Source organism: Scyliorhinus torazame, chromosome 5 (genome assembly GCF_047496885.1).
Source record: "Scyliorhinus torazame isolate Kashiwa2021f chromosome 5, sScyTor2.1, whole genome shotgun sequence".
In the NCBI taxonomy this organism is placed as follows: Eukaryota; Metazoa; Chordata; class Chondrichthyes; order Carcharhiniformes; family Scyliorhinidae; genus Scyliorhinus; species Scyliorhinus torazame.
In genome coordinates this window covers 123552374-123685050 of record NC_092711.1, presented here as the reverse complement: position 1 = coordinate 123685050, position 132677 = coordinate 123552374, and the positions used below count along the sequence as shown (strand labels likewise).

Sequence of the window (132677 nt, the reverse complement as noted above, 5' to 3'; positions counted from 1 at the left end):
TTGCTGCAGCTTCTCATGGTTCGTCTGAGAGGCCATGTCACTTATGACAAGAAGACAGCCGTTTCTTTAAAACCGATGTCTCAACTTAGAAAACAATCAGGAATCGAAATTTACAGACCTGAAGATAAGTTATGTTTTGCTTGAAGTGGAAGTTAAATTGAGAAGGCAGGGCTTTCGAAAATAACCACAACCATACGGGTGCATGCATTTTGCTATTTCTCGGTGATGAAGACCAGTTATGAGATTGCGGCTGTAGTCAGCAACAGACTAACCTGGTAGTACGAGATGTTTCTGTCCGGTTTCGAACCGGGGACTTTTCGCGTGTGAGGCGAATGTGATAACCACTACACTACAGAAACAGCTGGCAATCCACGAACCTGTACAATGTGCAACCTCACTGTGCTGCTGCAGATTCGCATGGTGAGGCTGAGAGGCTAGGCCACTTATTACAAGACGACTGCCTTTTCTCATTTAATCTCTCCTGACTTGCACCCTGTCAGAGCGCTTTCCTGTTGTTCTGTTTGCTCCCACCGGGATTTGACTTGGTTAAAACGTCCGACATTTCTAACCCGTCCCGGTTTTAATGAAAGGTGATGGTGAAAGACGAGCTTTGTTGTCCTGTCGACAAATCCCGCCTGACTCGCTGAGTTGTTCCAGTATCTTCCGCAGATGTTGGATCAACTTTCGATGGCTATAACAGCGTGCTTCTGTGCCAGTTCCGCGGCTCGTTGGTCTAGGAGTATGATTCTCGCTTTGGGTGTCTCGATTGCGAAACTTGCGGGAGGTCCCGGGTTCAAATCCCGGACGAGCCCTTTGATAACGTTTTCTGTTGGTCAGGCGATATGTTTTCTTCATTTCTATGCGGCTCATTCGGCGGGATTCATTCACATTGGGTTTGCTTTGAGAAGCTGAGCTCACACAGCAGGGAACCAATAGGTTCGCGAGACAATCGCGACATTGTCTAAAAGCTTGTCTATGTGTGGACATTCACTTACCTCTATTGACTTATTCCAGTAGATTCAGGCAGCTCTCTGTATGTTTCATTTTATTCAGTTCAACAACATCAGACTGTGTAATCTCTCTTCTCCCTCCACCATCTGTTTATTTCCATCAAGTTATTTTCATTCCTTTCATTGGTACGTTTTACCCTCAGCATTGCCCCCCTCCCCCCAGCCCATACCATCCTACTTGAGCAATCTGATCCCTGTGGCCAATTGTTCGCTGACACACTGCTTACTTTGTTCTGCTATTAACACATTCTGATCTCTTGAGGCGCCACTATCAGCACCTTTGTTAGCCTTGATTAGCCTCATTTACATTCCCTTTTTCTTTCTGTCCGAGACATTTTCGTCATTTTCCACCTATTGCTGACCACTCTATCGAGGCCCAATCGGGCACGCCAACCCCGCCCCATCCACATTAGTCTGAATCTGACCCCATTTCCAGTTCTCCAGCTTTGACAAAGAGTCACCCAGGCCCGGAACGACCGCTGCCATCTCGCTCCACAGAGGCTGTCAGTCCTGCTGAGATTGTCCAGTATGTTCTGTTTTTGTTTCAGAATGAAGCATCTGCAGTAAGTTGCATTTGTCGTTCATTTAGACATGTTTGAGATGGTGAATAAGTATGTTTATCTGCATTTGTAAATGCATGAAATTCTGTTGTGGATGAACTAGCTCCGAATATCCAAAATAAGAAGGTCCTTTTCTTCTCATTGCCTGTCGAAAATTCAGTGCTTGTGACTTAATGTGGAATTTATTTTAGTGGCTCATGAGAGACTAAACCTCATAATCCTCGAACATACGAGATGGGGGAACAAAAGTACTTTGTGCAAACATTCCTCACACAACATGAGAAGCACTTGATGTTTCTACCCGGTATGGCCTCAGGGACCTTTCGCATGTTAGGGGAATGTGCTAACCACTACACTACAGAAACCGCTGGCGGTGCAGTAATCAATGAACTTGTGCAATGTTCAACCACACTGTGTTGCTGCAGATTCTCATGGTTCGTCTGAGAGGCCATGTCACTTATTACAAGAAGACAGCCGTTTCTTTAAAACCGATGTCTCAACTTATAAAACAATCAGGAATCGAACTTTACAGACCTGAAGATAAGTTATGCTTGAAGTGGAAGTTAAATTGAGAAGGCAGGGCTTTCGAAAATAACCACAACCATATGGGTGCATGCATTTTGCTATTCCTCGTTGATGAAGACCAGTTACGAGATTGCGGCAATAGTCAGCAACAGACTAAACTGGAAGTACGAGAAGTTTCTGCTCGGTTTCGAACTTTTCGCGTGTTAGCCGAATGTGATAACCACTACACTACAGAAACAGCTGGCAATCAACGGACGTGTACAATGTGCAACCTCTCTGTGTTGCTGCAGATTCGCATGGTGAGGCTGAGAGGCCAGGCCACTTATTACAAGACGACTGCTCTTTCTTTCAAAAACAGATGTTTCAACATATAAAACCACAAGATATAGAAATTAGATCGAACTTAACATGATCTGCGTTAACTTCACAGGGACGTGACCCATCTAATCCACAGAGCCAAAGTGGAGAATTGAACTGACTGGAGAGCTGCATCTTAACGCTGACCTCCCGGACCTCGGCCTCCTGAAATGTTCCAAAGAAGCTCAACAAACACTCGAGGAACAGCAGCGCATCTTTCCACTGGGCTCAATACAGCTTGCACTCTCATAGTGTGTGCAACAGTCTCACACTATAAATGCTGCCCCCATTCTGTGTGTACTTCCATCGCAGATTTGGGTTTGAATCTTGTTTCCACTTCTTCTTTGTATCCGGGCGGTAGTTGTTGAGAGCTGGCACAGACACAGCGGCTAGAATGGCCTCATACTGTGGTGTAATTATCCTCTCATTCGATGCTCACCTCACTCTGTGGCCAGGGAACCCTAGGCCTTTTCTCATTTAATCTCTCCTGACTTGCACCCTGTCAGAGCGCTTTCCTGTTGTTCTGTTTGCTCCCACCAGGATTTGACTTGGTTAAAACGTCCGACATTTCTAACCCGCCCCGGTTTAAATGAAAGGTGATGGTGAAAGACGAGCTTTGTTGTCCTGTCGACAAATCCCGCCTGACTCGCTGAGTTGTTCCAGTATTTTCCGCAGATGTTAGATCGACTTTCGATGGCAATAACAGCGTGCTTCTGTTACGTTCCCGGGGCTCGTTGGTCTAGGGGTATGACATTCACTTACCTCTATTGACTAATTCCAGTTGATTCAGGCAGCTCTCTGTATGTTTCATTTTATTCAGTTCAACAACATCAGACTGTGTAATCTCTCTTCTACCTCCACCATCTGTTTATTTCCATCAAGTTATTTTCATTCCTTTCATTGGTATGTTTTACCCTCAGCATTGCCCCCCTCCCCCCAGCCCATACCATCCTACTTGAGCAACCCTGTCGCCAATTGTTCGCTGACACACTGCTTACTTTGTTCTGCTATTAACACATTCTGATCTCTTGAGGCGCCACTATCAGCACCTTTGTTAGCCTTGATTAGCCTCATTTACATTCCCTTTTTCTTTCTGTCCGAGACATTTTCGTCATTTTCCACCTATTGCTGACCACTCTATCAAGGCCCAATAGGGCACGCCAACCCCGCCCCATCCACATTAGTCTGAATCTGACCCCATTTCCAGTTCTCCAGCTTTGACAAAGAGTCACCCAGGCCCGGAACGACCGCTGCCATCTCGCTCCACAGAGGCCGTCAGTCCTGCTGAGATTGTCCAGTATGTTCTGTTTTTGTTTCAGAATGAAGCATCCGCAGTAAGTTACATATGTCGTTTATTTAGACATGTTTGAGATGGTGAATAAGTATGTTTATCTGCATTTGTAAATGCATGAAATTCTGTTGTGGATGAACTAGCTCCGAATATCCAAAATAGGAAGGTCCTTTCCTTCTCTTTGCCTGTCGATAATTCAGTGCTTGTGACTTAATGTGGAATTTATTTTAGTGGCTCATGAGAGACTAAACCTCATAATCCTCGAACATACGAGATGGGGGAACAAAAGTACTTTGTGCAAACATTCCTCACACAACATGAGAAGCACTTGATGTTTCTACCCGGTATGGCCCCGGGGACCTTTCGCATGTTAGGGGAATGTGCTAACCACTACACTACAGAAACCGCTGGCGGTGCAGTAATCAATGGACTTATGCAATGTTCAACCTCACTGTGTTGCTGCAGCTTCTCATGGTTCGTCTGAGAGGCCATGTCACTTATGACAAGAAGACAGCCGTTTCTTTAAAACCGATGTCTCAACTTAGAAAACAATCAGGAATCGAAATTTACAGACCTGAAGATAAGTTATGTTTTGCTTGAAGTGGAAGTTAAATTGAGAAGGCAGGGCTTTCGAAAATAACCACAACCATACGGGTGCATGCATTTTGCTATTTTTCGGTGGTGAAGACCAGTTATGAGATTGCGGCAAAAGTCAGCAACAGAACAACCTGGTAGCCCGAGATGTTTCTGCCCGGTTTCGAACCGGGGACCTTTCGCGTGTGAGGCGAATGCGATAACCACTACACTACAGAAACAGCTGGCAATCCACGGACGTGTACAATGTGCAACCTCACTGTGCTGCTGCAGATTCGCATGGTGAGGCTGAGAGGCTAGGCCACTTATTACAAGACGACTGCCTTTTCTCATTTAATCACTCCTGACTTGCACCCTGTCAGAGCGCTTTCCTGTTGTTCTGTTTGCTCCCACCGGGATTTGACTTGGTTAAAACGTCCGACATTTCTAACCCGTCCCGGTTTTAATGAAAGGTGATGGTGAAAGACGAGCTTTGTTGTCCTGTCGACAAATCCCGCCTGACTCGCTGAGTTGTTCCAGTATCTTCCGCAGATGTTGGATCAACTTTCGATGGCTATAACAGCGTGCTTCTGTGCCAGTTCCGCGGCTCGTTGGTCTAGGAGTATGATTCTCGCTTTGGGTGTCTCGATTGCGAAACTTGCGGGAGGTCCCGGGTTCAAATCCCGGACGAGCCCTTTGATAACGTTTTCTGTTGGTCAGGCGATATGTTTTCTTCATTTCTATGCGGCTCATTCGGCGGGATTCATTCACATTGGGTTTGCTTTGAGAAGCTGAGCTCACACAGCAGGGAACCAATAGGTTCGCGAGACAATCGCGACATTGTCTAAAAGCTTGTCTATGTGTGGACATTCACTTACCTCTATTGACTTATTCCAGTAGATTCAGGCAGCTCTCTGTATGTTTCATTTTATTCAGTTCAACAACATCAGACTGTGTAATCTCTCTTCTCCCTCCACCATCTGTTTATTTCCATCAAGTTATTTTCATTCCTTCCATTGGTATGTTTTACCCTCAGCATTGCCCCCCTCCCCCCAGCCCATACCATCCTACTTGAGCAATCTGATCCCTGTGGCCAATTGTTCGCTGACACACTGCTTACTTTGTTCTGCTATTAACACATTCTGATCTCTTGAGGCGCCACTATCAGCACCTTTGTTAGCCTTGATTAGCCTCATTTACATTCCCTTTTTCTTTCTGTCCGAGACATTTTCGTCATTTTCCACCTATTGCTGACCACTCTATCGAGGCCCAATCGGGCACGCCAACCCCGCCCCATCCACATTAGACTGAATCTGACCCCATTTCCAGTTCTCCAGCTTTGACAAAGAGTCACCCAGGCCCGGAACGACCGCTGCCATCTCGCTCCACAGAGGCTGTCAGTCCTGCTGAGATTGTCCAGTATGTTCTGTTTTTGTTTCAGAATGAAGCATCCGCATAAGTTGCATTTGTCGTTCATTTAGACATGTTTGAGATGGTGAATAAGTATGTTTATCTGCATTTGTAAATGCATGAAATTCTGTTGTGGATGAACTAGCTCCGAATGTCCAAAATAAGAAGGTCCTTTTCTTCTCATTGCCTGTCGAAAATTCAGTGCTTGTGACTTAATGTGGAATTTATTTTAGTGGCTCATGAGAGACTAAACCTCATAATCCTCGAACATACGAGATGGGGGAACAAAAGTACTTTGTGCAAACATTCCTCACACAACATGAGAAGCACTTGATGTTTCTACCCGGTATGGCCTCGGGGACCTTTCCCATGTTAGGGGAATGTGCTAACCACTACACTACAGAAACCGCTGGCGGTGCAGTAATCAATGGACTTGTGCAATGTTCAACCTCACTGTGTTGCTGCAGATTCTCATGGTTCGTCTGAGAGGCCATGTCACTTATTACAAGAAGACAGCCGTTTCTTTAAAACCGATGTCTCAACTTATAAAACAATCAGGAATCGAACTTTACAGACCTGAAGATAAGTTATGCTTGAAGTGGAAGTTAAATTGAGAAGGCAGGGCTTTCGAAAATAACCACAACCATACGGGTGCATGCATTTTGCTATTCCTCGTTGATGAAGACCAGTTACGAGATTGCGGCAATAGTCAGCAACAGACTAAACTGGAAGTACGAGAAGTTTCTGCTCGGTTTCGAACTTTTCGCGTGTTAGGCGAATGTGATAACCACTACACTACAGAAACAGCTGGCAATCAACGGACGTGTACAATGTGCAACCTCTCTGTGTTGCTGCAGATTCGCATGGTGAGGCTGAGAGGCCAGGCCACTTATTACAAGACGACTGCTGTTTCTTTCAAAAACAGATGTTTCAACATATAAAACCACAAGATGTAGACATTAGATCGAACTTAACATGATCTGCGTTAACTTCACAGGGACGTGACCCATCTAATCCACAGAGCCAAAGTGGAGAATTGAACTGACTGGAGAGCTGCATCTTAACGCTGACCTCCCGGACCTCGGCCTCCTGAAATGTTCCAAAGAAGCTCAACAAACACTCGAGGACCAGCAGCGCATCTTTCCACTGGGCTCAATACAGCTTGCACACTCATAGTGTGTGCAACAGTCTCACACTGCAAATGCTGCCCCCATTCTGTGTGTACTTCCATCGCAGATTTGGGTTTGAATCTTGTTTCCACTTCTTCTTTGTATCCGGGCGGTAGTTGTTGAGAGCTGGCACAGACACAGCGGCTAGAATGGCCTCATACTGTGGTGTAATTATCCTCTCATTCGATGCTCACCTCACTCTGTGGCCAGGGAACCCTAGGCCTTTTCTCATTTAATCTCTCCTGACTTGCACCCTGTCAGAGCGCTTTCCTGTTGTTCTGTTTGCTCCCACCAGGATTTCACTTGGTTAAAACGTCCGACATTTCTAACCCGCCCCGGTTTAAATGAAAGGTGATGGTGAAAGACGAGCTTTGTTGTCCTGTCGACAAATCCCGCCTGACTCGCTGAGTTGTTCCAGTATTTTCCGCAGATGTTAGATCGACTTTCGATGGCAATAACAGCGTGCTTCTGTTACGTTCCCGGGGCTCGTTGGTCTAGGGTATGACATTCACTTACCTCTATTGACTAATTCCAGTTGATTCAGGCAGCCCTCTGTATATTTCATTTTATTCAGTTCAACAACATCAGACTGTGGAATCTCTCTTCTCCCTCCACCATCTGTTTATTTCCATCAAGTTATTTTCATTCCTTTCATTGGTATGTTTTACCCTCAGCATTGCCCCCCTCCCCCCAGCCCATACCATCCTACTTGAGCAACCCTGTCGCCAATTGTTCGCTGACACACTGCTTACTTTGTTCTGCTATTAACACATTCTGATGTCTTGAGGCGCCACTATCAGCACCTTTGTTAGCCTTGATTAGCCTCATTTACATTCCCTTTTTCTTTCTGTCCGAGACATTTTCGTCATTTTCCACCTATTGCTGACCACTCTATCGAGGTCCAATAGGGCACGCCAACCCCGCCCCATCCACATTAGTCTGAATCTGACCCCATTTCCAGTTCTCCAGCTTTGACAAAGAGTCACCCAGGCCCGGAACGACCGCTGCCATCTCGCTCCACAGAGGCTGTCAGTCCTGCTGAGATTGTCCAGTATGTTCTGTTTTTGTTTCAGAATGAAGCATCCGCAGTAAGTTGCATTTGTCGTTTATTTAGACATGTTTGAGATGGTGAATAAGTATGTTTATCTGCATTTGTAAATGCATGAAATTCTGTTGTGGATGAACTAGCTCCGAATATCCAAAATAGGAAGGTCCTTTTCTTCTCATTGCCTGTCGAAAATTCAGTGCTTGTGACTTAATGTGGAATTTATTTTAGTGGCTCATGAGAGGCTAAACCTCATAATCCTCGAACATACGAGATGGGGGAACAAAAGTACTTTGTGCAAACATTCCTCACACAACATGAGAAGCACTTGATGTTTCTACCCGGTATGGCCCCGGGGACCTTTCGCATGTTAGGGGAATGTGCTAACCACTACACTACAGAAACCGCTGGCGGTGCAGTAATCAATGGACTTATGCAATGTTCAACCTCACTGTGTTGCTGCAGCTTCTCATGGTTCGTCTGAGAGGCCATGTCACTTATGACAAGAAGACAGCCGTTTCTTTAAAACCGATGTCTCAACTTAGAAAACAATCAGGAATCGAAATTTACAGACCTGAAGATAAGTTATGTTTTGCTTGAAGTGGAAGTTAAATTGAGAAGGCAGGGCTTTCGAAAATAACCACAACCATACGGGTGCATGCATTTTGCTATTCCTCGGTGATGAAGACCAGTTATGAGATTGCGGCTGTAGTCAGCAACAGACTAACCTGGTAGTACGAGATGTTTCTGCCCGGTTTCGAACCGGGGACCTTTCGCGTGTGAGGCGAATGTGATAACCACTACACTACAGAAACAGCTGGCAATCCACGGACGTGTACAATGTGCAACCTCACTGTGCTGCTGCAGATTCGCATGGTGAGGCTGAGAGGCTAGGCCACTTATTACAAGACGACTGCCTTTTCTCATTTAATCTCTCCTGACTTGCACCCTGTCAGAGCGCTTTCCTGTTGTTCTGTTTGCTCCCACCGGGATTTGACTTGGTTAAAACGTCCGACATTTCTAACCCGTCCCGGTTTTAATGAAAGGTGATGGTGAAAGACGAGCTTTGTTGTCCTGTCGACAAATCCCGCCTGACTCGCTGAGTTGTTCCAGTATCTTCCGCAGATGTTGGATCAACTTTCGATGGCTATAACAGCGTGCTTCTGTGCCAGTTCCGCGGCTTGTTGGTCTAGGAGTATGATTCTCGCTTTGGGTGTCTCGATTGCGAAACTTGCGGGAGGTCCCGGGTTCAAATCCCGGGCGAGCCCTTTGCTAACGTTTTCTGTTGGTCAGGCGATATGTTTTCTTCATTTCTATGCGGCTCATTCGGCGGGATTCATTCACATTGGGTTTGCTTTGAGAAGCTGAGCTCACACAGCAGGGAACCAATAGGTTCGCGAGACAATCGCGACATTGTCTAAAAGCTTGTCTATGTGTGGACATTCACTTACCTCTATTGACTTATTCCAGTAGATTCAGGCAGCTCTCTGTATGTTTCATTTTATTCAGTTCAACAACATCAGACTGTGTAATCTCTCTTCTCCCTCCACCATCTGTTTATTTCCATCAAGTTATTTTCATTCCTTCCATTGGTATGTTTTACCCTCAGCATTGCCCCCCTCCCCCCAGCCCATACCATCCTACTTGAGCAATCTGATCCCTGTGGCCAATTGTTCGCTGACACACTGCTTACTTTGTTCTGCTATTAACACATTCTGATCTCTTGAGGCGCCACTATCAGCACCTTTGTTAGCCTTGATTAGCCTCATTTACATTCCCTTTTTCTTTCTGTCCGAGACATTTTCGTCATTTTCCACCTATTGCTGACCACTCTATCGAGGCCCAATCGGGCACGCCAACCCCGCCCCATCCACATTAGTCTGAATCTGACCCCATTTCCAGTTCTCCAGCTTTGACAAAGAGTCACCCAGGCCCGGAACGACCGCTGCCATCTCGCTCCACAGAGGCTGTCAGTCCTGCTGAGATTGTCCAGTATGTTCTGTTTTTGTTTCAGAATGAAGCATCCGCAGTAAGTTGCATTTGTCGTTCATTTAGACATGTTTGAGATGGTGAATAAGTATGTTTATCTGCATTTGTAAATGCATGAAATTCTGTTGTGGATGAACTAGCTCCGAATATCCAAAATAAGAAGGTCCTTTTCTTCTCATTGCCTGTCGAAAATTCAGTGCTTGTGACTTAATGTGGAATTTATTTTAGTGGCTCATGAGAGACTAAACCTCATAATCCTCGAACATACGAGATGGGGGAACAAAAGTACTTTGTGCAAACATTCCTCACACAACATGAGAAGCACTTGATGTTTCTACCCGGTATGGCCTCGGGGACCTTTCGCATGTTAGGGGAATGTGCTAACCACTACACTACAGAAACCGCTGGCGGTGCAGTAATCAATGGACTTGTGCAATGTTCAACCTCACTGTGTTGCTGCAGATTCTCATGGTTCGTCTGAGAGGCCATGTCACTTAATACAAGAAGACAGCCGTTTCTTTAAAACCGATGTCTCAACTTATAAAACAATCAGGAATCGAACTTTACAGACCTGAAGATAAGTTATGCTTGAAGTGGAAGTTAAATTGAGAAGGCAGGGCTTTCGAAAATAACCACAACCATATGGGTGCATGCATTTTTCTATTCCTCGTTGATGAAGACCAGTTACGAGATTGCGGCAATAGTCAGCAACAGACTAAACTGGAAGTACGAGAAGTTTCTGCTCGGTTTCGAACTTTTCGCGTGTTAGGCGAATGTGATAACCACTACACTACAGAAACAGCTGGCAATCAACGGACGTGTACAATGTGCAACCTCTCTGTGTTGCTGCAGATTCGCATGGTGAGGCTGAGAGGCCAGGCCACTTATTACAAGACGACTGCTGTTTCTTTCAAAAACAGATGTTTCAACATATAAAACCACAAGATATAGAAATTAGATCGAACTTAACATGATCTGCGTTAACTTCACAGGGACGTGACCCATCTAATCCACAGAGCCAAAGTGGAGAATTGAACTGACTGGAGAGCTGCATCTTAACGCTGACCTCACGGACCTCGGCCTCCTGAAATGTTCCAAAGAAGCTCAACAAACACTCGAGGAACAGCAGCGCATCTTTCCACTGGGCTCAATACAGCTTTCACACTCATAGTGTGTGCAACAGTCTCACACTGTAAATGCTGCCCCCATTCTGTGTGTACTTCCATCGCAGATTTGGGTTTGAATCTTGTTTCCACTTCTTCTTTGTATCCGGGCGGTAGTTGTTGAGAGCTGGCACAGACACAGCGGCTAGAATGGCCTCATACTGTGGTGTAATTATTCTCTCATTCGATGCTCACCTCACTCTGTGGCCAGGGAACCCTAGGCCTTTTCTCATTTAATCTCTCCTGACTTGCACCCTGTCAGAGCGCTTTCCTGTTGTTCTGTTTGCTCCCACCAGGATTTGGCTTGGTTAAAACGTCCGACATTTCTAACCTTCCCCGGTTTTAATGAAAGGTGATGGTGAAAGACGAGCTTTGTTGTCCTGTCGACAAATCCCGCCTGACTCGCTGAGTTGTTCCAGTATTTTCCGCAGATGTTAGATCGACTTTCGATGGCAATAACAGCGTGCTTCTGTTACGTTCCCGGGGCTCGTTGGTCTAGGGGTATGACATTCACTTACCTCTATTGACTAATTCCAGTTGATTCAGGCAGCTCTCTGTATGTTTCATTTTATTCAGTTCAACAACATCAGACTGTGTAATCTCTCTTCTACCTCCACCATCTGTTTATTTCCATCAAGTTATTTTCATTCCTTCCATTGGTATGTTTTACCCTCAGCATTGCCCCCCTCCCCCCAGCCCATACCATCCTACTTGAGCAACCCTGTCGCCAATTGTTCGCTGACACACTGCTTACTTTGTTCTGCTATTAACACATTCTGATCTCTTGACGCGCCACTATCAGCACCTTTGTTAGCCTTGATTAGCCTCATTTACATTCCCTTTTTCTTTCTGTCCGAGACATTTTCGTCATTTTCCACCTATTGCTGACCACTCTATCGAGGCCCAATAGGGCACGCCAACCCCGCCCCACCCACATTAGTCTGAATCTGACCCCATTTCCAGTTCTCCAGCTTTGACAAAGAGTCACCCAGGCCCGGAACGACCGCTGCCATCTCGCTCCACAGAGGCTGTCAGTCCTGCTGAGATTGTCCAGTATGTTCTGTTTTTGTTTCAGAATGAAGCATCCGCAGTAAGTTGCATTTGTCGTTTATTTAGACATGTTTGAGATGGTGAATAAGTATGTTTATCTGCATTTGTAAATGCATGAAATTCTGTTGTGGATGAACTAGCTCCGAATATCCAAAATAGGAAGGTCCTTTTCTTCTCATTGCCTGTCGAAAATTCAGTGCTTGTGACTTAATGTGGAATTTATTTTAGTGGCTCATGAGAGACTAAACCTCATAATCCTCGAACATACGAGATGGGGGAACAAAAGTACTTTGTGCAAACATTCCTCACACAACATGAGAAGCACTTGATGTTTCTACCCGGTATGGCCCCGGGGACCTTTCGCATGTTAGGGGAATGTGCTAACCACTACACTACAGAAACCGCAGGCGGTGCAGTAATCAATGGACTTATGCAATGTTCAACCTCACTGTGTTGCTGCAGCTTCTCATGGTTCGTCTGAGAGGCCATGTCACTTATGACAAGAAGACAGCCGTTTCTTTAAAACCGATGTCTCAACTTAGAAAACAATCAGGAATCGAAATTTACAGACCTGAAGATAAGTTATGTTTTGCTTGAAGTGGAAGTTAAATTGAGAAGGCAGGGCTTTCGAAAATAACCACAACCATACGGGTGCATGCATTTTGCTATTCCTCGGTGATGAAGACCAGTTACGAGATTGCGGCTGTAGTCAGCAACAGACTAACCTGGTAGTACGAGATGTTTCTGCCCGGTTTCGAACCGGGGACCTTTCGCGTGTGAGGCGAATGTGATAACCACTACACTACAGAGACAGCAGGCAATCCACGGACGTGTACAATGTGCAACCTCACTGTGCTGCTGCAGATTCGCATGGTGAGGCTGAGAGGCTACGCCACTTATTACAAGACGACTGCCTTTTCTCATTTAATCTCTCCTGACTTGCACCCTGTCAGAGCGCTTTCCTGTTGTTCTGTTTGCTCCCACCGGGATTTGACTTGGTTAAAACGTCCGACATTTCTAACCCGTCCCGGTTTTAATGAAAGGTGATGGTGAAAGACGAGCTTTGTTGTCCTGTCGACAAATCCCGCCTGACTCGCTGAGTTGTTCCAGTATCTTCCGCAGATGTTGGATCAACTTTCGATGGCTATAACAGCGTGCTTCTGTGCCAGTTCCGCGGCTCGTTGGTCTAGGAGTATGATTCTCGCTTTGGGTGTCTCGATTGCGAAACTTGCGGGAGGTCCCGGGTTCAAATCCCGGACGAGCCCTTTGCTAACGTTTTCTGTTGGTCAGGCGATATGTTTTCTTCATTTCTTTGCGGCTCATTCGGCGGGATTCATTCACATTGGGTTTGCTTTGAGAAGCTGAGCTCACACAGCAGGGAACCAATAGGTTCGCGAGACAATCGCGGCATTGTCTAAAAGCTTGTCTATGTGTGGACATTCACTTACCTCTATTGACTTATTCCAGTAGATTCAGGCAGCTCTCTGTATGTTTCATTTTATTCAGTTCAACAACATCAGACTGTGTAATCTCTCTTCTCCCTCCACCATCTGTTTATTTCCATCAAGTTATTTTCATTCCTTCCATTGGTATGTTTTACCCTCAGCATTGCCCCCCTCCCCCCAGCCCATACCATCCTACTTGAGCAATCTGATCCCTGTGGCCAATTGTTCGCTGACACACTGCTTACTTTGTTCTGCTATTAACACATTCTGATCTCTTGAGGCGCCACTATCAGCACCTTTGTTAGCCTTGATTAGCCTAATTTACATTCCCTTTTTCTTTCTGTCCGAGACATTTTCGTCATTTTCCACCTATTGCTGACCACTCTATCGAGGCCCAATCGGGCACGCCAACCCCGCCCCATCCACATTAGTCTGAATCTGACCCCATTTCCAGTTCTCCAGCTTTGACAAAGAGTCACCCAGGCCCGGAACGACCGCTGCCATCTCGCTCCACAGAGGCTGTCAGTCCTGCTGAGATTGTCCAGTATGTTCTGTTTTTGTTTCAGAATGAAGCATCCGCAGTAAGTTGCATTTGTCGTTCATTTAGACATGTTTGAGATGGTGAATAAGTATGTTTATCTGCATTTGTAAATGCATGAAATTCTGTTGTGGATGAACTAGCTCCGAATATCCAAAATAAGAAGGTCCTTTTCTTCTCATTGCCTGTCGAAAATTCAGTGCTTGTGACTTAATGTGGAATTTATTTTAGTGGCTCATGAGAGACTAAACCTCATAATCCTCGAACATACGAGATGGGGGAACAAAAGTACTTTGTGCAAACATTCCTCACACAACATGAGAAGCACTTGATGTTTCTACCCGGTATGGCCTCGGGGACCTTTCGCATGTTAGGGTAATGTGCTAACCACTACACTACAGAAACCGCTGGCGGTGCAGTAATCAATGGACTTGTGCAGTGTTCAACCTCACTGTGTTGCTGCAGATTCTCATGGTTCGTCTGAGAGGCCATGTCACTTATTACAAGAAGACAGCCGTTTCTTTAAAACCGATGTCTCAACTTATAAAACAATCAGGAATCGAACTTTACAGACCTGAAGATAGGTTATGCTTGAAGTGGAAGTTAAATTGAGAAGGCAGGGCTTTCGAAAATAACCACAACCATACGGGTGCATGCATTTTTCTATTCCTCGTTGATGAAGACCAGTTACGAGATTGCGGCAATAGTCAGCAACAGACTAAACTGGAAGTACGAGAAGTTTCTGCTCGGTTTCGAACTTTTCGCGTGTTAGGCGAATGTGATAACCACTACACTACAGAAACAGCTGGCAATCAACGGACGTGTACAATGTGCAACCTCTCTGTGTTGCTGCAGATTCGCATGGTGAGGCTGAGAGGCCAGGCCACTTATTACAAGACGACTGCTGTTTCTTTCAAAAACAGATGTTTCAACATATAAAACCACAAGATGTAGAAATTAGATCGAACTTAACATGATCTGCGTTAACTTCACAGGGACGTGACCCATCTAATCCACAGAGCCAAAGTGGAGAATTGAACTGACTGGAGAGCTGCATCTTAACGCTGACCTCCCGGACCTCGGCCTCCTGAAATGTTCCAAAGAAGCTCAACAAACACTCGAGGACCAGCAGCGCATCTTTCCACTGGGCTCAATACAGCTTGCACACTCATAGTGTGTGCAACAGTCTGACACTGTAAATGCTGCCCCACTCTGTGTGTACTTCCATCGCAGATTTGGGTTTGAATCTTGTTTCCACTTCTTCTTTGTATCCGGGCGGTAGTTGTTGAGAGCTGGCACAGACACAGCGGCTGGAATGGCCTCATACTGTGGTGTAATTATTCTCTCATTCGATGCTCACCTCACTCTGTGGCCAGGGAACCCTAGGCCTTTTCTCATTTAATCTCTCCTGACTTGCACCCTGTCAGAGCGCTTTCCTGTTGTTCTGTTTGCTCCCACCAGGATTTGACTTGGTTAAAACGTCCGACATTTCTAACCCGCCCCGGTTTAAATGAAAGGTGATGGTGAAAGACGAGCTTTGTTGTCCTGTCGACAAATCCCGCCTGACTCGCTGAGTTGTTCCAGTATTTTCCGCAGATGTTAGATCGACTTTCGATGGCAATAACAGCGTGCTTCTGTTACGTTCCCGGGGCTCGTTGGTCTAGGGGTATGACATTCACTTACCTCTATTGACTAATTCCAGTTGATTCAGGCAGCTCTCTGTATGTTTCATTTTATTCAGTTCAACAACATCAGACTGTGTAATCTCTCTTCTACCTCCACCATCTGTTTATTTCCATCAAGTTATTTTCATTCCTTTCATTGGTATGTTTTACCCTCAGCATTGCCCCCCAGCCCATACCATCCTACTTGAGCAACCCTGTCGCCAATTGTTCGCTGACACACTGCTTACTTTGTTCTGCTATTAACACATTCTGATCTCTTGAGGCGCCACTATCAGCACCTTTGTTAGCCTTGATTAGCCTCATTTACATTCCCTTTTTCTTTCTGTCCGAGACATTTTCGTCATTTTCCACCTATTGCTGACCACTCTATCGAGGCCCAATAGGGCACGCCAACCCCGCCCCATCCACATTAGTCTGAATCTGACCCCATTTCCAGTTCTCCAGCTTTGACAAAGAGTCACCCAGGCCCGGAACGACCGCTGCCATCTCGCTCCACAGAGGCTGTCAGTCCTGCTGAGATTGTCCAGTATGTTCTGTTTTTGTTTCAGAATGAAGCATCCGCAGTAAGTTGCATTTGTCGTTTATTTAGACATGTTTGAGATGGTGAATAAGTATGTTAATCTGCATTTGTAAATGCATGAAATTCTGTTGTGGATGAACTAGCTCCGAATGTCCAAAATAAGAAGGTCCTTTTCTTCTCATTGCCTGTCGATAATTCAGTGCTTGTGACTTAATGTGGAATTTATTTTAGTGGCTCATGAGAGACTAAACCTCATAATCCTCGAACATACGAGATGGGGGAACAAAAGTACTTTGTGCAAACATTCCTCACACAACATGAGAAGCACTGGATGTTTCTACCCGGTATGGCCTCGGGGACCTGTCCCATGTTAGGGGAATGTGCTAACCACTACACTACAGAAACCGCTGGCGGTGCAGTAATCAATGGACTTGTGCAATGTTCAACCTCACTGTGTTGCTGCAGATTCTCATGGTTCGTCTGAGAGGCCATGTCACTTATTACAAGAAGACAGCCGTTTCTTTAAAACCGATGTCTCAACTTATAAAACAATCAGGAATCGAACTTTACAGACCTGAAGATAAGTTATGCTTGAAGTGGAAATTAAATTGAGAAGGCAGGGCTTTCGAAAATAACCACAACCATACGGGTGCATGCATTTTGCTATTCCTCGTTGATGAAGACCAGTTACGAGATTGCGGCAATAGTCAGCAACAGACTAAACTGGAAGTACGAGAAGTTTCTGCTCGGTTTCGAACTTTTCGCGTGTTAGGCGAATGTGATAACCACTACACTATAGAAACAGCTGGAAATCAACGGACGTGTACAATGTGCAACCTCACTGTGTTGCTGCAGATTCGCATGGTGAGGCTGAGAGGCCAGGCCACTTATTACAAGACGACTGCTGTTTCTTTCAAAGCAGATGTTTCAACATATAAAACCACAAGATGTAGAAATTAGATCGAACTTAACATGATCTGCGTTAACTTCACAGGGACGTGACCCATCTAATCCACAGAGCCAAAGTGGAGAATTGAACTGACTGGAGAGCTGCATCTTAACGCTGACCTCCCGGACCTCGGCCTCCTGAAATGTTCCAAAGAAGCTCAACAAACACTCGAGGAACAGCAGCGCATCTTTCCACTGGGCTCAATACAGCTTTCACACTCATAGTGTGTGCAACAGTCTCACACTGTAAATGCTGCCCCCATTCTGTGTGTACTTCCATCGCAGATTTGGGTTTGAATCTTGTTTCCACTTCTTCTTTGTATCCGGGCGGTAGTTGTTGAGAGCTGGCACAGACACAGCGGCTAGAATGGCCTCATACTGTGGTGTAATTATTCTCTCATTCGATGCTCACCTCACTCTGTGGCCAGGGAACCCTAGGCCTTTTCTCATTTAATCTCTCCTGACTTGCACCCTGTCAGAGCGCTTTCCTGATGTTCTGTTTGCTCCCACCAGGATTTGGCTTGGTTAAAACGTCCGACATTTCTAACCTTCCCCGGTTTTAATGAAAGGTGATGGTGAAAGACGAGCTTTGTTGTCCTGTCGACAAATCCCGCCTGACTCGCTGAGTTGTTCCAGTATTTTCCGCAGATGTTAGATCGACTTTCGATGGCAATAACAGCGTGCTTCTGTTACGTTCCCGGGGCTCGTTGGTCTAGGGATATGACATTCACTTACCTCTATTGACTAATTCCAGTTGATTCAGGCAGCTCTCTGTATGTTTCATTTTATTCAGTTCAACAACATCAGACTGTGTAATCTCTCTTCTACCTCCACCATCTGTTTATTTCCATCAAGTTATTTTCATTCCTTCCATTGGTATGTTTTACCCTCAGCATTGCCCCCCTCCCCCCAGCCCATACCATCCTACTTGAGCAACCCTGTCGCCAATTGTTCGCTGACACACTGCTTACTTTGTTCTGCTATTAACACATTCTGATCTCTTGAGGCGCCACTATCAGCACCTTTGTTAGCCTTGATTAGCCTCATTTACATTCCCTTTTTCTTTCTGTCCGAGACATTTTCGTCATTTTCCACCTATTGCTGACCACTCTATCGAGGCCCAATATGGCACGCCAACCCCGCCCCATCCACATTAGTCTGAATCTGACCCCATTTCCAGTTCTCCAGCTTTGACAAAGAGTCACCCAGGCCCGGAACGACCGCTGCCATCTCGCTCCACAGAGGCTGTCAGTCCTGCTGAGATTGTCCAGTATGTTCTGTTTTTGTTTCAGAATGAAGCATCCGCAGTAAGTTGCATTTGTCGTTTATTTAGACATGTTTGAGATGGTGAATAAGTATGTTTACCTGCATTTGTAAATGCATGAAATTCTGTTGTGGATGAACTAGCTCCGAATATCCAAAATAGGAAGGTCCTTTTCTTCTCATTGCCTGCCGAAAATTCAGTGCTTGTGACTTAATGTGGAATTTATTTTAGTGGCTCATGAGAGACTAAACCTCATAATCCTCGAACATACGAGATGGGGGAACAAAAGTACTTTGTGCAAACATTCCTCACACAACATGAGAAGCACTTGATGTTTCTACCCGGTATGGCCCCGGGGACCTTTCGCATGTTAGGGGAATGTGCTAACCACTACACTACAGAAACCGCTGGCGGTGCAGTAATCAATGGACTTTTGCAATGTTCAACCTCACTGTGTTGCTGCAGCGTCTCATGGTTCGTCTGAGAGGCCATGTCACTTATGACAAGAAGACAGCCGTTTCTTTAAAACCGATGTCTCAACTTAGAAAACAATCAGGAATCGAAATTTACAGACCTGAAGATAAGTTATGTTTTGCTTGAAGTGGAAGTTAAATTGAGAAGGCAGGGCTTTCGAAAATAACCACAACCATACGGGTGCATGCAGTTTGCTATTTTTCGGTGATGAAGACCAGTTATGAGATTGCGGCAAAAGTCAGCAACCGAACAACCTGGTAGCCCGAGGTGTTTCTGCCCGGTTTCGAACCGGAGACCTTTCGCGTGTGAGGCGAACGTGATAACCACTACACTACAGAAACAGCTGGCAATCCACGGACGTGTACAATGTGCAACCTCACTGTGCTGCTGCAGATTCGCATGGTGAGGCTGAGATGCTAGGCCACTTATTACAAGACGACTGCCTTTTCTCATTTAATCTCTCCTGACTTGCACCCTGTCAGAGCGCTTTCCTGTTGTTCTGTTTGCTCCCACCGGGATTTGACTTGGTTAAAACGTCCGACATTTCTAACCCGTCCCGGTTTTAATGAAAGGTGATGGTGAAAGACGAGCTTTGTTGTCCTGTCGACAAATCCCGCCTGACTCGCTGAGTTGTTCCAGTATCTTCCGCAGATGTTGGATCAACTTTCGATGGCTATAACAGCGTGCTTCTGTGCCAGTTCCGCGGCTCGTTGGTCTAGGAGTATGATTCGCGCTTTGGGTGTCTCGATTGCGAAACTTGCGGGAGGTCCCGGGTTCAAATCCCGGACGAGCCCTTTGATAACGTTTTCTGTTGGTCAGGCGATATGTTTTCTTCATTTCTATGCGGCTCATTCGGCGGGATTCATTCACATTGGGTTTGCTTTGAGAAGCTGAGCTCACACAGCAGGGAACCAATAGGTTCGCGAGACAATCGCGACATTGTCTAAAAGCTTGTCTATGTGTGGACATTCACTTACCTCTATTGACTTATTCCAGTAGATTCAGGCAGCTCTCTGTATGTTTCATTTTATTCAGTTCAACAACATCAGACTGTGTAATCTCTCTTCTCCCTCCACCATCTGTTTATTTCCATCAAGTTATTTTCATTCCTTCCATTGGTATGTTTTACCCTCAGCATTGCCCCCCTCCCCCCAGCCCATACCATCCTACTTGAGCAATCTGATCCCTGTGGCCAATTGTTCGCTGACACACTGCTTACTTTGTTCTGCTATTAACACATTCTGATCTCTTGAGGCGCCACTATCAGCACCTTTGTTAGCCTTGATTAGCTCATTTACATTCCCTTTTTCTTTCTGTCCGAGACATTTTCGTCATTTTCCACCTATTGCTGACCACTCTATCGAGGCCCAATCGGGCACGCCAACCCCGCCCCATCCACATTAGTCTGAATCTGACCCCATTTCCAGTTCTCCAGCTTTGACAAAGAGTCACCCAGGCCCGGAACGACCGCTGCCATCTCGCTCCACAGAGGCTGTCAGTCCTGCTGAGATTGTCCAGTATGTTCTGTTTTTGTTTCAGAATGAAGCATCCGCAGTAAGTTGCATTTGTCGTTTATTTAGACATGTTTGAGATGGTGAATAAGTATGTTAATCTGCATTTGTAAATGCATGAAATTCTGTTGTGGATGAACTAGCTCCGAATGTCCAAAATAAGAAGGTCCTTTTCTTCTCATTGCCTGTCGATAATTCAGTGCTTGTGACTTAATGTGGAATTTATTTTAGTGGCTCATGAGAGACTAAACCTCATAATCCTCGAACATACGAGATGGGGGAACAAAAGTACTTTGTGCAAACATTCCTCACACAACATGAGAAGCACTTGATGTTTCTACCCGGTATGGCCTCGGGGACCTTTCCCATGTTAGGGGAATGTGCTAACCACTACACTACAGAAACCGCTGGCGGTGCAGTAATCAATGGACTTGTGCAATGTTCAACCTCACTGTGTTGCTGCAGATTCTCATGGTTCGTCTGAGAGGCCATGTCACTTATGACAAGAAGACAGCCGTTTCTTTAAAACCGATGTCTCAACTTATAAAACAATCAGGAATCGAACTTTACAGACCTGAAGATAAGTTATGCTTGAAGTGGAAGTTAAATTGAGAAGGCAGGGCTTTCGAAAATAACCACAACCATACGGGTGCATGCATTTTGCTATTCCTCGTTGATGAAGACCAGTTACGAGATTGCGGCAATAGTCAGCAACAGACTAAACTGGAAGTACGAGAACTTTCTGCTCGGTTTCGAACTTTTCGCGTGTTAGGCGAATGTGATAACCACTACACTATAGAAACAGATGGAAATCAACGGACGTGTACAATGTGCAACCTCACTGTGTTGCTGCAGATTCGCATGGTGAGGCTGAGAGGCCAGGCCACTTATTACAAGACGACTGCTGTTTCTTTCAAAGCAGATGTTTCAACATATAAAACCACAAGATGTAGAAATTAGATCGAACTTAACATGATCTGCGTTAACTTCACAGGGACGTGACCCATCTAATCCACAGAGCCAAAGTGGAGAATTGAACTGACTGGAGAGCTGCATCTTAACGCTGACCTCCCGGACCTCGGCCTCCTGAAATGTTCCAAAGAAGCTCAACAAACACTCGAGGAACAGCAGCGCATCTTTCCACTGGGCTCAATACAGCTTGCACACTCATAGTGTGTGCAACAGTCTCACACTGTAAATGCTGCCCCCATTCTGTGTGTACTTCCATCGCAGATTTGGGTTTGAATCTTGTTTCCACTTCTTCTTTGTATCCGGGCGGTAGTTGTTGAGAGCTGGCACAGACACAGCGGCTAGAATGGCCTCATACTGTGGTGTAATTATTCTCTCATTCGATGCTCACCTCACTCTGTGGCCAGGGAACCCTCGGCCTTTTCTCATTTATTCTCTCCTGACTTGCACCCTGTCAGACCGCTTTCCTGTTGTTCTGTTTGCTCCCACCAGGATTTGGCTTGGTTAAAACGTCCGACATTTCTAACCTTCCCCGGTTTTAATGAAAGGTGATGGTGAAAGACGAGCTTTGTTGTCCTGTCGACAAATCCCGCCTGACTCGCTGAGTTGTTCCAGTATTTTCCGCAGATGTTAGATCGACTTTCGATGGCAATAACAGCGTGCTTCTGTTACGTTCCCGGGGCTCGTTGGTCTAGGGGTATGACATTCACTTACCTCTATTGACTAATTCCAGTTGATTCAGGCAGCTCTCTGTATGTTTCATTTTATTCAGTTCAACAACATCAGACTGTGTAATCTCTCTTCTACCTCCACCATCTCTTTATTTCCATCAAGTTATTTTCATTCCTTCCATTGGTATGTTTTACCCTCAGCATTGCCCCCCTCCCCCCAGCCCATACCATCCTACTTGAGCAACCCTGTCGCCAATTGTTCGCTGACACACTGCTTACTTTGTTCTGCTATTAACACATTCTGATCTCTTGAGGCGCCACTATCAGCACCTTTGTTAGCCTTGATTAGCCTCATTTACATTCCCTTTTTCTTTCTGTCCGAGACATTTTCGTCATTTTCCACCTATTGCTGACCACTCTATCGAGGCCCAATAGGGCACGCCAACCCCGCCCCATCCACATTAGTCTGAATCTGACCCCATTTCCAGTTCTCCAGCTTTGACAAAGAGTCACCCAGGCCCGGAACGACCGCTGCCATCTCGCTCCACAGAGGCTGTCAGTCCTGCTGAGATTGTCCAGTATGTTCTGTTTTTGTTTCAGAATGAAGCATCCGCAGTAAGTTGCATTTGTCGTTTATTTAGACATGTTTGAGATGGTGAATAAGTATGTTTATCTGCATTTGTAAATGCATGAAATTCTGTTGTGGATGAACTAGCTCCGAATATCCAAAATAGGAAGGTCCTTTTCTTCTCATTGCCTGTCGAAAATTCAGTGCTTGTGACTTAATGTGGAATTTATTTTAGTGGCTCATGAGAGACTAAACCTCATAATCCTCGAACATACGAGATGGGGGAACAAAAGTACTTTGTGCAAACATTCCTCACACAACATGAGAAGCACTTGATGTTTCTACCCGGTATGGCCTCGGGGACCTTTCCCATGTTAGGGGAATGTGCTAACCACTACACTACAGAAACCGCTGGCGGTGCAGTAATCAATGGACTTGTGCAATGTTCAACCTCACTGTGTTGCTGCAGATTCTCATGGTTCGTCTGAGAGGCCATGTCACTTATTACAAGAAGACAGCCGTTTCTTTAAAACAGATGTCTCAACTTAGAAAACAATCAGGAATCGAAATTTACAGACCTGAAGATAAGTTATGTTTTGCTTGAAGTGGAAGTTAAATTGAGAAGGCAGGGCTTTCGAAAATAACCACAACCATACGGGTGCATGCATTTTGCTATTCCTCGTTGATGAAGACCAGTTACGAGATTGCGGCAATAGTCAGCAACAGACTAAACTGGAAGTACGAGAACTTTCTGCTCGGTTTCGAACTTTTCGCGTGTTAGGCGAATGTGATAACCACTACACTATAGAAACAGATGGAAATCAACGGACGTGTACAATGTGCAACCTCACTGTGTTGCTGCAGATTCGCATGGTGAGGCTGAGAGGCCAGGCCACTTATTACAAGACGACTGCTGTTTCTTTCAAAGCAGATGTTTCAACATATAAAACCACAAGATGTAGAAATTAGATCGAACTTAACATGATCTGCGTTAACTTCACAGGGACGTGACCCATCTAATCCACAGAGCCAAAGTGGAGAATTGAACTGACTGGAGAGCTGCATCTTAACGCTGACCTCCCGGACCTCGGCCTCCTGAAATGTTCCAAAGAAGCTCAACAAACACTCGAGGAACAGCAGCGCATCTTTCCACTGGGCTCAATACAGCTTGCACACTCATAGTGTGTGCAACAGTCTCACACTGTAAATGCTGCCCCCATTCTGTGTGTACTTCCATCGCAGATTTGGGTTTGAATCTTGTTTCCACTTCTTCTTTGTATCCGGGCGGTAGTTGTTGAGAGCTGGCACAGACACAGCGGCTAGAATGGCCTCATACTGTGGTGTAATTATTCTCTCATTCGATGCTCACCTCACTCTGTGGCCAGGGAACCCTCGGCCTTTTCTCATTTAATCTCTCCTGACTTGCACCCTGTCAGACCGCTTTCCTGTTGTTCTGTTTGCTCCCACCAGGATTTGGCTTGGTTAAAACGTCCGACATTTCTAACCTTCCCCGGTTTTAATGAAAGGTGATGGTGAAAGACGAGCTTTGTTGTCCTGTCGACAAATCCCGCCTGACTCGCTGAGTTGTTCCAGTATTTTCCGCAGATGTTAGATCGACTTTCGATGGCAATAACAGCGTGCTTCTGTTACGTTCCCGGGGCTCGTTGGTCTAGGGGTATGACATTCACTTACCTCTATTGACTAATTCCAGTTGATTCAGGCAGCTCTCTGTATGTTTCATTTTATTCAGTTCAACAACATCAGACTGTGTAATCTCTCTTCTACCTCCACCATCTCTTTATTTCCATCAAGTTATTTTCATTCCTTCCATTGGTATGTTTTACCCTCAGCATTGCCCCCCTCCCCCCAGCCCATACCATCCTACTTGAGCAACCCTGTCGCCAATTGTTCGCTGACACACTGCTTACTTTGTTCTGCTATTAACACATTCTGATCTCTTGAGGCGCCACTATCAGCACCTTTGTTAGCCTTGATTAGCCTCATTTACATTCCCTTTTTCTTTCTGTCCGAGACATTTTCGTCATTTTCCACCTATTGCTGACCACTCTATCGAGGCACAATAGGGCACGCCAACCCCGCCCCATCCACATTAGTCTGAATCTGACCCCATTTCCAGTTCTCCAGCTTTGACAAAGAGTCACCCAGGCCCGGAACGACCGCTGCCATCTCGCTCCACAGAGGCTGTCAGTCCTGCTGAGATTGTCCAGTATGTTCTGTTTTTGTTTCAGAATGAAGCATCCGCAGTAAGTTGCATTTGTCGTTTATTTAGACATGTTTGAGATGGTGAATAAGTATGTTTATCTGCATTTGTAAATGCATGAAATTCTGTTGTGGATGAACTAGCTCCGAATATCCAAAATAGGAAGGTCCTTTTCTTCTCATTGCCTGTCGAAAATTCAGTGCTTGTGACTTAATGTGGAATTTATTTTAGTGGCTCATGAGAGACTAAACCTCATAATCCTCGAACATACGAGATGGGGGAACAAAAGTACTTTGTGCAAACATTCCTCACACAACATGAGAAGCACTTGATGTTTCTACCCGGTATGGCCTCGGGGACCTTTCCCATGTTAGGGGAATGTGCTAACCACTACACTACAGAAACCGCTGGCGGTGCAGTAATCAATGGACTTGTGCAATGTTCAACCTCACTGTGTTGCTGCAGATTCTCATGGTTCGTCTGAGAGGCCATGTCACTTATTACAAGAAGACAGCCGTTTCTTTAAAACAGATGTCTCAACTTAGAAAACAATCAGGAATCGAAATTTACAGACCTGAAGATAAGTTATGTTTTGCTTGAAGTGGAAGTTAAATTGAGAAGGCAGGGCTTTCGAAAATAACCACAACCATACGGGTGCATGCATTTTGCTATTCCTCGTTGATGAAGACCAGTTACGAGATTGCGGCAATAGTCAGCAACAGACTAAACTGGAAGTACGAGAACTTTCTGCTCGGTTTCGAACTTTTCGCGTGTTAGGCGAATGTGATAACCACTACACTATAGAAACAGATGGAAATCAACGGACGTGTACAATGTGCAACCTCACTGTGTTGCTGCAGATTCGCATGGTGAGGCTGAGAGGCCAGGCCACTTATTACAAGACGACTGCTGTTTCTTTCAAAGCAGATGTTTCAACATATAAAACCACAAGATGTAGAAATTAGATCGAACTTAACATGATCTGCGTTAACTTCACAGGGACGTGACCCATCTAATCCACAGAGCCAAAGTGGAGAATTGAACTGACTGGAGAGCTGCATCTTAACGCTGACCTCCCGGACCTCGGCCTCCTGAAATGTTCCAAAGAAGCTCAACAAACACTCGAGGAACAGCAGCGCATCTTTCCACTGGGCTCAATACAGCTTGCACACTCATAGTGTGTGCAACAGTCTCACACTGTAAATGCTGCCCCCATTCTGTGTGTACTTCCATCGCAGATTTGGGTTTGAATCTTGTTTCCACTTCTTCTTTGTATCCGGGCGGTAGTTGTTGAGAGCTGGCACAGACACAGCGGCTAGAATGGCCTCATACTGTGGTGTAATTATTCTCTCATTCGATGCTCACCTCACTCTGTGGCCAGGGAACCCTAGGCCTTTTCTCATTTAATCTCTCCTGACTTGCACCCTGTCAGACCGCTTTCCTGTTGTTCTGTTTGCTCCCACCAGGATTTGGCTTGGTTAAAACGTCCGACATTTCTAACCTTCCCCGGTTTTAATGAAAGGTGATGGTGAAAGACGAGCTTTGTTGTCCTGTCGACAAATCCCGCCTGACTCGCTGAGTTGTTCCAGTATTTTCCGCAGATGTTAGATCGACTTTCGATGGCAATAACAGCGTGCTTCTGTTACGTTCCCGGGGCTCGTTGGTCTAGGGGTATGACATTCACTTACCTCTATTGACTAATTCCAGTTGATTCAGGCAGCTCTCTGTATGTTTCATTTTATTCAGTTCAACAACATCAGACTGTGTAATCTCTCTTCTACCTCCACCATCTGTTTATTTCCATCAAGTTATTTTCATTCCTTTCATTGGTATGTTTTACCCTCAGCATTGCCCCCCTCCCCCCAGCCCATACCATCCTACTTGAGCAACCCTGTCGCCAATTGTTCGCTGACACACTGCTTACTTTGTTCTGCTATTAACACATTCTGATCTCTTGAGGCGCCACTATCAGCACCTTTGTTAGCCTTGATTAGCCTCATTTACATTCCCTTTTTCTTTCTGTCCGAGACATTTTCGTCATTTTCCACCTATTGCTGACCACTCTATCGAGGCCCAATAGGGCACGCCAACCCCGCCCCATCCACATTAGTCTGAATCTGACCCCATTTCCAGTTCTCCAGCTTTGACAAAGAGTCACCCAGGCCCGGAACGACCGCTGCCATCTCGCTCCACAGAGGCTGTCAGTCCTGCTGAGATTGTCCAGTATGTTCTGTTTTTGTTTCAGAATGAAGCATCCGCACTAAGTTACATTTGTCGTTTATTTAGACATGTTTGAGATGGTGAATAAGTATGTTTATCTGCATTTGTAAATGCATGAAATTCTGTTGTGGATGAACTAGCTCCGAATATCCAAAATAGGAAGGTCCTTTCCTTCTCTTTGCCTGTCGATAATTCAGTGCTTGTGACTTAATGTGGAATTTATTTTAGTGGCTCATGAGAGACTAAACCTCATAATCCTCGAACATACGAGATGGGGGAACAAAAGTACTTTGTGCAAACATTCCTCACACAACATGAGAAGCACTTGATGTTTCTACCCGGTATGGCCCCGGGGACCTTTCGCATGTTAGGGGAATGTGCTAACCACTACACTACAGAAACCGCTGGCGGTGCAGTAATCAATGGACTTATGCAATGTTCAACCTCACTGTGTTGCTGCAGCTTCTCATGGTTCGTCTGAGAGGCCATGTCACTTATGACAAGAAGACAGCCGTTTCTTTAAAACCGATGTCTCAACTTAGAAAACAATCAGGAATCGAAATTTACAGACCTGAAGATAAGTTATGTTTTGCTTGAAGTGGAAGTTAAATTGAGAAGGCAGGGCTTTCGAAAATAACCACAACCATACGGGTGCATGCATTTTGCTATTTCTCGGTGATGAAGACCAGTTATGAGATTGCGGCTGTAGTCAGCAACAGACTAACCTGGTAGTACGAGATGTTTCTGTCCGGTTTCGAACCGGGGACTTTTCGCGTGTGAGGCGAATGTGATAACCACTACACTACAGAAACAGCTGGCAATCCACGGACCTGTACAATGTGCAACCTCACTGTGCTGCTGCAGATTCGCATGGTGAGGCTGAGAGGCTAGGCCACTTATTACAAGACGACTGCCTTTTCTCATTTAATCTCTCCTGACTTGCACCCTGTCAGAGCGCTTTCCTGTTGTTCTGTTTGCTCCCACCGGGATTTGACTTGGTTAAAACGTCCGACATTTCTAACCCGTCCCGGTTTTAATGAAAGGTGATGGTGAAAGACGAGCTTTGTTGTCCTGTCGACAAATCCCGCCTGACTCGCTGAGTTGTTCCAGTATCTTCCGCAGATGTTGGATCAACTTTCGATGGCTATAACAGCGTGCTTCTGTGCCAGTTCCGCGGCTCGTTGGTCTAGGAGTATGATTCTCGCTTTGGGTGTCTCGATTGCGAAACTTGCGGGAGGTCCCGGGTTCAAATCCCGGACGAGCCCTTTGATAACGTTTTCTGTTGGTCAGGCGATATGTTTTCTTCATTTCTATGCGGCTCATTCGGCGGGATTCATTCACATTGGGTTTGCTTTGAGAAGCTGAGCTCACACAGCAGGGAACCAATAGGTTCGCGAGACAATCGCGACATTGTCTAAAAGCTTGTCTATGTGTGGACATTCACTTACCTCTATTGACTTATTCCAGTAGATTCAGGCAGCTCTCTGTATGTTTCATTTTATTCAGTTCAACAACATCAGACTGTGTAATCTCTCTTCTCCATCCACCATCTGTTTATTTCCATCAAGTTATTTTCATTCCTTCCATTGGTATGTTTTACCCTCAGCATTGCCCCCCTCCCCCCAGCCCATACCATCCGACTTGAGCAATCTGATCCCTGTGGCCAATTGTTCGCTGACACACTGCTTACTTTGTTCTGCTATTAACACATTCTGATCTCTTGAGGCGCCACTATCAGCACCTTTGTTAGCCTTGATTAGCCTCATTTACATTCCCTTTTTCTTTCTGTCCGAGACATTTTCGTCATTTTCCACCTATTGCTGACCACTCTATCGAGGCCCAATCGGGCACGCCAACCCCGCCCCATCCACATTAGTCTGAATCTGACCCCATTTCCAGTTCTCCAGCTTTGACAAAGAGTCACCCAGGCCCGGAACGACCGCTGCCATCTCGCTCCACAGAGGCTGTCAGTCCTGCTGAGATTGTCCAGTATGTTCTGTTTTTGTTTCAGAATGAAGCATCCGCAGTAAGTTGCATTTGTCGTTCATTTAGACATGTTTGAGATGGTGAATAAGTATGTTTATCTGCATTTGTAAATGCATGAAATTCTGTTGTGGATGAACTAGCTCCGAATATCCAAAATAAGAAGGTCCTTTTCTTCTCATTGCCTGTCGAAAATTCAGTGCTTGTGACTTAATGTGGAATTTATTTTAGTGGCTCATGAGAGACTAAACCTCATAATCCTCGAACATACGAGATGGGGGAACAAAAGTACTTTGTGCAAACATTCCTCACACAACATGAGAAGCACTTGATGTTTCTACCCGGTATGGCCTCGGGGACCTTTCGCATGTTAGGGGAATGTGCTAAGCACTACACTACAGAAACCGCTGGCGGTGCAGTAATCAATGGACTTGTGCAGTGTTCAACCTCACTGTGTTGCTGCAGATTCTCATGGTTCGTCTGAGAGGCCATGTCACTTATTACAAGAAGACAGCCGTTTCTTTAAAACCGATGTCTCAACTTATAAAACAATCAGGAATCGAACTTTACAGACCTGAAGATAAGTTATGTTTTGCTTGAAGTGGAAGTTAAATTGAGAAGGCAGGGCTTTCGAAAATAACCACAACCATACGGGTGCATGCATTTTGCTATTCCTCGTTGATGAAGACCAGTTACGAGATTGCGGCAATAGTCAGCAACAGACTAAACTGGAAGTACGAGAAGTTTCTGCTCGGTTTCGAACTTTTCGCGTGTTAGGCGAATGTGATAACCACTACACTATAGAAACAGATGGAAATCAACGGACGTGTACAATGTGCAACCTCACTGTGTTGCTGCAGATTCGCATGGTGAGGCTGAGAGGCCAGGCCACTTATTACAAGACGACTGCTGTTTCTTTCAAAGCAGATGTTTCAACATATAAAACCACAAGATGTAGAAATTAGATCGAACTTAACATGATCTGCGTTAACTTCACAGGGACGTGACCCATCTAATCCACAGAGCCAAAGTGGAGAATTGAACTGACTGGAGAGCTGCATCTTAACGCTGACCTCCCGGACCTCGGCCTCCTGAAATGTTCCAAATAAGCTCAACAAACACTCGAGGAACAGCAGCGCATCTTTCCACTGGGCTCAATACAGCTTGCACACTCATAGTGTGTGCAACAGTCTCACACTGTAAATGCTGCCCCCATTCTGTGTGTACTTCCATCGCAGATTTGGGTTTGAATCTTGTTTCCACTTCTTCTTTGTATCCGGGCGGTAGTTGTTGAGAGCTGGCACAGACACAGCGGCTAGAATGGCCTCATACTGTGGTGTAATTATTCTCTCATTCGATGCTCACCTCACTCTGTGGCCAGGGAACCCTAGGCCTTTTCTCATTTAATCTCTCCTGACTTGCACCCTGTCAGACCGCTTTCCTGTTGTTCTGTTTGCTCCCACCAGGATTTGGCTTGGTTAAAACGTCCGACATTTCTAACCTTCCCCGGTTTTAATGAAAGGTGATGGTGAAAGACGAGCTTTGTTGTCCTGTCGACAAATCCCGCCTGACTCGCTGAGTTGTTCCAGTATTTTCCGCAGATGTTAGATCGACTTTCGATGGCAATAACAGCGTGCTTCTGTTACGTTCCCGGGGCTCGTTGGTCTAGGGGTATGACATTCACTTACCTCTATTGACTAATTCCAGTTGATTCAGGCAGCTCTCTGTATGTTTCATTTTATTCAGTTCAACAACATCAGACTGTGTAATCTCTCTTCTACCTCCACCATCTCTTTATTTCCATCAAGTTATTTTCATTCCTTCCATTGGTATGTTTTACCCTCAGCATTGCCCCCCTCCACCCAGCCCATACCATCCTACTTGAGCAACCCTGTCGCCAATTGTTCGCTGACACACTGCTTACTTTGTTCTGCTATTAACACATTCTGATCTCTTGAGGCGCCACTATCAGCACCTTTGTTAGCCTTGATTAGCCTCATTTACATTCCCTTTTTCTTTCTGTCCGAGACATTTTCGTCATTTTCCACCTATTGCTGACCACTCTATCGAGGCCCAATAGGGCACGCCAACCCCGCCCCATCCACATTAGTCTGAATCTGACCCCATTTCCAGTTCTCCAGCTTTGACAAAGAGTCACCCAGGCCCGGAACGACCGCTGCCATCTCGCTCCACAGAGGCTGTCAGTCCTGCTGAGATTGTCCAGTATGTTCTGTTTTTGTTTCCGAATGAAGCATCCGCAGTAAGTTGCATTTGTCGTTTATTTAGACATGTTTGAGATGGTGAATAAGTATGTTTATCTGCATTTGTAAATGCATGAAATTCTGTTGTGGATGAACTAGCTCCGAATATCCAAAATAGGAAGGTCCTTTTCTTCTCAATGCCTGTCGAAAATTCAGTGCTTGTGACTTAATGTGGAATTTATTTTAGTGGCTCATGAGAGACTAAACCTCATAATCCTCGAACATACGAGATGGGGGAACAAAAGTACTTTGTGCAAACATTCCTCACACAACATGAGAAGCACTTGATGTTTCTACCCGGTATGGCCCCGGGGACCTTTCGCATGTTAGGGGAATGTGCTAACCACTACACTACAGAAACCGCTGGCGGTGCAGTAATCAATGGACTTATGCAATGTTCAACCTCACTGTGTTGCTGCAGCTTCTCATGGTTCGTCTGAGAGGCCATGTCACTTATGACAAGAAGACAGCCGTTTCTTTAAAACCGATGTCTCAACTTAGAAAACAATCAGGAATCGAAATTTACAGACCTGAAGATAAGTTATGTTTTGCTTGAAGTGGAAGTTAAATTGAGAAGGCAGGGCTTTCGAAAATAACCACAACCATACGGGTGCATGCATTTTGCTATTTCTCGGTGATGAAGACCAGTTATGAGATTGCGGCTGTAGTCAGCAACAGACTAACCTGGTAGTACGAGATGTTTCTGTCCGGTTTCGAACCGGGGACTTTTCGCGTGTGAGGCGAATGTGATAACCACTACACTACAGAAACAGCTGGCAATCCACGGACCTGTACAATGTGCAACCTCACTGTGCTGCTGCAGATTCGCATGGTGAGGCTGAGAGGCTAGGCCACTTATTACAAGACGACTGCCTTTTCTCATTTAATCTCTCCTGACTTGCACCCTGTCAGAGCGCTTTCCTGTTGTTCTGTTTGCTCCCACCGGGATTTGACTTGGTTAAAACGTCCGACATTTCTAACCCGTCCCGGTTTTAATGAAAGGTGATGGTGAAAGACGAGCTTTGTTGTCCTGTCGACAAATCCCGCCTGACTCGCTGAGTTGTTCCAGTATCTTCCGCAGATGTTGGATCAACTTTCGATGGCTATAACAGCGTGCTTCTGTGCCAGTTCCGCGGCTCGTTGGTCTAGGAGTATGATTCTCGCTTTGGGTGTCTCGATTGCGAAACTTGCGGGAGGTCCCGGGTTCAAATCCCGGACGAGCCCTTTGATAACGTTTTCTGTTGGTCAGGCGATATGTTTTCTTCATTTCTATGCGGCTCATTCGGCGGGATTCATTCACATTGGGTTTGCTTTGAGAAGCTGAGCTCACACAGCAGGGAACCAATAGGTTCGCGAGACAATCGCGACATTGTCTAAAAGCTTGTCTATGTGTGGACATTCACTTACCTCTATTGACTTATTCCAGTAGATTCAGGCAGCTCTCTGTATGTTTCATTTTATTCAGTTCAACAACATCAGACTGTGTAATCTCTCTTCTCCATCCACCATCTGTTTATTTCCATCAAGTTATTTTCATTCCTTCCATTGGTATGTTTTACCCTCAGCATTGCCCCCCTCCCCCCAGCCCATACCATCCGACTTGAGCAATCTGATCCCTGTGGCCAATTGTTCGCTGACACACTGCTTACTTTGTTCTGCTATTAACACATTCTGATCTCTTGAGGCGCCACTATCAGCACCTTTGTTAGCCTTGATTAGCCTCATTTACATTCCCTTTTTCTTTCTGTCCGAGACATTTTCGTCATTTTCCACCTATTGCTGACCACTCTATCGAGGCCCAATCGGGCACGCCAACCCCGCCCCATCCACATTAGTCTGAATCTGACCCCATTTCCAGTTCTCCAGCTTTGACAAAGAGTCACCCAGGCCCGGAACGACCGCTGCCATCTCGCTCCACAGAGGCTGTCAGTCCTGCTGAGATTGTCCAGTATGTTCTGTTTTTGTTTCAGAATGAAGCATCCGCAGTAAGTTGCATTTGTCGTTCATTTAGACATGTTTGAGATGGTGAATAAGTATGTTTATCTGCATTTGTAAATGCATGAAATTCTGTTGTGGATGAACTAGCTCCGAATATCCAAAATAAGAAGGTCCTTTTCTTCTCATTGCCTGTCGAAAATTCAGTGCTTGTGACTTAATGTGGAATTTATTTTAGTGGCTCATGAGAGACTAAACCTCATAATCCTCGAACATACGAGATGGGGGAACAAAAGTACTTTGTGCAAACATTCCTCACACAACATGAGAAGCACTTGATGTTTCTACCCGGTATGGCCTCGGGGACCTTTCGCATGTTAGGGGAATGTGCTAAGCACTACACTACAGAAACCGCTGGCGGTGCAGTAATCAATGGACTTGTGCAGTGTTCAACCTCACTGTGTTGCTGCAGATTCTCATGGTTCGTCTGAGAGGCCATGTCACTTATTACAAGAAGACAGCCGTTTCTTTAAAACCGATGTCTCAACTTATAAAACAATCAGGAATCGAACTTTACAGACCTGAAGATAAGTTATGTTTTGCTTGAAGTGGAAGTTAAATTGAGAAGGCAGGGCTTTCGAAAATAACCACAACCATACGGGTGCATGCATTTTGCTATTCCTCGTTGATGAAGACCAGTTACGAGATTGCGGCAATAGTCAGCAACAGACTAAACTGGAAGTACGAGAACTTTCTGCTCGGTTTCGAACTTTTCGCGTGTTAGGCGAATGTGATAACCACTACACTATAGAAACAGATGGAAATCAACGGACGTGTACAATGTGCAACCTCACTGTGTTGCTGCAGATTCGCATGGTGAGGCTGAGAGGCCAGGCCACTTATTACAAGACGACTGCTGTTTCTTTCAAAGCAGATGTTTCAACATATAAAACCACAAGATGTAGAAATTAGATCGAACTTAACATGATCTGCGTTAACTTCACAGGGACGTGACCCATCTAATCCACAGAGCCAAAGTGGAGAATTGAACTGACTGGAGAGCTGCATCTTAACGCTGACCTCCCGGACCTCGGCCTCCTGAAATGTTCCAAATAAGCTCAACAAACACTCGAGGAACAGCAGCGCATCTTTCCACTGGGCTCAATACAGCTTGCACACTCATAGTGTGTGCAACAGTCTCACACTGTAAATGCTGCCCCCATTCTGTGTGTACTTCCATCGCAGATTTGGGTTTGAATCTTGTTTCCACTTCTTCTTTGTATCCGGGCGGTAGTTGTTGAGAGCTGGCACAGACACAGCGGCTAGAATGGCCTCATACTGTGGTGTAATTATTCTCTCATTCGATGCTCACCTCACTCTGTGGCCAGGGAACCCTAGGCCTTTTCTCATTTAATCTCTCCTGACTTGCACCCTGTCAGACCGCTTTCCTGTTGTTCTGTTTGCTCCCACCAGGATTTGGCTTGGTTAAAACGTCCGACATTTCTAACCTTCCCCGGTTTTAATGAAAGGTGATGGTGAAAGACGAGCTTTGTTGTCCTGTCGACAAATCCCGCCTGACTCGCTGAGTTGTTCCAGTATTTTCCGCAGATGTTAGATCGACTTTCGATGGCAATAACAGCGTGCTTCTGTTACGTTCCCGGGGCTCGTTGGTCTAGGGGTATGACATTCACTTACCTCTATTGACTAATTCCAGTTGATTCAGGCAGCTCTCTGTATGTTTCATTTTATTCAGTTCAACAACATCAGACTGTGTAATCTCTCTTCTACCTCCACCATCTCTTTATTTCCATCAAGTTATTTTCATTCCTTCCATTGGTATGTTTTACCCTCAGCATTGCCCCCCTCCACCCAGCCCATACCATCCTACTTGAGCAACCCTGTCGCCAATTGTTCGCTGACACACTGCTTACTTTGTTCTGCTATTAACACATTCTGATCTCTTGAGGCGCCACTATCAGCACCTTTGTTAGCCTTGATTAGCCTCATTTACATTCCCTTTTTCTTTCTGTCCGAGACATTTTCGTCATTTTCCACCTATTGCTGACCACTCTATCGAGGCCCAATAGGGCACGCCAACCCCGCCCCATCCACATTAGTCTGAATCTGACCCCATTTCCAGTTCTCCAGCTTTGACAAAGAGTCACCCAGGCCCGGAACGACCGCTGCCATCTCGCTCCACAGAGGCTGTCAGTCCTGCTGAGATTGTCCAGTATGTTCTGTTTTTGTTTCCGAATGAAGCATCCGCAGTAAGTTGCATTTGTCGTTTATTTAGACATGTTTGAGATGGTGAATAAGTATGTTTATCTGCATTTGTAAATGCATGAAATTCTGTTGTGGATGAACTAGCTCCGAATATCCAAAATAGGAAGGTCCTTTTCTTCTCAATGCCTGTCGAAAATTCAGTGCTTGTGACTTAATGTGGAATTTATTTTAGTGGCTCATGAGAGACTAAACCTCATAATCCTCGAACATACGAGATGGGGGAACAAAAGTACTTTGTGCAAACATTCCTCACACAACATGAGAAGCACTTGATGTTTCTACCCGGTATGGCCTCGGGGACCTTTCCCATGTTAGGGGAATGTGCTAACCACTACACTACAGAAACCGCTGGCGTTGCAGTAATCAATGGACTTGTGCAATGTTCAACCTCACTGTGTTGCTGCAGATTCTCATGGTTCGTCTGAGAGGCCATGTCACTTATTACAAGAAGACAGCCGTTTCTTTAAAACAGATGTCTCAACTTAGAAAACAATCAGGAATCGAAATTTACAGACCTGAAGATAAGTTATGTTTTGCTTGAAGTGGAAGTTAAACTGAGAAGGCAGGGCTTTCGAAAATAACCACAACCATACGGGTGCATGCATTTTGCTATTCCTCGTTGATGAAGACCAGTTACGAGATTGCGGCAATAGTCAGCAACAGACTAAACTGGAAGTACGAGAACTTTCTGCTCGGTTTCGAACTTTTCGCGTGTTAGGCGAATGTGATAACCACTACACTATAGAAACAGATGGAAATCAACGGACGTGTACAATGTGCAACCTCACTGTGTTGCTGCAGATTCGCATGGTGAGGCTGAGAGGCCAGGCCACTTATTACAAGACGACTGCTGTTTCTTTCAAAGCAGATGTTTCAACATATAAAACCACAAGATGTAGAAATTAGATCGAACTTAACATGATCTGCGTTAACTTCACAGGGACGTGACCCATCTAATCCACAGAGCCAAAGTGGAGAATTGAACTGACTGGAGAGCTGCATCTTAACGCTGACCTCCCGGACCTCGGCCTCCTGAAATGTTCCAAAGAAGCTCAACAAACACTCGAGGAACAGCAGCGCATCTTTCCACTGGGCTCAATACAGCTTGCACACTCATAGTGTGTGCAACAGTCTCACACTGTAAATGCTGCCCCCATTCTGTGTGTACTTCCATCGCAGATTTGGGTTTGAATCTTGTTTCCACTTCTTCTTTGTATCCGGGCGGTAGTTGTTGAGAGCTGGCACAGACACAGCGGCTAGAATGGCCTCATACTGTGGTGTAATTATTCTCTCATTCGATGCTCACCTCACTCTGTGGCCAGGGAACCCTAGGCCTTTTCTCATTTAATCTCTCCTGACTTGCACCCTGTCAGACCGCTTTCCTGTTGTTCTGTTTGCTCCCACCAGGATTTGGCTTGGTTAAAACGTCCGACATTTCTAACCTTCCCCGGTTTTAATGAAAGGTGATGGTGAAAGACGAGCTTTGTTGTCCTGTCGACAAATCCCGCCTGACTCGCTGAGTTGTTCCAGTATTTTCCGCAGATGTTAGATCGACTTTCGATGGCAATAACAGCGTGCTTCTGTTACGTTCCCGGGGCTCGTTGGTCTAGGGGTATGACATTCACTTACCTCTATTGACTAATTCCAGTTGATTCAGGCAGCTCTCTGTATGTTTCATTTTATTCAGTTCAACAACATCAGACTGTGTAATCTCTCTTCTACCTCCACCATCTGTTTATTTCCATCAAGTTATTTTCATTCCTTCCATTGGTATGTTTTACCCTCAGCATTGCCCCCCTCCCCCCAGCCCATACCATCCTACTTGAGCAACCCTGTCGCCAATTGTTCGCTGACACACTGCTTACTTTGTTCTGCTATTAACACATTCTGATCTCTTGAGGCGCCACTATCAGCACCTTTGTTAGCCTTGATTAGCCTCATTTACATTCCCTTTTTCTTTCTGTCCGAGACATTTTCGTCATTTTCCACCTATTGCTGACCACTCTATCGAGGCCCAATAGGGCACGCCAACCCCGCCCCATCCACATTAGTCTGAATCTGACCCCATTTCCAGTTCTCCAGCTTTGACAAAGAGTCACCCAGGCCCGGAACGACCGCTGCCATCTCGCTCCACAGAGGCTGTCAGTCCTGCTGAGATTGTCCAGTATGTTCTGTTTTTGTTTCAGAATGAAGCATCCGCAGTAAGTTGCATTTGTCGTTTATTTAGACATGTTTGAGATGGTGAATAAGTATGTTTATCTGCATTTGTAAATGCATGAAATTCTGTTGTGGATGAACTAGCTCCGAATATCCAAAATAGGAAGGTCCTTTTCTTCTCATTGCCTGTCGAAAATTCAGTGCTTGTGACTTAATGTGGAATTTATTTTAGTGGCTCATGAGAGACTAAACCTCATAATCCTCGAACATACGAGATGGGGGAACAAAAGTACTTTGTGCAAACATTCCTCACACAACATGAGAAGCACTTGATGTTTCTACCCGGTATGGCCCCGGGGACCTTTCGCATGTTAGGGGAATGTGCTAACCACTACACTACAGAAACCGCTGGCGGTGCAGTAATCAATGGACTTATGCAATGTTCAACCTCACTGTGTTGCTGCAGCTTCTCAAGGTTCGTCTGAGAGGCCATGTCACTTATGACAAGAAGACAGCCGTTTCTTTAAAACCGATGTCTCAACTTAGAAAACAATCAGGAATCGAAATTTACAGACCTGAAGATAAGTTATGTTTTGCTTGAAGTGGAAGTTAAATTGAGAAGGCAGGGCTTTCGAAAATAACCACAACCATACGGGTGCATGCATTTTGCTATTCCTCGGTGATGAAGACCAGTTATGAGATTGCGGCTGTAGTCAGCAACAGACTAACCTGGTAGTACGAGATGTTTCTGCCCGGTTTCGAACCGGGGACCTTTCGCGTGTGAGGCGAATGTGATAACCACTACACTACAGAAACAGCTGGCAATCCACGGACGTGTACAATGTGCAACCTCACTGTGCTGCTGCAGATTCGCATGGTGAGGCTGAGAGGCTAGGCCACTTATTACAAGACGACTGCCTTTTCTCATTTAATCTCTCCTGACTTGCACCCTGTCAGAGCGCTTTCCTGTTGTTCTGTTTGCTCCCACCGGGATTTGACTTGGTTAAAACGTCCGACATTTCTAACCCGTCCCGGTTTTAATGAAAGGTGATGGTGAAAGACGAGCTTTGTTGTCCTGTCGACAAATCCCGCCTGACTCGCTGAGTTGTTCCAGTATCTTCCGCAGATGTTGGATCAACTTTCGATGGCTATAACAGCGTGCTTCTGTGCCAGTTCCGCGGCTCGTTGGTCTATGAGTATGATTCTCGCTTTGGGTGTCTCGATTGCGAAACTTGCGGGAGGTCCCGGGTTCAAATCCCGGACGAGCCCTTTGATAACGTTTTCTGTTGGTCAGGCGATATGTTTTCTTCATTTCTATGCGGCTCATTCGGCGGGATTCATTCACATTGGGTTTGCTTTGAGAAGCTGAGCTCACACAGCAGGGAACCAATAGGTTCGCGAGACAATCGCGACATTGTCTAAAAGCTTGTCTATGTGTGGACATTCACTTACCTCTATTGACTTATTCCAGTAGATTCAGGCAGCTCTCTGTATGTTTCATTTTATTCAGTTCAACAACATCAGACTGTGTAATCTCTCTTCTCCCTCCACCATCTGTTTATTTCCATCAAGTTATTTGCATTCCTTCCATTGGTATGTTTTACCCTCAGCATTGCCCCCCTCCCCCCAGCCCATACCATCCTACTTGAGCAATCTGATCCCTGTGGCCAATTGTTCGCTGACACACTGCTTACTTTGTTCTGCTATTAACACATTCTGATCTCTTGAGGCGCCACTATCAGCACCTTTGTTAGCCTTGATTAGCCTCATTTACATTCCCTTTTTCTTTCTGTCCGAGACATTTTCGTCATTTTCCACCTATTGCTGACCACTCTATCGAGGCCCAATCGGGCACGCCAACCCCGCCCCATCCACATTAGTCTGAATCTGACCCCATTTCCAGTTCTCCAGCTTTGACAAAGAGTCACCCAGGCCCGGAACGACCGCTGCCATCTCGCTCCACAGAGGCTGTCAGTCCTGCTGAGATTGTCCAGTATGTTCTGTTTTTGTTTCAGAATGAAGCATCCGCAGTAAGTTGCATTTGTCGTTCATTTAGACATGTTTGAGATGGTGAATAAGTATGTTTATCTGCATTTGTAAATGCATGAAATTCTGTTGTGGATGAACTAGCTCCGAATATCCAAAATAAGAAGGTCCTTTTCTTCTCATTGCCTGTCGAAAATTCAGTGCTTGTGACTTAATGTGGAATTTATTTTAGTGGCTCATGAGAGACTAAACCTCATAATCCTCGAACATACGAGATGGGGGAACAAAAGTACTTTGTGCAAACATTCCTCACACAACATGAGAAGCACTTGATGTTTCTACCCGGTATGGCCTCGGGGACCTTTCGCATGTTAGGGGAATGTGCTAACCACTACACTACAGAAACCGCTGGCGGTGCAGTAATCAATGGACTTGTGCAGTGTTCAACCTCACTGTGTTGCTGCAGATTCTCATGGTTCGTCTGAGAGGCCATGTCACTTATTACAAGAAGACAGCCGTTTCTTTAAAACCGATGTCTCAACTTATAAAACAATCAGGAATCGAACTTTACAGACCTGAAGATAGGTTATGCTTGAAGTGGAAGTTAAATTGAGAAGGCAGGGCTTTCGAAAATAACCACAACCATACGGGTGCATGCATTTTGCTATTCCTCGTTGATGAAGACCAGTTACGAGATTGCGGCAATAGTCAGCAACAGACTAAACTGGAAGTACGAGAAGTTTCTGCTCGGTTTCGAACTTTTCGCGTGTTAGGCGAATGTGATAACCACTACACTACAGAAACAGCTGGCAATCAACGGACGTGTACAATGTGCAACCTCTCTGTGTTGCTGCAGATTCGCATGGTGAGGCTGAGAGGCCAGGCCACTTATTACAAGACGACTGCTGTTTCTTTCAAAAACAGATGTTTCAACATATAAAACCACAAGATGTAGAAATTAGATCGAACTTAACATGATCTGCGTTAACTTCACAGGGACGTGACCCATCTAATCCACAGAGCCAAAGTGGAGAATTGAACTGACTGGAGAGCTGCATCTTAACGCTGACCTCCCGGACCTCGGCCTCCTGAAATGTTCCAAAGAAGCTCAACAAACACTCGAGGAACAGCAGCGCATCTTTCCACTGGGCTCAATACAGCTTGCACACTCATAGTGTGTGCAACAGTCTGACACTGTAAATGCTGCCCCACTCTGTGTGTACTTCCATCGCAGATTTGGGTTTGAATCTTGTTTCCACTTCTTCTTTGTATCCGGGCGGTAGTTGTTGAGAGCTGGCACAGACACAGCGGCTGGAATGGCCTCATACTGTGGTGTAATTATTCTCTCATTCGATGCTCACCTCACTCTGTGGCCAGGGAACCCTAGGCCTTTTCTCATTTAATCTCTCCTGACTTGCACCCTGTCAGAGCGCTTTCCTGTTGTTCTGTTTGCTCCCACCAGGATTTGACTTGGTTAAAACGTCCGACATTTCTAACCCGCCCCGGTTTAAATGAAAGGTGATGGTGAAAGACGAGCTTTGTTGTCCTGTCGACAAATCCCGCCTGACTCGCTGAGTTGTTCCAGTATTTTCCGCAGATGTTAGATCGACTTTCGATGGCAATAACAGCGTGCTTCTGTTACGTTCCCGGGGCTCGTTGGTCTAGGGGTATGACATTCACTTACCTCTATTGACTAATTCCAGTTGATTCAGGCAGCTCTCTGTATGTTTCATTTTATTCAGTTCAACAACATCAGACTGTGTAATCTCTCTTCTACCTCCACCATCTGTTTATTTCCATCAAGTTATTTTCATTCCTTTCATTGGTATGTTTTACCCTCAGCATTGCCCCCCAGCCCATACCATCCTACTTGAGCAACCCTGTCGCCAATTGTTCGCTGACACACTGCTTACTTTGTTCTGCTATTAACACATTCTGATCTCTTGAGGCGCCACTATCAGCACCTTTGTTAGCCTTGATTAGCCTCATTTACATTCCCTTTTTCTTTCTGTCCGAGACATTTTCGTCATTTTCTACCTATTGCTGACCACTCTATCGAGGCCCAATAGGGCACGCCAACCCCGCCCCATCCACATTAGTCTGAATCTGACCCCATTTCCAGTTCTCCAGCTTTGTCAAAGAGTCACCCAGGCCCGGAACGACCGCTGCCATCTCGCTCCACAGAGGCTGTCAGTCCTGCTGAGATTGTCCAGTATGTTCTGTTTTTGTTTCAGAATGAAGCATCCGCAGTAAGTTGCATTTGTCGTTTATTTAGACATGTTTGAGATGGTGAATAAGTATGTTTATCTGCATTTGTAAATGCATGAAATTCTGTTGTGGATGAACTAGCTCCGAATATCCAAAATAGGAAGGTCCTTTTCTTCTCATTGCCTGTCGAAAATTCAGTGCTTGTGACTTAATGTGGAATTTATTTTAGTGGCTCATGAGAGACTAAACCTCATAATCCTCGAACATACGAGATGGGGGAACAAAAGTACTTTGTGCAAACATTCCTCACACAACATGAGAAGCACTTGATGTTTCTACCCGGTATGGCCCCGGGGACCTTTCGCATGTTAGGGGAATGTGCTAACCACTACACTACAGAAACCGCTGGCGGTGCAGTAATCAATGGACTTATGCAATGTTCAACCTCACTGTGTTGCTGCAGCTTCTCATGGTTCGTCTGAGAGGCCATGTCACTTATGACAAGAAGACAGCCGTTTCTTTAAAACCGATGTCTCAACTTAGAAAACAATCAGGAATCGAAATTTACAGACCTGAAGATAAGTTATGTTTTGCTTGAAGTGGAAGTTAAATTGAGAAGGCAGGGCTTTCGAAAATAACCACAACCATACGGGTGCATGCATTTTGCTATTTCTCGGTGATGAAGACCAGTTATGAGATTGCGGCTGTAGTCAGCAACAGACTAACCTGGTAGTACGAGATGTTTCTGCCCGGTTTCGAACCGGGGACCTTTCGCGTGTGAGGCGAATGTGATAACCACTACACTACAGAAACAGCTGGCAATCCACGGACGTGTACAATGTGCAACCTCACTGTGCTGCTGCAGATTCGCATGGTGAGGCTGAGAGGCTAGGCCACTTATTACAAGACGACTGCCTTTTCTCATTTAATCTCTCCTGACTTGCACCCTGTCAGAGCGCTTTCCTGTTGTTCTGTTTGCTCCCACCGGGATTTGACTTTGTTAAAACGTCCGACATTTCTAACCCGTCCCGGTTTTAATGAAAGGTGATGGTGAAAGACGAGCTTTGTTGTCCTGTCGACAAATCCCGCCTGACTCGCTGAGTTGTTCCAGTATCTTCCGCAGATGTTGGATCAACTTTCGATGGCTATAACAGCGTGCTTCTGTGCCAATTCCGCGGCTCGTTGGTCTAGGAGTATGATTCTCGCTTTGGGTGTCTCGAATGCGAAACTTGCGGGAGGTCCCGGGTTCAAATCCCGGGCGAGCCCTTTGATAACGTTTTCTGTTGGTCAGGCGATATGTTTACTTCATTTCTATGCGGCTCATTCGGCGGGATTCATTCACATTGGGTTTGCTTTGAGAAGCTGAGCTCATACAGCAGGGAACCAATAGGTTCGCGAGACAATCGCGACATTGTCTAAAAGCTTGTCTATGTGTGGACATTCACTTACCTCTATTGACTTATTCCAGTAGATTCAGGCAGCTCTCTGTATGTTTCATTTTATTCAGTTCAACAACATCAGACTGTGTAATCTCTCTTCTCCCTCCACCATCTGTTTATTGCCATCAAGTTATTTTCATTCCTTCCATTGGTATGTTTTACCCTCAGCATTGCCCCCCTCCCCCCAGCCCATACCATCCTACTTGAGCAATCTGATCCCTGTGGCCAATTGTTCGCTGACACACTGCTTACTTTGTTCTGCTATTAACACATTTTGATCTCTTGAGGCGCCACTATCAGCACCTTTGTTAGCCTTGATTAGCCTCATTTACATTCCCTTTTTCTTTCTGTCCGAGACATTTTCGTCATTTTCCACCTATTGCTGACCACTCTATCGAGGCCCAATCGGGCACGCCAACCCCGCCCCATCCACATTAGTCTGAATCTGACCCCATTTCCAGTTCTCCAGCTTTGACAAAGAGTCACCCAGGCCCGGAACGACCGCTGCCATCTCGCTCCACAGAGGCTGTCAGTCCTGCTGAGATTGTCCAGTATGTTCTGTTTTTGTTTCAGAATGAAGCATCCGCAGTAAGTTGCATTTGTCGTTCATTTAGACATGTTTGAGATGGTGAATAAGTATGTTTATCTGCATTTGTAAATGCATGAAATTCTGTTGTGGATGAACTAGCTCCGAATATCCAAAATAAGAAGGTCCTTTTCTTCTCATTGCCTGTCGAAAATTCAGTGCTTGTGACTTAATGTGGAATTTATTTTAGTGGCTCATGAGAGACTAAACCTCATAATCCTCGAACATACGAGATGGGGGAACAAAAGTACTTTGTGCAAACATTCCTCACACAACATGAGAAGCACTTGATGTTTCTACCCGGTATGGCCTCGGGGACCTTTCGCATGTTAGGGGAATGTGCTAACCACTACACTACAGAAACCGCTGGCGGTGCAGTAATCAATGGACTTGTGCAGTGTTCAACCTCACTGTGTTGCTGCAGATTCTCATGGTTCGTCTGAGAGGCCATGTCACTTATTACAAGAAGACAGCCGTTTCTTTAAAACCGATGTCTCAACTTATAAAACAATCAGGAATCGAACTTTACAGACCTGAAGATAAGTTATGCTTGAAGTGGAAGTTAAATTGAGAAGGCAGGGCTTTCGAAAATAACCACAACCATACGGGTGCATGCATTTTGCTATTCCTCGTTGATGAAGACCAGTTACGAGATTGCGGCAATAGTCAGCAACAGACTAAACTGGAAGTACGAGAAGTTTCTGCTCGGTTTCGAACTTTTCGCGTATTAGGCGAAAAGTTCACTACACTACACTACAGAAACAGCTGGCAATCAACGGACGTGTACAATGTGCAACCTCTCTGTGTTGCTGCAGATTCGCATGGTGAGGCTGAGAGGCCAGGCCACTTATTACAAGACGACTGCTGTTTCTTTCAAAAACAGATGTTTCAACATATAAAACCACAAGATATAGAAATTAGATCGAACTTAACATGATCTGCGTTAACTTCACAGGGACGTGACCCATCTAATCCACAGAGCCAAAGTGGAGAATTGAACTGACTGGAGAGCTGCATCTTAACGCTGACCTCCCGGACATCGGCCTCCTGAAATGTTCCAAAGAAGCTCAACAAACACTCGAGGAACAGCAGCGCATCTTTCCACTGGGCTCAATACAGCTTGCACACTCATAGTGTGTGCAACAGTCTCACACTGCAAATGCTGCTCCCATTCTGTGTGTACTTCCATCGCAGATTTGGGTTTGAATCTTGTTTCCACTTCTTCTTTGTATCCGGGCGGTAGTTGTTGAGAGCTGGCACAGACACAGCGGCTAGAATGGCCTCATACTGTGGTGTAATTATCCTCTCATTCGATGCTCACCTCACTCTGTGGCCAGGGAACCCTAGGCCTTTTCTCATTTAATCTCTCCTGACTTGCACCCTGTCAGAGCGCTTTCCTGTTGTTCTGTTTGCTCCCACCAGGATTTGACTTGGTTAAAACGTCCGACATTTCTAACCCGCCCCGGTTTAAATGAAAGGTGATGGTGAAAGACGAGCTTTGTTGTCCTGTCGACAAATTCCGCCTGACTCGCTGAGTTGTTCCAGTATTTTCCGCAGATGTTAGATCGACTTTCGATGGCAATAACAGCGTGCTTCTGTTACGTTCCCGGGGCTCGTTAGTCTAGGGGTATGACATTCACTTACCTCTATTGACTAATTCCAGTTGATTCAGGCAGCTCTCTGTATGTTTCATTTTATTCAGTTCAACAACATCAGACTGTGTAATCTCTCTTCTACCTCCACCATCTGCTTATTTCCATCAAGTTATTTTCATTCCTTTCATTGGTATGTTTTACCCTCAGCATTGCCCCCCTCCCCCCAGCCCATACCATCCTACTTGAGCAACCCTGTCGCCAATTGTTCGCTGACACACTGCCTACTTTGTTCTGCTATTAACACATTCTGATCTCTTGAGGCGCCACTATCAGCACCTTTGTTAGCCTTGATTAGCCTCATTTACATTCCCTTTTTCTTTCTGTCCGAGACATTTTCGTCATTTTCCACCTATTGCTGACCACTCTATCGAGGCCCAATAGGGCACGCCAACCCCGCCCCATCCACATTAGTCTGAATCTGACCCCATTTCCAGTTCTCCAGCTTTGACAAAGAGTCACCCAGGCCCGGAACGACCGCTGCCATCTCGCTCCACAGAGGCTGTCAGTCCTGCTGAGATTGTCCAGTATGTTCTGTTTTTGTTTCAGAATGAAGCATCCGCAGTAAGTTACTTTTGTCGTTTATTTAGACATGTTTGAGATGGTGAATAAGTATGTTTATCTGCATTTGTAAATGCATGAAATTCTGTTGTGGATGAACTAGCTCCGAATATCCAAAATAGGAAGGTCCTTTCCTTCTCTTTGCCTGTCGATAATTCAGTGCTTGTGACTTAATGTGGAATTTATTTTAGTGGCTCATGAGAGACTAAACCTCATAATCCTCGAACATACGAGATGGGGGAACAAAAGTACTTTGTGCAAACATTCCTCACACAACATGAGAAGCACTTGATGTTTCTACCCGGTATGGCCCCGGGGACCTTTCGCATGTTAGGGGAATGTGCTAACCACTACACTACAGAAACCGCTGGCGGTGCAGTAATCAATGGACTTATGCAATGTTCAACCTCACTGTGTTGCTGCAGCGTCTCATGGTTCGTCTGAGAGGCCATGTCACTTATGACAAGAAGACAGCCGTTTCTTTAAAACCGATGTCTCAACTTAGAAAACAATCAGGAATCGAAATTTACAGACCTGAAGATAAGTTATGTTTTGCTTGAAGTGGAAGTTAAATTGAGAAGGCAGGGCTTTCGAAAATAACCACAACCATACGGGTGCATGCAGTTTGCTATTTTTCGGTGATGAAGACCAGTTATGAGATTGCGGCAAAAGTCAGCAACCGAACAACCTGGTAGCCCGAGATGTTTCTGCCCGGTTTCGAACCGGGGACTTTTCGCGTGTGAGGCGAATGTGATAACCACTACACTACAGAAACAGCTGGCAATCCACGGACGTGTACAATGTGCAACCTCACTGTGCTGCTGCAGATTCGCATGGTGAGGCTGAGAGGCTAGGCCACTTATTACAAGACGACTGCCTTTTCTCATTTAATCTCTCCTGACTTGCACCCTGTCAGAGCGCTTTCCTGTTGTTCTGTTTGCTCCCACCGGGATTTGACTTGGTTAAAACGTCCGACATTTCTAACCCGTCCCGGTTTTAATGAAAGGTGATGGTGAAAGACGAGCTTTGTTGTCCTGTCGACAAATCCCGCCTGACTCGCTGAGTTGTTCCAGTATCTTCCGCAGATGTTGGATCAACTTTCGATGGCTATAACAGCGTGCTTCTGTGCCAGTTCCGCGGCTCGTTGGTCTAGGAGTATGATTCGCGCTTTGGGTGTCTCGATTGCGAAACTTGCGGGAGGTCCCGGGTTCAAATCCCGGACGAGCCCTTTGATAACGTTTTCTGTTGGTCAGGCGATGTGTTTTCTTCATTTCTATGCGGCTCATTCGGCGGGATTCATTCACATTGGGTTTGCTTTGAGAAGCTGAGCTCACACAGCAGGGAACCAATAGGTTCGCGAGACAATCGCGACATTGTCTAAAAGCTTGTCTATGTGTGGACATTCACTTACCTCTATTGACTTATTCCAGTAGATTCAGGCAGCTCTCTGTATGTTTCATTTTATTCAGTTCAACAACAGCAGACTGTGTAATCTCTCTTCTCCCTCCACCATCTGTTTATTTCCATCAAGTTATTTTCATTCCTTCCATTGGTATGTTTTACCCTCAGCATTGCCCCCCTCCCCCCAGCCCATACCATCCTACTTGAGCAATCTGATCCCTGTGGCCAATTGTTCGCTGACACACTGCTTACTTTGTTCTGCTATTAACACATTCTGATCTCTTGAGGCGCCACTATCAGCACCTTTGTTAGCCTTGACTAGCCTCATTTACATTCCCTTTTTCTTTCTGTCCGAGACATTTTCGTCATTTTCCACCTATTGCTGTCCACTCTATCGAGGCCCAATCGGGCACGCCAACCCCGCCCCATCCACATTAGTCTGAATCTGACCCCATTTCCAGTTCTCCAGCTTTGACAAAGAGTCACCCAGGCCCGGAACGACCGCTGCCATCTCGCTCCACAGAGGCTGTCAGTCCTGCTGAGATTGTCCAGTATGTTCTGTTTTTGTTTCAGAATGAAGCATCCGCATAAGTTGCATTTGTCGTTCATTTAGACATGTTTGAGATGGTGAATAAGTATGTTTATCTGCATTTGTAAATGCATGAAATTCTGTTGTGGATGAACTAGCTCCGAATGTCCAAAATAAGAAGGTCCTTTTCTTCTCATTGCCTGTCGAAAATTCAGTGCTTGTGACTTAATGTGGAATTTATTTTAGTGGCTCATGAGAGACTAAACCTCATAATCCTCGAACATACGAGATGGGGGAACAAAAGTACTTTGTGCAAACATTCCTCACACAACATGAGAAGCACTTGATGTTTCTACCCGGTATGGCCTCGGGGACCTTTCCCATGTTAGGGGAATGTGCTAACCACTACACTACAGAAACCGCTGGCGGTGCAGTAATCAATGGACTTGTGCAATGTTCAACCTCACTGTGTTGCTGCAGATTCTCATGGTTCGTCTGAGAGGCCATGTCACTTATTACAAGAAGACAGCCGTTTCTTTAAAACCGATGTCTCAACTTATAAAACAATCAGGAATCGAACTTTACAGACCTGAAGATAAGTTATGCTTGAAGTGGAAGTTAAATTGAGAAGGCAGGGCTTTCGAAAATAACCACAACCATACGGGTGCATGCATTTTGCTATTCCTCGTTGATGAAGACCAGTTACGAGATTGCGGCAATAGTCAGCAACAGACTAAACTGGAAGTACGAGAAGTTTCTGCTCGGTTTCGAACTTTTCGCGTGTTAGGCGAATGTGATAACCATTACACTATAGAAACAGCTGGAAATCAACGGACGTGTACAATGTGCAACCTCACTGTGTTGCTGCAGATTCGCATGGTGAGGCTGAGAGGCCAGGCCACTTATTACAAGACGACTGCTGTTTCTTTCAAAAGCAGATGTTTCAACATATAAAACCACAAGATGTAGAAATTAGATCGAACTTAACATGATCTGCGTTAACTTCACAGGGACGTGACCCATCTAATCCACAGAGCCAAAGTGGAGAATTGAACTGACTGGAGAGCTGCATCTTAACGCTGACCTCCCGGACCTCGGCCTCCTGAAATGTTCCAAAGAAGCTCAACAAACACTCGAGGAACAGCAGCGCATCTTTCCACTGGGCTCAATACAGCTTGCACACACATAGTGTGTGCAACAGTCTCACACTGTAAATGCTGCCCCCATTCTGTGTGTACTTCCATCGCAGATTTGGGTTTGAATCTTGTTTCCACTTCTTCTTTGTATCCGGGCGGTAGTTGTTGAGAGCTGGCACAGACACAGCGGCTAGAATGGCCTCATACTGTGGTGTAATTATTCTCTCATTCGATGCTCACCTCACTCTGTGGCCAGGGAACCCTAGGCCTTTTCTCATTTAATCTCTCCTGACTTGCACCCTGTCAGACCGCTTTCCTGTTGTTCTGTTTGCTCCCACCAGGATTTGGCTTGGTTAAAACGTCCGACATTTCTAACCTTCCACGGTTTTAATGAAAGGTGATGGTGAAAGACGAGCTTTATTGTCCTGTCGACAAATCCCGCCTGACTCGCTGAGTTGTTCCAGTATCTTCCGCAGATGTTGGATCAACTTTCGATGGCTATAACAGCGTGCTTCTGTGCCAATTCCGCGGCTCGTTGGTCTAGGAGTATGATTCTCGCTTTGGGTGTCTCGATTGCGAAACTTGCGGGAGGTCCCCGGTTCAAATCCCGGGCGAGCCCTTTGATAACGTTTTCTGTTGGTCAGGCGATATGTTTACTTCATTTCTATGCGGCTCATTCGGCGGGATTCATTCACATTGGGTTTGCTTTGAGAAGCTGAGCTCATACAGCAGGGAACCAATAGGTTCGCGAGACAATCGCGACATTGTCTAAAAGCTTGTCTATGTGTGGACATTCACTTACCTCTATTGACTTATTCCAGTAGATTCAGGCAGCTCTCTGTATGTTTCATTTTATTCAGTTCAACAACATCAGACTGTGTAATCTCTCTTCTCCCTCCACCATCTGTTTATTTCCATCAAGTTATTTTCATTCCTTCCATTGGTATGTTTTACCCTCAGCATTGCCCCCCTCCCCCCAGCCCATACCATCCTACTTGAGCAATCTGATCCCTGTGGCCAATTGTTCGCTGACACACTGCTTACTTTGTTCTGCTATTAACACATTTTGATCTCTTGAGGCGCCACTATCAGCACCTTTGTTAGCCTTGATTAGCCTCATTTACATTCCCTTTTTCTTTCTGTCCGAGACATTTTCGTCATTTTCCACCTATTGCTGACCACTCTATCGAGGCCCAATCGGGCACGCCAACCCCGCCCCATCCACATTAGTCTGAATCTGACCCCATTTCCAGTTCTCCAGCTTTGACAAAGAGTCACCCAGGCCCGGAACGACCGCTGCCATCTCGCTCCACAGAGGCTGTCAGTCCTGCTGAGATTGTCCAGTATGTTCTGTTTTTGTTTCAGAATGAAGCATCCGCAGTAAGTTGCATTTGTCGTTCATTTAGACATGTTTGAGATGGTGAATAAGTATGTTTATCTGCATTTGTAAATGCATGAAATTCTGTTGTGGATGAACTAGCTCCGAATATCCAAAATAAGAAGGTCTTTTTCTTCTCATTGCCTGTCGAAAATTCAGTGCTTGTGACTTAATGTGGAATTTATTTTAGTGGCTCATGAGAGACTAAACCTCATAATCCTCGAACATACGAGATGGGGGAACAAAAGTACTTTGTGCAAACATTCCTCACACAACATGAGAAGCACTTGATGTTTCTACCCGGTATGGCCTCGGGGACCTTTCGCATGTTAGGGGAATGTGCTAACCACTACACTACAGAAACCGCTGGCGGTGCAGTAATCAATGGACTTGTGCAGTGTTCAACCTCACTGTGTTGCTGCAGATTCTCATGGTTCGTCTGAGAGGCCATGTCACTTATTACAAGAAGACAGCCGTTTCTTTAAAACCGATGTCTCAACTTATAAAACAATCAGGAATCGAACTTTACAGACCTGAAGATAAGTTATGCTTGAAGTGGAAGTTAAATTGAGAAGGCAGGGCTTTCGAAAATAACCACAACCATACGGGTGCATGCATTTTGCTATTCCTCGTTGATGAAGACCAGTTACGAGATTGCGGCAATAGTCAGCAACAGACTAAACTGGAAGTACGAGAAGTTTCTGCTCGGTTTCGAACTTTTCGCGTATTAGGCGAAAAGTTCACTACACTACACTACAGAAACAGCTGGCAATCAACGGACGTGTACAATGTGCAACCTCTCTGTGTTGCTGCAGATTCGCATGGTGAGGCTGAGAGGCCAGGCCACTTATTACAAGACGACTGCTGTTTCTTTCAAAAACAGATGTTTCAACATATAAAACCACAAGATATAGAAATTAGATCGAACTTAACATGATCTGCGTTAACTTCACAGGGACGTGACCCATCTAATCCACAGAGCCAAAGTGGAGAATTGAACTGACTGGAGAGCTGCATCTTAACGCTGACCTCCCGGACATCGGCCTCCTGAAATGTTCCAAAGAAGCTCAACAAACACTCGAGGAACAGCAGCGCATCTTTCCACTGGGCTCAATACAGCTTGCACACTCATAGTGTGTGCAACAGTCTCACACTGCAAATGCTGCTCCCATTCTGTGTGTACTTCCATCGCAGATTTGGGTTTGAATCTTGTTTCCACTTCTTCTTTGTATCCGGGCGGTAGTTGTTGAGAGCTGGCACAGACACAGCGGCTAGAATGGCCTCATACTGTGGTGTAATTATCCTCTCATTCGATGCTCACCTCACTCTGTGGCCAGGGAACCCTAGGCCTTTTCTCATTTAATCTCTCCTGACTTGCACCCTGTCAGACCGCTTTCCTGTTGTTCTGTTTGCTCCCACCAGGATTTGACTTGGTTAAAACGTCCGACATTTCTAACCCGCCCCGGTTTAAATGAAAGGTGATGGTGAAAGACGAGCTTTGTTGTCCTGTCGACAAATTCCGCCTGACTCGCTGAGTTGTTCCAGTATTTTCCGCAGATGTTAGATCGACTTTCGATGGCAATAACAGCGTGCTTCTGTTACGTTCCCGGGGCTCGTTAGTCTAGGGGTATGACATTCACTTACCTCTATTGACTAATTCCAGTTGATTCAGGCAGCTCTCTGTATGTTTCATTTTATTCAGTTCAACAACATCAGACTGTGTAATCTCTCTTCTACCTCCACCATCTGTTTATTTCCATCAAGTTATTTTCATTCCTTTCATTGGTATGTTTTACCCTCAGCATTGCCCCCCTCCCCCCAGCCCATACCATCCTACTTGAGCAACCCTGTCGCCAATTGTTCGCTGACACACTGCTTACTTTGTTCTGCTATTAACACATTCTGATCTCTTGAGGCGCCACTATCAGCACCTTTGTTAGCCTTGATTAGCCTCATTTACATTCCCTTTTTCTTTCTGTCCGAGACATTTTCGTCATTTTCCACCTATTGCTGACCACTCTATCGAGGCCCAATCGGGCACGCCAACCCCGCCCCATCCACATTAGTCTGAATCTGACCCCATTTCCAGTTCTCCAGCTTTGACAAAGAGTCACCCAGGCCCGGAACGACCGCTGCCATCTCGCTCCACAGAGGCTGTCAGTCCTGCTGAGATTGTCCAGTATGTTCTGTTTTTGTTTCAGAATGAAGCATCCGCATAAGTTGCATTTGTCGTTCATTTAGACATGTTTGAGATGGTGAATAAGTATGTTTATCTGCATTTGTAAATGCATGAAATTCTGTTGTGGATGAACTAGCTCCGAATGTCCAAAATAAGAAGGTCCTTTTCTTCTCATTGCCTGTCGAAAATTCAGTGCTTGTGACTTAATGTGGAATTTATTTTAGTGGCTCATGAGAGACTAAAGCTCATAATCCTCGAACATACGAGATGGGGGAACAAAAGTACTTTGTGCAAACATTCCTCACACAACATGAGAAGCACTTGATGTTTCTACCCGGTATGGCCTCGGGGACCTTTCCCATGTTAGGGGAATGTGCTAACCACTACACTACAGAAACCGCTGGCGGTGCAGTAATCAATGGACTTGTGCAATGTTCAACCTCACTGTGTTGCTGCAGATTCTCATGGTTCGTCTGAGAGGCCATGTCACTTATTACAAGAAGACAGCCGTTTCTTTAAAACCGATGTCTCAACTTATAAAACAATCAGGAATCGAACTTTACAGACCTGAAGATAAGTTATGCTTGAAGTGGAAGTTAAATTGAGAAGGCAGGGCTTTCGAAAATAACCACAACCATACGGGTGCATGCATTTTGCTATTCCTCGTTGATGAAGACCAGTTACGAGATTGCGGCAATAGTCAGCAACAGACTAAACTGGAAGTACGAGAAGTTTCTGCTCGGTTTCGAACTTTTCGCGTGTTAGGCGAATGTGATAACCATTACACTATAGACACAGCTGGAAATCAACGGACGTGTACAATGTGCAACCTCACTGTGTTGCTGCAGATTCGCATGGTGAGGCTGAGAGGCCAGGCCACTTATTACAAGACGACTGCTGTTTCTTTCAAAAGCAGATGTTTCAACATATAAAACCACAAGATGTAGAAATTAGATCGAATTTAACATGATCTGCGTTAACTTCACAGAGACGTGACCCATCTAATCCACAGAGCCAAAGTGGAGAATTGAACTGACTGGAGAGCTGCATCTTAACGCTGACCTCCCGGACCTCGGTCTCCTGAAATGTTCCAAAGAAGCTCAACAAACACTCGAGGAACAGCAGCGCATCTTTCCACTGGGCTCAATACAGCTTGCACACACATAGTGTGTGCAACAGTCTCACACTGTAAATGCTGCCCCCATTCTGTGTGTACTTCCATCGCAGATTTGGGTTTGAATCTTGTTTCCACTTCTTCTTTGTATCCGGGCGGTAGTTGTTGAGAGCTGGCACAGACACAGCGGCTGGAATGGCCTCATACTGTGGTGTAATTATTCTCTCATTCGATGCTCACCTCACTCTGTGGCCAGGGAACCCTAGGCCTTTTCTCATTTAATCTCTCCTGACTTGCACCCTGTCAGACCGCTTTCCTGTTGTTCTGTTTGCTCCCACCAGGATTTGGCTTGGTTAAAACGTCCGACATTTCTAACCTTCCCCGGTTTTAATGAAAGGTGATGGTGAAAGACGAGCTTTGTTGTCCTGTCGACAAATCCCGCCTGACTCGCTGAGTTGTTCCAGTATTTTCCGCAGATGTTAGATCGACTTTCGATGGCAATAACAGCGTGCTTCTGTTACGTTCCCGGGGCTCGTTGGTCTAGGGGTATGACATTCACTTACCTCTATTGACTAATTCCAGTTGATTCAGGCAGCTCTCTGTATGTTTCATTTTATTCAGTTCAACAACATCAGACTGTGTAATCTCTCTTCTACCTCCACCATCTGTTTATTTCCATCAAGTTATTTTCATTCCTTCCATTGGTATGTTTTACCCTCAGCATTGCCCCCCTCCCCCCAGCCCATACCATCCTACTTGAGCAACCCTGTCGCCAATTGTTCGCTGACACACTGCTTACTTTGTTCTGCTATTAACACATTCTGATCTCTTGAGGCGCCACTATCAGCACCTTTGTTAGCCTTGATTAGCCTCATTTACATTCCCTTTTTCTTTCTGTCCGAGACATTTTCGTCATTTTCCACCTATTGCTGACCACTCTATCGAGGTCCAATAGGGCACGCCAACCCCGCCCCATCCACATTAGTCTGAATCTGACCCCATTTCCAGTTCTCCAGCTTTGACAAAGAGTCACCCAGGCCCGGAACGACCGCTGCCATCTCGCTCCACAGAGGCTGTCAGTCCTGCTGAGATTGTCCAGTATGTTCTGTTTTTGTTTCAGAATGAAGCATCCGCAGTAAGTTGCATTTGTCGTTTATTTAGACATGTTTGAGATGGTGAATAAGTATGTTGATCTGCATTTGTAAATGCATGAAATTCTGTTGTGGATGAACTAGCTCCGTGATGTTTCTACCCGGTATGGCCCCGGGGACCTTTCGCATGTTAGGGGAATGTGCTAACCACTACACTACAGAAACCGCTGGCGGTGCAGTAATCAATGGACTTATGCAATGTTCAACCTCACTGTGTTGCTGCAGCGTCTCATGGTTCGTCTGAGAGGCCATGTCACTTATGACAAGAAGACAGCCGTTTCTTTAAAACCGATGTCTCAACTTAGAAAACAATCAGGAATCGAAATTTACAGACCTGAAGATAAGTTATGTTTTGCTTGAAGTGGAAGTTAAATTGAGAAGGCAGGGCTTTCGAAAATAACCACAACCATACGGGTGCATGCAGTTTGCTATTTTTCGGTGATGAAGACCAGTTATGAGATTGCGGCAAAAGTCAGCAACCGAACAACCTGGTAGCCCGAGATGTTTCTGCCCGGTTTCGAACCGGGGACTTTTCGCGTGTGAGGCGAATGTGATAACCACTACACTACAGAAACAGCTGGCAACCACAGACGTGTACAATGTGCAACATAACTGTGCTGCTGCAGATTCGCATGGTGAGGCTGAGAGGCTAGGCCACTTATTACAAGACGACTGCCTTTTCTCATTTAATCTCTCCTGACTTGCACCCTGTCAGAGCGCTTTCCTGTTGTTCTGTTTGCTCCCACCGGGATTTGACTTGGTTAAAACGTCCGACATTTCTAACCCGTCCCGGTTTTAATGAAAGGTGATGGTGAAAGACGAGCTTTGTTGTCCTGTCGACAAATCCCGCCTGACTCGCTGAGTTGTTCCAGTATCTTCCGCAGATGTTGGATCAACTTTCGATGGCTATAACAGCGTGCTTCTGTGCCAGTTCCGCGGCTCGTTGGTCTAGGAGTATGATTCTCGCTTTGGGTGTCTCGATTGCGAAACTCGGAGGTCCCGGGTTCAAATCCCGGACGAGCCCTTTGATAACGTTTTCTGTTGGTCAGGCGATATGTTTTCTTCATTTCTCTGCGGCTCATTCGGCGGGATTTATTCACATTGGGTTTGCTTTGAGAAGCTGAGCTCACACAGCAGGGAACCAATAGGTTCGCGAGACAATCGCGACATTGTCTAAAAGCTTGTCTATGTGTGGACATTCACTTACCTCTATTGACTAATTCCAGTAGATTCAGGCAGCTCTCTGTATGTTTCATTTTATTCAGTTCAACAACATCAGACTATGTAATCTCTCTTCTCCCTCCACCATCTGTTTATTTCCATCAAGTTATTTTCATTCCTTGCATTGGTATGTTTTACCCTCAGCATTGCCCCCCTCCCCCCAGCCCATACCATCCTACTTGAGCAATCTGATCCCTGTGGCCAATTGTTCGCTGACACACTGCTTACTTTGTTCTGCTATTAACACATTCTGATCTCTTGAGGCGCCACTATCAGCACCTTTGTTAGCCTTGATTAGCCTCATTTACATTCCCTTTTTCTTTCTGTCCGAGACATTTTCGTCATTTTCCACCTATTGCTGACCACTCTATCGAGGCCCAATAGGGCACGCCAACCCCGCCCCATCCACATTAGTCTGAATCTGACCCCATTTCCAGTTCTCCAGCTTTGACAAAGAGTCACCCAGGCCCGGAACGACCGCTGCCATCTCGCTCCACAGAGGCTGTCAGTCCTGCTGAGATTGTCCAGTATGTTCTGTTTTTGTTTCAGAATGAAGCATCCGCAGTAAGTTGCATTTGTCGTTTATTTAGACATGTTTGAGATGTTGAATAAGTATGTTAATCTGCATTTGTAAATGCATGAAATTCTGTTGTGGATGAACTAGCTCCGAATGTCCAAAATAAGAAGGTCCTTTTCTTCTCATTGCCTGTCGATAATTCAGTGCTTGTGACTTAATGTGGAATTTATTTTAGTGGCTCATGAGAGACTAAACCTCATAATCCTCGAACATACGAGATGGGGGAACAAAAGTACTTTGTGCAAACATTCCTCACACAACATGAGAAGCACTTGATGTTTCTACCCGGTATGGCCTCGGGGACCTTTCCCATGTTAGGGGAATGTGCTAACCACTACACTACAGAAACCGCTGGCGGTGCAGTAATCAATGGACTTGTGCAATGTTCAACCTCACTGTGTTGCTGCAGATTCTCATGGTTCGTCTGAGAGGCCATGTCACTTATGACAAGAAGACAGCCGTTTCTTTAAAACCGATGTCTCAACTTATAAAACAATCAGGAATCGAACTTTACAGACCTGAAGATAAGTTATGCTTGAAGTGGAAGTTAAATTGAGAAGGCAGGGCTTTCGAAAATAACCACAACCATACGGGTGCATGCATTTTCCTATTCCTCGTTGATGAAGACCAGTTACGAGATTGCGGCAATAGTCAGCAACAGACTAAACTGGAAGTACGAGAAGTTTCTGCTCGGTTTCGAACTTTTCGCGTGTTAGGCGAATGTGATAACCACTACACTATAGAAACAGCTGGAAATCAACGGACGTGTACAATGTGCAACCTCACTGTGTTGCTGCAGATTCGCATGGTGAGGCTGAGAGGCCAGGCCACTTATTACAAGACGACTGCTGTTTCTTTCAAAGCAGATGTTTCAACATATAAAACCACAAGATGTAGAAATTAGATCGAACTTAACATGATCTGCGTTAACTTCACAGGGACGTGACCCATCTAATCCACAGAGCCAAAGTGGAGAATTGAACTGACTGGAGAGCTGCATCTTAACGCTGACCTCCCGGACCTCGGCCTCCTGAAATGTTCCAAAGAAGCTCAACAAACACTCGAGGAACAGCAGCGCATCTTTCCACTGGGCTCAATACAGCTTTCACACTCATAGTGTGTGCAACAGTCTCACACTGTAAATGCTGCCCCCATTCTGTGTGTACTTCCATCGCAGATTTGGGTTTGAATCTTGTTTCCACTTCTTCTTTGTATCCGGGCGGTAGTTGTTGAGAGCTGGCACAGACACAGCGGCTAGAATGGCCTCATACTGTGGTGTAATTATTCTCTCATTCGATGCTCACCTCACTCTGTGGCCAGGGAACCCTAGGCCTTTTCTCATTTAATCTCTCCTGACTTGCACCCTGTCAGAGCGCTTTCCTGTTGTTCTGTTTGCTCCCACCAGGATTTGGCTTGGTTAAAACGTCCGACATTTCTAACCTTCCCCGGTTTTAATGAAAGGTGATGGTGAAAGACGAGCTTTGTTGTCCTGTCGACAAATCCCGCCTGACTCGCTGAGTTGTTCCAGTATTTTCCGCAGATGTTAGATCGACTTTCGATGGCAATAACAGCGTGCTTCTGTTACGTTCCCGGGGCTCGTTGGTCTAGGGGTATGACATTCACTTACCTCTATTGACTAATTCCAGTTGATTCAGGCAGCTCTCTGTATGTTTCATTTTATTCAGTTCAACAACATCAGACTGTGTAATCTCTCTTCTACCTCCACCATCTGTTTATTTCCATCAAGTTATTTTCATTCCTTCCATTGGTATGTTTTACCCTCAGCTTTGCCCCCCTCCCCCCAGCCCATACCATCCTACTTGAGCAACCCTGTCGCCAATTGTTCGCTGACACACTGCTTACTTTGTTCTGCTATTAACACATTCTGATCTCTTGAGGCGCCACTATCAGCACCTTTGTTAGCCTTGATTAGCCTCATTTACATTCCCTTTTTCTTTCTGTCCGAGACATTTTCGTCATTTTCCACCTATTGCTGACCACTCTATCGAGGCCCAATCGGGCACGCCAACCCCGCCCCATCCACATTAGTCTGAATCTGACCCCATTTCCAGTTCTCCAGCTTTGACAAAGAGTCACCCAGGCCCGGAACGACCGCTGCCATCTCGCTCCACAGAGGCTGTCAGTCCTGCTGAGATTGTCCAGTATGTTCTGTTTTTGTTTCAGAATGAAGCATCCGCAGTAAGTTGCATTTGTCGTTTATTTAGACATGTTTGAGATGGTGAATAAGTATGTTTATCTGCATTTGTAAATGCATGAAATTCTGTTGTGGATGAACTAGCTCCGAATATCCAAAATAGGAAGGTCCTTTTCTTCTCATTGCCTGTCGAAAATTCAGTGCTTGTGACTTAATGTGGAATTTATTTTAGTGGCTCATGAGAGACTAAACCTCATAATCCTCGAACATACGAGATGGGGGAACAAAAGTACTTCGCGCAAACATTCCTCACACAACATGAGAAGCACTTGATGTTTCTGCCCGGTATGGCCCCGGGGACCTTTCGCATAAAGACCAGTTATGAGATTGCGGCAATAGTCAGCAACAGACTAACCTGGTAGTACGAGATGTTTCTGCCCGGTTTCGAACCGGGGACCTTTCGCGTGTGAGGCGAATGTGATAACCACTACACTACAGAAACAGCTGACAATCCACAGACGTGTACAATGTGCAACCTCACTGTGCTGCTGCAGATTCGCATGGTGAGGCTGAGAGGCTAGGCCACTTATTACAAGACGACTGCCTTTTCTCATTTAATCTCTCCTGACTTGCACCCTGTCAGAGCGCTTTCCTGTTGTTCTGTTTGCTCCCACCGGGATTTGACTTGGTTAAAACGTCCGACATTTCTAACCCGTCCCGGTTTTAATGAAAGGTGATGGTGAAAGACGAGCTTTGTTGTCCTGTCGACAAATCCCGCCTGACTCGCTGAGTTGTTCCAGTATCTTCCGCAGATGTTGGATCAACTTTCGATGGCTATAACAGCGTGCTTCTGTGCCAGTTCCGCGGCTCGTTGGTCTAGGAGTATGATTCTCGCTTTGGGTGTCTCGATTGCGAAACTTGCGGGAGGTCCCGGGTTCAAATCCCGGACGAGCCCTTTGATAACGTTTTCTGTTGGTCAGGCGATATGTTTTCTTCATTTCTATGCGGCTCATTCGGCGGGATTCATTCACATTGAGTTTGCTTTGAGAAGCTGAGCTCACACAGCAGGGAACCAATAGGTTCGCGAGACAATCGCGACATTGTCTAAAAGCTTGTCTATGTGTGGACATTCACTTACCTCTATTGACTTATTCCAGTAGATTCAGGCAGCTCTCTGTATGTTTCATTTTATTCAGTTCAACAACATCAGACTGTGTAATCTCTCTTCTCCATCCACCATCTGTTTATTTCCATCAAGTTATTTTCATTCCTTCCATTGGTATGTTTTACCCTCAGCATTGCCCCCCTCCCCCCAGCCCATACCATCCTACTTGAGCAATCTGATCCCTGTGGCCAATTGTTCGCTGACACACTGCTTACTTTGTTCTGCTATTAACACATTCTGATCTCTTGAGGCGCCACTATCAGCACCTTTGTTAGCCTTGATTAGCCTCATTTACATTCCCTTTTTCTTTCTGTCCGAGACATTTTCGTCATTTTCCACCTATTGCTGACCACTCTATCGAGGCCCAATCGGGCACGCCAACCCCGCCCCATCCACATTAGTCTGAATCTGACCCCATTTCCAGTTCTCCAGCTTTGACAAAGAGTCACCCAGGCCCGGAACAACCGCTGCCATCTCGCTCCACAGAGGCTGTCAGTCCTGCTGAGATTGTCCAGTATGTTCTGTTTTTGTTTCAGAATGAAGCATCCGCAGTAAGTTGCATTTGTCGTTCATTTAGACATGTTTGAGATGGTGAATAAGTATGTTTATCTGCATTTGTAAATGCATGAAATTCTGTTGTGGATGAACTAGCTCCGAATATCCAAAATAAGAAGGTCCTTTTCTTCTCATTGCCTGTCGAAAATTCAGTGCTTGTGACTTAATGTGGAATTTATTTTAGTGGCTCATGAGAGACTAAACCTCATAATCCTCGAACATACGAGATGGGGGAACAAAAGTACTTTGTGCAAACATTCCTCACACAACATGAGAAGCACTTGATGTTTCTACCCGGTATGGCCTCGGGGACCTTTCCCATGTTAGGGGAATGTGCTAACCACTACACTACAGAAACCGCTGGCGTTGCAGTAATCAATGGACTTGTGCAATGTTCAACCTCACTGTGTTGCTGCAGATTCTCATGGTTCGTCTGAGAGGCCATGTCACTTATTACAAGAAGACAGCCGTTTCTTTAAAACAGATGTCTCAACTTAGAAAACAATCAGGAATCGAAATTTACAGACCTGAAGATAAGTTATGTTTTGCTTGAAGTGGAAGTTAAACTGAGAAGGCAGGGCTTTCGAAAATAACCACAACCATACGGGTGCATGCATTTTGCTATTCCTCGTTGATGAAGACCAGTTACGAGATTGCGGCAATAGTCAGCAACAGACTAAACTGGAAGTACGAGAACTTTCTGCTCGGTTTCGAACTTTTCGCGTGTTAGGCGAATGTGATAACCACTACACTATAGAAACAGATGGAAATCAACGGACGTGTACAATGTGCAACCTCACTGTGTTGCTGCAGATTCGCATGGTGAGGCTGAGAGGCCAGGCCACTTATTACAAGACGACTGCTGTTTCTTTCAAAGCAGATGTTTCAACATATAAAACCACAAGATGTAGAAATTAGATCGAACTTAACATGATCTGCGTTAACTTCACAGGGACGTGACCCATCTAATCCACAGAGCCAAAGTGGAGAATTGAACTGACTGGAGAGCTGCATCTTAACGCTGACCTCCCGGACCTCGGCCTCCTGAAATGTTCCAAAGAAGCTCAACAAACACTCGAGGAACAGCAGCGCATCTTTCCACTGGGCTCAATACAGCTTGCACACTCATAGTGTGTGCAACAGTCTCACACTGTAAATGCTGCCCCCATTCTGTGTGTACTTCCATCGCAGATTTGGGTTTGAATCTTGTTTCCACTTCTTCTTTGTATCCGGGCGGTAGTTGTTGAGAGCTGGCACAGACACAGCGGCTAGAATGGCCTCATACTGTGGTGTAATTATTCTCTCATTCGATGCTCACCTCACTCTGTGGCCAGGGAACCCTAGGCCTTTTCTCATTTAATCTCTCCTGACTTGCACCCTGTCAGACCGCTTTCCTGTTGTTCTGTTTGCTCCCACCAGGATTTGGCTTGGTTAAAACGTCCGACATTTCTAACCTTCCCCGGTTTTAATGAAAGGTGATGGTGAAAGACGAGCTTTGTTGTCCTGTCGACAAATCCCGCCTGACTCGCTGAGTTGTTCCAGTATTTTCCGCAGATGTTAGATCGACTTTCGATGGCAATAACAGCGTGCTTCTGTTACGTTCCCGGGGCTCGTTGGTCTAGGGGTATGACATTCACTTACCTCTATTGACTAATTCCAGTTGATTCAGGCAGCTCTCTGTATGTTTCATTTTATTCAGTTCAACAACATCAGACTGTGTAATCTCTCTTCTACCTCCACCATCTGTTTATTTCCATCAAGTTATTTTAATTCCTTCCATTGGTATGTTTTACCCTCAGCATTGCCCCCCTCCCCCCAGCCCATACCATCCTACTTGAGCAACCCTGTCGCCAATTGTTCGCTGACACACTGCTTACTTTGTTCTGCTATTAACACATTCTGATCTCTTGAGGCGCCACTATCAGCACCTTTGTTAGCCTTGATTAGCCTCATTTACATTCCCTTTTTCTTTCTGTCCGAGACATTTTCGTCATTTTCCACCTATTGCTGACCACTCTATCGAGGCCCAATAGGGCACGCCAACCCCGCCCCATCCACATTAGTCTGAATCTGACCCCATTTCCAGTTCTCCAGCTTTGACAAAGAGTCACCCAGGCCCGGAACGACCGCTGCCATCTCGCTCCACAGAGGCTGTCAGTCCTGCTGAGATTGTCCTGTATGTTCTGTTTTTGTTTCAGAATGAAGCATCCGCAGTAAGTTGCATTTGTCGTTTATTTAGACATGTTTGAGATGGTGAATAAGTATGTTTATCTGCATTTGTAAATGCATGAAATTCTGTTGTGGATGAACTAGCTCCGAATATCCAAAATAGGAAGGTCCTTTTCTTCTCATTGCCTGTCGAAAATTCAGTGCTTGTGACTTAATGTGGAATTTATTTTAGTGGCTCATGAGAGACTAAACCTCATAATCCTCGAACATACGAGATGGGGGAACAAAAGTACTTTGTGCAAACATTCCTCACACAACATGAGAAGCACTTGATGTTTCTACCCGGTATGGCCCCGGGGACCTTTCGCATGTTAGGGGAATGTGCTAACCACTACACTACAGAAACCGCTGGCGGTGCAGTAATCAATGGACTTATGCAATGTTCAACCTCACTGTGTTGCTGCAGCTTCTCAAGGTTCGTCTGAGAGGCCATGTCACTTATGACAAGAAGACAGCCGTTTCTTTAAAACCGATGTCTCAACTTAGAAAACAATCAGGAATCGAAATTTACAGACCTGAAGATAAGTTATGTTTTGCTTGAAGTGGAAGTTAAATTGAGAAGGCAGGGCTTTCGAAAATAACCACAACCATACGGGTGCATGCATTTTGCTATTCCTCGGTGATGAAGACCAGTTATGAGATTGCGGCTGTAGTCAGCAACAGACTAACCTGGTAGTACGAGATGTTTCTGCCCGGTTTCGAACCGGGGACCTTTCGCGTGTGAGGCGAATGTGATAACCACTACACTACAGAAACAGCTGGCAATCCACGGACGTGTACAATGTGCAACCTCACTGTGCTGCTGCAGATTCGCATGGTGAGGCTGAGAGGCTAGGCCACTTATTACAAGACGACTGCCTTTTCTCATTTAATCTCTCCTGACTTGCACCCTGTCAGAGCGCTTTCCTGTTGTTCTGTTTGCTCCCACCGGGATTTGACTTGGTTAAAACGTCCGACATTTCTAACCCGTCCCGGTTTTAATGAAAGGTGATGGTGAAAGACGAGCTTTGTTGTCCTGTCGACAAATCCCGCCTGACTCGCTGAGTTGTTCCAGTATCTTCCGCAGATGTTGGATCAACTTTCGATGGCTATAACAGCGTGCTTCTGTGCCAGTTCCGCGGCTCGTTGGTCTATGGGTATGATTCTCGCTTTGGGTGTCTCGATTGCGAAACTTGCGGGAGGTCCCGGGTTCAAATCCCGGACGAGCCCTTTGATAACGTTTTCTGTTGGTCAGGCGATATGTTTTCTTCATTTCTATGCGGCTCATTCGGCGGGATTCATTCACATTGGGTTTGCTTTGAGAAGCTGAGCTCACACAGCAGGGAACCAATAGGTTCGCGAGACAATCGCGACATTGTCTAAAAGCTTGTCTATGTGTGGACATTCACTTACCTCTATTGACTTATTCCAGTAGATTCAGGCAGCTCTCTGTATGTTTCATTTTATTCAGTTCAACAACAACAGACTGTGTAATCTCTCTTCTCCCTCCACCATCTGTTTATTTCCATCAAGTTATTTGCATTCCTTCCATTGGTATGTTTTACCCTCAGCATTGCCCCCCTCCCCCCAGCCCATACCATCCTACTTGAGCAATCTGATCCCTGTGGCCAATTGTTCGCTGACACACTGCTTACTTTGTTCTGCTATTAACACATTCTGATCTCTTGAGGCGCCACTATCAGCACCTTTGTTAGCCTTGATTAGCCTCATTTACATTCCCTTTTTCTTTCTGTCCGAGACATTTTCGTCATTTTCCACCTATTGCTGACCACTCTATCGAGGCCCAATCGGGCACGCCAACCCCGCCCCATCCACATTAGTCTGAATCTGACCCCATTTCCAGTTCTCCAGCTTTGACAAAGAGTCACCCAGGCCCGGAACGACCGCTGCCATCTCGCTCCACAGAGGCTGTCAGTCCTGCTGAGATTGTCCAGTATGTTCTGTTTTTGTTTCAGAATGAAGCATTCGCAGTAAGTTGCATTTGTCGTTCATTTAGACATGTTTGAGATGGTGAATAAGTATGTTTATCTGCATTTGTAAATGCATGAAATTCTGTTGTGGATGAACTAGCTCCGAATATCCAAAATAAGAAGGTCCTTTTCTTCTCATTGCCTGTCGAAAATTCAGTGCTTGTGACTTAATGTGGAATTTATTTTAGTGGCTCATGAGAGACTAAACCTCATAATCCTCGAACATACGAGATGGGGGAACAAAAGTACTTTGTGCAAACATTCCTCACACAACATGAGAAGCACTTGATGTTTCTACCCGGTATGGCCTCGGGGACCTTTCGCATGTTAGGGGAATGTGCTAACCACTACACTACAGAAACCGCTGGCGGTGCAGTAATCAATGGACTTGTGCAGTGTTCAACCTCACTGTGTTGCTGCAGATTCTCATGGTTCGTCTGAGAGGCCATGTCACTTATTACAAGAAGACAGCCGTTTCTTTAAAACCGATGTCTCAACTTATAAAACAATCAGGAATCGAACTTTACAGACCTGAAGATAGGTTATGCTTGAAGTGGAAGTTAAATTGAGAAGGCAGGGCTTTCGAAAATAACCACAACCATACGGGTGCATGCATTTTGCTATTCCTCGTTGATGAAGACCAGTTACGAGATTGCGGCAATAGTCAGCAACAGACTAAACTGGAAGTACGAGAAGTTTCTGCTCGGTTTCGAACTTTTCGCGTGTTAGGCGAATGTGATAACCACTACACTACAGAAACAGCTGGCAATCAACGGACGTGTACAATGTGCAACCTCTCTGTGTTGCTGCAGATTCGCATGGTGAGGCTGAGAGGCCAGGCCACTTATTACAAGACGACTGCTGTTTCTTTCATAAACAGATGTTTCAACATATAAAACCACAAGATGTAGAAATTAGATCGAACTTAACATGATCTGCGTTAACTTCACAGGGACGTGACCCATCTAATCCACAGAGCCAAAGTGGAGAATTGAACTGACTGGAGAGCTGCATCTTAACGCTGACCTCCCGGACCTCGGCCTCCTGAAATGTTCCAAAGAAGCTCAACAAACACTCGAGGAACAGCAGCGCATCTTTCCACTGGGCTCAATACAGCTTGCACACTCATAGTGTGTGCAACAGTCTGACACTGTAAATGCTGCCCCACTCTGTGTGTACTTCCATCGCAGATTTGGGTTTGAATCTTGTTTCCACTTCTTCTTTGTATCCGGGCGGTAGTTGTTGAGAGCTGGCACAGACACAGCGGCTGGAATGGCCTCATACTGTGGTGTAATTATTCTCTCATTCGATGCTCACCTCACTCTGTGGCCAGGGAACCCTAGGCCTTTTCTCATTTAATCTCTCCTGACTTGCACCCTGTCAGAGCGCTTTCCTGTTGTTCTGTTTGCTCCCACCAGGATTTGACTTGGTTAAAACGTCCGACATTTCTAACCCGCCCCGGTTTAAATGAAAGGTGATGGTGAAAGACGAGCTTTGTTGTCCTGTCGACAAATCCCGCCTGACTCGCTGAGTTGTTCCAGTATTTTCCGCAGATGTTAGATCGACTTTCGATGGCAATAACAGCGTGCTTCTGTTACGTTCCCGGGGCTCGTTGGTCTAGGGGTATGACATTCACTTACCTCTATTGACTAATTCCAGTTGATTCAGGCAGCTCTCTGTATGTTTCATTTTATTCAGTTCAACAACATCAGACTGTGTAATCTCTCTTCTACCTCCACCATCTGTTTATTTCCATCAAGTTATTTTCATTCCTTCCATTGGTATGTTTTACCCTCAGCTTTGCCCCCCTCCCCCCAGCCCATACCATCCTACTTGAGCAACCCTGTCGCCAATTGTTCGCTGACACACTGCTTACTTTGTTCTGCTATTAACACATTCTGATCTCTTGAGGCGCCACTATCAGCACCTTTGTTAGCCTTGATTAGCCTCATTTACATTCCCTTTTTCTTTCTGTCCGAGACATTTTCGTCATTTTCCACCTATTGCTGACCACTCTATCGAGGCCCAATCGGGCACGCCAACCCCGCCCCATCCACATTAGTCTGAATCTGACCCCATTTCCAGTTCTCCAGCTTTGACAAAGAGTCACCCAGGCCCGGAACGACCGCTGCCATCTCGCTCCACAGAGGCTGTCAGTCCTGCTGAGATTGTCCAGTATGTTCTGTTTTTGTTTCAGAATGAAGCATCCGCAGTAAGTTGCATTTGTCGTTTATTTAGACATGTTTGAGATGGTGAATAAGTATGTTTATCTGCATTTGTAAATGCATGAAATTCTGTTGTGGATGAACTAGCTCCGAATATCCAAAATAGGAAGGTCCTTTTCTTCTCATTGCCTGTCGAAAATTCAGTGCTTGTGACTTAATGTGGAATTTATTTTAGTGGCTCATGAGAGACTAAACCTCATAATCCTCGAACATACGAGATGGGGGAACAAAAGTACTTCGCGCAAACATTCCTCACACAACATGAGAAGCACTTGATGTTTCTACCCGGTATGGCCCCGGGGACCTTTCGCATAAAGACCAGTTATGAGATTGCGGCAATAGTCAGCAACAGACTAACCTGGTAGTACGAGATGTTTCTGCCCGGTTTCGAACCGGGGACCTTTCGCGTGTGAGGCGAATGTGATAACCACTACACTACAGAAACAGCTGACAATCCACAGACGTGTACAATGTGCAACCTCACTGTGCTGCTGCAGATTCGCATGGTGAGGCTGAGAGGCTAGGCCACTTATTACAAGACGACTGCCTTTTCTCATTTAATCTCTCCTGACTTGCACCCTGTCAGAGCGCTTTCCTGTTGTTCTGTTTGCTCCCACCGGGATTTGACTTGGTTAAAACGTCCGACATTTCTAACCCGTCCCGGTTTTAATGAAAGGTGATGGTGAAAGACGAGCTTTGTTGTCCTGTCGACAAATCCCGCCTGACTCGCTGAGTTGTTCCAGTATCTTCCGCAGATGTTGGATCAACTTTCGATGGCTATAACAGCGTGCTTCTGTGCCAGTTCCGCGGCTCGTTGGTCTAGGAGTATGATTCTCGCTTTGGGTGTCTCGATTGCGAAACTTGCGGGAGGTCCCGGGTTCAAATCCCGGACGAGCCCTTTGATAACGTTTTCTGTTGGTCAGGCGATATGTTTTCTTCATTTCTATGCGGCTCATTCGGCGGGATTCATTCACATTGAGTTTGCTTTGAGAAGCTGAGCTCACACAGCAGGGAACCAATAGGTTCGCGAGACAATCGCGACATTGTCTAAAAGCTTGTCTATGTGTGGACATTCACTTACCTCTATTGACTTATTCCAGTAGATTCAGGCAGCTCTCTGTATGTTTCATTTTATTCAGTTCAACAACATCAGACTGTGTAATCTCTCTTCTCCATCCACCATCTGTTTATTTCCATCAAGTTATTTTCATTCCTTCCATTGGTATGTTTTACCCTCAGCATTGCCCCCCTCCCCCCAGCCCATACCATCCTACTTGAGCAATCTGATCCCTGTGGCCAATTGTTCGCTGACACACTGCTTACTTTGTTCTGCTATTAACACATTCTGATCTCTTGAGGCGCCACTATCAGCACCTTTGTTAGCCTTGATTAGCCTCATTTACATTCCCTTTTTCTTTCTGTCCGAGACATTTTCGTCATTTTCCACCTATTGCTGACCACTCTATCGAGGCCCAATCGGGCACGCCAACCCCGCCCCATCCACATTAGTCTGAATCTGACCCCATTTCCAGTTCTCCAGCTTTGACAAAGAGTCACCCAGGCCCGGAACAACCGCTGCCATCTCGCTCCACAGAGGCTGTCAGTCCTGCTGAGATTGTCCAGTATGTTCTGTTTTTGTTTCAGAATGAAGCATCCGCAGTAAGTTGCATTTGTCGTTCATTTAGACATGTTTGAGATGGTGAATAAGTATGTTTATCTGCATTTGTAAATGCATGAAATTCTGTTGTGGATGAACTAGCTCCGAATATCCAAAATAAGAAGGTCCTTTTCTTCTCATTGCCTGTCGAAAATTCAGTGCTTGTGACTTAATGTGGAATTTATTTTAGTGGCTCATGAGAGACTAAACCTCATAATCCTCGAACATACGAGATGGGGGAACAAAAGTACTTTGTGCAAACATTCCTCACACAACATGAGAAGCACTTGATGTTTCTACCCGGTATGGCCTCGGGGACCTTTCCCATGTTAGGGGAATGTGCTAACCACTACACTACAGAAACCGCTGGCGTTGCAGTAATCAATGGACTTGTGCAATGTTCAACCTCACTGTGTTGCTGCAGATTCTCATGGTTCGTCTGAGAGGCCATGTCACTTATTACAAGAAGACAGCCGTTTCTTTAAAACAGATGTCTCAACTTAGAAAACAATCAGGAATCGAAATTTACAGACCTGAAGATAAGTTATGTTTTGCTTGAAGTGGAAGTTAAACTGAGAAGGCAGGGCTTTCGAAAATAACCACAACCATACGGGTGCATGCATTTTGCTATTCCTCGTTGATGAAGACCAGTTACGAGATTGCGGCAATAGTCAGCAACAGACTAAACTGGAAGTACGAGAACTTTCTGCTCGGTTTCGAACTTTTCGCGTGTTAGGCGAATGTGATAACCACTACACTATAGAAACAGATGGAAATCAACGGACGTGTACAATGTGCAACCTCACTGTGTTGCTGCAGATTCGCATGGTGAGGCTGAGAGGCCAGGCCACTTATTACAAGACGACTGCTGTTTCTTTCAAAGCAGATGTTTCAACATATAAAACCACAAGATGTAGAAATTAGATCGAACTTAACATGATCTGCGTTAACTTCACAGGGACGTGACCCATCTAATCCACAGAGCCAAAGTGGAGAATTGAACTGACTGGAGAGCTGCATCTTAACGCTGACCTCCCGGACCTCGGCCTCCTGAAATGTTCCAAAGAAGCTCAACAAACACTCGAGGAACAGCAGCGCATCTTTCCACTGGGCTCAATACAGCTTGCACACTCATAGTGTGTGCAACAGTCTCACACTGTAAATGCTGCCCCCATTCTGTGTGTACTTCCATCGCAGATTTGGGTTTGAATCTTGTTTCCACTTCTTCTTTGTATCCGGGCGGTAGTTGTTGAGAGCTGGCACAGACACAGCGGCTAGAATGGCCTCATACTGTGGTGTAATTATTCTCTCATTCGATGCTCACCTCACTCTGTGGCCAGGGAACCCTAGGCCTTTTCTCATTTAATCTCTCCTGACTTGCACCCTGTCAGACCGCTTTCCTGTTGTTCTGTTTGCTCCCACCAGGATTTGGCTTGGTTAAAACGTCCGACATTTCTAACCTTCCCCGGTTTTAATGAAAGGTGATGGTGAAAGACGAGCTTTGTTGTCCTGTCGACAAATCCCGCCTGACTCGCTGAGTTGTTCCAGTATTTTCCGCAGATGTTAGATCGACTTTCGATGGCAATAACAGCGTGCTTCTGTTACGTTCCCGGGGCTCGTTGGTCTAGGGGTATGACATTCACTTACCTCTATTGACTAATTCCAGTTGATTCAGGCAGCTCTCTGTATGTTTCATTTTATTCAGTTCAACAACATCAGACTGTGTAATCTCTCTTCTACCTCCACCATCTGTTTATTTCCATCAAGTTATTTTAATTCCTTCCATTGGTATGTTTTACCCTCAGCATTGCCCCCCTCCCCCCAGCCCATACCATCCTACTTGAGCAACCCTGTCGCCAATTGTTCGCTGACACACTGCTTACTTTGTTCTGCTATTAACACATTCTGATCTCTTGAGGCGCCACTATCAGCACCTTTGTTAGCCTTGATTAGCCTCATTTACATTCCCTTTTTCTTTCTGTCCGAGACATTTTCGTCATTTTCCACCTATTGCTGACCACTCTATCGAGGCCCAATAGGGCACGCCAACCCCGCCCCATCCACATTAGTCTGAATCTGACCCCATTTCCAGTTCTCCAGCTTTGACAAAGAGTCACCCAGGCCCGGAACGACCGCTGCCATCTCGCTCCACAGAGGCTGTCAGTCCTGCTGAGATTGTCCTGTATGTTCTGTTTTTGTTTCAGAATGAAGCATCCGCAGTAAGTTGCATTTGTCGTTTATTTAGACATGTTTGAGATGGTGAATAAGTATGTTTATCTGCATTTGTAAATGCATGAAATTCTGTTGTGGATGAACTAGCTCCGAATATCCAAAATAGGAAGGTCCTTTTCTTCTCATTGCCTGTCGAAAATTCAGTGCTTGTGACTTAATGTGGAATTTATTTTAGTGGCTCATGAGAGACTAAACCTCATAATCCTCGAACATACGAGATGGGGGAACAAAAGTACTTTGTGCAAACATTCCTCACACAACATGAGAAGCACTTGATGTTTCTACCCGGTATGGCCCCGGGGACCTTTCGCATGTTAGGGGAATGTGCTAACCACTACACTACAGAAACCGCTGGCGGTGCAGTAATCAATGGACTTATGCAATGTTCAACCTCACTGTGTTGCTGCAGCTTCTCAAGGTTCGTCTGAGAGGCCATGTCACTTATGACAAGAAGACAGCCGTTTCTTTAAAACCGATGTCTCAACTTAGAAAACAATCAGGAATCGAAATTTACAGACCTGAAGATAAGTTATGTTTTGCTTGAAGTGGAAGTTAAATTGAGAAGGCAGGGCTTTCGAAAATAACCACAACCATACGGGTGCATGCATTTTGCTATTCCTCGGTGATGAAGACCAGTTATGAGATTGCGGCTGTAGTCAGCAACAGACTAACCTGGTAGTACGAGATGTTTCTGCCCGGTTTCGAACCGGGGACCTTTCGCGTGTGAGGCGAATGTGATAACCACTACACTACAGAAACAGCTGGCAATCCACGGACGTGTACAATGTGCAACCTCACTGTGCTGCTGCAGATTCGCATGGTGAGGCTGAGAGGCTAGGCCACTTATTACAAGACGACTGCCTTTTCTCATTTAATCTCTCCTGACTTGCACCCTGTCAGAGCGCTTTCCTGTTGTTCTGTTTGCTCCCACCGGGATTTGACTTGGTTAAAACGTCCGACATTTCTAACCCGTCCCGGTTTTAATGAAAGGTGATGGTGAAAGACGAGCTTTGTTGTCCTGTCGACAAATCCCGCCTGACTCGCTGAGTTGTTCCAGTATCTTCCGCAGATGTTGGATCAACTTTCGATGGCTATAACAGCGTGCTTCTGTGCCAGTTCCGCGGCTCGTTGGTCTATGGGTATGATTCTCGCTTTGGGTGTCTCGATTGCGAAACTTGCGGGAGGTCCCGGGTTCAAATCCCGGACGAGCCCTTTGATAACGTTTTCTGTTGGTCAGGCGATATGTTTTCTTCATTTCTATGCGGCTCATTCGGCGGGATTCATTCACATTGGGTTTGCTTTGAGAAGCTGAGCTCACACAGCAGGGAACCAATAGGTTCGCGAGACAATCGCGACATTGTCTAAAAGCTTGTCTATGTGTGGACATTCACTTACCTCTATTGACTTATTCCAGTAGATTCAGGCAGCTCTCTGTATGTTTCATTTTATTCAGTTCAACAACAACAGACTGTGTAATCTCTCTTCTCCCTCCACCATCTGTTTATTTCCATCAAGTTATTTGCATTCCTTCCATTGGTATGTTTTACCCTCAGCATTGCCCCCCTCCCCCCAGCCCATACCATCCTACTTGAGCAATCTGATCCCTGTGGCCAATTGTTCGCTGACACACTGCTTACTTTGTTCTGCTATTAACACATTCTGATCTCTTGAGGCGCCACTATCAGCACCTTTGTTAGCCTTGATTAGCCTCATTTACATTCCCTTTTTCTTTCTGTCCGAGACATTTTCGTCATTTTCCACCTATTGCTGACCACTCTATCGAGGCCCAATCGGGCACGCCAACCCCGCCCCATCCACATTAGTCTGAATCTGACCCCATTTCCAGTTCTCCAGCTTTGACAAAGAGTCACCCAGGCCCGGAACGACCGCTGCCATCTCGCTCCACAGAGGCTGTCAGTCCTGCTGAGATTGTCCAGTATGTTCTGTTTTTGTTTCAGAATGAAGCATTCGCAGTAAGTTGCATTTGTCGTTCATTTAGACATGTTTGAGATGGTGAATAAGTATGTTTATCTGCATTTGTAAATGCATGAAATTCTGTTGTGGATGAACTAGCTCCGAATATCCAAAATAAGAAGGTCCTTTTCTTCTCATTGCCTGTCGAAAATTCAGTGCTTGTGACTTAATGTGGAATTTATTTTAGTGGCTCATGAGAGACTAAACCTCATAATCCTCGAACATACGAGATGGGGGAACAAAAGTACTTTGTGCAAACATTCCTCACACAACATGAGAAGCACTTGATGTTTCTACCCGGTATGGCCTCGGGGACCTTTCGCATGTTAGGGGAATGTGCTAACCACTACACTACAGAAACCGCTGGCGGTGCAGTAATCAATGGACTTGTGCAGTGTTCAACCTCACTGTGTTGCTGCAGATTCTCATGGTTCGTCTGAGAGGCCATGTCACTTATTACAAGAAGACAGCCGTTTCTTTAAAACCGATGTCTCAACTTATAAAACAATCAGGAATCGAACTTTACAGACCTGAAGATAGGTTATGCTTGAAGTGGAAGTTAAATTGAGAAGGCAGGGCTTTCGAAAATAACCACAACCATACGGGTGCATGCATTTTGCTATTCCTCGTTGATGAAGACCAGTTACGAGATTGCGGCAATAGTCAGCAACAGACTAAACTGGAAGTACGAGAAGTTTCTGCTCGGTTTCGAACTTTTCGCGTGTTAGGCGAATGTGATAACCACTACACTACAGAAACAGCTGGCAATCAACGGACGTGTACAATGTGCAACCTCTCTGTGTTGCTGCAGATTCGCATGGTGAGGCTGAGAGGCCAGGCCACTTATTACAAGACGACTGCTGTTTCTTTCATAAACAGATGTTTCAACATATAAAACCACAAGATGTAGAAATTAGATCGAACTTAACATGATCTGCGTTAACTTCACAGGGACGTGACCCATCTAATCCACAGAGCCAAAGTGGAGAATTGAACTGACTGGAGAGCTGCATCTTAACGCTGACCTCCCGGACCTCGGCCTCCTGAAATGTTCCAAAGAAGCTCAACAAACACTCGAGGAACAGCAGCGCATCTTTCCACTGGGCTCAATACAGCTTGCACACTCATAGTGTGTGCAACAGTCTGACACTGTAAATGCTGCCCCACTCTGTGTGTACTTCCATCGCAGATTTGGGTTTGAATCTTGTTTCCACTTCTTCTTTGTATCCGGGCGGTAGTTGTTGAGAGCTGGCACAGACACAGCGGCTGGAATGGCCTCATACTGTGGTGTAATTATTCTCTCATTCGATGCTCACCTCACTCTGTGGCCAGGGAACCCTAGGCCTTTTCTCATTTAATCTCTCCTGACTTGCACCCTGTCAGAGCGCTTTCCTGTTGTTCTGTTTGCTCCCACCAGGATTTGACTTGGTTAAAACGTCCGACATTTCTAACCCGCCCCGGTTTAAATGAAAGGTGATGGTGAAAGACGAGCTTTGTTGTCCTGTCGACAAATCCCGCCTGACTCGCTGAGTTGTTCCAGTATTTTCCGCAGATGTTAGATCGACTTTCGATGGCAATAACAGCGTGCTTCTGTTACGTTCCCGGGGCTCGTTGGTCTAGGGGTATGACATTCACTTACCTCTATTGACTAATTCCAGTTGATTCAGGCAGCTCTCTGTATGTTTCATTTTATTCAGTTCAACAACATCAGACTGTGTAATCTCTCTTCTACCTCCACCATCTGTTTATTTCCATCAAGTTATTTTCATTCCTTTCATTGGTATGTTTTACCCTCAGCATTGCCCCCCAGCCCATACCATCCTACTTGAGCAACCCTGTCGCCAATTGTTCGCTGACACACTGCTTACTTTGTTCTGCTATTAACACATTCTGATCTCTTGAGGCGCCACTATCAGCACCTTTGTTAGCCTTGATTAGCCTCATTTACATTCCCTTTTTCTTTCTGTCCGAGACATTTTCGTCATTTTCTACCTATTGCTGACCACTCTATCGAGGCCCAATAGGGCACGCCAACCCCGCCCCATCCACATTAGTCTGAATCTGACCCCATTTCCAGTTCTCCAGCTTTGTCAAAGAGTCACCCAGGCCCGGAACGACCGCTGCCATCTCGCTCCACAGAGGCTGTCAGTCCTGCTGAGATTGTCCAGTATGTTCTGTTTTTGTTTCAGAATGAAGCATCCGCAGTAAGTTGCATTTGTCGTTTATTTAGACATGTTTGAGATGGTGAATAAGTATGTTTATCTGCATTTGTAAATGCATGAAATTCTGTTGTGGATGAACTAGCTCCGAATATCCAAAATAGGAAGGTCCTTTTCTTCTCATTGCCTGTCGAAAATTCAGTGCTTGTGACTTAATGTGGAATTTATTTTAGTGGCTCATGAGAGACTAAACCTCATAATCCTCGAACATACGAGATGGGGGAACAAAAGTACTTTGTGCAAACATTCCTCACACAACATGAGAAGCACTTGATGTTTCTACCCGGTATGGCCCCGGGGACCTTTCGCATGTTAGGGGAATGTGCTAACCACTACACTACAGAAACCGCTGGCGGTGCAGTAATCAATGGACTTATGCAATGTTCAACCTCACTGTGTTGCTGCAGCTTCTCATGGTTCGTCTGAGAGGCCATGTCACTTATGACAAGAAGACAGCCGTTTCTTTAAAACCGATGTCTCAACTTAGAAAACAATCAGGAATCGAAATTTACAGACCTGAAGATAAGTTATGTTTTGCTTGAAGTGGAAGTTAAATTGAGAAGGCAGGGCTTTCGAAAATAACCACAACCATACGGGTGCATGCATTTTGCTATTTCTCGGTGATGAAGACCAGTTATGAGATTGCGGCTGTAGTCAGCAACAGACTAACCTGGTAGTACGAGATGTTTCTGCCCGGTTTCGAACCGGGGACCTTTCGCGTGTGAGGCGAATGTGATAACCACTACACTACAGAAACAGCTGGCAATCCACGGACGTGTACAATGTGCAACCTCACTGTGCTGCTGCAGATTCGCATGGTGAGGCTGAGAGGCTAGGCCACTTATTACAAGACGACTGCCTTTTCTCATTTAATCTCTCCTGACTTGCACCCTGTCAGAGCGCTTTCCTGTTGTTCTGTTTGCTCCCACCGGGATTTGACTTTGTTAAAACGTCCGACATTTCTAACCCGTCCCGGTTTTAATGAAAGGTGATGGTGAAAGACGAGCTTTGTTGTCCTGTCGACAAATCCCGCCTGACTCGCTGAGTTGTTCCAGTATCTTCCGCAGATGTTGGATCAACTTTCGATGGCTATAACAGCGTGCTTCTGTGCCAATTCCGCGGCTCGTTGATCTAGGAGTATGATTCTCGCTTTGGGTGTCTCGAATGCGAAACTTGCGGGAGGTCCCGGGTTCAAATCCCGGGCGAGCCCTTTGATAACGTTTTCTGTTGGTCAGGCGATATGTTTACTTCATTTCTATGCGGCTCATTCGGCGGGATTCATTCACATTGGGTTTGCTTTGAGAAGCTGAGCTCATACAGCAGGGAACCAATAGGTTCGCGAGACAATCGCGACATTGTCTAAAAGCTTGTCTATGTGTGGACATTCACTTACCTCTATTGACTTATTCCAGTAGATTCAGGCAGCTCTCTGTATGTTTCATTTTATTCAGTTCAACAACATCAGACTGTGTAATCTCTCTTCTCCCTCCACCATCTGTTTATTGCCATCAAGTTATTTTCATTCCTTCCATTGGTATGTTTTACCCTCAGCATTGCCCCCCTCCCCCCAGCCCATACCATCCTACTTGAGCAATCTGATCCCTGTGGCCAATTGTTCGCTGACACACTGCTTACTTTGTTCTGCTATTAACACATTTTGATCTCTTGAGGCGCCACTATCAGCACCTTTGTTAGCCTTGATTAGCCTCATTTACATTCCCTTTTTCTTTCTGTCCGAGACATTTTCGTCATTTTCCACCTATTGCTGACCACTCTATCGAGGCCCAATCGGGCACGCCAACCCCGCCCCATCCACATTAGTCTGAATCTGACCCCATTTCCAGTTCTCCAGCTTTGACAAAGAGTCACCCAGGCCCGGAACGACCGCTGCCATCTCGCTCCACAGAGGCTGTCAGTCCTGCTGAGATTGTCCAGTATGTTCTGTTTTTGTTTCAGAATGAAGCATCCGCAGTAAGTTGCATTTGTCGTTCATTTAGACATGTTTGAGATGGTGAATAAGTATGTTTATCTGCATTTGTAAATGCATGAAATTCTGTTGTGGATGAACTAGCTCCGAATATCCAAAATAAGAAGGTCCTTTTCTTCTCATTGCCTGTCGAAAATTCAGTGCTTGTGACTTAATGTGGAATTTATTTTAGTGGCTCATGAGAGACTAAACCTCATAATCCTCGAACATACGAGATGGGGGAACAAAAGTACTTTGTGCAAACATTCCTCACACAACATGAGAAGCACTTGATGTTTCTACCCGGTATGGCCTCGGGGACCTTTCGCATGTTAGGGGAATGTGCTAACCACTACACTACAGAAACCGCTGGCGGTGCAGTAATCAATGGACTTGTGCAGTGTTCAACCTCACTGTGTTGCTGCAGATTCTCATGGTTCGTCTGAGAGGCCATGTCACTTATTACAAGAAGACAGCCGTTTCTTTAAAACCGATGTCTCAACTTATAAAACAATCAGGAATCGAACTTTACAGACCTGAAGATAAGTTATGCTTGAAGTGGAAGTTAAATTGAGAAGGCAGGGCTTTCGAAAATAACCACAACCATACGGGTGCATGCATTTTGCTATTCCTCGTTGATGAAGACCAGTTACGAGATTGCGGCAATAGTCAGCAACAGACTAAACTGGAAGTACGAGAAGTTTCTGCTCGGTTTCGAACTTTTCGCGTATTAGGCGAAAAGTTCACTACACTACACTACAGAAACAGCTGGCAATCAACGGACGTGTACAATGTGCAACCTCTCTGTGTTGCTGCAGATTCGCATGGTGAGGCTGAGAGGCCAGGCCACTTATTACAAGACGACTGCTGTTTCTTTCAAAAACAGATGTTTCAACATATAAAACCACAAGATATAGAAATTAGATCGAACTTAACATGATCTGCGTTAACTTCACAGGGACGTGACCCATCTAATCCACAGAGCCAAAGTGGAGAATTGAACTGACTGGAGAGCTGCATCTTAACGCTGACCTCCCGGACATCGGCCTCCTGAAATGTTCCAAAGAAGCTCAACAAACACTCGAGGAACAGCAGCGCATCTTTCCACTGGGCTCAATACAGCTTGCACACTCATAGTGTGTGCAACAGTCTCACACTGCAAATGCTGCTCCCATTCTGTGTGTACTTCCATCGCAGATTTGGGTTTGAATCTTGTTTCCACTTCTTCTTTGTATCCGGGCGGTAGTTGTTGAGAGCTGGCACAGACACAGCGGCTAGAATGGCCTCATACTGTGGTGTAATTATCCTCTCATTCGATGCTCACCTCACTCTGTGGCCAGGGAACCCTAGGCCTTTTCTCATTTAATCTCTCCTGACTTGCACCCTGTCAGAGCGCTTTCCTGTTGTTCTGTTTGCTCCCACCAGGATTTGACTTGGTTAAAACGTCCGACATTTCTAACCCGCCCCGGTTTAAATGAAAGGTGATGGTGAAAGACGAGCTTTGTTGTCCTGTCGACAAATTCCGCCTGACTCGCTGAGTTGTTCCAGTATTTTCCGCAGATGTTAGATCGACTTTCGATGGCAATAACAGCGTGCTTCTGTTACGTTCCCGGGGCTCGTTAGTCTAGGGGTATGACATTCACTTACCTCTATTGACTAATTCCAGTTGATTCAGGCAGCTCTCTGTATGTTTCATTTTATTCAGTTCAACAACATCAGACTGTGTAATCTCTCTTCTACCTCCACCATCTGTTTATTTCCATCAAGTTATTTTCATTCCTTTCATTGGTATGTTTTACCCTCAGCATTGCCCCCCTCCCCCCAGCCCATACCATCCTACTTGAGCAACCCTGTCGCCAATTGTTCGCTGACACACTGCCTACTTTGTTCTGCTATTAACACATTCTGATCTCTTGAGGCGCCACTATCAGCACCTTTGTTAGCCTTGATTAGCCTCATTTACATTCCCTTTTTCTTTCTGTCCGAGACATTTTCGTCATTTTCCACCTATTGCTGACCACTCTATCGAGGCCCAATAGGGCACGCCAACCCCGCCCCATCCACATTAGTCTGAATCTGACCCCATTTCCAGTTCTCCAGCTTTGACAAAGAGTCACCCAGGCCCGGAACGACCGCTGCCATCTCGCTCCACAGAGGCTGTCAGTCCTGCTGAGATTGTCCAGTATGTTCTGTTTTTGTTTCAGAATGAAGCATCCGCAGTAAGTTACTTTTGTCGTTTATTTAGACATGTTTGAGATGGTGAATAAGTATGTTTATCTGCATTTGTAAATGCATGAAATTCTGTTGTGGATGAACTAGCTCCGAATATCCAAAATAGGAAGGTCCTTTCCTTCTCTTTGCCTGTCGATAATTCAGTGCTTGTGACTTAATGTGGAATTTATTTTAGTGGCTCATGAGAGACTAAACCTCATAATCCTCGAACATACGAGATGGGGGAACAAAAGTACTTTGTGCAAACATTCCTCACACAACATGAGAAGCACTTGATGTTTCTACCCGGTATGGCCCCGGGGACCTTTCGCATGTTAGGGGAATGTGCTAACCACTACACTACAGAAACCGCTGGCGGTGCAGTAATCAATGGACTTATGCAATGTTCAACCTCACTGTGTTGCTGCAGCGTCTCATGGTTCGTCTGAGAGGCCATGTCACTTATGACAAGAAGACAGCCGTTTCTTTAAAACCGATGTCTCAACTTAGAAAACAATCAGGAATCGAAATTTACAGACCTGAAGATAAGTTATGTTTTGCTTGAAGTGGAAGTTAAATTGAGAAGGCAGGGCTTTCGAAAATAACCACAACCATACGGGTGCATGCAGTTTGCTATTTTTCGGTGATGAAGACCAGTTATGAGATTGCGGCAAAAGTCAGCAACCGAACAACCTGGTAGCCCGAGATGTTTCTGCCCGGTTTCGAACCGGGGACCTTTCGCGTGTGAGGCGAATGTGATAACCACTACACTACAGAAACAGCTGGCAATCCACGGACGTGTACAATGTGCAACCTCACTGTGCTGCTGCAGATTCGCATGGTGAGGCTGAGAGGCTAGGCCACTTATTACAAGACGACTGCCTTTTCTCATTTAATCTCTCCTGACTTGCACCCTGTCAGAGCGCTTTCCTGTTGTTCTGTTTGCTCCCACCGGGATTTGACTTGGTTAAAACGTCCGACATTTCTAACCCGTCCCGGTTTTAATGAAAGGTGATGGTGAAAGACGAGCTTTGTTGTCCTGTCGACAAATCCCGCCTGACTCGCTGAGTTGTTCCAGTATCTTCCGCAGATGTTGGATCAACTTTCGATGGCTATAACAGCGTGCTTCTGTGCCAGTTCCGCGGCTCGTTGGTCTAGGAGTATGATTCGCGCTTTGGGTGTCTCGATTGCGAAACTTGCGGGAGGTCCCGGGTTCAAATCCCGGACGAGCCCTTTGATAACGTTTTCTGTTGGTCAGGCGATGTGTTTTCTTCATTTCTATGCGGCTCATTCGGCGGGATTCATTCACATTGGGTTTGCTTTGAGAAGCTGAGCTCACACAGCAGGGAACCAATAGGTTCGCGAGACAATCGCGACATTGTCTAAAAGCTTGTCTATGTGTGGACATTCACTTACCTCTATTGACTTATTCCAGTAGATTCAGGCAGCTCTCTGTATGTTTCATTTTATTCAGTTCAACAACAGCAGACTGTGTAATCTCTCTTCTCCCTCCACTATCTGTTTATTTCCATCAAGTTATTTTCATTCCTTCCATTGGTATGTTTTACCCTCAGCATTGCCCCCCTCCCCCCAGCCCATACCATCCTACTTGAGCAATCTGATCCCTGTGGCCAATTGTTCGCTGACACACTGCTTACTTTGTTCTGCTATTAACACATTCTGATCTCTTGAGGCGCCACTATCAGCACCTTTGTTAGCCTTGACTAGCCTCATTTACATTCCCTTTTTCTTTCTGTCCGAGACATTTTCGTCATTTTCCACCTATTGCTGTCCACTCTATCGAGGCCCAATCGGGCACGCCAACCCCGCCCCATCCACATTAGTCTGAATCTGACCCCATTTCCAGTTCTCCAGCTTTGACAAAGAGTCACCCAGGCCCGGAACGACCGCTGCCATCTCGCTCCACAGAGGCTGTCAGTCCTGCTGAGATTGTCCAGTATGTTCTGTTTTTGTTTCAGAATGAAGCATCCGCAGTAAGTTGCATTTGTCGTTCATTTAGACATGTTTGAGATGGTGAATAAGTATGTTTATCTGCATTTGTAAATGCATGAAATTCTGTTGTGGATGAACTAGCTCCGAATGTCCAAAATAAGAAGGTCCTTTTCTTCTCATTGCCTGTCGAAAATTCAGTGCTTGTGACTTAATGTGGAATTTATTTTAGTGGCTCATGAGAGACTAAACCTCATAATCCTCGAACATACGAGATGGGGGAACAAAAGTACTTTGTGCAAACATTCCTCACACAACATGAGAAGCACTTGATGTTTCTACCCGGTATGGCCTCGGGGACCTTTCCCATGTTAGGGGAATGTGCTAACCACTACACTACAGAAACCGCTGGCGGTGCAGTAATCAATGGACTTGTGCAATGTTCAACCTCACTGTGTTGCTGCAGATTCTCATGGTTCGTCTGAGAGGCCATGTCACTTATTACAAGAAGACAGCCGTTTCTTTAAAACCGATGTCTCAACTTATAAAACAATCAGGAATCGAACTTTACAGACCTGAAGATAAGTTATGCTTGAAGTGGAAGTTAAATTGAGAAGGCAGGGCTTTCGAAAATAACCACAACCATACGGGTGCATGCATTTTGCTATTACTCGTTGATGAAGACCAGTTACGAGATTGCGGCAATAGTCAGCAACAGACTAAACTGGAAGTACGAGAAGTTTCTGCTCGGTTTCGAACTTTTCGCGTGTTAGGCGAATGTGATAACCATTACACTATAGAAACAGCTGGAAATCAACGGACGTGTACAATGTGCAACCTCACTGTGTTGCTGCAGATTCGCATGGTGAGGCTGAGAGGCCAGGCCACTTATTACAAGACGACTGCTGTTTCTTTCAAAAGCAGATGTTTCAACATATAAAACCACAAGATGTAGAAATTAGATCGAACTTAACATGATCTGCGTTAACTTCACAGGGACGTGACCCATCTAATCCACAGAGCCAAAGTGGAGAATTGAACTGACTGGAGAGCTGCATCTTAACGCTGACCTCCCGGACCTCGGCCTCCTGAAATGTTCCAAAGAAGCTCAACAAACACTCGAGGAACAGCAGCGCATCTTTCCACTGGGCTCAATACAGCTTGCACACACATAGTGTGTGCAACAGTCTCACACTGTAAATGCTGCCCCCATTCTGTGTGTACTTCCATCGCAGATTTGGGTTTGAATCTTGTTTCCACTTCTTCTTTGTATCCGGGCGGTAGTTGTTGAGAGCTGGCACAGACACAGCGGCTAGAATGGCCTCATACTGTGGTGTAATTATTCTCTCATTCGATGCTCACCTCACTCTGTGGCCAGGGAACCCTAGGCCTTTTCTCATTTAATCTCTCCTGACTTGCACCCTGTCAGACCGCTTTCCTGTTGTTCTGTTTGCTCCCACCAGGATTTGGCTTGGTTAAAACGTCCGACATTTCTAACCTTCCACGGTTTTAATGAAAGGTGATGGTGAAAGACGAGCTTTATTGTCCTGTCGACAAATCCCGCCTGACTCGCTGAGTTGTTCCAGTATCTTCCGCAGATGTTGGATCAACTTTCGATGGCTATAACAGCGTGCTTCTGTGCCAATTCCGCGGCTCGTTGGTCTAGGAGTATGATTCTCGCTTTGGGTGTCTCGATTGCTAAACTTGCGGGAGGTCCCCGGTTCAAATCCCGGGCGAGCCCTTTGATAACGTTTTCTGTTGGTCAGGCGATATGTTTACTTCATTTCTATGCGGCTCATTCGGCGGGATTCATTCACATTGGGTTTGCTTTGAGAAGCTGAGCTCATACAGCAGGGAACCAATAGGTTCGCGAGACAATCGCGACATTGTCTAAAAGCTTGTCTATGTGTGGACATTCACTTACCTCTATTGACTTATTCCAGTAGATTCAGGCAGCTCTCTGTATGTTTCATTTTATTCAGTTCAACAACATCAGACTGTGTAATCTCTCTTCTCCCTCCACCATCTGTTTATTTCCATCAAGTTATTTTCATTCCTTCCATTGGTATGTTTTACCCTCAGCATTGCCCCCCTCCCCCCAGCCCATACCATCCTACTTGAGCAATCTGATCCCTGTGGCCAATTGTTCGCTGACACACTGCTTACTTTGTTCTGCTATTAACACATTTTGATCTCTTGAGGCGCCACTATCAGCACCTTTGTTAGCCTTGATTAGCCTCATTTACATTCCCTTTTTCTTTCTGTCCGAGACATTTTCGTCATTTTCCACCTATTGCTGACCACTCTATCGAGGCCCAATCGGGCACGCCAACCCCGCCCCATCCACATTAGTCTGAATCTGACCCCATTTCCAGTTCTCCAGCTTTGACAAAGAGTCACCCAGGCCCGGAACGACCGCTGCCATCTCGCTCCACAGAGGCTGTCAGTCCTGCTGAGATTGTCCAGTATGTTCTGTTTTTGTTTCAGAATGAAGCATCCGCAGTAAGTTGCATTTGTCGTTCATTTAGACATGTTTGAGATGGTGAATAAGTATGTTTATCTGCATTTGTAAATGCATGAAATTCTGTTGTGGATGAACTAGCTCCGAATATCCAAAATAAGAAGGTCTTTTTCTTCTCATTGCCTGTCGAAAATTCAGTGCTTGTGACTTAATGTGGAATTTATTTTAGTGGCTCATGAGAGACTAAACCTCATAATCCTCGAACATACGAGATGGGGGAACAAAAGTACTTTGTGCAAACATTCCTCACACAACATGAGAAGCACTTGATGTTTCTACCCGGTATGGCCTCGGGGACCTTTCGCATGTTAGGGGAATGTGCTAACCACTACACTACAGAAACCGCTGGCGGTGCAGTAATCAATGGACTTGTGCAGTGTTCAACCTCACTGTGTTGCTGCAGATTCTCATGGTTCGTCTGAGAGGCCATGTCACTTATTACAAGAAGACAGCCGTTTCTTTAAAACCGATGTCTCAACTTATAAAACAATCAGGAATCGAACTTTACAGACCTGAAGATAAGTTATGCTTGAAGTGGAAGTTAAATTGAGAAGGCAGGGCTTTCGAAAATAACCACAACCATACGGGTGCATGCATTTTGCTATTCCTCGTTGATGAAGACCAGTTACGAGATTGCGGCAATAGTCAGCAACAGACTAAACTGGAAGTACGAGAAGTTTCTGCTCGGTTTCGAACTTTTCGCGTATTAGGCGAAAAGTTCACTACACTACACTACAGAAACAGCTGGCAATCAACGGACGTGTACAATGTGCAACCTCTCTGTGTTGCTGCAGATTCGCATGGTGAGGCTGAGAGGCCAGGCCACTTATTACAAGACGACTGCTGTTTCTTTCAAAAACAGATGTTTCAACATATAAAACCACAAGATATAGAAATTAGATCGAACTTAACATGATCTGCGTTAACTTCACAGGGACGTGACCCATCTAATCCACAGAGCCAAAGTGGAGAATTGAACTGACTGGAGAGCTGCATCTTAACGCTGACCTCCCGGACCTCGGCCTCCTGAAATGTTCCAAAGAAGCTCAACAAACACTCGAGGAACAGCAGCGCATCTTTCCACTGGGCTCAATACAGCTTGCACACTCATAGTGTGTGCAACAGTCTCACACTGTAAATGCTGCCCCCATTCTGTGTGTACTTCCATCGCAGATTTGGGTTTGAATCTTGTTTCCACTTCTTCTTTGTATCCGGGCGGTAGTTGTTGAGAGCTGGCACAGACACAGCGGCTAGAATGGCCTCATACTGTGGTGTAATTATTCTCTCATTCGATGCTCACCTCACTCTGTGGCCAGGGAACCCTAGGCCTTTTCTCATTTAATCTCTCCTGACTTGCACCCTGTCAGACCGCTTTCCTGTTGTTCTGTTTGCTCCCACCAGGATTTGGCTTGGTTAAAACGTCCGACATTTCTAACCTTCCCCGGTTTTAATGAAAGGTGATGGTGAAAGACGAGCTTTGTTGTCCTGTCGACAAATCCCGCCTGACTCGCTGAGTTGTTCCAGTATTTTCCGCAGATGTTAGATCGACTTTCGATGGCAATAACAGCGTGCTTCTGTTACGTTCCCGGGGCTCGTTGGTCTAGGGATATGACATTCACTTACCTCTATTGACTAATTCCAGTTGATTCAGGCAGCTCTCTGTATGTCTCATTTTATTCAGTTCAACAACATCAGACTGTGCAATCTCTCTTCTACCTCCACCATCTGTTTATTTCCATCAAGTTATTTTCATTCCTTCCATTGGTATGTTTTACCCTCAGCATTGCCCCCCTCCCCCCAGCCCATACCATCCTACTTGAGCAACCCTGTCGCCAATTGTTCGCTGACACACTCCTTACTTTGTTCTGCTATTAACACATTCTGATCTCTTGAGGCGCCACTATCAGCACCTTTGTTAGCCTTGATTAGCCTCATTTACATTCCCTTTTTCTTTCTGTCCGAGACATTTTCGTCATTTTCCACCTATTGCTGACCACTCTATCGAGGCCCAATAGGGCACGCCAACCCCGCCCCATCCACATTAGTCTGAATCTGACCCCATTTCCAGTTCTCCAGCTTTGACAAAGAGTCACCCAGGCCCGGAACGACCGCGGCCATCTCGCTCCACAGAGGCTGTCAGTCCTGCTGAGATTGTCCAGTATGTTCTGTTTTTGTTTCAGAATGAAGCATCCGCAGTAAGTTGCATTTGTCGTTTATTTAGACATGTTTGAGATGGTGAATAAGTATGTTTATCTGCATTTGTAAATGCATGAAATTCTGTTGTGGATGAACTAGCTCCGAATATCCAAAATAGGAAGGTCCTTTTCTTCTCATTGCCTGTCGATAATTCAGTGCTTGTGACTTAATGTGGAATTTATTTTAGTGGCTCATGAGAGACTAAACCTCATAATCCTCGAACATACGAGATGGGGGAACAAAAGTACTTTGTGCAAACATTCCTCACACAACATGAGAAGCACTTGATGTTTCTACCCGGTATGGCCCCGGGGACCTTTCGCATGTTAGGGGAATGTGCTAACCACTACACTACAGAAACCGCTGGCGGTGCAGTAATCAATGGACTTATGCAATGTTCAACCTCACTGTGTTGCTGCAGCTTCTCATGGTTCGTCTGAGAGGCCATGTCACTTATGACAAGAAGACAGCCGTTTCTTTAAAACCGATGTCTCAACTTAGAAAACAATCAGGAATCGAAATTTACAGACCTGAAGATAAGTTATGTTTTGCTTGAAGTGGAAGTTAAATTGAGAAGGCAGGGCTTTCGAAAATAACCACAACCATACGGGTGCATGCATTTTGCTATTCCTCGGTGATGAAGACCAGTTATGAGATTGCGGCAATAGTCAGCAACATACTAACCTGGTAGTACGAGATGTTTCTGCCCGGTTTCGAACCGGGGACCTTTCGCGTGTGAGGCGAATGTGATAACCACTACACTACAGAAACAGCTGGCAATCCACGGACGTGTACAATGTGCAACCTCACTGTGCTGCTGCAGATTCGCATGGTGAGGCTGAGAGGCTAGGCCACTTATTACAAGACGACTGCCTTTTCTCATTTAATCTCTCCTGACTTGCACCCTGTCAGAGCGCTTTCCTGTTGTTCTGTTTGCTCCCACCGGGATTTGACTTGGTTAAAACGTCCGACATTTCTAACCCGTCCCGGTTTTAATGAAAGGTGATGCTGAAAGACGAGCTTTGTTGTCCTGTCGACAAATCCCGCCTGACTCGCTGAGTTGTTCCAGTATCTTCCGCAGATGTTGGATCAACTTTCGATGGCTATAACAGCGTGCTTCTGTGCCAGTTCCGCGGCTCGTTGGTCTAGGAGTATGATTCTCGCTTTGGGTGTCTCGATTGCTAAACTTGCGGGAGGTCCCGGGTTCAAATCCCCGACGAGCCCTTTGATAACGTTTTCTGTTGGTCAGGCGATATGTTTTCTTCATTTCTATGCGGTTCATTCGGCGGGATTCATTCACATTGGGTTTGCTTTGAGAAGCTGAGCTCACACAGCAGGGAACCAATAGGTTCGCGAGACAATCGCGACATTGTCTAAAAGCTTGTCTATGTGTGGACATTCACTTACCTCTATTGACTTATTCCAGTAGATTCAGGCAGCTCTCTGTATGTTTCATTTTATTCAGTTCAACAACATCAGACTGTGTAATCTCTCTTCTCCCTCCACCATCTGTTTATTTCCATCAAGTTATTTTCATTCCTTCCATTGGTATGTTTTACCCTCAGCATTGCCCCCCTCCCCCCAGCCCATACCATCCTACTTGAGCAACCCTGTCGCCAATTGTTCGCTGACACACTGCTTACTTTGTTCTGCTATTAACACATTCTGATCTCTTGAGGCGCCACTATCAGCACCTTTGTTAGCCTTGATTAGCCTCATTTACATTCCGTTTTTCTTTCTGTCCGAGACATTTTCGTCATTTTCCACCTATTGCTGACCACTCTATCGAGGCCCAATCGGGCACGCCAACCCCGCCCCATCCACATTAGTCTGAATCTGACCCCATTTCCAGTTCTCCAGCTTTGACAAAGAGTCACCCAGGCCCGGAACGACCGCTGCCATCTCGCTCCACAGAGGCTGTCAGTCCTGCTGAGATTGTCCAGTATGTTCTGTTTTTGTTTCAGAATGAAGCATCCGCAGTAAGTTGCATTTGTCGTTCATTTAGACATGTTTGAGATGGTGAATAAGTATGTTTATCTGCATTTGTAAATGCATGAAATTCTGTTGTGGATGAACTAGCTCCGAATATCCAAAATAAGAAGGTCCTTTTCTTCTCATTGCCTGTCGAAAATTCAGTGCTTGTGACTTAATGTGGAATTTATTTTAGTGGCTCATGAGCGACTAAACCTCATAATCCTCGAACATACGAGATGGGGGAACAAAAGTACTTTGTGCAAACATTCCTCACACAACATGAGAAGCACTTGATGTTTCTACCCGGTATGGCCTCGGGGACCTTTCGCATGTTAGGGGAATGTGCTAACCACTACACTACAGAAACCGCTGGCGGTGCAGTAATCATTGGACTTGTGCAGTGTTCAACCTCACTGTGTTGCTGCAGATTCTCATGGTTCGTCTGAGAGGCCATGTCACTTATTACAAGAAGACAGCCGTTTCTTTAAAACCGATGTCTCAACTTATAAAACAATCAGGAATCGAACTTTACAGACCTGAAGATAAGTTATGCTTGAAGTGGAAGTTAAATTGAGAAGGCAGGGCTTTCGAAAATAACCACAACCATACGGGTGCATGCATTTTGCTATTCCTCGTTGATGAAGACCAGTTACGAGATTGCGGCAATAGTCAGCAACAGACTAAACTGGAAGTACGAGAAGTTTCTGCTCGGTTTCGAACTTTTCGCGTGTTAGGCGAATGTGATAACCACTACACTACAGAAACAGCTGGCAATCAACGGACGTGTACAATGTGCAACCTCACTGTGTTGCTGCAGATTCGCATGGTGAGGCTGAGAGGCCAGGCCACTTATTACAAGACGACTGCTGTTTCTTTCAAAAACAGATGTTTCAACATATAAAACCACAAGATGTAGAAATTAGATCGAACTTAACATGATCTGCGTTAACTTCACAGGGACGTGACCCATCTAATCCACAGAGCCAAAGTGGAGAATTGAACTGACTGGAGAGCTGCATCTTAACGCTGACCTCGCGGACCTCGGCCTCCTGAAATGTTCCAAAGAAGCTCAACAAACACTCGAGGAACAGCAGCGCATCTTTCCACTGGGCTCAATACAGCTTGCACACTCATAGTGTGTGCAACAGTCTCACACTGCAAATGCTGCCCCCATTCTGTGTGTACTTCCATCGCAGATTTGGGTTTGAATCTTGTTTCCACTTCTTCTTTGTATCCGGGCGGTAGTTGTTGAGAGCTGGCACAGACACAGCGGCTAGAATGGCCTCATACTGTGGTGTAATTATCCTCTCATTCGATGCTCACCTCACTCTGTGGCCAGGGAACCCTAGGCCTTTTCTCATTTAATCTCTCCTGACTTGCACCCTGTCAGAGCGCTTTCCTGTTGTTCTGTTTGCTCCCACCAGGATTTGACTTGGTTAAAACGTCCGACATTTCTAACCCGCCCCGGTTTAAATGAAAGGTGATGGTGAAAGACGAGCTTTGTTGTCCTGTCGACAAATCCCGCCTACTCGCTGAGTTGTTCCAGTATTTTCCGCAGATGTTAGATCGACTTTCGATGGCAATAACAGCGTGCTTCTGTTACGTTCCCGGGGCTCGTTGGTCTAGGGGTATGACATTCACTTACCTCTATTGACTAATTCCAGTTGATTCAGGCAGCTCTCTGTATGTTTCATTTTATTCAGTTCAACAACATCAGACTGTGTAATCTCTCTTCTACCTCCACCATCTGTTTATTTCCATCAAGTTATTTTCATTCCTTCCATTGGTATGTTTTACCCTCAGCATTGCCCCCCTCCCCCCAGCCCATACCATCCTACTTGAGCAACCCTGTCGCCAATTGTGCGCTGACACACTGCTTACTTTGTTCTGCTATTAACACATTCTGATCTCTTGAGGCGCCACTATCAGCACCTTTGTTAGCCTTGATTAGCCTCATTTACATTGCCTTTTTCTTTCTGTCCGAGACATTTTCGTCATTTTCCACCTATTGCTGACCACTCTATCGAGGCCCAATAGGGCACGCCAACCCCGCCCCATCCACATTAGTCTGAATCTGACCCCATTTCCAGTTCTCTAGCTTTGACAAAGAGTCACCCAGGCCCGGAACGACCGCTGCCATCTCGCTCCACAGAGGCTGTCAGTCCTGCTGAGATTGTCCAGTATGTTCTGTTTTTGTTTCAGAAAGAAGCATCCGCAGTAAGTTGCATTTGTCGTTTATTTAGACATGTTTGAGATGGTGAATAAGTATGTTTATCTGCATTTGTAAATGCATGAAATTCTGTTGTGGATGAACTAGCTCCGAATATCCAAAATAGGAAGGTCCTTTTCTTCTCTTTGCCTGTCGATAATTCAGTGCTTGTGACTTAATGTGGAATTTATTTTAGTGGCTCATGAGAGACTAAACCTCATAATCCTCGAACATACGAGATGGGGGAACAAAAGTACTTTGTGCAAACATTCCTCACACAACATGAGAAGCACTTGATGTTTCTACCCGGTATGGCCCCGGGGACCTTTCGCATGTTAGGGGAATGTGCTAACCACTACACTGCAGAAACCGCTTGCGGTGCAGTAATCAATGGACTTATGCAATGTTCAACCTCACTGTGTTGCTGCAGCTTCTCATGGTTCGTCTGAGAGGCCATGTCACTTATGACAAGAAGACAGCCGTTTCTTTCAAACCGATGTCTCAACTTAGAAAACAACCAGGAATCGAAATTTACAGACCTGGAGATAAGTTATGTGTTGCTTGAAGTGGAAGTTAAATTGAGAAGGCAGGTCTTTCGGAAACAACCACAACCATACGGGTGCATGCATTTTGCTATTCCTCGGTGATGAAGACCAGTTATGAGATTGCGGCAATAGTCAGCAACAGACTAACCTGGTAGTACGAGATGTTTCTGCCCGGTTTCGAACCGGGGACCTTTCGCGTGTGAGGCGAATGTGATAACCACTGCACTACAGAAACAGCTGGCAATCCACGGACGTGTACAATGTGCAACCTCACTGTGCTGCTGCAGATTCGCATGGTGAGGCTGAGAGGCTCGGCCACTTATTACAAGACGACTGCCTTTTCTCATTTAATCTCTCCTGACTTGCACCCTGTCAGAGCGCTTTCCTGTTGTTCTGTTTGCTCCCACCGGGATTTGACTTGGTTAAAACGTCCGACATTTCTAACCCGTCCCGGTTTTAATGAATGGTGATGGTGAAAGACGAGCTTTGTTGTCCTGTCGACAAATCCCGCCTGACTCGCTGAGTTGTTCCAGTATCTTCCGCAGATGTTGGATCAACTTTCGATGGCTATAACAGCGTGCTTCTGTGCCAGTTCCGCGGCTCGTTGGTCTAGGAGTATGATTCTCGCTTTGGGTGTCTCGATTGCTAAATTTGCGGGAGGTCCCGGGTTCAAATCCCGAACGAGCCCTTTGATAACGTTTTCTGTTGGTCAGGCGATATGTTTTCTTCATTTCTATGCGGCTCATTCGGCGGGATTCATTCACATTGGGTTTGCTTTGAGAAGCTGAGCTCACACAGCAGGGAACCAATAGGTTCGCGTGACAATCGCGACATTGTCTAAAAGCTTGTCTATGTGTGGACATTCACTTACCTCTATTGACTTATTCCAGTAGATTCAGGCAGCTCTCTGTATGTTTCATTTTATTCAGTTCAACAACATCAGACTGTGTAATCTCTCTTCTCCCTCCACCATCTGTTTATTTCCATCAAGTTATTTTCATTCCTTCCATTGGTATGTTTTACCCTCAGCATTGCCCCCCTCCCCCCAGCTCATACCATCCTACTTGAGCAATCTGATCCCTGTGGCCAATTGTTCGCTGACACACTGCTTACTTTGTTCTGCTATTAACACATTCTGATCTCTTGAGGCGCCACTATCAGCACCTTTGTTAGCCTTGATTAGCCTCATTTACATTCCCTTTTTCTTTCTGTCCGAGACATTTTCGTCATTTTCCACCTATTGCTGACCACTCTATCGAGGCCCAATAGGGCACGCCAACCCCGCCCCATCCACATTAGTCTGAATCTGACCCCATTTCCAGTTCTCCAGCTTTGACAAAGAGTCACCCAGGCCCGGAACGACCGCTGCCATCTCGCTCCACAGAGGCTGCCAGTCCTGCTGAGATTGTCCAGTATGTTCTGTTTTTGTTTCAGAATGAAGCATCCGCAGTAAGTTACATTTGTCGTTTATTTAGACATGTTTGAGATGGTGAATAAGTATGTTTATCTGCATTTGTAAATGCATGAAATTCTGTTGTGGATGAACTAGCTCCGAATATCCAAAATAAGAAGGTCATTTTCTTCTCATTGCCTGTCGAAAGTTCAGTGCTTGTGAGTTAATGTGGAATTTATTTTAGTGGCTCATGAGAGACTAAACCTCATAATCCTCGAACATACGAGATGGGGGAACACAAGTACTTTGTGCAAACATTCCTCACACAACATGAGAAGCACTTGATGTTTCTACCCGGTATGGCCTCGGGGACCTTTCCCATGTTAGGGGAATGTGCTAACCACTACACTACAGAAACCGCTGGCGGTGCAGTAATCAATGGACTTATGCAATGTTCAACCTCACTGTGTTGCTGCAGCTTCTCATGGTTCGTCTGAGAGGCCATGTCACTTATGACAAGAAGACAGCCGTTTCTTTAAAACCGATGTCTCAACTTATAAAACAATCAGGAATCGAAATTTACAGACCTGAAGATAAGTTATGTTTTGCTTGAAGTGGAAGTTAAATTGAGAAGGCAGGGCTTTCGAAAATAACCACAACCATACGGGTGCATGCATTTTGCTATTTTTCGGTGATGAAGACCAGTTATGAGATTGCGGCAAAAGTCAGCAACAGAACAACCTGGTAGCCCGAGATGTTTCTGCCCGGTTTCGAACCGGGGACCTTTCGCGTGTGAGGCGAAGGTGATAATCACTACACTACAGAAACAGCTGGCAACCCACGGACGTGTACAATGTGCAACCTCACTGTGCTGCTGCAGATTCGCATGGTGAGGCTGAGAGGCTACGCCACTTATTACAAGACGACTGCCTTTTCTCATTTAATCTCTCCTGACTTGCACCCTGTCAGAGCGCTTTCCTGTTGTTCTGTTTGCTCCCACCGGGATTTGACTTGGTTAAAACGTCCGACATTTCTAACCCGTCCCGGTTTTAATGAAAGGTGATGGTGAAAGACGAGCTTTGTTGTCCTGTCGACATATCCCGCCTGACTCGCTGAGTTGTTCCAGTATCTTCCGCAGATGTTGGATCAACTTTCGATGGCTATAACAGCGTGCTTCTGTGCCAGTTCCGCGGCTCGTTGGTCTAGGAGTATGATTCTCGCTTTGGGTGTCTCGATTGCGAAACTTGCGGGAGGTCCCGGGTTCAAATCTCGGACGAGCCCTTTGATAACGTTTTCTGTTGGTCAGGCGATATGTTTTCTTCATTTCTATGCGGCTCATTCGGCGGGATTCATTCACATTGGGTTTGCTTTGAGAAGCTGAGCTCACACAGCAGGGAACCAATAGGTTCGCGAGACAATCGCGACATTGTCTAAAAGCTTGTCTATGTGTGGACATTCACTTACCTCTATTGACTTATTCCAGTAGATTCAGGCAGCTCTTTGTATGTTTCATTTTATTCAGTTCAACAACATCAGACTGTGTAATCTCTCTTCTCCCTCCACCATCTGTTTATTTCCATCAAGTTATTTTCATTCCTTCCATTGGTATGTTTTACCCTCAGCATTGCCCCCCTCCCCCCAGCCCATACCATCCTACTTGAGCAATCTGATCCCTGTGGCCAATTGTTCGCTGACACACTGCTTACTTTGTTCTGCTATTAACACATTCTGATCTCTTGAGGCGCCACTATCAGCACCTTTGTTAGCCTTGATTAGCCTCATTTACATTCCCTTTTTCTTTCTGTCCGAGACATTTTCGTCATTTTCCACCTATTGCTGACCACTCTATCGAGGCCCAATCGGGCACGCCAACCCCGCCCCATCCACATTAGTCTGAATCTGACCCCATTTCCAGTTCTCCAGCTTTGACAAAGAGTCACCCAGGCCCGGAACGACCGCTGCCATCTCGCTCCACAGAGGCTGTCAGTCCTGCTGAGATTGTCCAGTATGTTCTGTTTTTGTTTCAGAATGAAGCATCCGCAGTAAGTTGCATTTGTCGTTCATTTAGACATGTTTGAGATGGTGAATAAGTATGTTTATCTGCATTTGTAAATGCATGAAATTCTGTTGTGGATGAACTAGCTCCGAATATCCAAAATAAGAAGGTCCTTTTCTTCTCATTGCCTGTCGAAAATTCAGTGCTTGTGACTTAATGTGGAATTTATTTTAGTGGCTCATGAGAGACTAAACCTCATAATCCTCGAACATACGAGATGGGGGAACAAAAGTACTTTGTGCAAACATTCCTCACACAACATGAGAAGCACTTGATGTTTCTAACCGGTATGGCCTCGGGGACCTTTCGCATGTTAGGGGAATGTGCTAACCACTACACTACAGAAACCGCTGGCGGTGCAGTAATCAATGGACTTGTGCAGTGTTCAACCTCACTGTGTTGCTGCAGCTTCTCATGGTTCGTCTGAGAGGCCATGTCACTTATTACAAGAAGACAGCCGTTTCTTTAAAACCGATGTCTCAACTTATAAAACAATCAGGAATCGAACTTTACAGACCTGAAGATAAGTTATGCTTGAAGTGGAAGTTAAATTGAGAAGGCAGGGCTTTCGAAAATAACCACAACCATACGGGTGCATGCATTTTGCTATTTTTCGGTGATGAAGACCAGTTATGAGATTGCGGCAATAGTCAGCAACAGACTAACCTGGTAGTACGAGATGTTTCTGCCCGGTTTCGAACCGGGGACCTTTCGCGTGTGAGGCGAATGTGATAACCACTGCACTACAGAAACAGCTGGCAATCCACGGACGTGTACAATGTGCAACCTCACTGTGCTGCTGCAGATTCGCATGGTGAGGCTGAGAGGCTCGGCCACTTATTACAAGACGACTGCCTTTTCTCATTTAATCTCTCCTGACTTGCACCCTGTCAGAGCGCTTTCCTGTTGTTCTGTTTGCTCCCACCGGGATTTGACTTGGTTAAAACGTCCGACATTTCTAACCCGTCCCGGTTTTAATGAATGGTGATGGTGAAAGACGAGCTTTGTTGTCCTGTCGACAAATCCCGCCTGACTCGCTGAGTTGTTCCAGTATCTTCCGCAGATGTTGGATCAACTTTCGATGGCTATAACAGCGTGCTTCTGTGCCAGTTCCGCGGCTCGTTGGTCTAGGAGTATGATTCTCGCTTTGGGTGTCTCGATTGCTAAATTTGCGGGAGGTCCCGGGTTCAAATCCCGAACGAGCCCTTTGATAACGTTTTCTGTTGGTCAGGCGATATGTTTTCTTCATTTCTATGCGGCTCATTCGGCGGGATTCATTCACATTGGGTTTGCTTTGAGAAGCTGAGCTCACACAGCAGGGAACCAATAGGTTCGCGTGACAATCGCGACATTGTCTAAAAGCTTGTCTATGTGTGGACATTCACTTACCTCTATTGACTTATTCCAGTAGATTCAGGCAGCTCTCTGTATGTTTCATTTTATTCAGTTCAACAACATCAGACTGTGTAATCTCTCTTCTCCCTCCACCATCTGTTTATTTCCATCAAGTTATTTTCATTCCTTCCATTGGTATGTTTTACCCTCAGCATTGCCCCCCTCCCCCCAGCTCATACCATCCTACTTGAGCAATCTGATCCCTGTGGCCAATTGTTCGCTGACACACTGCTTACTTTGTTCTGCTATTAACACATTCTGATCTCTTGAGGCGCCACTATCAGCACCTTTGTTAGCCTTGATTAGCCTCATTTACATTCCCTTTTTCTTTCTGTCCGAGACATTTTCGTCATTTTCCACCTATTGCTGACCACTCTATCGAGGCCCAATAGGGCACGCCAACCCCGCCCCATCCACATTAGTCTGAATCTGACCCCATTTCCAGTTCTCCAGCTTTGACAAAGAGTCACCCAGGCCCGGAACGACCGCTGCCATCTCGCTCCACAGAGGCTGCCAGTCCTGCTGAGATTGTCCAGTATGTTCTGTTTTTGTTTCAGAATGAAGCATCCGCAGTAAGTTACATTTGTCGTTTATTTAGACATGTTTGAGATGGTGAATAAGTATGTTTATCTGCATTTGTAAATGCATGAAATTCTGTTGTGGATGAACTAGCTCCGAATATCCAAAATAAGAAGGTCATTTTCTTCTCATTGCCTGTCGAAAGTTCAGTGCTTGTGAGTTAATGTGGAATTTATTTTAGTGGCTCATGAGAGACTAAACCTCATAATCCTCGAACATACGAGATGGGGGAACACAAGTACTTTGTGCAAACATTCCTCACACAACATGAGAAGCACTTGATGTTTCTACCCGGTATGGCCTCGGGGACCTTTCCCATGTTAGGGGAATGTGCTAACCACTACACTACAGAAACCGCTGGCGGTGCAGTAATCAATGGACTTATGCAATGTTCAACCTCACTGTGTTGCTGCAGCTTCTCATGGTTCGTCTGAGAGGCCATGTCACTTATGACAAGAAGACAGCCGTTTCTTTAAAACCGATGTCTCAACTTATAAAACAATCAGGAATCGAAATTTACAGACCTGAAGATAAGTTATGTTTTGCTTGAAGTGGAAGTTAAATTGAGAAGGCAGGGCTTTCGAAAATAACCACAACCATACGGGTGCATGCATTTTGCTATTTTTCGGTGATGAAGACCAGTTATGAGATTGCGGCAAAAGTCAGCAACAGAACAACCTGGTAGCCCGAGATGTTTCTGCCCGGTTTCGAACCGGGGACCTTTCGCGTGTGAGGCGAAGGTGATAATCACTACACTACAGAAACAGCTGGCAACCCACGGACGTGTACAATGTGCAACCTCACTGTGCTGCTGCAGATTCGCATGGTGAGGCTGAGAGGCTACGCCACTTATTACAAGACGACTGCCTTTTCTCATTTAATCTCTCCTGACTTGCACCCTGTCAGAGCGCTTTCCTGTTGTTCTGTTTGCTCCCACCGGGATTTGACTTGGTTAAAACGTCCGACATTTCTAACCCGTCCCGGTTTTAATGAAAGGTGATGGTGAAAGACGAGCTTTGTTGTCCTGTCGACATATCCCGCCTGACTCGCTGAGTTGTTCCAGTATCTTCCGCAGATGTTGGATCAACTTTCGATGGCTATAACAGCGTGCTTCTGTGCCAGTTCCGCGGCTCGTTGGTCTAGGAGTATGATTCTCGCTTTGGGTGTCTCGATTGCGAAACTTGCGGGAGGTCCCGGGTTCAAATCTCGGACGAGCCCTTTGATAACGTTTTCTGTTGGTCAGGCGATATGTTTTCTTCATTTCTATGCGGCTCATTCGGCGGGATTCATTCACATTGGGTTTGCTTTGAGAAGCTGAGCTCACACAGCAGGGAACCAATAGGTTCGCGAGACAATCGCGACATTGTCTAAAAGCTTGTCTATGTGTGGACATTCACTTACCTCTATTGACTTATTCCAGTAGATTCAGGCAGCTCTTTGTATGTTTCATTTTATTCAGTTCAACAACATCAGACTGTGTAATCTCTCTTCTCCCTCCACCATCTGTTTATTTCCATCAAGTTATTTTCATTCCTTCCATTGGTATGTTTTACCCTCAGCATTGCCCCCCTCCCCCCAGCCCATACCATCCTACTTGAGCAATCTGATCCCTGTGGCCAATTGTTCGCTGACACACTGCTTACTTTGTTCTGCTATTAACACATTCTGATCTCTTGAGGCGCCACTATCAGCACCTTTGTTAGCCTTGATTAGCCTCATTTACATTCCCTTTTTCTTTCTGTCCGAGACATTTTCGTCATTTTCCACCTATTGCTGACCACTCTATCGAGGCCCAATCGGGCACGCCAACCCCGCCCCATCCACATTAGTCTGAATCTGACCCCATTTCCAGTTCTCCAGCTTTGACAAAGAGTCACCCAGGCCCGGAACGACCGCTGCCATCTCGCTCCACAGAGGCTGTCAGTCCTGCTGAGATTGTCCAGTATGTTCTGTTTTTGTTTCAGAATGAAGCATCCGCAGTAAGTTGCATTTGTCGTTCATTTAGACATGTTTGAGATGGTGAATAAGTATGTTTATCTGCATTTGTAAATGCATGAAATTCTGTTGTGGATGAACTAGCTCCGAATATCCAAAATAAGAAGGTCCTTTTCTTCTCATTGCCTGTCGAAAATTCAGTGCTTGTGACTTAATGTGGAATTTATTTTAGTGGCTCATGAGAGACTAAACCTCATAATCCTCGAACATACGAGATGGGGGAACAAAAGTACTTTGTGCAAACATTCCTCACACAACATGAGAAGCACTTGATGTTTCTAACCGGTATGGCCTCGGGGACCTTTCGCATGTTAGGGGAATGTGCTAACCACTACACTACAGAAACCGCTGGCGGTGCAGTAATCAATGGACTTGTGCAGTGTTCAACCTCACTGTGTTGCTGCAGCTTCTCATGGTTCGTCTGAGAGGCCATGTCACTTATTACAAGAAGACAGCCGTTTCTTTAAAACCGATGTCTCAACTTATAAAACAATCAGGAATCGAACTTTACAGACCTGAAGATAAGTTATGCTTGAAGTGGAAGTTAAATTGAGAAGGCAGGGCTTTCGAAAATAACCACAACCATACGGGTGCATGCATTTTGCTATTCCTCGTTGATGAAGACCAGTTACGAGATTGCGGCAATAGTCAGCAACAGACTAAACTGGAAGTACGAGAAGTTTCTGCTCGGTTTCGAACTTTTCGCGTGTTAGGCGAATGTGATAACCACTACACTACAGAAACAGCTGGCAATCAACGGACGTGTACAATGTGCAACCTCTCTGTGTTGCTGCAGATTCGCATGGTGAGGCTGAGAGGCCAGGCCACTTATTACAAGACGACTGCTGTTTCTTTCAAAAACAGATGTTTCAACATATAAAACCACAAGATGTAGAAATTAGATCGAACTTAACATGATCTGCGTTAACTTCACAGGGACGTGACCCATCTAATCCACAGAGCCAAAGTGGAGAATTGAACTGACTGGAGAGCTGCATCTTAACGCTGACCTCCCGGACCTCGGCCTCCTGAAATGTTCCAAAGAAGCTCAACAAACACTCGAGGAACAGCAGCGCATCTTTCCACTGGGCTCAATACAGCTTGCACACTCATAGTGTGTGCAACAGTCTCACACTGCAAATGCTGCCCCCATTCTGTGTGTACTTCCATCGCAGATTTGGGTTTGAATCTTGTTTCCACTTCTTCTTTGTATCCGGGCGGTAGTTGTTGAGAGCTGGCACAGACACAGCGGCTAGAATGGCCTCATACTGTGGTGTAATTATCCTCTCATTCGATGCTCACCTCACTCTGTGGCCAGGGAACCCTAGGCCTTTTCTCATTTAATCTCTCCTGACTTGCACCCTGTCAGACCGCTTTCCTGTTGTTCTGTTTGCTCCCACCAGGATTTGACTTGGTTAAAACGTCCGACATTTCTCACCCGCCCCGGTTTAAATGAAAGGTGATGGTGAAAGACAAGCTTTGTTGTCCTGTCGACAAATCCCGCCTGACTCGCTGAGTTGTTCCAGTATTTTCCGCAGATGTTAGATCGACTTTCGATGGCAATAACAGCGTGCTTCTGTTACGTTCCCGGGGCTCGTTGGTCTAGGGGTATGACATTCACTTACCTCTATTGACTAATTCCAGTTGATTCAGGCAGCTCTCTGTATGTTTCATTTTATTCAGTTCAACAACATCAGACTGTGTAATCTCTCTTCTACCTCCACCATCTGTTTATTTCCATCAAGTTATTTTCATTCCTTTCATTGGTATGTTTTACCCTCAGCATTGCCCCCCTCCCCCCAGCCCATACCATCCTACTTGAGCAACCCTGTCGCCAATTGTTCGCTGACACACTGCTTACTTTGTTCTGCTATTAACACATTCTGATCTCTTGAGGCGCCACTATCAGCACCTTTGTTAGCCTTGATTAGCCTCATTTACATTCCCTTTTTCTTTCTGTCCGAGACATTTTCGTCATTTTCCACCTATTGCTGACCACTCTATCGAGGCCCAATAGGGCACGCCAACCCCGCCCCATCCACATTAGTCTGAATCTGACCCCATTTCCAGTTCTCCAGCTTTGACAAAGAGTCACCCAGGCCCGGAACGACCGCTGCCATCTCGCTCCACAGAGGCTGTCAGTCCTGCTGAGATTGTCCAGTATGTTCTGTTTTTGTTTCAGAATGAAGCATCCGCAGTAAGTTACATTTGTCGTTTATTTAGACATGTTTGAGATGGTGAATAAGTATGTTAATCTGCATTTGTAAATGCATGAAATTCTGTTGTGGATGAACTAGCTCCGAATATCCAAAATAAGAAGGTCCTTTTCTTCTCATTGCCTGTCGAAAATTCAGTGCTTGTGAGTTAATGTGGAATTTATTTTAGTGGCTCATGAGAGACTAAACCTCATAATCCTCGAACATACGAGATGGGGGAACAAAAGTACTTTGTGCAAACATTCCTCACACAACATGAGAAGCACTTGATGTTTCTACCCGGTATGGCCTCGGGGACCTTTCCCATGTTAGGGGAATGTGCTAACCACTACACTACAGAAACCGCTGGCGGTGCAGTAATCAATGGACTTGTGCAATGTTCAACCTCACTGTGTTGCTGCAGATTCTCATGGTTCGTCTGAGAGGCCATGTCACTTATTACAAGAAGACAGCCGTTTCTTTAAAACCGATGTCTCAACTTATAAAACAATCAGAAATCGAACTTTACAGACCTGAAGATAAGTTATGCTTGAAGTGGAAGTTAAATTGAGAAGGCAGGGCTTTCGAAAATAACCACAACCATACGGGTGCATGCATTTTGCTATTCCTCGTTGATGAAGACCAGTTACGAGATTGCGGCAATAGTCAGCAACAGACTAAACTGGAAGTACGAGATGTTTCTGCCCGGTTTCGAACTTTTCGCGTGTTAGGCGAATGTGATAACCACTACACTATAGAAACAGCTGGAAATCAACGGACGTGTACAATGTGCAACCTCACTGTGTTGCTGCAGATTCGCATGGTGAGGCTGAGAGGCCAGGCCACTTATTACAAGACGACTGCTGTTTCTTTCAAAAACAGATGTTTCAACATATAAAACCACAAGATGTAGAAATTAGATCGAACTTAACATGATCTGCGTTAACTTCACAGGGACGTGACCCATCTAATCCACAGAGCCAAAGTGGAGAATTGAACTGACTGGAGAGCTGCATCTTAACGCTGACCTCCCGGACCTCGGCCTCCTGAAATGTTCCAAAGAAGCTCAACAAACACTCGAGGAACAGCAGCGCATCTTTCCACTGGGCTCAATACAGCTTGCACACTCATAGTGTGTGCAACAGTCTCACACTGCAAATGCTGCCCCCATTCTGTGTGTCCTTCCATCGCAGAATTGGGTTTGAATCTTGTTTCCACTTCTTCTTTGTATCCGGGCGGTAGTTGTTGAGAGCTGGCACAGACACAGCGGCTGGAATGGCCTCATACTGTGGTGTAATTATTCTCTCATTCGATGCTCACCTCACTCTGTGGCCAGGGAACCATAGGCCTTTTCTCATTTAATCTCTCCTGACTTGCACCCTGTCAGAGCGCTTTCCTGTTGTTCTGTTTGCTCCCACCAGGATTTGACTTGGTTAAAACGTCCGACATTTCTAACCCGTCCCGGTTTTAATGAAAGGTGATGGTGAAAGACAAGCTTTGTTGTCCTGTCGACAAATTCCGCCTGACTCGCTGAGTTGTTCCAGTATTTTCCGCAGATGTTAGATCGACTTTCGATGGCAATAACAGCGTGCTTCTGTTACTTTCCCGGGGCTCGTGGGTCGAGGGGTATGACATTCACTTACCTCTATTGACTAATTCCAGTTGATTCAGGCAGCCCTCTGTATGTTTCATTTTATTCAGTTCAACAACATCAGACTGTGTAATCTCTCTTCTCCCTCCACCATCTGTTTATTTCCATCAAGTTATTTTCATTCCTTCCATTGGTATGTTTTACCCTCAGCATTGCCCCCCTCCCCCCAGCCCATACCATCCTACTTGAGCAACCCTGTCGCCAATTGTTCGCTGACACACTGCTTACTTTGTTCTGCTATTAACACATTCTGATCTCTTGAGGCGCCACTATCAGCAACTTTGTTAGCCTTGATTAGCCTCATTTACATTCCCTTTTTCTTTCTGTCCGAGACATTTTCGTCATTTTCCACCTATTGCTGACCACTCTATCGAGGCCCAATAGGGCACGCCAACCCCGCCCCATCCACATTTGTCTGAATCTGACCCCATTTCCAGTTCTCCAGCTTTGACAAAGAGTCACCCAGGCCCGGAACGACCGCTGCCACCTCGCTCCACAGAGGCTGTCAGTCCTGCTGAGATTGTCCAGTGTGTTCTGTTTTTGTTTCAGAATGAAGCATCCGCAGTAAGTTGCATTTGTCGTTCATTTAGACATGTTTGAGATGGTGAATAAGTATGTTTATCTGCATTTGTAAATGCATGAAATTCTGTTGTGGATGAACTAGCTCCGAATATCCAAAATAGGAAGGTCCTTTTATTCTCATTGCCTGTCGAAAATTCAGTGCTTGTGACTTAATGTGGAATTTATTTCAGTGGCTCATGAGAGACTAAACCTCATAATCCTCGAACATACGAGACGGGGGAACAAAAGTACTTTGTGCAAACATTCCTCACACAACATGAGAAGCACTTGATGATTCTACCCGGTGTGGCCCCGGGTACCTTTCGCATGTTAGGAGAATGTGCTAACCACTACACTACAGAAACAGCTGGCGGTGCAGTAATCAATGGACTTGTGCAATGTTCAACCTCACTGTGTTGCTGCAGATTCTCATGGTTCGTCTGAGAGGCCATGTCACTTATTACAAGAAGACAGCCGTTTCTTTAAAACCGATGTCTCAACTTATAAAACAATCAGGAATCGAACTTTACAGACCTGAAGATAAGTTATGTTTTGCTTGAAGTGGAAGTTAAATTGAGAATGCAGGGCTTTCGTAAATAACCACAACCAGACGGGTGCATGCATTTTACTATTCCTCGTTGATGAAGACCAGTTACGAGATTGCGGCAATAGTCAGCAACAGACTAAACTGGAAATACGAGATGTTTCTGCCCGGTTTCGAACCGGGGACCTTTCGCGTGTTAGGCGAATGTGATACCCACTACACTACAGAAACAGCTGGCAATCAACGGACGTGTACAATGTGCAACCTCACTGTGTTGCTGCAGATTCGCATGGTGAGGCTGAGAGGCTAGGCCACTTATTACAAGACGACTGCTGTTTCTTTCAAAAACAGATGTTTCAACATATAAAACCACGAGATGTAGAAATTAGATCGAACTTAACATGATCTGCGTTAACTTCACAGGGACGTGACCCATCTAATCCACAGAGCCAAAGTGGAGAATTGAAATGACTGGAGAGCTGCATCTTAACGCTGACCTCCCGGACCTCGCCCTCCTGAAATGTTCCAAAGAAGCTCAACAAACACTCGAGGAACAGCAGCGCATCTTTCCACTGGGCTCAATACAGCTTTCACACTCATAGTGTGTGCAACAGTCTCACACTGTAAATGCTGCCCCCATTCTGTGTGTCCTTCCATCGCAGATTTGGGTTTGAATCTTGTTTCCACTTCTTCTTTGTATCCGGGCGGTAGTTGTTGAGAGCTGGCACAGACACAGCGGCTGGAATGGCCTCATACTGTGGTGTAATTATTCTCTCATTCGATACTCACCTCACTCTGTGGCCAGGGAACCCTAGGCCTTTTCTCATTTAATCTCTCCTGACTTGCACCCTGTCAGAGCGCTTTCCTGTTGTTCTGTTTGCTCCCACCAGGATTTGACTTGGTTAAAACGTCCGACATTTCTAACCGTCCCGGTTTTAATGAAAGGTGATGGTGAAAGACAAGCTTTGTTGTCCTGTCGACAAATTCCGCCTGACTCGCTGAGTTGTTCCAGTGTTTTCCGCAGATGTTAGATCGACTTTCGATGGCAATAACAGCGTGCTTCTGTTACTTTCCCGGGGCTCGTTGGTCTAGGGGTATGACATTCACTTACCTCTATTGACTAATTCCAGTTGATTCAGGCAGCCCTCTGTATGTTTCATTTTATTCAGTTCAACAGCATCAGACTGTGTAATCTCTCTTCTCCCTCCACCATCTGTTTATTTCCATCAAGTTATTTTCATTCCTTCCATTGGTATGTTTTACCCTCAGCATTGCGCCCCTCCCCCCAGCCCATACCATCCTACTTGAGCAACCCTGTCGCCAATTGTTCGCTGACACACTGCTTACTTTGTTCTGCTATTAACACATTCTGATCTCTTGAGGCGCCACTATCAGCAACTTTGTTAGCCTTGATTAGCCTCATTTACATTCCCTTTTTCTTTCTGTCCGAGACTTTTTCGTCATTTTCCACCTATTGCTGACCACTCTATCGAGGCCCAATAGGGCACGCCAACCCCGCCCCATCCACATTTGTCTGAATCTGACCCCATTTCCAGTTCTCCAGCTTTGACAAAGAGTCACCCAGGCCCGGAACGACCGCTGCCATCTCGCTCCACAGAGGCCGTCAGTCCTGCTGAGATTGTCCAGTATGTTCTGTTTTTGTTTCAGAATGAAGCATCCGCAGTAAGTTGCATTTGTCGTTCATTTAGACATGTTTGAGATGGTGAATAAGTATGTTTATCTGCATTAGTAAATGCATGAAATTCTGTTGTGGATGAACTAGCTCCGCATATCCAAAATAAGAAGGTCCTTTTCTTCTCATTGCCTGTCGAAAATTCAGTGCTTGTGACTTAATGTGGAATTTATTTTAGTGGCTCATGAGAGACTAATCCTCATAATCCTAGAACATACGAGATGGGGAACACAAGTTCTTTGTGCAAACATTCCTCACACAACATGAGAAGCACTTGATGTTTCTACCCGGTATGGCCCCGGGGACCTATCGCATGTTAGGGGAATGTGCTAACCACTACACTACAGAAACCGCTGGCGGTGCAGTAATCAATGGACTTGTGCAATGTTCAACCTCACTGTGTTGCTGCAGATTCTCATGGTTCGTCTGAGAGGCCATGTAACTTATTACAAGAAGACAGCCGTTTCTTTAAACCGGATGTCTCAACTTATAAAACAATCAGGAATCGAACTTTACAGACCTGAAGATAAGTTATGTTTTGCTTGAAGTGGAAGTTAAATTGAGAATGCAGGGCTTTCGTAAATAACCACAACCAGACGGGTGCATGCATTTTGCTATTCCTCGTTGATAAAGACCAGTTACGAGATTGCGGCAATAGTCAGCAACAGACTAAACTGGAAATACGAGATGTTTCGGCCCGGTTTCGAACCGGGGACCTTTCGCGTGTTAGGCGAATGTGATAACCACTACACTACAGAAACAGCTGGCAATCAACGGACGTGTACAATGTGCAACCTCACTGTGTTGCTGCAGATTCGCATGGTGAGGCTGAGAGGCTAGGCCACTTATTACAAGACGACTGCTGTTTCTTTCAAAAACAGATGTTTCAACATATAAAACCACGAGATGTAGAAATTAGATCGAACTTAACATGATCTGCATTAACTTCACAGGGACGTGACCCATCTAATCCACAGAGCCAAAGTGGAGAATTGAACTGACTGGAGAGCTGCATCTTAACGCTGACCTTCCGGACCTCGGCCTCCTGAAATGTTCCAAAGAAGCTCAACAAACACTCGAGGAACAGCAGCGCATCTTTCCACTGGGCTCAATACAGCTTTCACACTCATAGTGTGTGCAACCGTCTCACACTGTAAATGCTGCCCCCATTCTGTGTGTACTAGCATCGCAGATTTGGGTTTGAATCTTGTTTCCACTTCGTCTTTGTATCCGGGCGGTAGTTGCTGAGAGCTGGCACAGACACAGCGGCTGGAATGGCCTCATACTGTGGTGTAATTATTCTCTCATTCGATGCTCACCTCACTCTGTGGCCAGGGAACCCAAGGCCTTTTCTCATTTAATCTCTCCTGACTTGCACCCTGTCAGAGCGCTTTCCTGTCATTCTGTTTGCTCCCACCGGGATTTGACTTGGTTAAAACGTCCGACATTTCTAACCCGTACCGGTTTTAATGAAAAGTGATGGTGAAAGACGAGCTGTGTTGTCCTGTCGACAAATCCCGCCTGACTCGCTGAGTTGTTCCAGTATCTTCCGCAGATGTCGGATCAACTTTCGATACGAGAATTGAAGACGTTCTGCTCACTTTGCTCTGCATCAAGAATCAGCTGTCCCACCCAGTGAGTTAAAGCGCACGCCAAATGTTCGAATACCGAGCCAGCCAGGAGTCGGACCTGGAATCTCCTGATTCGTAGTCAGACGCGTTATCCATTGCGACACTGGCCCAGCCGGGTGCATGTATTTTGCTATTCCTTGTTGAGCCTCTGTGGCGCATTCGGCGGGATTCATTCACATTGGGTTTCCTTTGAGAAGCTGAGCTCACACAGCAGGGAACCAATACGTTCCCGAGACAATCAAGACATTTTCTAAAAGCTTGTCTATGTGTGGATATTCACTTACTTCTATTGACTTATTCCAGTAGATTGAGGCAGCTCTCTGTATGTTTCATTTTATTCAGTTCAACAACATCAGACTGTGTAACCTCTCTTCCCCCTCCACCATCTGCTTCTTCCCCCTCCACCATCTGTATCCATCATCTTATTTTAATTCCTTGCATTGATATGTTTTACCCTCAGCATTGCCCCCCTCCCCCAGCCCATACCATCCTACTTGAGCAATCTGATCCCTGTCGCCAATTGTTCGCTGACACACTGCTTACTTTCTGCGATTAACACATTCTGATCTCTTGAGGCGCCACTATCAGCACCTTGATTAGCCTCATTTACATTCCCTTTTTCTTTCTGTCCGAGACATTTTCGTCATTTTCCACCTATTGCTGACCACTCTATCGAGGCCCAATAGGGCACGCCAACCCTGCCCCATCCACATTAGTCTGAATCTGACCCCATTTCCAGTTCTCCAGCTTTGAGAAAGAGTCACCCAGGCCCGGAACGACCGCTGCCATCTCGCTCCACAGAGGCTTTCAGTCCTGCTGAGATTGTCCAGTATGTTCTGTTTTTGTTTCAGAATGAAGCATCCGCAGTAAGTTGCATTTGTCGTTCATTTAGACATGTTTGAGATGGTGAATAAGTATGTTTATCTGCATTTGTAAATGCATGAAATTCTGTTGTGGATGAACTAGCTCCGAATATCCAAAATAAGAAGGTCCTTTTCTTCTCATTGCCTGTCGAAAATTCAGTGCTTGTGACTTAATGTGGAATTTATTTTATTGGCTCATGAGAGACTAATCCTCATAATCCTCGAACATACGAGATGGGGAACACAAGTACTTTGTGCAAACATTCCTCACACAACATGAGAAGCACTTGATGTTTCTACCCGGTATGGCCCCGGGGAACTTTCGCATGTTAGGGGAATGCGCTAACCACTACACGACAGAAACCGCTGGCGGTGCAGTAATCAATGGACTTGTGCAATGTTCAACCTCACTGTGTTGCTGCAGCTTCTCATGGTTCGTCTGAGAGGCCATGTCACTTATTACAAGAAGACAGCCGTTTCTTTAAAACCGATGTCTCAACTTATAAAACAATCAGAAATCGAACTTTACAGACCTGAAGATAAGTTATGCTTGAAGTGGAAGTTAAATTGAGAAGGCAGGGCTTTCGAAAATAACCACAACCATACGGGTGCATGCATTTTGCTATTCCTCGTTGATGAAGACCAGTTACGAGATTGCGGCAATAGTCAGCAACAGACTAAACTGGAAGTACGAGAAGTTTCTGCTCGGTTTCGAACTTTTCGCGTGTTAGGCGAATGTGATAACCACTACACTACAGAAACAGCTGGCAATCAACGGACGTGTACAATGTGCAACCTCTCTGTGTTGCTGCAGATTCGCATGGTGAGGCTGAGAGGCCAGGCCACTTATTACAAGACGACTGCTGTTTCTTTCAAAAACAGATGTTTCAACATATAAAACCACAAGATGTAGAAATTAGATCGAACTTAACATGATCTGCGTTAACTTCACAGGGACGTGACCCATCTAATCCACAGAGCCAAAGTGGAGAATTGAACTGACTGGAGAGCTGCATCTTAACGCTGACCTCCCGGACCTCGGCCTCCTGAAATGTTCCAAAGAAGCTCAACAAACACTCGAGGAACAGCAGCGCATCTTTCCACTGGGCTCAATACAGCTTGCACACTCATAGTGTGTGCAACAGTCTCACACTGCAAATGCTGCCCCCATTCTGTGTGTCCTTCCATCGCAGAATTGGGTTTGAATCTTGTTTCCACTTCTTCTTTGTATCCGGGCGGTAGTTGTTGAGAGCTGGCACAGACACAGCGGCTGGAATGGCCTCATACTGTGGTGTAATTATTCTCTCATTCGATGCTCACCTCACTCTGTGGCCAGGGAACCATAGGCCTTTTCTCATTTAATCTCTCCTGACTTGCACCCTGTCAGAGCGCTTTCCTGTTGTTCTGTTTGCTCCCACCAGGATTTGACTTGGTTAAAACGTCCGACATTTCTAACCCGTCCCGGTTTTAATGAAAGGTGATGGTGAAAGACAAGCTTTGTTGTCCTGTCGACAAATTCCGCCTGACTCGCTGAGTTGTTCCAGTATTTTCCGCAGATGTTAGATCGACTTTCGATGGCAATAACAGCGTGCTTCTGTTACTTTCCCGGGGCTCGTGGGTCGAGGGGTATGACATTCACTTACCTCTATTGACTAATTCCAGTTGATTCAGGCAGCCCTCTGTATGTTTCATTTTATTCAGTTCAACAACATCAGACTGTGTAATCTCTCTTCTCCCTCCACCATCTGTTTATTTCCATCAAGTTATTTTCATTCCTTCCATTGGTATGTTTTACCCTCAGCATTGCCCCCCTCCCCCCAGCCCATACCATCCTACTTGAGCAACCCTGTCGCCAATTGTTCGCTGACACACTGCTTACTTTGTTCTGCTATTAACACATTCTGATCTCTTGAGGCGCCACTATCAGCAACTTTGTTAGCCTTGATTAGCCTCATTTACATTCCCTTTTTCTTTCTGTCCGAGACATTTTCGTCATTTTCCACCTATTGCTGACCACTCTATCGAGGCCCAATAGGGCACGCCAACCCCGCCCCATCCACATTTGTCTGAATCTGACCCCATTTCCAGTTCTCCAGCTTTGACAAAGAGTCACCCAGGCCCGGAACGACCGCTGCCACCTCGCTCCACAGAGGCTGTCAGTCCTGCTGAGATTGTCCAGTGTGTTCTGTTTTTGTTTCAGAATGAAGCATCCGCAGTAAGTTGCATTTGTCGTTCATTTAGACATGTTTGAGATGGTGAATAAGTATGTTTATCTGCATTTGTAAATGCATGAAATTCTGTTGTGGATGAACTAGCTCCGAATATCCAAAATAGGAAGGTCCTTTTATTCTCATTGCCTGTCGAAAATTCAGTGCTTGTGACTTAATGTGGAATTTATTTCAGTGGCTCATGAGAGACTAAACCTCATAATCCTCGAACATACGAGACGGGGGAACAAAAGTACTTTGTGCAAACATTCCTCACACAACATGAGAAGCACTTGATGATTCTACCCGGTGTGGCCCCGGGTACCTTTCGCATGTTAGGAGAATGTGCTAACCACTACACTACAGAAACAGCTGGCGGTGCAGTAATCAATGGACTTGTGCAATGTTCAACCTCACTGTGTTGCTGCAGATTCTCATGGTTCGTCTGAGAGGCCATGTCACTTATTACAAGAAGACAGCCGTTTCTTTAAAACCGATGTCTCAACTTATAAAACAATCAGGAATCGAACTTTACAGACCTGAAGATAAGTTATGTTTTGCTTGAAGTGGAAGTTAAATTGAGAATGCAGGGCTTTCGTAAATAACCACAACCAGACGGGTGCATGCATTTTACTATTCCTCGTTGATGAAGACCAGTTACGAGATTGCGGCAATAGTCAGCAACAGACTAAACTGGAAATACGAGATGTTTCTGCCCGGTTTCGAACCGGGGACCTTTCGCGTGTTAGGCGAATGTGATACCCACTACACTACAGAAACAGCTGGCAATCAACGGACGTGTACAATGTGCAACCTCACTGTGTTGCTGCAGATTCGCATGGTGAGGCTGAGAGGCTAGGCCACTTATTACAAGACGACTGCTGTTTCTTTCAAAAACAGATGTTTCAACATATAAAACCACGAGATGTAGAAATTAGATCGAACTTAACATGATCTGCGTTAACTTCACAGGGACGTGACCCATCTAATCCACAGAGCCAAAGTGGAGAATTGAAATGACTGGAGAGCTGCATCTTAACGCTGACCTCCCGGACCTCGCCCTCCTGAAATGTTCCAAAGAAGCTCAACAAACACTCGAGGAACAGCAGCGCATCTTTCCACTGGGCTCAATACAGCTTTCACACTCATAGTGTGTGCAACAGTCTCACACTGTAAATGCTGCCCCCATTCTGTGTGTCCTTCCATCGCAGATTTGGGTTTGAATCTTGTTTCCACTTCTTCTTTGTATCCGGGCGGTAGTTGTTGAGAGCTGGCACAGACACAGCGGCTGGAATGGCCTCATACTGTGGTGTAATTATTCTCTCATTCGATACTCACCTCACTCTGTGGCCAGGGAACCCTAGGCCTTTTCTCATTTAATCTCTCCTGACTTGCACCCTGTCAGAGCGCTTTCCTGTTGTTCTGTTTGCTCCCACCAGGATTTGACTTGGTTAAAACGTCCGACATTTCTAACCGTCCCGGTTTTAATGAAAGGTGATGGTGAAAGACAAGCTTTGTTGTCCTGTCGACAAATTCCGCCTGACTCGCTGAGTTGTTCCAGTGTTTTCCGCAGATGTTAGATCGACTTTCGATGGCAATAACAGCGTGCTTCTGTTACTTTCCCGGGGCTCGTTGGTCTAGGGGTATGACATTCACTTACCTCTATTGACTAATTCCAGTTGATTCAGGCAGCCCTCTGTATGTTTCATTTTATTCAGTTCAACAGCATCAGACTGTGTAATCTCTCTTCTCCCTCCACCATCTGTTTATTTCCATCAAGTTATTTTCATTCCTTCCATTGGTATGTTTTACCCTCAGCATTGCGCCCCTCCCCCCAGCCCATACCATCCTACTTGAGCAACCCTGTCGCCAATTGTTCGCTGACACACTGCTTACTTTGTTCTGCTATTAACACATTCTGATCTCTTGAGGCGCCACTATCAGCAACTTTGTTAGCCTTGATTAGCCTCATTTACATTCCCTTTTTCTTTCTGTCCGAGACTTTTTCGTCATTTTCCACCTATTGCTGACCACTCTATCGAGGCCCAATAGGGCACGCCAACCCCGCCCCATCCACATTTGTCTGAATCTGACCCCATTTCCAGTTCTCCAGCTTTGACAAAGAGTCACCCAGGCCCGGAACGACCGCTGCCATCTCGCTCCACAGAGGCCGTCAGTCCTGCTGAGATTGTCCAGTATGTTCTGTTTTTGTTTCAGAATGAAGCATCCGCAGTAAGTTGCATTTGTCGTTCATTTAGACATGTTTGAGATGGTGAATAAGTATGTTTATCTGCATTAGTAAATGCATGAAATTCTGTTGTGGATGAACTAGCTCCGCATATCCAAAATAAGAAGGTCCTTTTCTTCTCATTGCCTGTCGAAAATTCAGTGCTTGTGACTTAATGTGGAATTTATTTTAGTGGCTCATGAGAGACTAATCCTCATAATCCTAGAACATACGAGATGGGGAACACAAGTTCTTTGTGCAAACATTCCTCACACAACATGAGAAGCACTTGATGTTTCTACCCGGTATGGCCCCGGGGACCTATCGCATGTTAGGGGAATGTGCTAACCACTACACTACAGAAACCGCTGGCGGTGCAGTAATCAATGGACTTGTGCAATGTTCAACCTCACTGTGTTGCTGCAGATTCTCATGGTTCGTCTGAGAGGCCATGTAACTTATTACAAGAAGACAGCCGTTTCTTTAAACCGGATGTCTCAACTTATAAAACAATCAGGAATCGAACTTTACAGACCTGAAGATAAGTTATGTTTTGCTTGAAGTGGAAGTTAAATTGAGAATGCAGGGCTTTCGTAAATAACCACAACCAGACGGGTGCATGCATTTTGCTATTCCTCGTTGATAAAGACCAGTTACGAGATTGCGGCAATAGTCAGCAACAGACTAAACTGGAAATACGAGATGTTTCGGCCCGGTTTCGAACCGGGGACCTTTCGCGTGTTAGGCGAATGTGATAACCACTACACTACAGAAACAGCTGGCAATCAACGGACGTGTACAATGTGCAACCTCACTGTGTTGCTGCAGATTCGCATGGTGAGGCTGAGAGGCTAGGCCACTTATTACAAGACGACTGCTGTTTCTTTCAAAAACAGATGTTTCAACATATAAAACCACGAGATGTAGAAATTAGATCGAACTTAACATGATCTGCATTAACTTCACAGGGACGTGACCCATCTAATCCACAGAGCCAAAGTGGAGAATTGAACTGACTGGAGAGCTGCATCTTAACGCTGACCTTCCGGACCTCGGCCTCCTGAAATGTTCCAAAGAAGCTCAACAAACACTCGAGGAACAGCAGCGCATCTTTCCACTGGGCTCAATACAGCTTTCACACTCATAGTGTGTGCAACCGTCTCACACTGTAAATGCTGCCCCCATTCTGTGTGTACTAGCATCGCAGATTTGGGTTTGAATCTTGTTTCCACTTCGTCTTTGTATCCGGGCGGTAGTTGCTGAGAGCTGGCACAGACACAGCGGCTGGAATGGCCTCATACTGTGGTGTAATTATTCTCTCATTCGATGCTCACCTCACTCTGTGGCCAGGGAACCCAAGGCCTTTTCTCATTTAATCTCTCCTGACTTGCACCCTGTCAGAGCGCTTTCCTGTCATTCTGTTTGCTCCCACCGGGATTTGACTTGGTTAAAACGTCCGACATTTCTAACCCGTACCGGTTTTAATGAAAAGTGATGGTGAAAGACGAGCTGTGTTGTCCTGTCGACAAATCCCGCCTGACTCGCTGAGTTGTTCCAGTATCTTCCGCAGATGTCGGATCAACTTTCGATACGAGAATTGAAGACGTTCTGCTCACTTTGCTCTGCATCAAGAATCAGCTGTCCCACCCAGTGAGTTAAAGCGCACGCCAAATGTTCGAATACCGAGCCAGCCAGGAGTCGGACCTGGAATCTCCTGATTCGTAGTCAGACGCGTTATCCATTGCGACACTGGCCCAGCCGGGTGCATGTATTTTGCTATTCCTTGTTGAGCCTCTGTGGCGCATTCGGCGGGATTCATTCACATTGGGTTTCCTTTGAGAAGCTGAGCTCACACAGCAGGGAACCAATACGTTCCCGAGACAATCAAGACATTTTCTAAAAGCTTGTCTATGTGTGGATATTCACTTACTTCTATTGACTTATTCCAGTAGATTGAGGCAGCTCTCTGTATGTTTCATTTTATTCAGTTCAACAACATCAGACTGTGTAACCTCTCTTCCCCCTCCACCATCTGCTTCTTCCCCCTCCACCATCTGTATCCATCATCTTATTTTAATTCCTTGCATTGATATGTTTTACCCTCAGCATTGCCCCCCTCCCCCAGCCCATACCATCCTACTTGAGCAATCTGATCCCTGTCGCCAATTGTTCGCTGACACACTGCTTACTTTCTGCGATTAACACATTCTGATCTCTTGAGGCGCCACTATCAGCACCTTGATTAGCCTCATTTACATTCCCTTTTTCTTTCTGTCCGAGACATTTTCGTCATTTTCCACCTATTGCTGACCACTCTATCGAGGCCCAATAGGGCACGCCAACCCTGCCCCATCCACATTAGTCTGAATCTGACCCCATTTCCAGTTCTCCAGCTTTGAGAAAGAGTCACCCAGGCCCGGAACGACCGCTGCCATCTCGCTCCACAGAGGCTTTCAGTCCTGCTGAGATTGTCCAGTATGTTCTGTTTTTGTTTCAGAATGAAGCATCCGCAGTAAGTTGCATTTGTCGTTCATTTAGACATGTTTGAGATGGTGAATAAGTATGTTTATCTGCATTTGTAAATGCATGAAATTCTGTTGTGGATGAACTAGCTCCGAATATCCAAAATAAGAAGGTCCTTTTCTTCTCATTGCCTGTCGAAAATTCAGTGCTTGTGACTTAATGTGGAATTTATTTTATTGGCTCATGAGAGACTAATCCTCATAATCCTCGAACATACGAGATGGGGAACACAAGTACTTTGTGCAAACATTCCTCACACAACATGAGAAGCACTTGATGTTTCTACCCGGTATGGCCCCGGGGAACTTTCGCATGTTAGGGGAATGCGCTAACCACTACACGACAGAAACCGCTGGCGGTGCAGTAATCAATGGACTTGTGCAATGTTCAACCTCACTGTGTTGCTGCAGCTTCTCATGGTTCGTCTGAGAGGCCATGTCACTTATTACAAGAAGACAGCCGTTTCTTTAAAACCGATGTCTCAACTTATAAAACAATCAGAAATCGAACTTTACAGACCTGAAGATAAGTTATGCTTGAAGTGGAAGTTAAATTGAGAAGGCAGGGCTTTCGAAAATAACCACAACCATACGGGTGCATGCATTTTGCTATTCCTCGTTGATGAAGACCAGTTACGAGATTGCGGCAATAGTCAGCAACAGACTAAACTGGAAGTACGAGAAGTTTCTGCTCGGTTTCGAACTTTTCGCGTGTTAGGCGAATGTGATAACCACTACACTACAGAAACAGCTGGCAATCAACGGACGTGTACAATGTGCAACCTCTCTGTGTTGCTGCAGATTCGCATGGTGAGGCTGAGAGGCCAGGCCACTTATTACAAGACGACTGCTGTTTCTTTCAAAAACAGATGTTTCAACATATAAAACCACAAGATGTAGAAATTAGATCGAACTTAACATGATCTGCGTTAACTTCACAGGGACGTGACCCATCTAATCCACAGAGCCAAAGTGGAGAATTGAACTGACTGGAGAGCTGCATCTTAACGCTGACCTCCCGGACCTCGGCCTCCTGAAATGTTCCAAAGAAGCTCAACAAACACTCGAGGAACAGCAGCGCATCTTTCCACTGGGCTCAATACAGCTTGCACACTCATAGTGTGTGCAACAGTCTCACACTGCAAATGCTGCCCCCATTCTGTGTGTCCTTCCATCGCAGAATTGGGTTTGAATCTTGTTTCCACTTCTTCTTTGTATCCGGGCGGTAGTTGTTGAGAGCTGGCACAGACACAGCGGCTAGAATGGCCTCATACTGTGGTGTAATTATCCTCTCATTCGATGCTCACCTCACTCTGTGGCCAGGGAACCCTAGGCCTTTTCTCATTTAATCTCTCCTGACTTGCACCCTGTCAGACCGCTTTCCTGTTGTTCTGTTTGCTCCCACCAGGATTTGACTTGGTTAAAACGTCCGACATTTCTAACCCGCCCCGGTTTAAATGAAAGGTGATGGTGAAAGACGAGCTTTGTTGTCCTGTCGACAAATCCCGCCTGACTCGCTGAGTTGTTCCAGTATTTTCCGCAGATGTTAGATCGACTTTCGATGGCAATAACAGCGTGCTTCTGTTACGTTCCCGGGGCTCGTTGGTCTAGGGGTATGACATTCACTTACCTCTATTGACTAATTCCAGTTGATTCAGGCAGCTCTCTGTATGTTTCATTTTATTCAGTTCAACAACATCAGACTGTGTAATCTCTCTTCTACCTCCACCATCTGTTTATTTCCATCAAGTTATTTTCATTCCTTTCATTGGTATGTTTTGCCCTCAGCATTGCCCCCCTCCCCCCAGCCCATACCATCCTACTTGAGCAACCCTGTCGCCAATTGTTCGCTGACACACTGCTTACTTTGTTCTGCTATTAACACATTCTGATCTCTTGAGGCGCCACTATCAGCACCTTTGTTAGCCTTGATTAGCCTCATTTACATTCCCTTTTTCTTTCTGTCCGAGACTTTTTCGTCATTTTCCACCTATTGCTGACCACTCTATCGAGGCCCAATAGGGCACGCCAACCCCGCCCCATCCACATTAGTCTGAATCTGACCCCATTTCCAGTTCTCCAGCTTTGACAAAGAGTCACCCAGGCCCGGAACGACCGCTGCCATCTCGCTCCACAGAGGCTGTCAGTCCTGCTGAGATTGTCCAGTATGTTCTGTTTTTGTTTCAGAATGAAGCATCCGCAGTAAGTTGCATTTGTCGTTTATTTAGACATGTTTGAGATGGTGAATAAGTATGTTTATCTGCATTTGTAAATGCATGAAATTCTGTTGTGGATGAACGAGCTTCGAATATCCAAAATAGGAAGGTCCTTTCCTTCTCTTTGCCTGTCGATAATTCAGTGCTTGTGACTTAATGTGGAATTTATTTTAGTGGCTCATGAGAGGCTAAACCTCATAATCCTCGAACATACGAGATGGGGGAACAAAAGTACTTTGTGCAAACATTCCTCACACAACATGAGAAGCACTTGATGTTTCTACCCGGTATGGCCCCGGGGACCTTTCGCATGTTAGGGGAATGTGCTAACCACTACACTACAGAAACCGCTGGCGGTGCAGTAATCAATGGACTTATGCAATGTTCAACCTCACTGTGTTGCTGCAGCTTCTCATGGTTCGTCTGAGAGGCCATGTCACTTATGACAAGAAGACAGCCGTTTCTTTAAAACCGATGTCTCAACTTAGAAAACAATCAGGAATCGAAATTTACAGACCTGAAGATAAGTTATGTTTTGCTTGAAGTGGAAGTTAAATTGAGAAGGCAGGGCTTTCGAAAATAACCACAACCATACGGGTGCATGCATTTTGCTATTTTTCAGTGATGAAGACCAGTTATGATATTGCGGCAAAAGTCAGCAACAGAACAACCTGGTAGCCCGAGATGTTTCTGCCCGGTTTCGAACCGGGGACCTTTCGCGTGTGAGGCGAATGTGATAACCACTACACTACAGAAACAGCTGGCAATCCACGGACGTGTACAATGTGCAACCTCACTGTGCTGCTGCAGATTCGCATGGTGAGGCTGAGAGGCTAGGCCACTTATTACAAGACGACTGCCTTTTCTCATTTAATCTCTCCTGACTTGCACCCTGTCAGAGCGCTTTCCTGTTGTTCTGTTTGCTCCCACCGGGATTTGACTTGGTTAAAACGTCCGACATTTCTAACCCGTCCCGGTTTTAATGAAAGGTGATGGTGAAAGACGAGCTTTGTTGTCCTGTCGACAAATCCCGCCTGACTCGCTGAGTTGTTCCAGTATCTTCCGCAGATGTTGGATCAACTTTCGATGGCTATAACAGCGTGCTTCTGTGCCAGTTCCGCGGCTCGTTGGTCTAGGAGTATGATTCTCGCTTTGGGTGTCTCGATTGCTAAACTTGCGGGAGGTCCCGGGTTCAAATCCCGGACGAGCCCTTTGATAACGTTTTCTGTTGGTCAGGCGATATGTTTTCTTCATTTCTATGCGGCTCATTCGGCGGGATTCATTCACATTGGGTTTGCTTTGAGAAGCTGAGCTCACACAGCAGGGAACCAATAGGTTCGCGAGACAATCGCGACATTGTCTAAAAGCTTGTCTATGTGTGGACATTCACTTACCTCTATTGACTTATTCCAGTAGATTCAGGCAGCTCTCTGTATGTTTCATTTTATTCAGTTCAACAACATCAGACTGTGTAATCTCTCTTCTCCCTCCACCATCTGTTTATTTCCATCAAGTTATTTTCATTCCTTCCATTGGTATGTTTTACCCTCAGCATTGCCCCCCTCCCCCCAGCCCATACCATCCTACTTGAGCAACCCTGTCGCCTATTGTTTGCTGACACACTGCTTACTTTGTTCTGCTATTAACACATTCTGATCTCTTGAGGCGCCACTATCAGCACCTTTGTTAGCCTTGATTAGCCTCATTTACATTCCCTTTTTCTTTCTGTCCGAGACATTTTCGTCATTTTCCACCTATTGCTGACCACTCTATCGAGGCCCAATAGGGCACGCCAACCCCGCCCCATCCACATTAGTCTGAATCTGACCCCATTTCCAGTTCTCCAGCTTTGACAAAGAGTCACCCAGGCCCGGAACGACCGCTGCCATCTCGCTCCACAGAGGCTGTCAGTCCTGCTGAGATTGTCCAGTATGTTCTGTTTTTGTTTCAGAATGAAGCATCCGCAGTAAGTTGCATTTGTCGTTTATTTAGACATGTTTGAGATGGTGAATAAGTATGTTTATCTGCATTTGTAAATGCATGAAATTCTGTTGTGGATGAACTAGCTCCGAATATCCAAAATAGGAAGGTCCTTTTCTTCTCATTGCCTGTCGAAAATTCAGTGCTTGTGACTTAATGTGGAATTTATTTTAGTGGCTCATGAGAGACTAAACCTCATAATCCTCGAACATACGAGATGGGGGAACAAAAGTACTTTGTGCAAACATTCCTCACACAACATGAGAAGCACTTGATGTTTCTACCCGGTATGGCCCCGGGGACCTTTCGCATGTTAGGGGAATGTGCTAACCACTACACTACAGAAACCGCTGGCGGTGCAGTAATCAATGGACTTATGCAATGTTCAACCTCACTGTGTTGCTGCAGCTTCTCATGGTTCGTCTGAGAGGCCATGTCACTTATGACAAGAAGACAGCCGTTTCTTTAAAACCGATGTCTCAACTTAGAAAACAATCAGGAATCGAAATTTACAGACCTGAAGATAAGTTATGTTTTGCTTGAAGTGGAAGTTAAATTGAGAAGGCAGGGCTTTCGAAAATAACCACAACCATACGGGTGCATGCATTTTGCTATTCCTCGGTGATGAAGACCAGTTATGAGATTGAGGCAGTAGTCAGCAACAGACTAACCTGGTAGTACGAGATGTTTCTGCCCGGTTCCGAACCGGGGACCTTTCGCGTGTGAGGCAAATGTGATAACCACTACACTACAGAAACAGCTGGCAATTCACGGACGTGTACAATGTGCAACCTCACTGTGCTGCTGCAGATTCGCATGGTGAGGCTGAGAGGCTAGGCCACTTATTACAAGACGACTGCCTTTTCTCATTTAATCTCTCCTGACTTGCACCCTGTCAGAGCGCTTTCCTGTTGTTCTGTTTGCTCCCACCGGGATTTGACTTGGTTAAAACGTCCGACATTTCTAACCCGTCCCGGTTTTAATGAAAGGTGATGGTGAAAGACGAGCTTTGTTGTCCTGTCGACAAATCCCGCCTGACTCGCTGAGTTGTTCCAGTATGTTCCGCAGATGTTGGATCAACTTTCGATGGCTATAACAGCGTGCTTCTGTGCCAGTTCCGCGGCTCGTTGGTCTAGGAGTATGATTCTCGCTTTGGGTGTCTCGATTGCGAGACTTGCGGGAGGTCCCGGGTTCAAATCCCGGGCGAGCCCTTTGATAACGTTTTCTGTTGGTCAGGCGATATGTTTTCTTCATTTCTATGCGGCTCATTCGGCGGGATTCATTCACATTGGGTTTGCTTTGAGAAGCTGAGCTCACACAGCAGGGAACCAATAGGTTCGCGAGACAATCGCGACATTGTCTAAAAGCTTGTCGATGTGTGGACATTCACTTACCTCTATTGACTTATTCCAGTAGATTCAGGCAGCTCTCTGTATGTTTCATTTTATTCAGTTCAACAACATCAGACTGTGTAATCTCTCTTCTCCCTCCACCATCTGTTTATTTCCATCAAGTTATTTTCATTCCTTCCATTGGTATGTTTTACCCTCAGCATTGCCCCCCTCCCCCCAGCCCATACCATCCTACTTGAGCAATCTGATCCCTGTGGCCAATTGTTCGCTGACACACTGCTTACTTTGTTCTGCTATTAACACATTCTGATCTCTTGAGGCGCCACTATCAGCACCTTTGTTAGCCTTGATTAGCCTCATTTACATTCCCTTTTTCTTTCTGTCCGAGACATTTTCGTCATTTTCCACCTATTGCTGACCACTCTATCGAGGCCCAATCGGGCACGCCAACCCCGCCCCATCCACATTAGTCTGAATCTGACCCCATTTCCAGTTCTCCAGCTTTGACAAAGAGTCACCCAGGCCCGGAACGACCGCTGCCATCTCGCTCCACAGAGGCTGTCAGTCCTGCTGAGATTGTCCAGTATGTTCTGTTTTTGTTTCAGAATGAAGCATCCGCAGTAAGTTGCATTTGTCGTTCATTTAGACATGTTTGAGATGGTGAATAAGTATGTTTATCTGCATTTGTAAATGCATGAAATTCTGTTGTGGATGAACTAGCTCCGAATATCCAAAATAAGAAGGTCCTTTTCTTCTCATTGCCTGTCGAAAATTCAGTGCTTGTGACTTAATGTGGAATTTATTTTAGTGGCTCATGAGAGACTAAACCTCATAATCCTCGAACATACGAGATGGGGGAACAAAAGTACTTTGTGCAAACATTCCTCACACAACATGAGAAGCACTTGATGTTTCTACCCGGTATGGCCTCGGGGACCTTTCGCATGTTAGGGGAATGTGCTAACCACTACACTACAGAAACCGCTGGCGGTGCAGTAATCAATGGACTTGTGCAGTGTTCAACCTCACTGTGTTGCTGCAGATTCTCATGGTTCGTTTGAGAGGCCATGTCACTTATTACAAGAAGACAGCCGTTTCTTTAAAACCGATGTCTCAACTTATAAAACAGTCAGGAATCGAACTTTACAGACCTGAAGATAAGTTATGCTTGAAGTGGAAGTTAAATTGAGAAGGCAGGGCTTTCGAAAATAACCACAACCATACGGGTGCATGCATTTTGCTATTCCTCGTTGATGAAGACCAGTTACGAGATTGCGGCAATAGTCAGCAACAGACTAAACTGGAAGTACGAGAAGTTTCTGCTCGGTTTCGAACTTTTCGCGTGTTAGGCGAATGTGATAACCACTACACTACAGAAACAGCTGGAAATCAACGGACGTGTACAATGTGCAACCTCACTGTGTTGCTGCAGATTCGCATGGTGAGGCTGAGAGGCCAGGCCACTTATTACAAGACGACTGCTGTTTCTTTCAAAAGCAGATGTTTCAACATATAAAACCACAAGATGTAGAAATTAGATCGAACTTAACATGATCTGCGTTAACTTCACAGGGACGTGACCCATCTAATCCACAGAGCCAAAGTGGAGAATTGAACTGACTGGAGAGCTGCATCTTAACGCTGACCTCCCGGACCTCGGCCTCCTGAAATGTTCCAAAGAAGCTCAACAAACACTCGAGGAACAGCAGCGCATCTTTCCACTGGGCTCAATACAGCTTGCACACACATAGTGTGTGCAACAGTCTCACACTGTAAATGCTGCCCCCATTCTGTGTGTACTTCCATCGCAGATTTGGGTTTGAATCTTGTTTCCACTTCTTCTTTGTATCCGGGCGGTAGTTGTTGAGAGCTGGCCCAGACACAGCGGCTAGAATGGCCTCATACTGTGGTGTAATTATTCTCTCATTCGATGCTCACCTCACTCTGTGGCCAGGGAACCCTAGGCCTTTTCTCATTTAATCTCTCCTGACTTGCACCCTGTCAGACCGCTTTCCTGTTGTTCTGTTTGCTCCCACCAGGATTTGGCTTGGTTAAAACGTCCGACATTTCTAACCTTCCACGGTTTTAATGAAAGGTGATGGTGAAAGACGAGCTTTGTTGTCCTGTCGACAAATCCCGCCTGACTCGCTGAGTTGTTCCAGTATTTTCCGCAGATGTTAGATCGACTTTCGATGGCAATAACAGCGTGCTTCTGTTACGTTCCCGGGGCTCGTTGGTCTAGGGATATGACATTCACTTACCTCTATTGACTAATTCCGGTTGATTCAGGCAGCTCTCTGTATGTTTCATTTTATTCAGTTCAACAACATCAGACTGTGTAATCTCTCTTCTACCTCCACCATCTGTTTATTTCCATCAAGTTATTTTCATTCCTTCCATTGGTATGTTTTACCCTCAGCATTGCCCCCCTCCCCCCAGCCCATACCATCCTACTTGAGCAACACTGTCGCCAATTGTTCGCTGACACACTGCTTACTTTGTTCTGCTATTAACACATTCTGATCTCTTGAGGCGCCACTATCAGCACCTTTGTTAGCCTTGATTAGCCTCATTTACATTCCCTTTTTCTTTCTGTCCGAGACATTTTCGTCATTTTCCACCTTTTGCTGACCACTCTATCGAGGCCCAATAGGGCACGCCAACCCCGCCCCATCCACATTAGTCTGAATCTGACCCCATTTCCAGTTCTCCAGCTTTAACAAAGAGTCACCCAGGCCCGGAACGACCGCTGCCATCTCGCTCCACAGAGGCTGTCAGTCCTGCTGAGAGTGTCCAGTATGTTCTGTTTTTGTTTCAGAATGAAGCATCCGCAGTAAGTTGCATTTGTCGTTTATTTAGACATGTTTGAGATGGTGAATAAGTATGTTTATCTGCATTTGTAAATGCATGAAATTCTGTTGTGGATGAACTAGCTCCGAATATCCAAAATAGGAAGGTCCTTTTCTTCTCTTTGCCTGTCGATAATTCAGTGCTTGTGACTTAATGTGGAATTTATTTTAGTGGCTCATGAGAGACTAAACCTCATAATCCTCGAACATACGAGATGGGGGAACAAAAGTACTTTGTGCAAACATTCCTCACACAACATGAGAAGCACTTGATGTTTCTACCCGGTATGGCCCCGGGGACCTTTCGCATGTTAGGGGAATGTGCTAACCACTACACTACAGAAACCGCTGGCGGTGCAGTAATCAATGGACTTATGCAATGTTCAACCTCACTGTGTTGCTGCAGCTTCTCATGGTTCGTCTGAGAGGCCATGTCACTTATGACAAGAAGACAGCCGTTTCTTTAAAACCGATGTCTCAACTTAGAAAACAATCAGGAATCGAAATTTACAGACCTGAAGATAAGTTATGTTTTGCTTGAAGTGGAAGTTAAATTGAGAAGGCAGGGCTTTCGAAAATAACCACAACCATACGGGTGCATGCATTTTGCTATTCCTCGGTGATGAAGACCAGTTATGACATTGCGGCAATAGTCAGCAACAGACTAACCTGGTAGTACGAGATGTTTCTGCCCGGTTTCGAACCGGGGACCTTTCGCGTGTGAGGCGAATGTGATAACCACTACACTACAGAAACAGCTGGCAATCCACGGACGTGTACAATGTGCAACCTCACTGTGCTGCTGCAGATTCGCATGGTGAGGCTGAGAGGCTAGGCCACTTATTACAAGACGACTGCCTTTTCTCATTTAATCTCTCCTGACTTGCACCCTGTCAGAGCGCTTTCCTGTTGTTCTGTTTGCTCCCACCGGGATTTGACTTGGTTAAAACGTCCGACATTTCTAACCCGTCCCGGTTTTAATGAAAGGTGATGGTGAAAGACGAGCTTTGTTGTCCTGTCGACAAATCCCGCCTGACTCGCTGAGTTGTTCCAGTATCTTCCGCAGATGTTGGATCAACTTTCGATGGCTATAACAGCGTGCTTCTGTGCCAGTTCCGCGGCTCGTTGGTCTAGGAGTATGATTCTCGCTTTGGGTGTCTCGATTGCGAAACTTGCGGGAGGTCCCGGGTTCAAATCCCGGACGAGCCCTTTGATAACGTTTTCTGTTGGTCTGGCGATATGTTTTCTTCATTTCTATGCGGCTCATTCGGCGGGATTCATTCACATTGGGTTTGCTTTGAGAAGCTGAGCTCACACAGCAGGGAACCAATAGGTTCGCGAGACAATCGCGACATTGTCTAAAAGCTTGTCTATGTGTGGACATTCACTTACCTCTATTGACTTATTCCAGTAGATTCAGGCAGCTCTCTGTATGTTTCATTTTATTCAGTTCAACAACATCAGACTGTGTAATCTCTCTTCTCCCTCCACCATCTGTTTATTTCCATCAAGTTATTTTCATTCCTTCCATTGGTATGTTTTACCCTCAGCATTGCCCCCCTCCCCCCAGCCCATACCATCCTACTTGAGCAATCTGATCCCTGTGGCCAATTGTTCGCTGACACACTGCTTACTTTGTTCTGCTATTAACACATTCTGATCTCTTGAGGCGCCACTATCAGCACCTTTGTTAGCCTTGATTAGCCTCATTTACATTCCCTTTTTCTTTCTGTCCGAGACATTTTCGTCATTTTCCACCTATTGCTGACCACTCTATCGAGGCCCAATCGGGCACGCCAACCCCGCCCCATCCACATTAGTCTGAATCTGACCCCATTTCCAGTTCTCCAGCTTTGACAAAGAGTCACCCAGGCCCGGAACGACCGCTGCCATCTCGCTCCACAGAGGCTGTCAGTCCTGCTGAGATTGTCCAGTATGTTCTGTTTTTGTTTCAGAATGAAGCATCCGCAGTAAGTTGCATTTGTCGTTCATTTAGACATGTTTGAGATGGTGAATAAGTATGTTTATCTGCATTTGTAAATGCATGAAATTCTGTTGTGGATGAACTAGCTCCGAATATCCAAAATAAGAAGGTCCTTTTCTTCTCATTGCCTGTCGAAAATTCAGTGCTTGTGACTTAATGTGGAATTTATTTTAGTGGCTCATGAGAGACTAAACCTCATAATCCTCGAACATACGAGATGGGGGAACAAAAGTACTTTGTGCAAACATTCCTCACACAACATGAGAAGCACTTGATGTTTCTACCCGGTATGGCCTCGGGGACCTTTCGCATGTTAGGGGAATGTGCTAACCACTACACTACAGAAACCGCTGGCGGTGCAGTAATCAATGGACTTGTGCAGTGTTCAACCTCACTGTGTTGCTGCAGATTCTCATGGTTCGTCTGAGAGGCCATGTCACTTATTACAAGAAGACAGCCGTTTCTTTAAAACCGATGTCTCAACTTATAAAACAATCAGGAATCGAACTTTACAGACCTGAAGATAAGTTATGCTTGAAGTGGAAGTTAAAATGAGAAGGCAGGGCTTTCGAAAATAACCACAACCATACGGGTGCATGCATTTTGCTATTCCTCGTTGATGAAGACCAGTTACGAGATTGCGGCAATAGTCAGCAACAGACTAAACTGGAAGTACGAGAAGTTTCTGCTCGGTTTCGAACTTTTCGCGTGTTAGGCGAATGTGATAACCACTACACTACAGAAACAGCTGGCAATCAACGGACGTGTACAATGTGCAACCTCACTGTGTTGCTGCAGATTCGCATGGTGAGGCTGAGAGGCCAGGCCACTTATTACAAGACGACTGCTGTTTCTTTCAAAAACAGATGTTTCAACATATAAAACCACAAGATGTAGAAATTAGATCGAACTTAACATGATCTGCGTTACCTTCACAGGGACGTGACCCATCTAATCCACAGAGCCAAAGTGGAGAATTGAACTGACTGGAGAGCTGCATCTTAACGCTGACCTCCCGGACCTCGGCCTCCTGAAATGTTCCAAAGAAGCTCAACAAACACTCGAGGAACAGCAGCGCATCTTTCCACTGGGCTCAATACAGCTTGCACACTCATAGTGTGTGCAACAGTCTCACACTGCAAATGCTGCCCCCATTCTGTGTGTACTTCCATCGCAGATTTGGGTTTGAATCTTGTTTCCACTTCTTCTTTGTATCCGGGCGGTAGATGTTGAGAGCTGGCACAGACACAGCGGCTAGAATGGCCTCATACTGTGGTGTAATTATCCTCTCATTCGATGCTCACCTCTCTCTGTGGCCAGGGAACCCTAGGCCTTTTCTCATTTAATCTCTCCTGACTTGCACCCTGTCAGAGCGCTTTCCTGTTGTTCTGTTTGCTCCCACCAGGATTTGACTTGGTTAAAACGTCCGACATTTCTAACCCGCCCCGGTTTAAATGAAAGGTGATGGTGAAAGACGAGCTTTGTTGTCCTGTCGACAAATCCCGCCTGACTCGCTGAGTTGTTCCAGTATTTTCCGCAGATGTTAGATCGACTTTCGATGGCAATAACAGCGTGCTTCTGTTACGTTCCCGGGGCTCGTTGGTCTAGGGGTATGACATTCACTTACCTCTATTGACTAATTCCAGTTGATTCAGGCAGCTCTCTGTATGTTTCATTTTATTCAGTTCAACAACATCAGACTGTGTAATCTCTCTTCTACCTCCACCATCTGTTTATTTCCATCAAGTTATTTTCATTCCTTCCATTGGTATGTTTTACCCTCAGCATTGCCCCCCTCCCCCCAGCCCATACCATCCTACTTGAGCAACCCTGTCGCCAATTGTTCGCTGACACACTGCTTACTTTGTTCTGCTATTAACACATTCTGATCTCTTGAGGCGCCACTATCAGCACCTTTGTTAGCCTTGATTAGACTCATTTACATTCCCTTTTTCTTTCTGTCCGAGACATTTTCGTCATTTTCCACCTATTGCTGACCACTCTATCGAGGCCCAATAGGGCACGCCAACCCCGCCCCATCCAGATTAGTCTGAATCTGACCCCATTTCCAGTTCTCCAGCTTTGACAAAGAGTCACCCAGGCCCGGAACGACCGCTGCCATCTCGCTCCACAGAGGCTGTCAGTCCTGCTGAGAGTGTCCAGTATGTTCTGTTTTTGTTTCAGAATGAAGCATCCGCAGTAAGTTGCATTTGTCGTTTATTTAGACATGTTTGAGATGGTGAATAAGTATGTTTATCTGCATTTGTAAATGCATGAAATTCTGTTGTGGATGAACTAGCTCCGAATATCCAAAATAGGAAGGTCCTTTTCTTCTCTTTGCCTGTCGATAATTCAGTGCTTGTGACTTAATGTGGAATTTATTTTAGTGGCTCATGAGAGACTAAACCTCATAATCCTCGAACATACGAGATGGGGGAACAAAAGTACTTTGTGCAAACATTCCTCACACAACATGAGAAGCACTTGATGTTTCTACCCGGTATGGCCCCGGGGACCTTTCGCATGTTAGGGGAATGTGCTAACCACTACACTACAGAAACCGCTGGCGGTGCAGTAATCAATGGACTTATGCAATGTTCAACCTCACTGTGTTGCTGCAGCTTCTCATGGTTCGTCTGAGAGGCCATGCCACTTATGACAAGAAGACAGCCGTTTCTTTAAAACCGATGTCTCAACTTAGAAAACAATCAGGAATCGAAATTTACAGACTTGAAGATAAGTTATGTTTTGCTTGAAGTGGAAGTTAAATTGAGAAGGCAGGGCTTTCGAAAATAACCACAACCATACGGGTGCATGCATTTTGCTATTCTTCGGTGATGAAGACCAGTTATGAGATTGCGGCAATAGTCAGCAACAGACTAAACTGGAAGTACGAGAAGTTTCTGCTCGGTTTCGAACTTTTCGCGTGTTAGGCGAATGTGATAACCACTACACTACAGAAACAGCTGGCAATCAACGGACGTGTACAATGTGCAACCTCACTGTGTTGCTGCAGATTCGCATGGTGAGGCTGAGAGGCCAGGCCACTTATTACAAGACGACTGCTGTTTCTTTCAGAAACAGATGTTTCAACATATAAAACCACAAGATGTAGAAATTAGATCGAACTTAACATGATCTGCGTTAACTTCACAGGGACGTGACCCATCTAATCCAAAGAGCCAAAGTGGAGAATTGAACTGACTGGAGAGCTGCATCTTAACGCTGACCTCCCGGACCTCGGCCTCCTGAAATGTTCCAAAGAAGCTCAACAAACACTCGAGGAACAGCAGCGCATCTTTCCACTGGGCTCAATACAGCTTGCACACTCATAGTGTGTGCAACAGTCTCACACTGCAAATGCTGCCCCCATTCTGTGTGTACTTCCATCGCAGATTTGGGTTTGAATCTTGTTTCCACTTCTTCTTTGTATCCGGGCGGTAGTTGTTGAGAGCTGGCACAGACACAGCGGCTAGAATGGCCTCATACTGTGGTGTAATTATCCTCTCATTCGATGCTCACCTCACTCTGTGGCCAGGGAAGCCTAGGCCTTTTCTCATTTAATCTCTCCTGACTTGCACCCTGTCAGACCGCTTTCCTGTTGTTCTGTTTGCTCCCACCAGGATTTGACTTGGTTAAAACGTCCGACATTTCTAACCCGCCCCGGTTTAAATGAAAGGTGATGGTGAAAGACGAGCTTTGTTGTCCTGTCGACAAATCCCGCCTGACTCGCTGAGTTGTTCCAGTATTTTCCGCAGATGTTAGATCGACTTTCGATGGCAATAACAGCGTGCTTCTGTTACGTTCCCGGGGCTCGTTGGTCTAGGGGTATGACATTCACTTACCTCTATTGACTAATTCCAGTTGATTCAGGCAGCTCTCTGTATGTTTCATTTTATTCAGTTCAACAACATCAGACTGTGTAATCTCTCTTCTACCTCCACCATCTGTTTATTTCCATCAAGTTATTTTCATTCCTTCCATTGGTATGTTTTACCCTCAGCATTGCCCCCCTCCCCCCAGCCCATACCATCCTACTTGAGCAACCCTGTCGCCAATTGTTCGCTGACACACTGCTTACTTTGTTCTGCTATTAACACATTCTGATCTCTTGAGGCGCCACTATCAGCACCTTTGTTAGCCTTGATTAGCCTCATTTACATTCCCTTTTTCTTTCTGTCCGAGACATTTTCGTCATTTTCCACCTATTGCTGACCACTCTATCGAGGCCCAATAGGGCACGCCAACCCCGCCCCATCCACATTAGTCTGAATCTGACCCCATTTCCAGTTCTCCAGCTTTGACAAAGAGTCACCCAGGCCCGGAACGACCGCTGCCATCTCGCTCCACAGAGGCTGTCAGTCCTGCTGAGAGTGTCCAGTATGTTCTGTTTTTGTTTCAGAATGAAGCATCCGCGGTAAGTTGCATTTGTCGTTTATTTAGACATGTTTGAGATGGTGAATAAGTATGTTTATCTGCATTTGTAAATGCATGAAATTCTGTTGTGGATGAACTAGCTCCGAATATCCTAAATAGGAAGGTCCTTTTCTTCTCTTTGCCTGTCGATAATTCAGTGCTTGTGACTTAATGTGGAATTTATTTTAGTGGCTCATGAGAGACTAAACCTCATAATCCTCGAACATACGAGATGGGGGAACAAAAGTACTTTGTGCAAACATTCCTCACACAACATGAGAAGCACTTGATGTTTCTACCCGGTATGGCCCCGGGGACCTTTCGCATGTTAGGGGAATGTGCTAACCACTACACTACAGAAACCGCTGGCGGTGCAGTAATCAATGGACTTATGCAATGTTCAACCTCATTGTGTTGCTGCAGCTTCTCATGGTTCGTCTGAGAGGCCATGTCACTTATGACAAGAAGACAGCCGTTTCTTTAAAACCGATGTCTCAACTTAGAAAACAATCAGGAATCGAAATTTACAAACCTGAAGATAAGTTATGTTTTGCTTGAAGTGGAAGTTAAATTGAGAAGGCAGGGCTTTCGAAAATAACCACAACCATACGGGTGCATGCATTTTGCTATTCCTCGGTGATGAAGACCAGTTATGAGATTGCGGCAATAGTCAGCAACAGACTAACCTGGTAGGACGAGATGTTTCTGCCCGGTTTCGAACCGGGGACCTTTCGCGTGTGAGGCGAATGTGATAACCACTACACTACAGAAACAGCTGGCAATCCACGGACGTGTACAATGTGCAACCTCACTGTGCTGCTGCAGATTCGCATGGTGAGGCTGAGAGGCTAGGCCACTTATTACAAGACGACTGCCTTTTCTCATTTAATCTCTCCTGACTTGCACCCTGTCAGAGCGCTTTCCTGTTGTTCTGTTTGCTCCCACCGGGATTTGACTTGGTTAAAACGTCCGACATTTCTAACCCGTCCCGGTTTTAATGAAAGGTGATGGTGAAAGACGAGCTTTGTTGTCCTGTCGACAAATCCCGCCTGACTCGCTGAGTTGTTCCAGTATATTCCGCAGATGTTGGATCAACTTTCGATGGCTATAACAGCGTGCTTCTGTGCCAGTTCCGCGGCTCGTTGGTCTAGGAGTATGATTCTCGCTTTGGGTGTCTCGATTGCGAAACTTGCGGGAGGTCCCGGGTTCAAATCCCGGACGAGCCCTTTGATAACGTTTTCTGTTGGTCAGGCGATATGTTTTCTTCATTTCTATGCGGCTCATTCGGCGGGATTCATTCACATTGGGTTTGCTTTGAGAAGCTGAGCTCACACAGCAGGGAACCGATAGGTTCGCGAGACAATCGCGACATTGTCTAAAAGCTTGTCTATGTGTGGACATTCACTTACCTCTATTGACTTATTCCAGTAGATTCAGGCAGCTCTCTGTATGTTTCATTTTATTTAGTTCAACAACATCAGACTGTGTAATCTCTCTTCTCCCTCCACCATCTGTTTATTTCCATCAAGTTATTTTCATTCCTTCCATTGGTATGTTTTACCCTCAGCATTGCCCCCCTCCCCCCAGCCCATACCATCCTACTTGAGCAATCTGATCCCTGTGGCCAATTGTTCGCTGACACACTGCTTACTTTGTTCTGCTATTAACACATTCTGATCTCTTGAGGCGCCACTATCAGCACCTTTGTTAGCCTTGATTAGCCTCATTTACATTCCCTTTTTCTTTCTGTCCGAGACATTTTCGTCATTTTCCACCTATTGCTGACCACTCTATCGAGGCCCAATCGGGCACGCCAACCCCGCCCCATCCACATTAGTCTGAATCTGACCCCATTTCCAGTTCTCCAGCTTTGACAAAGAGTCACCCAGGCCCGGAACGACCGCTGCCATCTCGCTCCACAGAGGCTGTCAGTCCTGCTGAGATTGTCCAGTATGTTCTGTTTTTGTTTCAGAATGAAGCATCCGCAGTAAGTTGCATTTGTCGTTCATTTAGACATGTTTGAGATGGTGAATAAGTATGTTTATCTGCATTTGTAAATGCATGACATTCTGTTGTGGATGAACTAGCTCCGAATATCCAAAATAAGAAGGTCCTTTTCTTCTCATTGCCTGTCGAAAATTCAGTGCTTGTGACTTAATGTGGAATTTATTTTAGTGGCTCATGAGAGACTAAACCTCATAATCCTCGAACATACGAGATGGGGGAACAAAAGTACTTTGTGCAAACATTCCTCACACAACATGAGAAGCACTTGATGTTTCTACCCGGTATGGCCTCGGGGACCTTTCCCATGTTAGGGGAATGTGCTAACCACTACACTACAGAAACCGCTGGCGGTGCAGTAATCAATGGACTTGTGCAATGTTCAACCTCACTGTGTTGCTGCAGAATCTCATGGTTCGTCTGAGAGGCCATGTCACTTATTACAAGAAGACAGCCGTTTCTTTAAAACCGATGTCCCAACTTATAAAACAATCAGGAATCGAACTTTACAGACCTGAAGATAAGTTATGCTTGAAGTGGAAGTTAAATTGAGAAGGCAGGGCTTTCGAAAATAACCACAACCATACGGGTGCATGCATTTTGCTATTCCTCGTTGATGATGACCAGTTACGAGTTTGCGGCAATAGTCAGCAACAGACTAAACTGGAAGTACGAGAAGTTTCTGCTCGGTTTCGAACTTTTCGCGTGTTAGGCGAATGTGATAACCACTACACTATAGAAACAGCTGGAAATCAACGGACGTGTACAATGTGCAACCTCACTGTGTTGCTGCAGATTCGCATGGTGAGGCTGAGAGGCCAGGCCACTTATTACAAGACGACTGCTGTTTCTTTCAAAAGCAGATGTTTCAACATATAAAACCACAAGATGTAGAAATTAGATCGAACTTAACATGATCTGCGTTAACTTCACAGGGACGTGACCCATCTAATCCACAGAGCCAAAGTGGAGAATTGAACTGACTGGAGAGCTGCATCTTAACGCTGACCTCCCGGACCTCGGCCTCCTGAAATGTTCCAAAGAAGCTCAACAAACACTCGAGGAACAGCAGCGCATCTTTCCACTGGGCTCAATACAGCTTGCACACTCATAGTGTGTGCAACAGTCTCACACTGTAAATGCTGCCCCCATTCTGTGTGTACTTCCATCGCAGATTTGGGTTTGAATCTTGTTTCCACTTCTTCTTTGTATCCGGGCGGTAGTTGTTGAGAGCTGGCACAGACACAGCGGCTAGAATGGCCTCATACTGTGGTGTAATTATCCTCTCATTCGATGCTCACCTCACTCTGTGGCCAGGGAACCCTAGGCCTTTTCTCATTTAATCTCTCCTGACTTGCACCCTGTCAGACCGCTTTCCTGTTGTTCTGTTTGCTCCCACCAGGATTTGGCTTGGTTAAAACGTCCGACATTTCTAACCTTCCCCGGTTTTAATGAAAGGTGATGGTGAAAGACGAGCTTTGTTGTCCTGTCGACAAAT

General features: G+C 45.6%; 30 non-coding genes across 30 annotated transcripts; all 30 read right to left on the bottom strand.

Annotated features, from left to right (window-relative positions):
• Positions 1-286: 286 nt before the first annotated feature.
• Positions 287-359, bottom strand: trnav-cac (transfer RNA valine (anticodon CAC)). Its single transcript has one exon. It is a non-coding gene; the product is annotated as a tRNA-Val (tRNA).
• A 4126-nt stretch (positions 360-4485) lies between these two features.
• Positions 4486-4558, bottom strand: trnav-cac (transfer RNA valine (anticodon CAC)). The gene has a single exon. It is a non-coding gene; the product is annotated as a tRNA-Val (tRNA).
• A 4124-nt stretch (positions 4559-8682) lies between these two features.
• On the bottom strand, positions 8683-8755 carry trnav-cac (transfer RNA valine (anticodon CAC)). The gene has a single exon. It is a non-coding gene; the product is annotated as a tRNA-Val (tRNA).
• Positions 8756-12881: 4126 nt separating this feature from the next.
• On the bottom strand, positions 12882-12954 carry trnav-cac (transfer RNA valine (anticodon CAC)). Its single transcript has one exon. It is a non-coding gene; the product is annotated as a tRNA-Val (tRNA).
• A 6330-nt stretch (positions 12955-19284) lies between these two features.
• On the bottom strand, positions 19285-19357 carry trnav-cac (transfer RNA valine (anticodon CAC)). Its single transcript has one exon. It is a non-coding gene; the product is annotated as a tRNA-Val (tRNA).
• An 8558-nt stretch (positions 19358-27915) lies between these two features.
• Positions 27916-27988, bottom strand: trnav-cac (transfer RNA valine (anticodon CAC)). The gene has a single exon. It is a non-coding gene; the product is annotated as a tRNA-Val (tRNA).
• A 4130-nt stretch (positions 27989-32118) lies between these two features.
• trnav-cac (transfer RNA valine (anticodon CAC)) lies at positions 32119-32191 on the bottom strand. The gene has a single exon. It is a non-coding gene; the product is annotated as a tRNA-Val (tRNA).
• Positions 32192-38538: 6347 nt separating this feature from the next.
• trnav-cac (transfer RNA valine (anticodon CAC)) lies at positions 38539-38611 on the bottom strand. The gene has a single exon. It is a non-coding gene; the product is annotated as a tRNA-Val (tRNA).
• Positions 38612-42729: 4118 nt separating this feature from the next.
• Positions 42730-42802, bottom strand: trnav-cac (transfer RNA valine (anticodon CAC)). Its single transcript has one exon. It is a non-coding gene; the product is annotated as a tRNA-Val (tRNA).
• Positions 42803-46929: 4127 nt separating this feature from the next.
• On the bottom strand, positions 46930-47002 carry trnav-cac (transfer RNA valine (anticodon CAC)). Its single transcript has one exon. It is a non-coding gene; the product is annotated as a tRNA-Val (tRNA).
• Positions 47003-55617: 8615 nt separating this feature from the next.
• On the bottom strand, positions 55618-55690 carry trnav-cac (transfer RNA valine (anticodon CAC)). The gene has a single exon. It is a non-coding gene; the product is annotated as a tRNA-Val (tRNA).
• Positions 55691-59497: 3807 nt separating this feature from the next.
• On the bottom strand, positions 59498-59570 carry trnav-cac (transfer RNA valine (anticodon CAC)). The gene has a single exon. It is a non-coding gene; the product is annotated as a tRNA-Val (tRNA).
• Positions 59571-63700: 4130 nt separating this feature from the next.
• trnav-cac (transfer RNA valine (anticodon CAC)) lies at positions 63701-63773 on the bottom strand. Its single transcript has one exon. It is a non-coding gene; the product is annotated as a tRNA-Val (tRNA).
• A 3811-nt stretch (positions 63774-67584) lies between these two features.
• Positions 67585-67657, bottom strand: trnav-cac (transfer RNA valine (anticodon CAC)). Its single transcript has one exon. It is a non-coding gene; the product is annotated as a tRNA-Val (tRNA).
• Positions 67658-71787: 4130 nt separating this feature from the next.
• On the bottom strand, positions 71788-71860 carry trnav-cac (transfer RNA valine (anticodon CAC)). Its single transcript has one exon. It is a non-coding gene; the product is annotated as a tRNA-Val (tRNA).
• A 4118-nt stretch (positions 71861-75978) lies between these two features.
• Positions 75979-76051, bottom strand: trnav-cac (transfer RNA valine (anticodon CAC)). Its single transcript has one exon. It is a non-coding gene; the product is annotated as a tRNA-Val (tRNA).
• Positions 76052-80178: 4127 nt separating this feature from the next.
• Positions 80179-80251, bottom strand: trnav-cac (transfer RNA valine (anticodon CAC)). Its single transcript has one exon. It is a non-coding gene; the product is annotated as a tRNA-Val (tRNA).
• A 6585-nt stretch (positions 80252-86836) lies between these two features.
• trnav-cac (transfer RNA valine (anticodon CAC)) lies at positions 86837-86909 on the bottom strand. Its single transcript has one exon. It is a non-coding gene; the product is annotated as a tRNA-Val (tRNA).
• A 4119-nt stretch (positions 86910-91028) lies between these two features.
• On the bottom strand, positions 91029-91101 carry trnav-cac (transfer RNA valine (anticodon CAC)). The gene has a single exon. It is a non-coding gene; the product is annotated as a tRNA-Val (tRNA).
• A 1913-nt stretch (positions 91102-93014) lies between these two features.
• Positions 93015-93087, bottom strand: trnav-cac (transfer RNA valine (anticodon CAC)). The gene has a single exon. It is a non-coding gene; the product is annotated as a tRNA-Val (tRNA).
• Positions 93088-94995: 1908 nt separating this feature from the next.
• On the bottom strand, positions 94996-95068 carry trnav-cac (transfer RNA valine (anticodon CAC)). Its single transcript has one exon. It is a non-coding gene; the product is annotated as a tRNA-Val (tRNA).
• Positions 95069-96981: 1913 nt separating this feature from the next.
• On the bottom strand, positions 96982-97054 carry trnav-cac (transfer RNA valine (anticodon CAC)). The gene has a single exon. It is a non-coding gene; the product is annotated as a tRNA-Val (tRNA).
• A 6339-nt stretch (positions 97055-103393) lies between these two features.
• Positions 103394-103466, bottom strand: trnav-aac (transfer RNA valine (anticodon AAC)). Its single transcript has one exon. It is a non-coding gene; the product is annotated as a tRNA-Val (tRNA).
• Positions 103467-105616: 2150 nt separating this feature from the next.
• trnav-aac (transfer RNA valine (anticodon AAC)) lies at positions 105617-105689 on the bottom strand. The gene has a single exon. It is a non-coding gene; the product is annotated as a tRNA-Val (tRNA).
• A 4647-nt stretch (positions 105690-110336) lies between these two features.
• trnav-aac (transfer RNA valine (anticodon AAC)) lies at positions 110337-110409 on the bottom strand. The gene has a single exon. It is a non-coding gene; the product is annotated as a tRNA-Val (tRNA).
• A 2150-nt stretch (positions 110410-112559) lies between these two features.
• trnav-aac (transfer RNA valine (anticodon AAC)) lies at positions 112560-112632 on the bottom strand. Its single transcript has one exon. It is a non-coding gene; the product is annotated as a tRNA-Val (tRNA).
• Positions 112633-117279: 4647 nt separating this feature from the next.
• Positions 117280-117352, bottom strand: trnav-cac (transfer RNA valine (anticodon CAC)). The gene has a single exon. It is a non-coding gene; the product is annotated as a tRNA-Val (tRNA).
• Positions 117353-119259: 1907 nt separating this feature from the next.
• Positions 119260-119332, bottom strand: trnav-cac (transfer RNA valine (anticodon CAC)). The gene has a single exon. It is a non-coding gene; the product is annotated as a tRNA-Val (tRNA).
• A 4126-nt stretch (positions 119333-123458) lies between these two features.
• On the bottom strand, positions 123459-123531 carry trnav-cac (transfer RNA valine (anticodon CAC)). Its single transcript has one exon. It is a non-coding gene; the product is annotated as a tRNA-Val (tRNA).
• A 6344-nt stretch (positions 123532-129875) lies between these two features.
• trnav-cac (transfer RNA valine (anticodon CAC)) lies at positions 129876-129948 on the bottom strand. Its single transcript has one exon. It is a non-coding gene; the product is annotated as a tRNA-Val (tRNA).
• Positions 129949-132677: the final 2729 nt, after the last annotated feature.